A 144,179-nucleotide genomic window follows, 5' to 3' on the forward strand; every position below is an offset into this window, starting at 1 on the left:
CATTTTTCTACTTATTGAGATCATACTGTGTATACAACTTTGTATGCTGATGTTTTTTCACTTGTTATGAATTTTCATATTATTAAAATTTTAACAAACATTTAGAAAATGACTATAACATTATATTAATCTATAATTCATAGCTTTTAAAATAATTTCCCTATTATTTGACATCTGGGTTATTTCTAAGTTTTTCCTCTTTTAAATATCGCTATGATGAACATCTTTTTGCATTATGTTTATATTGCATTTCTAGTTATTTCCTGGGCTATATTTATGAAAGTGAATAGATAATTTGGTCAAAGAGTTGCTTGGACTCTTGATAAATATTGCCAAATTGTTTTCCCAAAACTTCTTAGAATTATCTGTACCTCCCTAGGCATTATATAAGTTGTGGTAAAGCATTTTGAAATGGGAAAAGAACCTGTTTTCTGTTGTTTTGGCAAGGGTGGACATGAGGAAGACCTCGGGAAGCAGAAACCTGCCAGTGGAGCCTGGCCCAGATGTTGCCCTTAGAGAAAAATATTAAGATACCCTAAAGGATAGAACCATCCTTGACCAAGATCAGGCTAAGATATATTTTCCAGAAAGGTTTTGTTTTTTTTTTTTAGAAAAAGATAGAAAAAAGGTGAGTTTCAGGCAGCAGAAGAAATTCCAGGGTTTCAAAATTAGAGTGCTGTCTAGATAGGGCAAAGGAGGCTGCTGCCTGATGTGCTCAGTTCAGGCTAAATGTCAGGAGAGGAGCCGAGAGGGCAGAAAGAGAAAGGCTCTTCTCTCCCAGTGGTCAGGACCTGCTTCCATACAGCATTGCTCAGGGTTTGGTGAAAGTGAGTGAAAAGTAAGTGAGGCTAGACCCTTGGGGAGCTGGTTAGGGGCTTGAGGAGCCAGATCTGTTGTCCGAGGAAGTTCAGACCTAGGCATGTGGTATCCAGTGAGAATTCTCTGGTTAGGCTTCAGTTATCCTTGGTTGAAAATATCTGACTTTTTAAAAAATTCTTTTGTATTTTGTCTTTTCTTGCTGTTGTTGTTAGTTCCTACTGGATAATTAGGCAGTCTTAGCTGAACTAAGTAGAAAAGATTCATTCCAACCTAGCCAGCATAACCAGGGTGGTTGGAAGAGCCACTCTAGGAAGTAGGTGACCATGGCCGTCCCATAGCCCTTTTTATAACTTTAATAGCACCTATTGCATTGTCAGTATGCCTTGTTCTTTATCTGAGTACATATTTAATTTCTCATGCTCCTCTGGAAGCAACTTAAGGATAGAAACTGAATCTTTGTTTCTGATTTTTAAAGTATCTGGCAAGATACTACTTACATTGTAGGTACCCAATAAAGATTTATTAAATTGAAGACTTGTCTCACACATGGATTCCAGTAAATACTTGATACTTTTCGTTCTTTCATTCAATCATTCAATCCCTCAATAAGTATTGAGTTTCCTGAATCCCTATAAGATACTAAGCATTATATTAGGCACTGGGTATACTAATGGGAATAAATACTAAGGGTTTTAGGGCTCTTAATGTGCTCATAGTCTCGTGAGAGAGACAGTCAAACAATTATAGAACAGAATGACAAGTGTTGTGATTGAGAGACAGATGGGTGTTACAGGAGCACAAAGGAAAGTGTTCTAACTCATTCTGGGGCGAGGGTGGAAGTGTTGAGACCAGGCAGAGAAGGATTTTTTCTTTCCTTTTCTTTTTTTTTTCAAGAGCTAAATTCTAAAGGAGGAGTAAAAATTGAGGGAAGGGCCTTCAGGACAGAGTGAAGAACTTGTGAAAAGTCTGTGATGTGAGGGATTATCTATATTCAGGGACCTGCAAGGAGCTGAGTATGTTGTGACAGAGAGTACAGAGGGATGGTGGTTAGAAACAAGCAGGGAACAGATTATGAAGAGCCTGGCATGATAGGTGAAGAAGTTTGTCTTTTATCCTTAGGGTGATGGAGAGCGGCATCTAGATTTTAGGCAGGGTGTTCACATGATCAGATTTGTGTTTTAGGGAGTTCACTCTGACTGTCAAAGTGCATAAAAAATTGGATCGATGAGTAGGGGGAAGATGAGCTGAAAGTGGGGCAATTTAGTGAGGGAAGCCCCAGGAACAGGATAGATTGAGTTAGCTGTGATCGCTGCTTCCTTCTTCTCTAGGATACCCCTTTCCATTTTTAGGGACCATGTCTCTAGTACCTGCCATAGCACCTGGTGAACAGGAGGCATTTAAGAAATGCTTCTTAGATATCTCACTGCTCTTTGTATCTCCAAAGCCTAACACAATGCCTGCGACTTGGAGGTGCCTGGTACCTGTTGGTTAGCTCCACTGCTGTGGCTTGTGCGAGCATCTACTGAGCACTGATTTGAAAGTAAGGTCGGTACACTTTTTCCTCTGGTCACAAACCAGGCAAAATTGATTTGCAGGTTAGAAGTGACCTTGAAGATATATTTTGCATGGCCCTTCTCAAGATGTCTCCAAAGACATTCTCCATCTTGTGATGAGTCTTTCTTCCAAAGTAGACAGTAGGTTCCTTTAGGGCAGGAAATGTATTTGTATTCATTTTTGTATTCCCAGGACTTGTCACAGTGCATGATACATAGTAGGTGTTGCTAGATATTTGTTTTATGAATTTGAAATTCACTGTTTCAGACTTAAAATATGTTTCATGAAATATGTTGTAAAGGTTGATTAGGTACTGATTTCCCCCAGAAGCCTTTTAAATCTATAGCCCAACAGGGGTAACTGGTCATGTCTAAGGCCTGAGAAGGAGAGGAACTCTAAGAGATGGGAGAAGTTAGCCGAATGAGAAGTAAGTTACTCCCCAGAAATATTTAGCAGTTGAACTGAAACAATTTCAGAAAGGTTCTGGGCCAAAGGTTGTAGGTTCTTGGAAAGTCTTGTTAGGAGAGTGGGAAGCTCTGGGTTCCCTTTATCACCTACCATTATACAAATAGTGTTCGGTTCTCCTCTTGCACTTTAAACTACAGTTGAATCGAGATGACTTTACCATGTTTTCCTGATTCTTTGTCTTTTGTTTCTTTTCTTCATTAGGAATGTCCTCCTTTATGCCATTATCATCATCTTTCAGTTCCCTGCTGAAATGCTACACTCTTTCCATGGAACCCTGTGGAAGAAATAGTCTCTCCCTACCCTGAACATCTCAACTTTTAGACCCCTTCAGGATACTTAATGTTATCTACTGGAATTAAATGTGGGTTATCATCTAAATAATTTAACTATGAGTATTCCATAGCACAAGGCCTTTAAATGTTGAATGAACAATGTGGCTGAACTGTATTACTAACTCAGTAGAAGGTTAATTTATGTGTCAACTTGATTGGACCATAGAGTGCCCAGATATTTGGTCAAACTTTATTCTTGGTGTTTTTGTGAGGGGATTTTGGATGAGATTGACATTTAAAGATTTTTTTTTTTATTTATTTATTTTTCCCCCAAAGCCCCAGCAGATAGTTGTCTGTCATAGCTGCACATCCTTCTAGTTGCCGTATGTGGGACGCGGCCCCAGCATGGCCAGAGGAGCGGTGCGTCAGTGCGCACCCGGGATCCGAACCCGGGCCGCCGGCAGCACAGTGCGCGCACTTAACCGCCAAGCCACGGGGCCGGCCCGAGATTGACATTTAAATCAGTAGGCTGAGTAAAACAGATCAATTTTCATAACGTGGGTGGACCTCATCCATTCAGTTGAAGGCTTGAATAGAGCAAAAAGATGACCTTACTGTGAGTAAGAGAGAATTTCTCCTGCTTACTGACTTCCAGCTGGGATATCTGCTTTTTCCTGCCTTCAGGCTTGAACTGAAACATTGGCTCCCCTGGGTCTTGAGCCTGCTGGTCTTCAGAATGGAACTACACCATTGGCTCTCCTGGGTCTCTAGCTTTCTGACTCACCCTGCAGATTGGGAATTGTCAGCCTCTATAATCACATGAGCCAATTCCCTTATAAGTCTCTTTCTTTATATCTATCTGTCTATCTATCTATCTATCTATCTATCTCTATCTCTATCTCTAATTATATATTCATCCTATTGGTTCTGTTTCCTTGGAGAACCCTGACTAATATACTTAGGGTCTGGATTTTAGAAATATTCTAGAGAAAGGAAAAGAATTTTATCTACCTTTCCTGGAATGGATTAACTTCAGGCACACTAACCAAGTCTCCAATGGCAAAGTCGTCCCCAAATACAATAAACCCTTCTCACCCTTGTTTCACCTGATGTCACAGGCACTTGTCACTGTTGACCACTGTTCACTCTGGAGCTGCTGCTATGGTCCTCACTCTGTGTCTTCCCACCAATCTGGCTATTCCTTTTCAGTTTGGCCATCTTGTCTGGCCTTCACATCCATAAATGTCAGTGATCTTTAGAGTACTGTCCTATGCCCTCTTCTCTTTCTATATACACTCACTGGGCCCTCTGTGGCTTCAGTTGTTATCACTCTCTCTTGAGTTGTGTATATTAACTGTCTATTGGACATCTGCTTTTGAACATGCAACACTTCCAAAACTGAACTTACCTTACCTCCAAACCAGATTCTTTAAAAATATATTTTTAGTGGCTGGTATCCACAGTGATCTCTGCCAGAAACCTAGCCACATCCTTGAGTCCTCCCTTCGCCTGTCCCTCAGCTAGTCAGTCACTGAGTCTTGACAATGCTGCCTCCTAAATATCTCTCTAACCTGTCCACTCCTATTTCCAACCTTACTCACACTACTGATTCAGGCCACCATCATTTCCTTCTCTAGATCACTGCAATGGTCTCCTCTCTGACTCCTCCTGGCCTCTGGTGTAGTTCCATGCCACCTCTAATTCATGGTCCACCATGCAGCTAGAGTGGTCTTAGAGAACAAAATTCTGATCATATCTTTTTCCATTATTAAAGTCCTGTTTTCTGTTATTAAGTTCTCAATTGCCCCCAGGATGCACTTTGGTCACTTCAGCACGACAAAAAACAAGATTTTTGTCGTGTTACATGTTTAAAAGACCTCAGTCTTCTCCAGCTTCATCTGTGCCAGTCCTGCCCCTCATCCCACCCCAGTTCTTGCACTTTATGCTCCAGTCACCAAACTGCTTTAATTCCTTAAATGCCCCTGCTCTCTATAGCGCCCGGGACTTTGTACTTACTCAGTCTGCCTGGAACACTCCTGGCGTGCCTCTTTATTTTCCTATCAACTTTAGTTATCCTTCAGTCCTTGGTTCAAACATTACTTCTTCTGAGATCCTATGCTAACACACCAACCCCAGATTATGATCCTGCAGTAGCCAGTGTTCAGCCCTTTTGTAGCACTTACCGTGCTCTCCTGAGACCGCCCGGTGAATGTATTGTAAGCATCTCGTAGGCAGGGCCTCCATCGCGTTATTGAATTCCAGGCTCCTAGAAAAGTGCCTGCCACATAATAGATGCTCAGTAAATATTTGTGATATCAGTGAATGATTTTTCATAGTTACTTTGGACACATTTCTCATTAAACCAGTTGAACAAGTGGTGCAGAGCTGGTAAGGAGGCAGCAGAAATAAGGTCAAGGCTTTGATGTCAGTTCTTTAAAAAAATTAAAGCAAATATTCAATTTTGCTGTTTTACAAGCTGGCTATGGGTCTTAATGGGCTTATCGGATAGTATAGCTAAATCTAAACTCCAGCCAGCTAACATAGGCCTCATCCAGGTCTTAAGATTCTTTTTTTTATATGATAACTTTATTGAGCTATAATTCATATACCATACAATTCATCCATTTAGAGAGTATAATTCAATGATTTTTAGTCTATTCACAGAATTGTGCAAACATTACCACAATCAATTTTAGAACATTTTCATCACCCCAACAAGAAACCCCATACCTATTAGCAATCACTCTTCACTCCAATCACTCCATAACATCTCCTCCCTCCATCCCTGGAAACCACTAATCTACTTTTTGTCTCTATGACCTTGCATACTCTGGATATTTCATATAAATGGAATCATATAATATGTGGCCTTTGTGACTGGCTTCTTTCACTTAGTCTAATGTTTTCAAGATTAATCCATGTTGTGTCATGTATCAGTACTTTATTTCTTTTTATTGCCAAATAATATTCCATTGTAGATTCCATTTTGTTTATCCATTCATCAGTTGATAGACATTTGGGTTGTTTCCACATTTTGGCTATTACAAATATTGTTGCATATTAACATTTGTGTACAAGTTTTTGGGTGGACATACGTTTTCATTTCTCTTGGATATATATCTGGGAGTGGAATTGCTGGGTCATATGGAGGCCTTAGGATTCTTAAGAATAGAGGTTGCTTTAGAGAATAAGCTCACAAAAACATAAGCACTAATAGCTCTTACTCTTTAATTTGTTAATTTAGTGATAGGCAAGTTGTACAGATGGTTCTTTAAAAAATTGAGATTAATCAAATTTCTCTGTCTAATGTAAAGTAGCCAATGAATGTGCAAAGTCTAATTCTCCTGTGTAGGATAATATCGCCGTTCTTGGGTTTAAATGGAAGTGGGAGAATTTGGTGTCTGTTTCTGTGCATTTCCACTCCCGCTCCAACCCACCCCTGGACCACACAGAGGTACCCAGGAAAGCTTCAATTGGGGGAGCGGGCGTATTAGCTGATTTGAGCCACAATTAACTCACTGCTTCCATGTCTGTGTTTACGGTAGGGGTTTTGTTCCTTCTGTATTACTCTTCTCTTTGACTCTTCTTTTCTTTTCTACACATCTCTGCCATCATGTACACTCCTGTTTTTTCCTGTTTTTTCCTGTTCCTCCCATTCTGCTCAAACTCCTGGTCATATCAAACTGTTCCTTGGTCCTATTTAAGTTAAGATAATAAAGTTATGAGACTCACATGAGTAATAGGATTCCTTTTACAAGTATATCATATCCTGGTAAATATGGGCACCTAAAACATAGTTGTCCTGGGGGCTCTACATTTATTCCAAAAGTTCTGTCATTACTCAAAATATTTTGGTTGCAGGGCCGGCCCCGTGGCTTAGTGGTAAGTGCACGCGCTCCGCTACTGGCGGCCCGGGTTCGGATCCCAGGCGCGCACAGATGCACTGCTCGTCTGGCCATGCTGAGGTGGCGTCCCACATACAGCAACTAGAAGGATGTACAACTATGACATACACCTGTCTACTGCGGCTTTTGGGGAGAAAAAGGAGGAGGACTGGCAATAGATGTTAGCTCAGGGCTGGTCTTCCTCAGCAAAAAGAGGAGGATTGGCATGGATGTTAGCTTAGGGTTGATCTTCTTCACAAGAAAAAAAATTTTTTTGGTCACTTATGTAGAGTTGTTCTCAAAACTGGTCTGAGCCTTACATGAAGACCAGTTTCACTTCGTTGTAATCACAGTTAGTATCTCAGGGAGCCTGCCACTCTGCTTGTATTTATTTGTCTTCCAGTTCCCAGTTCCCCTTTTCCTTTCTTGCCCTAGTCCCCAAGCACGAAGAGTTCTGGGTTCAGCTGAGGCTCCAGTGTGGGGCAAGGCTGGTGGTCATGGAGAGCAGTGAAGGAGATCAGCATGCTCCACAGGATTTTGACTTGAAAAGAAATCATGCTTAAGCTGCTGTTTTTAGTGTGTTCTCTCCAGTGTCCCATTTCTGCTTTGTGATCTCTTCCCCTACATTTTTTACAGAAAAGAACCATCAAATTCTAGGCCTGGGGACATAGGCTTGCAACATCCTCCTCTCAGAGGAAACTCTGGGAGAATGGGTAGGGAGAGGTACTTCAGAGGGCTCCATTTCCTTCTGCTTCTGGGTAGTTAGTTAATGTTCTACCAGCAGTTCCCACTCTTGGGGAGAGCAGGATCATGTTCCAGCCCCACATCACTGCTCAGGGCAGAGGGCACCTTGTACAGAGAGTTGTGATTCGAGAGAGACCTGCATCTGACCTTCCTACTTCATCTTTAGAGTCCAGCCATCTGTGGTCTTGTATCTTCTCAGTTCTCAGGCTCTGGATCTTCTTATTCTCTTCCTCTCTGAGTCTCTTTTCTGGGGGGAGAATGAGGAGGTTTACTAGTAGGGGGAAAAAGAAACCTTGAAGTTTGTAAAGCAAAAATTAGCATGAAGCTGGGCTCCCTGCCCATCATGCCTCCCTCTCCTCTCCAGCAGTTTCTGAACCCCCCCAAACCCCAGTGAGATGTTAGCTGATTGTACAAATATGTCTACAGGATTTCCTCAAAGATGGGGCTGTGTTTGAAGGCTTTATATTCTGGCTACCATCTGATTTGCTTTTCTTTTTCCAGAGGATTCTACATCTCACAAATAGGTCTGAGGCCAATGGTCTAGAAACTGATCTGCGTTTCAACCTTTGTTAATCACAGCATCAGTGATGCAGAGGCTGTTTAGATAACATAGCTGTGGGGAGAGAGAAAAGGAGGCATTGGAACACCTGCCAGGGACAGGGCCAAAGAGCACCATTGGTGAATGCACATCTCTGGAGCAGAGTAAGAGAGGAGGTGGGAACAAGGATGAAGCTAAAGGAAGCCAAAGAATTGTGGGAATTGAGGGTATAATCCATAGGGGAATCATGAGGGGGTAGACAGAGGCTTCTGGTGGTCCCTCCCCAACTGCCTGAAGGAAGAGCTGCCTGATCAGTGCCTATTGTGGGTGTGGCCTTAGGCTGAGTTCTGGGGATATAGAGATAAGTAAGACACAGTCCCTACTTTACAGGTGTACAGTCCAGCAAAGAGAAGATAAGTGACAAATAGGAATTAGATGAGATTTTCAAAATGTGTGGCATTGTGGGCTGGGATACTGCTGCCACTACTAACAGCTAACATTTATTGCTCACCCACTGTCTTCTAGGTGTTTTACACCCGGATTGATTCATTGACTCCTGACAACACCCTGTGAAGCTTGTATTGTTATAATCCGCATTTTATAGGTAAAGAATCTGAGGCCCAGAGACATTGCAAATAGCTCGCCTGAGGTCTCACAGTGGGGATTCAGGAGCAGGAACTCCAGCGCAGGTGGTCTGGCTCTGGAACAGGTGCTCTTAGGTAACATGGCCTCTCGTAAGTCGTCCTGAGAGTGTGTGGAAGCTGTGCCACTGCCCTTCTGCATGCGTTTGTACCGCTGGGCTGCCCTTGTGCCTGGGACATTCTTCCTTCAAGACGTTGGTCAAGGGGGAGGCTCGTTTGACATCTTCTCCGACTCCTGACTTCCCCAGGGCAGTCAGGGTCCTTGGAGCTTGAGCAGCACTTTGTGTTTATTTTGTTTAACTACATAGGATTTGTTGGAATATTTGACTCCTTGTGTTAGAAGCTTCTAGAGATCAAAGATTTTTTCTGGAAAATTTCAAATATGTGCAAAAGTTAAGCTAATAATATAATGAATCTACATGTACTCATCCCGCACCTCACCAATTATTTCATGGCCAATCTTTTTTCATCTATAGTCCCCAGTCTAGAGTGGGAGTATTTTGAAGCAAATCCCAGACATCAAATCATTTCACCTGTAAATATTTCAGTGCCATTACTGAAAATATCAGGGATCTTTAAAAAACATAACCACAATACCATTTTCGCACTAAAAATTAATACTTCCTCAATATCATAAAGTATTTGATGTTCAAATTTCTGCAATTATCTCAGATTTTTTTCACTTCCCTTCCCGTTTTTCTTTATTCCTTCCTCCCCTCTACACTTTTTTTTTTTTTTTTTTTTGGCTGAGGAAGATTCACCCTGAGCTAACATTTGTTGCCAATCTACCTCTTTTTGTATGTGGACCACCACCGCAGCATAGCCACTAACAAGTAGTGTAGTTCTGCACCTGGGAACCAAACCTGGGCCACTGAAGCAGAGTGAGCCAAACTTAACTACTAGGCCACTGGCCCTGACCCTCCCTCACACACTTTTTTTTTTTTTTTTTACTGTAGAGTAGTTTGAATAAAAATCCAAAGAAGGGCTTTACTTTTTAATCAGCATGTTCTTCTCAGCACCTGGCTTAATGCTTGACATACAGTAAGTCCTCAGTAAATGTGTGTTGAATGAATGAATCTTCAGAAATCTATAAAATCTCCTGGTTGGATTAGTGTTGTCTTCCTGTCATTTGTGGTTGGTTTCTTGGGATGGCTTTGGATTTCCTACGACTTTAGTTAGAGACTAACTGAGATGCTAGCTACCATCAGTGCCTGAGAACATCACTAAAGGTTTGAGAGCAATGAGTGTGTTTGTGACTCAGACATTCACAGGCTAGAAGGACGTGGGCCCTTGCTTTCTTGTCTCTGTTTTTGTCCTTCGTCCCTTATTGTCTCACTTTGAGTTTGGACTGACCATGTTTGGCTTTTTTGCTATTTCTTCAGAACAGGGACCCTGAAGGAGCTCCCTGAGTGAATGAACAGCTTTCGTACGGTGTTGTGGTAGGCAGAGTTCTGAGATGGTACCCCAAGATTTACCCCCAATCCTGACTGTGAATATGATGCAATAGCATACCTAGGATTATGTTACCTTATGTGGCAAAAGGATTTTGCAGGTGTAAGTAGGATTACTAAGCAGTTGACTTTTGAGTTTAATAAAAAGAGAGATTATCTGAGTGAGATTAATCTAATCACACAAGCCCTTTAAAAGCAGATAGTTTTTTCCAGCTGGTTTCAGAAGGGAAATCAGAGAGATTAGAAGTGTGAAAGGGATTGGATTTAAGGGATGTTCTCCATTGCTGAGATGGAGGGGGCATCATGAGTAGGACCTGAGAACAGCCTCTGGTAGCTGAGAGTGGTCCCCAGCAGGACAATAGGGACCTCAGTCTTATAACTTCAAGGAACTGAATTCTTTGAGGGAATAAAGGGTTGTTGTTTTAAGCCACTAAATTTGTGGTAATTTGTTTTGCAAAAATAGAAAATACAGGTGCTTTGTACCAGATAGATTGAATTAGCTGCTCCTTGGCTTGTTTTATTTTTTAAAATTGAGATAAAATTAAAATACATTGAAATGCATACAGATCTTAAGTGTACAATTTGGTTTTGGTAAATGTATACACCCATGTAATCACCACCTGCATAGAGATGTAGAACATTTCCATCAGCCTAAAAGCTCCATTGTGCACCTTTGCAGTTAATTCCACCCCCTTTGGTGAGTTCTAACATGATTAATTACTATTGCCTATTCTTGAACTTCATTTAAATGGCATCATATCATATATGCTCCTTTGTGTCTGGCTTCTTTCACACAGCATGATGTTTTGGAGAGTAATCCATCTTGTTTTAGCAGTAGTTTGTCCCCTTTTTATTGCTAATTAGTATTCCATTGTATGGATATACCACAATCTGTTTATCCATTCACATGTTGAGGGATATTTGAGTTGTTTCCCTTTTTGGCTACCGTGAATAACGCTGCTATGAACATTCACGTAAAACTCTTTGTGTGGATATCTATTTTCGTTTCTCTTTGGTAAATTCCTAGGAGTGGTATTGCTGCACTGTATGAGTATGTGTAACTTTATATGAAAGTGCCAAACTCTTTTCCAGAGTGGTTGTGTCTTTTTATATTTCTATTAGCAATATGTAAGAATACCACTTGTTTCCCATCCCTCACAACACTTGGTATTTTACAGTTTGTCCAAAAATTTCTTTGTGGTTACTTCTCCGTGCCTTGCAGAATAGATTTTTCATCTCATGCCCATCTTGTGGAATGTTCTCCTAACTCCCCAGTTTTTCAGTCCTCCCTGTTTTAGGTCAGTGTTTCCTAACATAAAATATATGTGAGACTCACCTGGGAGTTTTTCAAAATAAACAAGCCCAGGTCTCACTCTAGACATACTGTATCAGCTTCTTCAGGGATGGTTTATAGGCTTATTATGTATGTAGAAAAGGTTCTCTAGGTATTTCTGATTCATACTTCTAGCTAAAACCCACTACTTTTATGCTCAAGTCCTACGTATTGCAGGAAAGGTTCTCCATCCTGGCTACACGTTCAAAGTATCTGGGAAGCTTTAAAAAATTACCATTGCATGGGTTCTAACCCACACCAATTAAATTGGGATCTGTGGGTGGGTCCTGAGTATTAGTCATTTTAAAAAATATCCCAGTCATTCTAATGTTGTAGCCATATTTCCCTTTGGATTTGTTTGTCTTCTCTTGTGGCATTTATCCCTTTCTATCTTGGTATTATAATAACTTTTCATGTCTTACATCCTGTCTTAAGCTATATATTCCCTGGGATAGGGACCCTGCCTTTCTCATTTCTGTATCTTGCATGGAGTCTAACACTGAGACTTGAGGCACTATAGGTGCTCAATAGGATTTCTTGAACTGGTGATCAGAAAAAGATTCCCAATAACAGGTAGGTTGTGTCCTTTGTCTCAAGTTCACATGTTAATGCTACAGGGTCCTCGTCCTCCTCGGGGTCAGAGTAGTTGTGTGTGATGACCGGTGTGGGTAACTCCTCTGTGAGAGGACAGGAAAAACATTGCCCTGTTTGGTGTTTGTTTTTTCAGGCATATCATTGGGACTAAGAACTATATGTGTATATGGGGTGGAGGGGCAGGGATGGGTAAGGAGACAGATCCAATTGGAATGGAGGAATTATACTAGAGAGTAGTGGTAAAGAAAGTAAGAAATGTTAGTAAAGAGGACAAAATGTGAAATTCTCTGGTAGGCCAGCGTAAGCCACTGTAGATTCTTGAGTAGGAGAGTGAACCAGTTTTTAGGAAGGTAATGAGGCAGTAGTATGCAAGGAATATTTCAGTAGAGAGACCAGAGACAAGAAGTCAAGCTGTACTTCCATCAGCAGTGTTGTTGAGGGTCTGGGTTAATAAGGTCTGTGGGAATGGAGAGAACAACACAACTGAGAGATGTTAAAAAGAATCAATAGGCTTTGATGATGTGTTGAATCTGGGAAACAAAAGAGCAAGAGCTGAAGGTATTTAGATGTATCATGAATTCTGGGAAGGAGCAGGTGTAGAGATAGAGATGTAGGAGGCATCTGCAGAGAGGTCGCTGAGCTGTGGAAAGAGGGCAGTGCAGGGAGACAAGCAGGGTCTGAGTACTAAATCTGGTGTGGGGGTGCAGTGCATCAGTGGGGATGGAAGGAGAAGAGCATCCAAGAAGGAAAAAGTTATATGCGGCCTTAGATGCTAAAAAAGTGAACAATGTGAGGATGGTGAAAATACTTTTGAGTTTGGCTGAGAGATGGGTACTGATTTTATGCTGCTTCCAGCAGTCTTGGTTCTGGAGACACTACAGCAGAGGGCCAGGAGAAGTGAGGTGATGAGGAAGGGGAAGGACAGCACACATGTTTCAATTGCTTGGAAGTGAAGGAGATGAGATAATAGGTTAATACTCACTGGAATTAATAAATGATGATTATTCAGGTCAGAAGAGATCTGATCCTCTGAGGGGCAGAACAAAGGAACTGGGGACAAGGAAGAGAGAAGGTGCTGGAGAGATTTCTATGTGACTGAACCTGTGGAGACTCTTGTGAGTGAAAGCTGTATTGCTGCATCTGATTCAGTGGAGCCACCTGTGAGGAAGGGTTACTTGTCCCTAAGAAAGAGGCTGGGAGATCTTTTCCTCATGAAATCATCTTCTTTCCAAGAGAAAGACAGGCCATTCTTCCAGGCAGGTTGGAACTGTGGCCTGTTGGTTCTAGATAGACCCACTTTGTTAGCAGGTGTGCAAATGAATTTAGCTAATTCTCTGATCACTGGGTCAAATATCCGTAGACTTAGAAGTAGGCTTACTCTGATGTCCAGTTAAGCAATTTCTCTTTCCTCTGCCTCTAAAGAAGATACTGTCTAAAGTAGTACTGACTGTGAGGCAGCATGTTGATATCTGATATACAACTTTTGTTATAAGTATAGAGCACATTTTACAAATAATTCAGAAGTGGCCTTAGCCACACAAAATCATATGACACAGAACAGCATGGATGAGGGGAAGTATATACGGTCTGCGTCAGGGTTAGAAAACCCTGAAAGAGGTACCTGAGTACAGAGAACTTTTGACTAACCCTCTTTGAGGGACCCTCTTAGACACAGCATGAGATCAAGTAATCAATATTTAATAAAACCTTTCTCTCAACAGCCCCAAAGTGATTCCATCTGTACAGAAGAAGGCAGCGTGAGAAGTACATTTGCCTCTCCTCCTGCCCTTCCTTTTATCCTAACACACATTGGGACTCATAGACTCCATGAGAGAAAACACATTTCAGAGGCTGTTCAAGAACCCTAGGGCCCAGTTATAATATTCCCCTTGTGTCCTAAGGAGCATCAGCACCAGTGCAGCTTTCTCGGTTGTAAACAGTGCCAATGGCATGAGTGATCGTGTTCCCTTCAGAGCGCTCCCACTTCTCAAGGACCAAATGCACCGTAGCAGGGCCAGGTTTTCCTGAGAAAGTGAGTGGGTAGACAGACAGAACATGCACAGGCAGACACATGGGACAGAATGGTGGCTGGTGATTGGTCTGAGATGCCTAGAAACTGAGTGAGAAAGCCATGAATGAAGAAAACAGCTTCTCCTTCTTTTCTATTTGGAGCCGCTGACATAGAAGCCTTGAGGAGCTCCTGGCCAAGGGGACTTGAGAGGTTTTGGTTGCTTCTTTTACCTAAGGCAGACAGATTGGCTTGCACAGCTAAGCTGAGTAACATAACCGCTTTCACATAAATAAGCAGTTACAAAAATTAAAATGGTAGAATGGCTCAGAGAAAAGGCAGAAAAACAATATCCCCGTTGTGCATTCTTTAACAGTAGTTTAATCTCTGCAGGGTAGCTCTCTGATTCCTTTCCCAAATTCCTAGCAGATTGTCTCTATTAACAGCTGACTGCTCCCTACAGCTGTAACCCCTCCTTCTGTGGGCATTTACTTGAATAAGGTCCGTAAAGTTATTAAAATGTGCATGCATCTTTTGCTTTTTCCATTAGGACTCGTCTATGGACTTTGGCAAATTTTTTTTTCTAGTTTTCCTAGTTGCTTCTAGTGCGTTCTCAGAAGACAGGCTTGCCAGAGAGCTTAGGTGGTATTCCACTAAGCAATAAGGTTCTTACGCCCTGGTTCTATAGGTAGACAACCCTGACAGTGGACAAAGGTGCAGAATTTCCCAGGTCAGAATATGTTGTATATTTGTTTTCCAGTGTCTGGTGGGTTCACACTGGGCTTTGGAGAGACAGAGAAGCTTTTAACTTTTACTTTTGTTTATTCTTTTCTGGCACATGCATTTCAGTGGATAAGGACATAACTTGCAAGGTTTTGGCAAATTCAAATTAGACTCCTATAGAACAGGACTGTAGTGGGAAGAAATGAATGTGCTCTGAAGGGGCAAGTTTAAAACAAGTCTAGTTCAGGAGAGGGGGAGCGGGAGGTTCTGGCAACTCTCTCCCAAGGACTGCCTTGACAAATTTGAAAGACTAGGAAGGATGGGTTTCCTACAGACTCCCAGATGTACCTTTTCATGTACTGACACTGAAGGGAGGGGCTGTGACCAGGCAGCCTGGAGATGCCTCATTTGGCAATTAAGGGGAGGAAAGAGGCTTCTTCCTCTTTTCCCTGAGGGAAAAGGGATCCTTCTAGTGATGGGGGTGAGAAGCTTGGAATAAGTCCACAGTGCAGCGAGCAGGGAAGGTTGCGTTACTTCTTCTTTACGTCTGAATAAACTGTTTCTGTGGCTGATGGGGATGGGGAGGCTGAAGTTGGTTTCTTTGATTCCTGGGCATTGAAGTTCAGGGAAGAATATGTAACTTCATCGACCTGAAAGGCATGAGCAGTGGTCAGTTAAATCAGTGTCACAGGTCAGGCCCTCACCTGGTCTAGTGTGATTCAGTACCACGTGCTATCACCACTTTGAAACTTTTGGCTTTAGAGAAGGACTTTTATCACCCATTATCTCTGCTTGCTATTGTCCTGTTGAATGATCATTAGAAGAGAGAGATTATAGTATCCATACAACAGAATATGATGATACAGCAATGAGAATGAACACACTACAAATGTGCACAACATTATGGATGCATCTCACAAAAGAAGTTTGAGTGAAAGAAGCCAGACACATATAAGGATATGCTGTGTTTTTCATTTATGTAGGAGCATAAACAGGCAAAACTGATCTAGTGCATTGAAAGTCAGGATAGTGGGTACTCTTTGGAGGAAAATAACTAGAAGGATTTTTGGGGGGAGGATGACATGTTTTGTTTCTTGATTTTGGTGCTGCTTTCCTGGGTATGTTTATCTTGTGAAAAATCATACATTCTTAAAATATACTTATGATTTAAGCACTTTTCAGTATATATGTATGCTATTGAAAGGTTAAGATGAGAAAAATTTGTTAAAATTATTACAAAGTAAAGGAACTAAGACCTCAGATCCGTTAGAATGGAAATTATCCTTTGACAGTAAGAGCAGAGTCAGACTGAAGGTAGAGGAGGGGGAATGATCGAGACCTTCTATGTGTTGGGCACTGTGCTCGGTGCTTTACATTTGTATCTCATTGAATTCCTTCAGCTTCTCTTTGATGTAGGCAGCATGCCCATTTACAGATGACAAAGCTGAGGATCAGAAAGGGTAAGCTACTTGCCCAAGGTCACAGAGCTACTAAAAATCTCAGCCAGGACTCAAACACAGGATGGGGATAATTCCAAAGTCCACATGCTTGCAATGAGGTAGACTCACGGGAGTCGTTACCAACGCTTCTTTGTTTGCCACTGCATTGAGGATCTTTGACCCAAACCTGTGGTCTCACATTGGTGTTTTCAAGAATAACCCCTTCTACACAGAGATATTTCCATGAGAAAGTGAACCAGTGAAACTGGCTGTGATTACCTTGTTAGGGGAGTTGTCAGAGTGGCCCTGACCTGGGGAAGCAAAAGAAGAGTTACCCACCCATGGAAATACACAGCTGACTTAAGGTTTTAGAATGATGGCGTTCCTAAGCTGTTGTGATTTCTAGCTGAAGGAAGTGGCAGGTGGTGAGAGGGTGGAATGGGGAGGTGGCCCATGATCACTTAAGGAATTGGCTTCCCTCAGAGTGTGTGGTCCAGACCCAGGGCATTAGTACCAGAGGAGGGGCAGGAGTAGAGCCACAGGAGGCCTCAGTCCACTTCTGAAGATTTTTTCCAGGTCACAAGGCCTTGATTTTTTTCCCTGATATGTTTCTCAGCAACAAGCTTCAGTGGAGGGGCACTGAGACCCACAATACCCACAGTACCACAAGACAGGGAAGTTCTCACCAAAGAATGCCCACATCCATAAAGAGGCAGGAAGGGGAAGGGGGAAGGATGAGGAAATGGCTCCTGGAAACATGTCCATCTTACTCAGGCCTACCTGGCTCAGGCAGAGTAAGCGTCTCCCCTCAGTATGGGTCTCAGGGGAATCTTTTGTGGCTAGGAAGGGTGTGAGGACCTATGTCAACTTAAGGTTGGCAAGTGGAGATCCCCTCTAAAAATTCAGAAGTTAGGGAGTCGTTGGGAATCCAGGATTCCCTGCTAGGGCAGGGCACGTGGTGGAACACACCAGCTGTCACTGGGTGAGTGACTTTACTTACTGTGGTCGGAGGCTGAGGGTTTGTGCTCTGTGAGATCGTGCTGGTCACTTGCCCTAAATAAATATCAGACACTGTCACTGCTATTCCCGAGCATAGGATATTTACTCCTTGAATGAGAAGGACACTATCAGCAGATAATACCTTGGGGCTTCTCAGTGTTCATTTATGCCTTGGTGGGTACTGCGTTTCCTCTCAGGGCCTCCTTCCTCAGTCTACCCACAATTCCTTCTAGTGTTTACTCCTTTCGTGTTTGCTGGATAGGCGCGTTTAGGTCCATTCTTTATCAACTGCTTCTGAGCCTACTTCTACCCTGACACCTTTCCCCTTTCATAGGTAGATGCTGTTTTTTTCTCACGTTATTTATTGCCCAAGAGGCCTTTATTTGTTTCTGCTTTTTCTTAGGTTCTCTTCATGTCTTAGCCATCCCTCTTGCTCCTATAGCCAACAGACCACAGGGCTCACTTTCTTCTGCCTCTCGTTTCATTTCCTCAATCATTTTCCTTCTTGGCCCTTGGCTTCCCTGACTGGAGGACAGAGGAACATAATTGTATCTGTCCCCTCTAAACCAGATGGGGATGGGAATAACCAAGTCCAAGAGACAGCAGGGTACAGGAGGCATGAAGAGCAGGGAAGAGGAGACCTGCAGGAATTAGTGTTGAGAAGCAGGAGTTTAGGAAGGAGAAGGAGCAGATCCAGGCCCAGAGACAGAGTTGAAGGCTCCTTCCCTCTCCCAAGCATGGCGATTAGCCTTGGAGAAAGTGGAAAACGAGGAAAGGCCATCATACCCTCCAGTCTTTCTGATATACAGAAAGTACACCAGGGCTGCTATTAGGGCTATGCCAGCCAGCACTCCAATCACGATGCCGGCGATAGCCCCAGCTGAGAGGCCAGAACTTCCTTGTGTTGGAACATCTGTCATGGAAAGAAAAGAGAATGAATGAAGGTGACATTATTTTACAGTGGTGGTGCCCTGGGAAACAACTCTTAACATGGAATAGTCTCTGCTTGTTCCTTCAAGGAATAAATTTTCTGTGGGAAAGTTGCTGTGGGAAGATTAGCTGACTACGTGCTTGAAAATTTTTTCCTTTCACTATATTTTTTTCTAAGTTGGTGGTCAGACTTGTCTCAATTGCATCCTGGCCTTTCTGCACTCAGATATTTTTGAAGGCTCTGGAAATATGAGAAAGGCTGTTGGCTTTTTTTGCATGTTATAACGTCCCACTTTTTCATGGTTGCACTTTTTCTGTGTACCAGGTGTTGCAGCCATGAATATGTGCCCCTCAGGTCTCTTGTGGTAGGGACTTAATTGACAGAAGGCCTGGGTTAGTACACTCTGAATTCACCATCTCCATTCACTGTCACTGTTCACTGCACAGAGACCACGCTTCCCACAGGCTCCCAGCAGAGATATGAAAGCGATCCCAATTCTGGAGAATCAACTTTCCTCTGATGGGTGACCTTAGCTCAAGGACTCCCTGTCAGCCTTGTAGACACTCTCTTAGAACGGCACTGCAAGCTAAAGCTCCCTTCCTTCTCTTTCTCTTTTATAGGGTTCATGCATCATGGTCTAAGGAACTTCCCATGCTCTTCCCACTCCTGTCCTACATTCCCTCACAGGCATTTTTCCTAATAAATATCTTGTGTGTCTAATTTCATCTTGGCTTCATCTCAGGGGATAAAAACTGACATACCAGGCTGAAACTTTGCACTCGACTCCTTTTCTTCATTTCCCATATTGAGTCAGTAACCATGTCTCAATGTTTTTTTCTCTAATGCCCCCCACCCTCATATATAATACCTTTTGCATTTGTTTCTTCTTTTTTATTTCTGTTGCCTTTATCAGGAAACTCAATGATAATGATCAACACTAATGTTAGCTACTATTATGAGGTACTTACCACGTGCCAAGTTCTGTGCTGTATACTTTACATATGTCTCATTTGATTCATGTAATAACCCTGTCAGATAGACATTATTTCCATTTTACAGACCAAAAAAACCAGAGGCTTACAATGGCGAAAAGATTACCCAGTGTCATATGGCTAGTAAAAGGTCGATCTGGGATTTGACTCTAGGACTTCCTGACTTCATAGAGGCTAATGATAACAGTAGTAATAATGGCAGCTAACACTTATGGAACATTTCCACTTTGTGTGGCATTTTGCTAAGGGTTTAATTGATTATTACATTAAATCTTTAAAACAATACCGTGAAGCAAGTACTCTTATTGCAATTTTCAGTTGAGGAATATGAAGCTCAGAGAAATTAGTAATCTTGTGCAAGACATTTATAATTGTAAACACTTACATTAAAAAAGAAGAAGGATCACAAATCAACACCCTAACTTTACGATGTAAGGATCTAGAAAAAGAAGAACAAACTAAACTCAAAACTAGAAGAAAGAAGGAAATAATAAAGATTAGAGTGGACGTAAATAGAGAACGGAAAAACAATAAAGTCAATAAAACCAAAAGTTGCTTCTTCAAAAATGATTAACAAAATTGACAAAACTTTAACTAGATTGACTAAGAAAAAAAGAGAGAAGATTCAATTTACTAAATCAAATTCAAATTACTAAAAGAAATTAAAGTGGGGAATTACTATCAATTCTACAGAAATAATAAGAATTTTAAGAGTACTATGAATAGTTATATGCCAACAAATTGGATAACCTAGATGAAATGGACAAATTCTTAGAAGAAACACAAAACCTACCAAGATGGAATCATGAAGAAATAGAAAATGTGAATAACTAGTAACGAGATTAAATTAGTAAAATCAGTCAATAAAATTCACCATCCTTTCATGATAAAAACACTCAAGCTAGGAATAGAAGGAAACTACCTCAACATAATACAGGCCATATATGAAAAACCCACAGCTAACTAACATCATACTCAACAGTAAAAGACTGAAAGTGTTTGCCCTAAGATAGGAAACAAGATAAGGATGCCTACTTTTGCCACTTCCATTCAAAATAGTACTGGAAGTCCTTGCCAGAGCAATTAGGTAAGAAAAAAAATAACATGCATCCAAATTGGAAAGAAAAAGTAAAATGATCTTTGTTCATTGATGACACAGACTTACATGTAAAACACTGAAGATCCCACAAAAATATGTTAGAACTAATAAATTCAGCAAAGTTGCAGGATACCAAATCAACGTGCAAAAGCCATTTGTATTTCTATACACTAACAATAAATGATCTGAAAAGGAAATGAAGAAAACAATTCCATTTACAACAGCATCAAAAAAATAAAATACTTAGAAATTAACTTAAACAAGGATTGGATTTGAATAGGTATGTGTACACTCATGTTCATAGCAGCATTATTCAAGAAAAAAAAGACATAAATAAATGGAAAAACATTCCATGTTCATGAATTAGAAGACAATATTGTTAAGATGACAATACTACCCAAAGAGATCTACACATTCAATGCAATGCCTATCAAAGTCCCAATGACTTTTTTTTATAGAAATAGAAAAATCCATCTTAAAATTCATATGGAATTTCAAGGAACCCAAAATATCCAAAACAATCTTGAAAAAGAACAAAGTTGGAGGACTCACACTTCTTGATTTCAAAATTTACTACAAAGCTACAGATACCAAAACAGTGTGGTACTAGCATAAAGACAGACGTATAGACCAATGGAATAGAATAGAGATCCCAGAAATAAACCCTTGCGTATATCATCAAATGATTTTTTACAGGAGTGCCAAGACAATTCAATGGGGAAAAGACAGTGTTTTCAACAGATGGTGTTGGGGAAACTAGATATTCATGCAAAAGAATGAAGTTGAACCCTTCTTAACACCATATCCAAAAAATTAACTCAAAATGGATCAAAGACCTAAATATGAAAGCTAAAACTGTAAAAACTCTTAGAAGAAAACATAGGGTGAAAGCTTCATGACTTTGCAATTGGCAATAATTTCTTGGATAAAAGGCACAAGCAACAAAAGAAAAAATAGATAAATTGGATTTCACCAAAATTAAAAACTTTTGTTCATCAAAGAACACTTTCAACAAAGTGAAAAGACAACCCAAAGAATGGGAGAAAATATTTGCAAATCATATATCTGATAAGGGATTAACATCCAGGAATATATAGGGAGCTACAACTCAACAATAACAAAAAACCCTATCAAAAAATGGGCAAAGGACTTGAACAGACACTTCTCGAAAGAAGATATACAAATGGCTAATAGGCACATGAAAAGATGCTCAGCATCACTAATCATTAGGGAAATTCAAATAAAAAACACAATGAGATACCACCTCACACCCATTAGGATGTAATTATATATGTTAAAAAAAAAAGAAAACAACAAGTGTTGGCAAGGATGTGGAGAAATTGGAATTTCTGTGCATTGCTGGTGGGAAAGTAAAATGGTGCAGCCACTGTGGAAAATGGTATGGCAGTTCATCACAAAATTGAACAAAGAATTACCATTTGATCCAGCAATTCCACTCTGTGTATATATCCCAAAGAACTGAAAGCAGGGATTTGAATAGGTATGTGTACACTCATGTTCATAGCAGCATTATTCAAGACAGCCAAAAGGTGGAAACAACCCAGAAGTTCACAGACAGATGAATGATAAACAAAATGTGCCATATACATACAAGGGAATGTTATTCAGCCTTTAAAAGGAGCAAAATTCTGATACATGCTACAACATGGGTGGAACCTTGAAGACATTTATATTAAGTGAAATAACCCAGATAAAAGATGGGCAAATATCATCTAATTCTACTTATACAAGGTACCTAGAATAGTCAAACTCGTAGCGATAGAAAGCAGAGTGGTGGTTACCAGGGGTTGAAGGTAGGGAGTGGGGAGTTATTGTTTATTGGATATAAAGTTTTAGTATGGTAAGATCAAAAAGTTTTGGAAATGGATAGTGGTGATAGTTGCACAACAATATGATTGTACAAATGCCACTGAAGTGTACACTTAAAAATGGTTAAAATGGTAAATCTTATGTATATTTTACCACATTAAAAAATGGTAACAGGAAAAAACAAAGAATGTATGTAGTGCAAGGTCACACAGTAAATGCCAGACCCAGAATAAGAAACAAAGTATATTTGATTTAGAGACTGAGCTCTTAACCACATTGTTGTTTTGTTTACTGTAATGATCTCTAGGTGGATATTCTGCCCCTGTGACTTCTATCCATTTTGCACACATTGGTAGAGTCATCCTCCCAGGAAGATGTAGGATGGGAAAGAGGTCACTTACATTTCACATCCAGCCTGAAGAGGTCACTTTTGCTGGAACTGACCGGGTTGGAGACCTCACACTGATAATCCCCGGCATCCTCCCTCCTGACGGGGTCTATGGTGAGGGTGCTATTGTCCTGGGACAGTTTCATCCTCTCTGTGACATGCAGAATCTGGTTATTGAAGAACCACTGGATGGAGATCCCAATGTCATTTGTGAGGCAGGTCAGGACCACGGTGTCCTTATGTTCTGTGACTGTGGTATTGCTGGCTTGGATGGAGGGGTGTACCACGGGGTCTGTGGAGAAACAGAGGAGGTGACTGACTGAGAGTCGGCCTGGGGCCTGGGGTCATGCTCCTTCCTCAGAGATCTCAGCCACTCACAGGGGCCAGTGATCTGTGTAAAAGCAACCAGGAGGAAGGCCCTGACCCTTGCAGAAGGACGAGTGTCTTTCTTCAGGTGACCATCTGTAAGGAGAGGGCTGAAACTCCCCCTTTGATCCCCAGATCACCCCAGCATGACCCCAGACTGGTTCTCCATGTCATTTCCATAGTATCAGCAACAGGAACCTCTTTTCAGGCCACGTGTCCAGCGTCTTCATCATCGGGTGGAATTTTTCTCCCATTGGCTTTTCTGTGGCCCTTTGCTAGAGCTTTCTGTGACTATGAACGATCAGGCCTGCTCTCTAGTGTGGTAGCTTTAAATAGAGAAAGGAAGGTGTTTCCTTTTTGTTAAATAATGTTAGAGAATGAGCATAGCCCAGCCAGTCATCATGACCTTAGGACCTGGAGAAGTTACAATCTAAAGGATTTCTCCATCTGAATAGGACTTATACTTCTTGGCTTACGGATTGAGTATCACAGAGAAGGAAATCTCTAGAGAGAAGTGGTCACAGTTTTAATGAAAGGCTGGTACTCTTAGCCCTCTCTGTAATATATAAACTTTTTGGCACTGCTCCTTCCATCCCATGAAGGGACTTCATGGATGAATCTACCTATTTTTCCAAGTGTGAGCCATCATTCACTGTTCTCCTTTGGTATATGTGTGTGCTGGTGTCACAAGGTGTTATACAGCTGGTGACTTCAGAGCCGTGACACAGCTCAGAGGAGTCTGCACTGACACTCTCTCTTTTCCCGTTTCCCAGTAGCCTGGCCTGAGAAAGGCCCTGGTGTCAGTGAGTGGCAGAATTTGGCCAGATTGAGGACAGGCTACCCATGTACCTTCTCCACATGCCCCTGTCCCACCATAGATGGCATCAGAGCAGAGTCAGTCACAAGGTGAGCCGAGAGCAGAAGGACCTTCTTCCTTCTCCCTCTGTGAAGCCCCCTCCACTGTATGGGGCTTTCTCAGGCTGAGAGAACCCCCTGTCCACATTCCAGGCTGGACCCACATCTGCCCTGGGAAATCAGAGAGCAAGGCAAGGAAGAGTCTGCAGAGATGTAGTGGGAGGATTCAGGGACAGATTTGGGATTTGCTTGTGTCTGTGCACACAGGATGGGAAATAACTTCTTCCAGGGTCTTTTCAGAAAACCAGACTGATCTCCACCCCAGAGCCTGGTGCCGATGGTCCAGGGAGCCACTTACCTGAGACTGTGATAGTCTTGACTGTGGTCTTATTGAAGCCAGTGACAGGGTTATGGACGAGGCAGGTATAGTATCCACTATCATTCGCAGTGATGTTGGGGATAAAGAGCTCCAGTGTGGATTGCTGCGGCTTCCCATTGATAAGCCAGGAATACTGTGCAGGTGGGTTAGAGGCCGTGTGGCAGGAGAGGCTGAGGTTTGCCCCTGCACGGTAATAGGAGTCTGAGGGGGAAATGGTGGGGGCATCCGGGCCATCTAGAGCAAACAGAATAAAGCCAGTTGTGATGTAATCAGAGGGAAAGGGAAGCTTCTGGTCTGCACAAGGGCCACAGTATCCTTCTGAGCTGAGTCACAACCTTGTTTTAAAAACTCCCAACCATGACCCATCTGTGTTCACTCATCCTGAGTCTGAGACATTAACCTGTTTCTCCCATCACAAGTTGTTGACCCCGAACCTCTCAAGGCAGAAACAGCCCGTCCCCTCCTAGTCTTGGCTCAAGACTAGGCCTGCCTGGATTTGCCCAAAACTGTAAGTCATGGCCATCCTGGGTGTCCAGAGGTGACGGTCTGTGTACTTGGACCTGCAAGGGATGGATGTGGCCTGGCCTCTGGTAGTGTGGATTTAGGCAGACAGCCTGGGCCAGGTAGGGACAGAAGTTACTCACAGAGAACATTGAGGTAGAATGGGTCACTGCGATGGGCACTCACTGGGTTCCGGGTTTCACACTCATAGGGTCCTGTGTCATTCCTTGTGACACGGAGTAAAGTGAGAGTCCTGTTGTCCAGGGACAACTCCAGCCTGGTGCTGTCCCGGAGGCTCTGATTGTTGATCAACCACAAGTAGGTGGTGTCCTGAGTGTCAGGTTCACATGTTAACACTACAGGGTCCTCGTGCTCCATGGGGCTGGAGTTGTTGCTTGTGATGTTGGGTTTGGTTAACTCTGCTGCGCAGATAAAGAGAGAAGATTGCCCTGTGTGGTAACTGATTCCTTCAAAGCCATCTTCAGAGGTGGCATCTCTCACCTCTCAGCCAAACCAAGTCTTTAAAAGATTAAGGCGGGTCTATTTATCTCAAGACAAGTGTATAAGGATCTGAGTGCTCAGAGAACGTAAGGCTGCCTGCTCTATGTCTGGGAGAAAACACAGAATTTCCCAAGTTAAATAAGCATCAGGGTTGGTCATGGAAAGACACAGGACTGGGAGTCAGTGACCACCCAGTGCTTTCCTGGCTCTTTGCTGACCAGCTAACTGTTGGACCAACCTTGGGTTCCTCACCTGGAAATTATGGGTTCCAAGGCCTTTTCTATTACACAGACCTACATCGCCCAGCCTAGATGTGTTTTCCCTGAGGACTTGCTTTCCAGGGTTATCCTGGCGCTGGGTAATGATGGGCCTTCCTATAATTCTTAAACCCAGAGAGGACTGAGCAGCATCGCCTGGAACTGGGAGATCAGGAGCAAGCCCGAAGCTCAGTTCAGTACTCAGGCTGCAGGGCCATGAAGCGGGGCATGTCTGCCCAAGTGTTCCATGGTGACTGGCATGAGACAGTGACTCCATAAAGGGTAGAGCAGAGTTAAGACTAGAAATGATCCAGAAAAGAGGCGGGGGCTGGCTGCCTTTGGCAGAAGACCATGTGCTCTGCCCTTGGTCTTTAAAGTCTCCTCTCCCACTGCAGAGGGCAGTGAAGACATGTTGATCTTTCCTGAAATACAAGTGGATGTTTTCAAGTGCAGAAGGGCTGACTGGTGGAAAGATGGGGTGGAATCTAGCCCTCATGGACCATTTTAAACACAATTATGAGACAGAAATTAGAGGAAAAGTTAAATTGTTTCCATATTGAAAATTAATATTAAGTCCCAAAGATCTAAGACCAGTGTCTGGAGGAAAATCTCTCTAGAGAGCATAAAGGTTATAGAGCAAGTTCTGCAGTCCAACCAGGATCGCATTATGATCAAAATAAGATGTTAAAGTGGGTTTGAAATCAGTGACTCCTTGGGTAGAGAGAGACGTAAGACATGTCCTTATGAGGACAGAATTAATTAGGGGGCAAGTCTGAGTTATCTGTTACATAAAGAGAGGAATGCTACCAAATTGGTCCCAATGATATGGTATGTTAGTAAATTTAGGAAAGAAGTCTCTGTCACCAATTTATATGAACAGTCAGTTAAAATGGGAAGAAGGTCCAATGCTTGCATGTGGCTCTCTTTTGACCTCAGGAAATACAAGTTTGATCAATTTCATTCAAATTGGGCAAAATCTAAGTGACTGTAAATTGGGCTGGTGGATCTTACCATCTGAGAGCATCCTATGGTAAATGTTCATCATGAGGACCCGTGTATGTGAAATAGGCAGATGGTACAGGGTCTGGCCAGCCCCACATTGAGAAGCTCACAGAAACTGCTAGATTAATGGGAACCTCACTAGGATGAGGAAGTGAGTCAGGAGTCAAAGGGGCAAAATGAGCCTGTGAGCTTTTGGGGACTGCAGACCTGTCCTTCTGCTTTTGACTCCCCGTTAAGTCATGTAGAGAGCAGATCAAGGGGTCACACATCCTTGTCATATGGCGTGTTTGACTTGTTGGCATTATGGAGGGAAAGAGCCCTGGATGGGGGCACAACGGAAGCTTATTGTTCTGGTGATCTGGGCAAACTAGCTCATGATGGAGCCTCAAGGTGCCTCTGCTCTCACTGATTTGTGTCCTTTACTATTGCCCAGGAGGGTGGGCACAGCCACAGGTGTTAGCAGGAGAATTCAGGAAAGCCGTAAGAGTGGAGGAAGCTGTGTACAACAGGGACAGTCCCAGCTGGAATCAAGGAGGAGGAAGGTGAGACACACATAAGGAGCAGAGAGAGCCAGAAATGTCCAAGGCTGTGAACAGTGGGGATTACAAGTGACCTCAAAGACCCCAGGCTCCAAGAGCCAATGGCTGCCCCAGGGGCAGGCCCAGAACAGCCCTGAAAACCCTCCCAGGGCTGAGCAGCCCCACAATCACCATGAGACTCTTCTCTCAGTTGGCCTTAGGGACTGGTGGTCAGAGAGATAGAACATGGATGTTAGCCCCTGGAGAGACAGGGAACAGGGTGTCCATAACCTCCTAGGATTCTGCATCCAGGTTCCAGTCTGTGAAGAGATTACGGATCATTCATTCATTCACCATTCATTCCTTCCCTCCTTCATGAAAGAGCAACTGAGTTCTTGGGACCTGTGCAGGTTACAGGTGTAGAGTGGGGAGTGAGATAGCAAAGTCCTTTCCTGTATACTCCAGTGGGAGTGACACCAACACATCAGGAAACAAATAAGTGATTTCATGTCCAGTGCGGAGAGGTTGGATTGGCCACCTGAGGGGGCAGCCTGGACATTCCATGCACTGACTGACTGTTGATGAAAGTAATTTAGTTTTTGAATAAAAATAGGTTAATTCTCCATTTACTGTTACTCCCTAGACAAGAAAATCTACCTTGAGCTGTGGATCCCTAAGAAGAAAGGATCTGATCCAATGGTGGCCCTTGGGCTGGTCTTATTAGGCATCCATGGTGGAGTGGTCAGGGTGTTGGAGAGGTCAGAGCTATGGCTGCACAAAGATCTTGCCGTGACTCTGATCTGCTGTTCATGGTCTGTGTGACCCTGGTTCAATGACTGTATCTCCCTGTGCCTCAGTTTCCCTTGAATAAAATCAGGTAAATGGTCAGTGGTCTTTGGATTACAATGTTGTCTGTGAATTAACCTTAAAACATCCCCAAATATCTGACCTAAAGCGTAGTATGGAGGAGCTGCCCAAATGAAAGGCATTCAAGAGAGAGAGCTCCCTGGGCCTGATTCCTGGTGGATGAGGAGCCGCCAGGAGCTTCTGCTACCCTCTGTTCTTCCCTGGGGATGGTGACCATCCTCTGGAGTCCCCTATACTCCCAGGGAAGTTGGCTAATGACCTAGGGACCTTGTCCATCTGTGCTCTCCTAGCCAAGTCTCAGGTGATAGATCAGGCTCAGCCCCTGACTGGATGTGGCTCTTAGGGCCAAGCCCTCACTGCTGACCAGCTCAGGAGCCTTGGGACTTAGGCAGCTAGGAAATCATTGCTCCCAGTCAGCCCTGCCCAGAAGGCCAAAATCTAATCCTGGCACAGGCTCCCCCGGGTCACTAGAGTCAGGATCCCTGGGACAGGGGTCTGGGCAGGGTCTTCCCAGGTATAGCTTCCCTGTAAGGATCCCAGGGGTTGTCTCTGGTCAGGCCCTGACTGAGCTGTGCAGGGTCTTCCTCAGGGTCATGTTCACAGGGAGGAGCCCTGGGGGGTGGACTCAAACTGATCTCCCTCTGCTGAGTTACTCTCATCAGGTTGGTCCTTCTTTCTGTGGGGAATGTCTGCAAGGGCTGGATTCTGGGAAGGGTATTCCAATCTTATGAAATTTGTCTCCATTGTGTGTGTCCTGCACTAAATGCTCAAACCCCAACACAAGACATCATGCAGAGGGGGATGTAGGCACAGTCCAGGCCTGTTAATCCTGTGTGTGTGAAGTAGAATTCACCCCACCCAACACCAGAGGTCAGAGAGGAATCACTCACAGTGTACGTGGAGCTGTCCAGTTCCTACTTCAGTTAGCAAAGTTGTCTTTATGACTTGTAGGGTGTAGTATCCTGTGTCCTTCTGGGTGACATTCTGGAACAGCAGGGATCCATTGGGGTATATTGTCTCTCGACCACTGTATACAGGCCCTGGGATAATTACTTGACTGACTATCGCATATGTTGCAATATGTTGATTGGGATCTACTCTGTCCCCTTTGTACCAGACATAGCCAGAAAGGTTTCCAGGCAGATTGTGGACAAGTAGAAGAACATCCTTTCCTTCAGCAGCTTTGGTCGGCACCGATTCGATAGTGAGTTGAGCAGTGGTGGGTGGGTTCCAGAAGTTTATGAGTGAGACTAGGAGGGAAGAGAGAGAGATCAATCAATATTTGGACCTGTGTACTAGGGTGGAAAGATGAGGCCTTGGGTCCTTAGCAGCTCTCTCCATCTCTTAGAATTGTAGCGTGTGTATGTATTTGTGTCTGTGTCTACTGGTCAAGGTCAGCAGCATGACCACCATTACTTCAGCCCCTCTGAACTTGTTATTTCCTCTGTTCCCAATACTCTTCCCCAGGTGTCTGCCCGGCTCACTCCCTCACTGCCCTCAGCATGCTGCTCACTCTCAGGGGCGTCCTTGGAGATGCCTTCCCTGACACTTGCTCTAAAGACTCTCAGCCTTCACTTTCTGACCTTTCCCTGCTCTGGTCCCTTTAAGATGCTTGTCAGTCCCTGATATCACATTCTAGATTTCTTTGCTTCTCTGTGTTCCTCCCCATAAAGGGTGAGCTCCATCAAGGGAGGGACTTGTCTGATCTTATTGTAACTCTAGTGCCTGGAACAGGCTGCAAACACCTGTGGATGGATGAACGAGTGTTCCCAGGGCCCTCCACATCCTGGTATTTCTTTGGCAATTTCTAAGGGTGGTGGGTAAGGACAATGTTTAGTATCCCTAATTAAGTTTTTTCAAGTGTCATCTTCAAATAAATTATTATCATCAATTTTCAAATATTATTGGTCAGTGATGACTAACTTGGAAAGGTACAGCAACTGAGATACTCCTGCCCCTCCCCACTTCCAGGTCATGAGAATTTCCTGTTGCTGAGTCCCCTCCCACCATCCTACTCTGCTCCCATGTCCTCTCCCCTCAGGGCCAAACAGAATTCCTCTGTCCCCTCTCAGAGCCCTGTCCTCCCCAGGCAGTCTCTGTTCTCCCATCTCCTGCCCACCCTCAGGGAATTGTCCCTTCTCACCTGCCAGCAGGAGCCCCTTCCAGGGGCTGCGCCCTCTGCTGGCAGTGGCTGAGGGGGGCTCCATGGTGTCTGCTGCCTGCTCTGTTCCTCCCTCTGTGAGAAGAGCTTGGGCTCCAGAAATGCTCATAAGCACTGCTGTCCAGATGCTTCAGCTCTGCTGTCCTTCCTCCCTCTGTGCTGGGCCTCCTCCAGGGGCAGGAGTTCTTAATGGGGTCACATGTACCGTGGGCGTGGTCTCTGTCCAGGAGCCTCCCTCTCTCTCTCCTCTCATTTCACCTTCCCTAGTCCCTTCCTTCCCCTTTCCTTTCTGTCCACATTTTTGTTCCCTGGGAACTGTGGAGGCCTCTCCCTCTTTAGCTGTGATTCCCCCCATACACATACGCACACAAACACACACACACTCCCACCGTTGTGTGGACAAGCACAGCCTGGGGCATTGGTGTCCTGGGCAGTCCCCACAACTCTGGGTCAGGGTGCACAGTCAGTCTCCCCCACAGCCCTTTCTCTTTCACACTTGACTTTTCCCTTTAGAGCAGGAGTTCTGGGGCTACATCGGGAACTCTTGTCACAGGGGTGTCACCCCTGCTCTGTGTCAGAATCACCTGTGGAACTTTATAAAGATTGTCAATATCCAGGTGACACAATAGAAATGCTACTTTAGCAGCTACCCAGTTTTGTGGATACCCAGAAGAGTCGATGCTCATTTTGTGGGCGTGGGGCAGCCTCTCCCCTTTGCCTGTTCAGAGTCAGAAGATTTTGTTAAAATGCAGATTCTTCCCTGGCAGGTGTAGGGTGGACCCGGGAGTCTGCATCTAACAAGCTCTCAGGTGATGCTGATCACACTGGCTTGTGGAGCACACTTTCAATAGCAAGGCTGATGGAGACCCCTGACCCTGAGAGGAGGACCCACCCTCCCCCCAGCATTGGCCTCTGCTGTGTCCTGGCTTTGAGTCTGCTAGCACCACACAGAGACCCAGGGGTCTCCAAACCCAGGGGGATTATTTCTGTTTTTGACACAGAAAACTATCTGGGCACCAGGGTCTTCCCAATGTCCTCAAATGCTCTGGGAAGGTTGGATTTACTCCCAGCAGGAAGGTCATAGAGATGACTCTGGGGATGAGAAAGGGGCAAGCTGAGTGATGACTGGTGAGGGGACCAGCCTTCCATCTCCAGGTATCACCAGCCTGGCCTCTGCTTTCAAGGACAGAGACCCAGTACGGGTATCTCCTGAGTGTGAAGGAGGAGGTTTCCTGCGTGTCCTGAGTGAGAGGATGGTGGTGGTGGGAGGTCAGGTGGCTGTGAGCTCCCTGGTCCTCAGGGGAAGGATTCAGGGAGACCCTCCCTCTCTGTGTTTGTTGGCCGAACTGTGGCTCATTGCCTGTCGTGTGCTCCCTGACCATCCTGGGGGTCTGTGTCCTCTGCCTAGCTGACTTTCTTATGGTCACTCTGCCTTCCCCATGGATGGTACCAGGAAGGAAGTGGGGAGCTGCACAGGGACCCCTGGTAGAGCAGGGTCGCTGAGGCCTTTAGAAGAGGAAGATGGGACAGAGCAGGCACGTAGGAGGGGCCCAAAAATGTCTGTTAGAGGGAGGTTTGGAAATGAGGTTCCTTCTTCGCCTCCTTAGCCAAAGCCAGGTTCGTGTGTTAATTTCCTGTGTGTTGTCTCTGTGTCCCAATGTCACCCCCTGGAGGGCATGAGGATACCTGTGGCCAATGTCAAGGGACTGCACCAAGGATGCTGACCAGGCTCCAGAGGGTGTGAGGGGGCCCTGAGCCCTAGACAGGGGTAGTCTCAGATCTCTAAGCTGGGAGGCTGGTAAGTTTGTCTCCTGTGCTTTGGGGATCCCAGGCTGCCAGACTGCATCTCAGTGCAGGGAGACCCCAGGGAGAGGGCAGGTGTTGTCCAGAGGGTTCCTGGTCTAGTGTCAGAAGAACTGTCCTCTAGGGTTGTGCTGTCTCAGGATGAGCTCTCTGTCCCTGAGATTTAAAGAATAGGCTTGGTGGGGTGTCTCTTGAAGCTTTTGGGAGAGGATACCAGCCTGGGAGCTAGAGCCAGACTGTCCTGTTTCCTCCATCCTAGCACTGGGGTGTTGCATCAAGTCATCTGTGTCCCTGTCTGTCGTCTGCTCTAGGCCTCCCCACAGGGCCCAGGAGCTGGAGCAACTCCACGTGGAGACTCAGACAGGGGATCCCGTGGGTTCCTCTGTGAGGAGAAGGGAGGTGCCCATTGGACCCTCAGCCCCTCTGAGACGGAAGCAAATGCAGATCCTGGTTCTCCTGTTTTATCCTGGGTGGTAAGTTTCTCTCATTCCCGGGATGTCTTGAGCTGATGAGATGCCTTCATGGGACCACAACCAGGTGTCCCCATAGACCAGGGACCCTGGGGGTGGGGAGTTGCCCCGATCATTTTGAGGTCAAGATGGGGCTCCCTCCTCTCCTGGTGGTAAGTCCACCTGGTGTTGAGAATTCACTTTGTACCATGTCAAGTGTCTGTGAGAAGAGGCAGGACACAGGCTGCTGACTCAAGCCCTCTGAGGAGAGAAGTCACTCACAAGGTAGACATGGGGAGGGGGTGTGATTTTCTGGGAGTGAATAGGGATTCGACCCCCCACTGTTAGGAGGCCACTGTCCTCCCTCCTGACTCTGCAAGGGGAAACGCCCATCCCATGGGCTCCTCCCATGCTGATGCCAGTGCCCCGATGTCTACACAGAGTGTTCTCTGATCCCCAGATGTCAGACAAGGATGACAGGCTTCTGTTGTGTCATTTCCTTCATCTATTTAATGAGTATATTCTGAGCATCTGTGATGTGTCAGGCCTTGGTCTGGGCCCTGGGAACTCCACAGAGAACAGGACACACGTGAGCTCTGGGGTCACAGAGTTTACCTTTTCATGGGGAGACAGGCACTCAGTGAAAATCGTGGAACTAAGGAGTTAATTGTAATCGAGAGAAGGGCTGTGAAAGGAGTGTCTGGTGTGTCCAGAGCATGTAATGGAGTCTCAGCTGGTCTGGGAATCACGGACAGCACCCTGAGAAAGTAACCTTTTGGCAGAGACCTGAAGTGTGAGTAGATGTTCACCCCGTGAAGGACGAAGGGTGTGGAGGGAAGAGCTGCCTGCAGAGGGACCAGCACTTAGGGAGGAAGATGCCTGTCTGGATGGGGATGCTGAAAGAGTCCAGTGTGGGGCCCTTGGAGAGTGAAGAGGACAGTGGACTGAGTGAGGCTTGCGAGGAACAGACCCTGCTGGGCTGTGGGCGATACTGAGGGAGGTCAGCAGCCCCCTAGCGAGGCTCTGCTGCCCTCCCTCTGCTGGACACGGATGGAAGTGTAGAAGGCAGAGTGACCGCTAGACATTTCGCTGAAGTAGCAGGTCCCTGAATTTTTGTCAGATTTATTACCCATGTTCTGACACGCAAATGTCTTGCCAATAAGTCTAGAGTTGTTGTTACTTCTTGCTCACTAGGTCCAATCAGCATAATGTCATCAATGTCATGGACCAGGGTGATGTCTTCTGGAAGAGAAAGGCTCCCAAGATCTTTCTGAGCTAAGTTATGACACAGGCAGGAGAGTTGATAGACCCCTGATATAGGAGGGTGAAGATGTGTTGCTGGCCTAGCGAGCTGAAAGCAAACTGCTTCCAGTCGGTCTTTACTGACAGGTGTGGAGAAAAATGTATTTGCCAGATTGATAGCTGCATACTAAGTACCAAGGGATGTGTTAATTTGCTCAAGCAATGAAACCACATCTGGTATAGCAGCTGCAACTGGAGTTGTCACTTGGTTAAGCTTATGATAATCCACTGTCATTCTCTAAGAGCCATCTGTCTTCTGCACAGGCCAAATAGTGGAGTTGGATGGAGATTTGGTGGGAATCACCACTCCTGCATCCTTCAAGTCCTTGATGGGGGCACTAATCTCTGAAATCCCTCCAGGAAAGCAGTATTGCTTTTGGTTTACTATTTTCCTAGATAGGGGCAGTTCTAGTGGCTTCCAGTTGATGTTTCCCACCATAATAGCCCTCACTCCACAGATCAGGGAACCAATGTGGGGATTCTGCCAGCTGTTGAGTATATCTATTCCAATTATGCATTCCAGAACTGAGGAAATAACCACAGGCTGGCTTCGGGGCCCACTGGGCCCACTGTGAGATAAACCTGAGCTAAAACTCCATTGACCACCTGACCTCCAATAAACCCCTACTGTGACTGGTGGGCCACTGTGACATTTTGGGTCTCCTGCAATTAGTGTCAGCTCAGAGCCTGTGTTCAGCAATCCCCCAGAAGTCTGATTGTTTCCTTTTCCCCAATGCACAATCACCCTGGTAAAAGGCCATGGATCTTTCAGGAGAAGCCTGGGAGAAAGGTTAACAGTATACATTTTTGGCAGCATAGTAGGGTCCTTGCTCAAGGGGACCCAGCTTCCTCTTTATTCAGGGTGGTTTGAGTCTTTAAACTAGCTCAAGTCTGGGAATTGATTGAGGAGCTGTAACAGACTTTCATTCACTTGACCTAGAACTCTTCTGCTTATGTAGATCAAGTAAGAATTTGGTAGATTTCCCATCCATTTTATTTCTAGGAACACCACGATCAAGAGCCAATGCCATTGGTGTCTATAAATAACACTATTCTGATTGCTGCTTTGACTCTGCTGTCCATTATGGTGACCATGGTCACTATGGTGACCTTGCCTTTGGTGATTAAATGCCATCTCTTGGCCCTGATACCTCGGGGTCCGGTTACCCCCATTGTGTTTAGGTTTCCCCATGCAGTGGCGGAAGTTCCCACTGTAATTTCTGTCCTACAGAGAAAAACCGTCACACAACTCTTCAAGGATGCTGGGGCTTCCTTAGAAACTCATATCTCACAGTCATGGTGAAATGTGTGTCCTCTGAACTCTCCCAGAGTGGGTGAGCAAGTATTAAATGATAAATCCACACCAACATTCCAATCTCCCTACGCTTTGTAGCTTTTCCTCTGTCTCTGAGTAAATGGTCTATTCTCTGATGCAGAGACCTCATGGTTCTGTCAGGATAGACACATATAGATGTAAAACTTAGCAGTACCCTGGTGAATTGAGTGGGGAGGACTTGGAGGTATTTTTCTCTGAAAGGGCCTTGAGCTTTCCCAGCCCATGGAATCCCAGAGGAGAGAGAGAATACCCCACACAGAGTCCCAGGTGCCTCTGGAGTGAGCCAGGTGACGAATTGCCCATGGACAGGGCCCTCTGGTCAGTCTGGAGAGTCCTCTCTCTGAGGATGTCTGTTTCCTTGGGAATGTTCTATGCCCTGGGGGGAGTGTGTGGTCCTTTGTGATGAGCCTTTGGACTTGAAGGGAACTTGGGCCTAGGTGACAGAGATCTCAGTGCAAGGAGGCAGGTGATGGAGGATGTGGGTGTCCTTGGAACCTTTACTCCCAGCTGTTCCCTGGGCTCACGTGACAGAGTTGGTGGAAGTGCTGGGTGTCCTGGGTTGCCTTGGTCAAAGGCCTACAGAAAAGTCATCCTTTTAGATGAGTTCAGGAGAATGTCATCGAAGGGAAATGAGGGATGAGGATGAGAAGGGAGACTCATTTGCTGATGAGGGGAGGCCGTCTGTCTCCCCCCAAGCAGAGGAGGAGGGAGACAGAGGGGAGCATGGTCTGAAGAAGGGCCCCATTACCCCACAAGTTTCTGAGAACAGAAGACAACAAAGCGTTCCATGTGAGAGTCAGCCCAGCCTAGACCCCAGTCATGATGCTCATGATGGTCCCAGCAGGGAAAAATGTGCTGAGGCTCCTTGGACGGGGAAAGAGCAAGGAGAAGGAACCCTGCAGTGTTTGCACTTACAAGAGACTCACCTTGACACCACCAGATGGGACCCATGTCTCTTCAGCACAGCTCTCCCTGGGAGGTGCACACTGGGACACGATGACACTTCTGCTTAAAAGAGGGACGTTTTTCTAGCAAAGGCACATCTATCATTTTGTCTAAGGATGGTGGTCACTCTCCTCCTTGACTCAGTGCTCAGGGTATGAGGACATTTGTGGGTCAACTGAGTCTATCAGTTCTGTGCGTGTGGTGTGTGATATATTGTGTGTGATGTATGGTGTGTGTGGCTGTTATGTGAGACAGACACCTTTGTGTGTCCCGATGTCAGCCTCCGGTGAATATGAGGGGACCTGTACCTTCTGTCAAGTTTGGGACCAGTCATCTGACCAGGGTTCATATTAGTGCTCTGGACACCGATCCCTGGGCAGAGATGCGCTCTGACCTCTTGCCCGCAAGGACAGTCAGTGCAGGAGTCTTAGGACCCTGGGTCTATCCTGCAGCATGGTAAAACTCTGGTAGGAACAGATGTGCCGCATTCCCCTGGCGCCACACTTACAAATGTTTAAAATGGTGTATTTTAGCTTATGTGAACTTTATCTCAAAACAAAATTTAGGAGAGGAACCTACTCCTTACCTTGTATAAAACTGGCACCAATGCACCACTGGGAGTGTACGTGAATGTCCATTTCTTCACCTCTGCAGCACTCCTGTAGTGACTGTGTGGGAGCAGAAGGAGGTGTCACCTGGTTATCCATCTTTCTTTCCTTTATTCATTCTCTGAACACCTATAACCATTTTCCTTTCAGGCCCTTGTGTGGGAGTGAAGGGTCTGTTGAGAACCAGGACTAGGGTCTTCCTGCTGGTTTCTTGGGAACTCAGGGATCTGTACGACACATGAGATGAGCATAGGTAACTTCTCCTGAACATGTTGTCACAACAAAGGAGAAGAGTCAGAGGAGGACCGCTGTGTCCACCGGTGGAGGTGGGATAAACTGGTGGCAAGATGGCCAATGAGGTTGACTGTAAAGAAGGGGAAGGAGCAGGGTCATGTAGAAAGGGGCGAGAGCATTCCAGGCGGTGACTGTGTGGGATGCAGGGAGGCAGGAGCAAGTCTAGGTGGACCAAGAGTTATGAGGGGCAGTGTATGTGGAAATGGGATGACAAGGAGCAGGTGACAGGGAGCACATGGGGGAAGGTGAGATGAAACAGATGGTGGCTTTTTGGAAGAGTTGATGATTTTTATGTGTGCCTTTCCACCAGCTCTTGGGGTGAAAAGGGCAGGAGTGCTCAGGACACGAGGGGAAGGGGGCAAGAAGAAGTTACATCCATGAGGAGTCCATCACCTATGGTTGCTCCTTCCTTGCTCATATCTGTGCGGACATCAGCTGGCCCCATTTTCTTTTTTCCTATCTCTACCTGCCTGTGCAAATGGAAAGAGGCTGGGAGCAGTCCATGGTGTGAGAATAGCCCAGTGCTCTCCCGGCTGGGCAGAGGCTCTTGTGAATCTCATCATTTCCTGTTAATATTGTCCCCCACCACATTCCGCCACCATAATTCTTGTTTTCCAGGAAATAGTGATGGTGTTGGGATAATTTAGACATAACATTTTCCCTGTGTGCCCCAGGAAAGAATGGACCTGGAGTTTGAGGTGAATTTCTGCTAAGAGAAAATTTCCATGAGCAGAAAAAGAGCAAACGATAGGAAGGATCCTCTTTATTCAGATCCTTTCCAGGTGATCCCCAGTAGGTCACAGACCTGTTCACTTTCCCTGGAAACCCCCTACTTAGCCCCCTACTCCCTTAGAGAAGGTCAAAAAGCCTGGAAATAAACATTAAATATTTAAAAGCTGTTCTCAGCTGGGGATGGCACTGTCCCCCACTCAGAGAGCATTTGGAAATGGGTGTGTATGTGTGTGTGTGTTGGGGGGACGGTGTATTTTGGCTCTGTCAGGGACTTTCTAGGTCTTCCAGAACTAGGAATGTGGGGTGAGAGATAATAAATGTCGTAAGAGGCTCAGGATGTCCCACATAACAAGGAATTTCCCACCCGATTGCCAATGTCAGCTCCTCAGAAGAAATGAATCAATGATTTTATTTTTCTTTATAGCCCATATCCTCAACTGGCATAGTATATAATTATTTACGTGGTTATCTTTTGTCTTTACACCTTTTAGAAAGTGAGCTCCGGGCCGGCTCCGTGGCTTAGCGGTTAAGTGCGCGCGCTCTGATGCTGGCGGCCCGGGTTCGGATCCCGGGCACGCCCCAAGGCATCACTTCTCCGTCCAACCCGAGGCCGAGTCCCACGTACAGCAACTAGAAGGATGTGAACCTATGACATACAACTATCTACTGGGGCTTTGGGGGAAAAAAATGAATAAATAAAATCTTTAAAAAAAAAAAAAAAAAAAAAAAAGAAAGTGAGCTCCATTGGAGAAGTGACCTAGCTTAGTTTATGGCAGTATTTTCTGACTCTATAATAAGGGAAATCCATGAGATTCATGTTTGAACAGTATTTAAAAATGGTTTGGATGCAAGAACAGAACATGCAAAGTTTCCAAAGGACCTCTTACCTGATTTCTGATCTTCTCTATTATGTTCCAAATATAATTTTGTATTTATGGCAAATGGCATTGTGCCACACCTAACGTCTATCTCGTTTTTTTCATTAATCATTATCTTCTTTTAGATTTAGCCTTTAAAAAAATATTTAGTCTAGTTCAGTGGTTCTCAACTATATTGAGTTTTCCTCCCAGAGATATTTGGCAACGTCTGGAGGTATTTTTTGGTTGTCAGACCTCTGGGTGAACTATTGGTACCTACTGGATAAAGGCCAGGGATATTGCCAAAAAGCCTGCTGTGCACAGGACAATGCCCTATAACCAAGAATGATCTGGTCCAAAATGTGAGTAGTTCCAAAGTTGGAAATCCTTCTGCAGACAAACATCTTCCTATATGAGTTCTAACAAGGAAGAATATGGCAATCTCCATGATAATAAAGCAACCTCTTAATATTTTATGTGAGAACAAATCCATATCTACAAACTGGAAAAATGGGGCATGTGGGGAAGGAAGAATGACTTCCTGGCAATTATGCTACTCGGGGAGAAGGCAGGAAAGAGTGGGTGTTCATGGGGGAGACTAGGGATTTGATAGGAGCACTGTCTCTCCAGTGTGGAGAGCAGGGTAGTTCATGTCCAAAGGGAACCTGCCTGGCCTCCTCCTGGGTCCTCTGTGGTCTTGGGCCTCCATCTCCTTGGAAGAGAGGGTCCAGAATCTCCCATGGTGACCACTACCTCCTTGATGGCTGAGCCAGAAATCTGGGAGTCCTTGAATCACAATAGTGGAAGAAGATGATGTAGCTCTGGTCTGAATTGGGGTGGGGATGAGAGGAACACATGCTACTTCTTGTGGCTGTGATGCCCTTGTGGTTGGCAAAAACGGGTGCTGAGGTATTGAGAGGGCTGGGGGGGTCCGGGCTGTGCTACATCTGTGACTGGTCTGGGACTACAAGGGGCCCCTAGTCTTCTGTTGGTGGGGCCCAGAGTGGATTCAATATGGGGGGACCAGGGTGTGTGCAGGAGGTGGGGAGCAGGATGGTTGGGAGTTGGGATCTCAGCATTCCAAACAAAATTCTTTGCTTGTTGGACTCCACAGGAGAAGGCCACGGAGTCTGGGAGCTTGGCAGCCCGGTCAATGGGACCCATTGGAGGTGGCATGAGGTGGTCAATAACCCGTGTGGGTGAGATGCAAGGCCCAGCAGGGTGAAAGAAGTTAGGACTTGAATCTCTAAAGGGGCCTGGAAGACCTCAACTCTTAGCAAGGGAGCCCAGCTAGTGGGTGTCCTCAGTGGAAAATGGCCCCACAGGTGGCCTCTGCTATGGACAGAGGTAAGGCCCAGGGCCCTGGATTTGGATTTCTCATCCGGCTGAGGATATGGGTCCCAGTCTGGTGCTGTCCTTGAAGTAGGGGGTCAGCAGACAGGGACAGCTGGATAACTGGCCCTGTCTCATTCTCTCAGATGGAAGCAGAAGCTTTTGTGTAGAGTTCCCGCCTGGGCACAAGGAAGAGACTGTCCTATTTCCCATCTGCGGCTTAGTCTCTCCCTAGTTCTGTCTACTACTCACACTACCCAGCTCTTAAAGAAGAGCAGTTCTTTGCAAACCTCGGTTGGTCTCCCTTTCTCATTGCCTGAGGCCTCAGACAGTCTCCCAGGTACTTGGGTCTGGGCTCTCCTCCGATGGTGGACGCCTTGAAGAGCTGGGTGCCTACGTGGGGATATGGAGGGGCCTCTCTGCACTCAGAAGAGTGATCATGATGTCCCCAGGCTCTACACCACTCTCCATTGCCAAGCAGACCAAACCCTATGCCTCAGGTAATTCTCTGGGCATTGGAGAGAAGGGCCAGGTATTGAAAACAGGGCTTCCTTATGGGAAAGCTTCCTCCAAGCCTAGATGAGCACCACACGTAGGGACTGGCAGGTCCCAGGCCCACCGCATCTTGGCTGGTGGTTGTGGGGTCCAGGTGGGAACAGTGCTCATGGTGAAACTGAGAACTAAGGGGTTAAAAAATCTTCCCTAGAGCAAAACCTTTGAGATAAACTTTGCTAACTGCAGCTGTACGTATTCAATGTATTCAATGTAATCGACTGTTGTTCAAAACTAAGCAGGTCTTTCTGTCCCTCCTTAGTATATGAGTGAGCTGTCTTTCCCGGAAATTCAAGGTCCAGACATCAAGATTCAGTCTTCAAGGCCAAATGCAGGCTGGTGGGAAGGTGCCAACCAGCAAGGCCACATGCTCCTCCTCCCCTGCCTAAAACCCACGCACGTGACAACCTCTACCTTTTTCCCTTTGAGGAGGTGGATCTGAGTTCTAACTCCCATCTCCTCGTCTGGCTGTCATTTGATAGTAAACCGCTTTCCTTGACCAAGCCTGACATTTCAGTTATTGGCCATACTGCGATACTGGTAAACGAACCTGTGTTTTTGTTCTATAACAATTTGGTGAGCCAGCCAGGAGGCTCCTTGCCCATGGCTCCACTGCTGTGAGCATGACTGGGATTTCCTGGGATGCAGTCCAGCAGCGCCCTAGGTGATTTGTCCTAGAGACTGTCCCCAGTACTTTCTGTCTACCTGGCACTGCTGGCCCTAGTCACATTTCTTGTGGTAAGGAAACAGGCTCTAGATTTGTTTGTTTTTGCTTCTGGTGAGTTGACGGGCTCAGTCTGGAGTAGGGTTAGTTGCTTTGGCCATGCCTGACATGAACTCCCTGTCTCTTGCAGGGGAAATCCTGGAGGGGTATCCCCATCTCAGTCTGGGTGCTGACTAACAAGAAACATAGTTAGGACTACCCAGAATCAATTAGGTGCACCTGTCTGTTCTATTTGGGATCTCATCTGACTGTGTGTTCTGTTTGGGATCCTGTCTGAATGTCTGTTCTGTTTGGGATCCCGTCTGACTGTCTATTCTGTTTCGGATCCTGTCTGTGTCTGAGTGTCTGTATGTTTGTAATTCTGAAATGGGGGGAACTCCATTTGTCCCCAAGAAAAGCCCTCTGGGCCACCTCTTGGCTAAATGGGCTGACTTAACCTATGAGCTCATGCCCAAGAAGAAGATGGTTTTCTTTTGTAACAACATATGGCCACAATATTCCTTAGACTCCAGATAGAAATTGGCCAAAATGGGGCAATTTCAGTTTACCCAAACTGGAGTATTTGCATATACAATTGGAAAAAGCTGGCTATAAATTTAAACAACCAGTGGGAAGCCTGTTTTAATCTTTTGAGGGGTGTAAATGAAACCAGGAATACTTTACTGCCTCTTTAAAAGAAAACAATTAAATAATTAAACATGCCAGAGTGGGGGATGTCAGTGGCCCTGCTCACAAAATGAAACCTCTCACAATGGAATGCTGTCTTTGATTAATATACAAAAGCTTCTAAAAGACAGTTATTTAACATGATATAAAATGATCTTTGGTAAATAAAAGCTTGTTTAAATTTGTTTGATTAAAATAAATACGTTTTCAGAGTTCTCAACATTGGATATGGTACAAACATGTTATCAGTGTTACAAAATTTGTCAGCAAAAATTAATAACTTAGAATAATAGCTGATTTTTCTGATGTCTCATGAGGGTTTTGTAGGCAGTCTACATATAATCATTGGGAACAGGTAAACTAAAGGGATGTTATAAGGATAAAGATTTGGGGGAACTTTTTAACAATACTTGTTTGCTACGACGTATGTACTGAAAACAACTCAAGATGATGTCTAACTGCTTTAATGTCACATGAAGTTTTTATGAGTAATCTAAACATAATTGCTGAAAACAAATGATTTAGGTACATGAAAATAGGTAAGAGTTTTTGGTTACGTTTGATAATATGTATGCTTGAAAAATACTTTCCAAACAATAATTATGTTTTATAATATGTATGCTTGAAAAATACCTTCCAAAATCTTTTTTGGTAATTTAAAACTTTAGAGTTTTACACTTGCTCTAGCCTGAAGGTTTTTGATAAACTTTCAGATAAAAATTTGTTCTTGATAAAGGGGTTATAAAATGTTTTTCTTTACCTTTGAGTAAGTTTACCTAACAGATAGAAAATCTATGTTTTGTTAAAATAATTTCCTCTGTTCAAAAGGACCAAGATCTCTCCCTTAAGGTTTTTTTGACTGTTTTAACTCTCTGTTTGCCTTTGCATCTTCTGTTGTCACCATGATTGAACGGATAACTAAGCATTGTTTCCTATTTGACCAAGTGTTTTAAAACCTTTTGATATTTTTGATGAACTTCCTCCCAAATTAAAGTCTTTCTTTTAAGGTAAAAAGGAAACTTTGAGCATTTCCAATAAGCCCTGAGACTTCTCAAAAAATTTGTTCTCTCTTTCTATAAAGAGAAAGAGATTAAAGTTATTTGGTCTGTTAAATTGCGTAAAAAGCATTGTCAAATAAGTGATAATAAACCTTCTTAGATTATATAGGTAAGTGTTATTAATATAAGTACTTAAATATTATATAACACTCCTAAAATTCTGATCTGTCCTGGTTGTCAGTCATAATTCTAGTTATTATCTCAAAGTGTTGTATGTCACAGAAATAGCCAAGTTTCTTTGTCAATTACCATTTTGAGTATTTTGTCATTTGCAGGCAGTTGTTGTTTTACTCTGATGTTTTGGCAAATATGTTTCATCTTCAGAGAGGTTCATGGAAAGATCTCTGACACTTGCTCTAGAATGAAGGTTTTTGATAAACTTTCAGGTTATGAAACTCAGCTGGGTGAATAAAAATCACAGAACTGTAATGGAGAAACTGATGGCCTCTTAAAACTGCTAATAGAAGATCAAGATTAAAAATTAATTACATAGGACTAAATAAATTGAAGAGGATAATTATAATTTTTATGACTTTTTGTTTAAAAGATTGGTGATCTTTTAAATGTTTTGTTTTTCTAGATTTAAGGAAATCTTTTTCTCTTAAGGAACAATGACTTATAGCAATTTGTAAACAGAATTAAATAAAACATTTATCTTTTTCTCCCTATCTGATCCCTCCAGAATTTAAAAACTCTTGAATAAGTATTCTTATTTTCATGGCAATATAGTTATTTACATAAGTTCAATAAGAATCTATTCTCCTTATAGCAGGACACAATTGGAAACATTGGTTACATTACCAAGGCTTTGACTGGAATCTCATATTTGAGAAAAACATGCCAACTCAGATATGACAAGAAAGCTAAGGGACAAAGGCTGACTTTATGGAATAAAGCCGCTTGGAAATACTGGCCTGGTATCTTGCTTACAGGATTCCCAGAAACCTTACCAGGTGAGTAAATAAGGTCACTTCTGTGGCAGGTGCAGAGAATCTCAGGATATTTTGGGGACCTTGAGAAGAGAGGAATTCACCCAAATCCCTAGGTATTGCAGGCAGAGTCTGATGACACATCCTTGGCCTGACTTTCCTGGCCTTGAGAGGCCTTTAAAATTCGATCTGAGATTCCTTATGAAAAGTTCCAGCAAAGCAGATTTAAAAGAGCCTATTTGATCGATTGCTATTATTGCTGTACTTATGTAAATAATTGGGCCAAGTTTATTAAAACTAGACTTACTTTACTAACCGATGAGTCTTAATTTGGCTGTCTTTTGTAAAAATGAGGGTGATTTTAAAGAGAAAAGTTGTGTTTCAATAAAAATTATAATACACATTTGTGGATATTGGATTTTGGTTCTGTTAATTGTCTTTAAGGTTTTGTTTTCTACCTGTAAACTGGACTAGGTCCTAAATTCTTCTAGCCTCCTGAAATATCTGGCGACAAATCTCCAAAGTAAGGTTGTCAATTTTTTCTTGTCCTTTTCATTTCCAATCAGTGAAAACTGCAAACACCCTTGTTCCTGAAGCCCTGCAAACAAAAGCTTGATATAAACTTAAGAGAGATCACCATGATTACACGCCTACTTCTATGTAAACCACTCAAAAGATACCCGAACCTGTGATGACATCATCAGTGCTTCCTGGTTTGGGGGTTCAGGGATGACCTGGTGGGGAAAAAGTTACTGATAATTCTGATTACTGTAATCTTTGTTGGTATTTGTCTCTGTTGTGATGTCTATTGTTGGTACAACTTATACGTAAATTTACAACATATGTTACTACAATGCCTTGTAAAGACCCTACCAAAAAAAACCCACTAAAAGTCATTTTACCAGACAGGTCTAGTTGTTCCGTTCCGTGATCCCCTTAGGATTCCCCCATGCGGCCAGCAGTAGCCAGATTTGAGATGACACCCTTAATCCCACAAGATTTTGGAATGCACAACTGACAGTGGCGGATTGAAATCAAGAACAAATGGGTTTAAAAAACCTTCCCTAGAGCAAAACTTTAAGATAAACTTTGCCAACTGCAGTTGTACATACTCAATGTAATCAACTGTTGTTCAAAACTAACCATGTCTTTCCGTCCCTCCTTAGTATGTGAGTGAGTTGTCTTTCCCATAAGTTCAAGGTCCAGACGTCAAGATGTCAAGATTCAGTCTTCAAGGCCAAATGCAGGCTGGTGGGAAGGTGCCAATCAGCAAGGCCACATGCTCCTCCTCCCATACCTAAAACCCCAGATAAAAACCCTTACCTTTTGCCCTTCAAGGAGGTGAATCTGACTTTTAACTCCCATCTCCTTGCACAGCTGCCTTTTGATAGTAAACCTCTTTCCTTGCTACAAGCCTGACGTTTCAGTTATTGGCCCTACTGTGTGACGCATAAAAAACCTGTGTTTGTGTTCAGTAACAACGGTGTGTATGCTGGGTGTGGTGCTGGTTCGGGTGCACACAGGCAGCTGCCCTGGAGAAGCAGGCGGAGATTGGGTGCCTGTGAACAGGGATTCAGCTTCCAGAAGCTCCCTAAGTTCTTGGAGACAGCTCAAGTGAGGCACACAGGGTTCTGGTGACAGCTCCATCGTGGCTGTATGATGGTGCTAGAGATCCTCCAGGCTGGTGCCCCACAGACACGTGACACAGTGGACATCTTGAGCATAGAGGCAGCACAGAGACGAACCTCTGCTGAGAACCAGGGAAGCTCAGGCCTCTGCTCATCTGCAGCTGGTTGCAGGTGGTTGGATCTTGGAAAAAAGGCCCAGGAGCTGCCTCTAGTCCTATAATTGAGATTTAAAGGAAGAAAGGATAATACTTTCTACCACGTTATGAAATTATAGATAGCCAGCGGCTTTACGATGGTGGGGAACACATACTGATGAAAAGGCATTCCCTTTCTGCATGGTAAGAATGAGGATAATGTGCTGGAATGCTCTTTCAAGGACAAAGAACTTAGTTTTATCAGTAACCGTGATGCATGTTTTATTCTTCTAGTTCATTATTGATGTCACTTTTTATAGTCTACCTCTTAAGGAAATGGTGAAAGCTGACCGTGATCTGTGTTTCAGCACAGGAATGTGGATTTTATGTGGACTCTCCTGTGATATTTTGTGTGTGTGTGTGCGTGTGAGGCACATGGGTCCTGAGCTAACATCTGTTGCCAGTCTTCCTCTTTTTGCCTTAGGAAGATTGTCCGTGAGCTAACATCTGTGCCATCCTCCTCTATTTTGTATATGGGATGCTGCCACAGCATGGTTGACGTGTGGTGCGTAGATCTGTGCCCAGGATCCAAACTCCAGGCCACCAAAGCAGAGCATGTGAATTTGACCACTACACCACCGGCGATTTTATGTGGACTCTGCTGTGATATTAAGCTTTCATGCGTTCATACAGATCACCTTCTCTGTGAACACTAATATGATTTCTCTTTGTCAATTTCTGCTGGTCATGCCTGTGCAGAGAGTCACAATTTTCACTAAGAGTTGGAAAGCATCTAACTACTTGAAGAAAAAAATATGTCCAAATCCTTCTTGGTAATGATGATGGCACTCAAGTGGAGGTCTGTTCAATGTAGGTGAAGGCAACTGTTTTTGAGAACATTTTCCTCACAATCATGAGCAGAAGACACCTCCTTGGCCTGTCACAATGTTGTATGGATGAAGGAGAGAAATAGAGGTTGGTAATTTAGGTATCAAATCCAAGAGTGGACAAGAGATTCTGCTGAGAGTGTGAGAGTTGATGGATGAATGGTGAGGACACTACAAGGACCCCCTCCCCCCATCAAAGACTCTCATGCTTCAGAGAGGGGTCCCACATTGGGGAGCAGGGTGCTGTCAGCCCACAGGTGCTGGGAATGAGACCCTGACACAGGCCAGTCTCTGACAAAGTCCAATTTTGGAGTGTAGATTCATACTTAAGGAATGATGCTAAGGTATGTGATTCTGAAAATAAAGAGAAACTCCTATGACATAATTTTCTTCTCAATAAGATAATTTTTCCTAATGATAGAAATGACTTTTCATTCATTGCCTCGTAAGGTGGTAAGAACATCAGAGGAGACTGTCTAATGACATTGCATGTAGATTTGTTATCATGTATTTTTTTCTTCCCAGTGTCAACAGAACTTTCATCCCCTGACTGCAGTATAAGCCAGTGGTGTCATTCTAACTTGTGGTTACACCCTTTGAAAACCAGTCTTCCAGCTGGTGAGATAGTGGCAGCCATAAGTTAATCACCTCTACATATGCCTTCCACTGATAAATCAACTTATGATTCCTTAAAAGTAATTTTTGATAGATATCAGAAATGTCTGTTTCTTCTCTTATTCACACAGCAAGAGGTATGGGGTTTCATTTGGTTAGTTGATATTAGAGATTAGTATAGATGAGTGGTTCTCAACATGGGGCAGTTGTAGCCCCTCCTCTCCCCTTTCCCCAGAACATATAGCAATGTCTGGAGAAAATGTTCTTACACTAGGGGGTAGAGAGTTCTACTGGCATCTAGTGGATAGAGGCCTGGGCTGCTGCTAATCGTCCTACAGTCCAGAAGACAGCCCCCAACAAGAATTACCAGCCCCAGTGTCAGTGGTGAGAGTGAGAGCCCTGCTGTGCGCCCTTCCCCCAGCTCTCCCAGAAGGCAACCCCTCACCCTGCTCTTTCCCATCTCTCCCAACATACCCCCCACCTGCAGTCCCCCCTCATCTTGCATTTTTGGTTCTAGTTTTTGTGAACCTGAACGTGCCCTTTGTCCAAGGTCAGCCCTAATCTCTCAGCTCTCTTGGCTCTTTTTTCTCTTCTTCCAGCAGGAACCGTCCACTAGAGGGCACGCACACTCCTCCTGGAGCTCCTGGGGACCTTTCCATCACCTGAGACAAATGCAAATGTTTTTACTGCCACAACTTTCAACCTTCAAATACTCTAAATTTTCTCTGGGTGAAACGCCTAGGACAGACAGGGAGGTACCACCCATTGGAGGATGTGGCAGCATGGACTGGTGACCTGGAACCAACCCCAGGGCCCAAGTCATTGGGGAGGGAGATGGTTCCAGGCACAGTGGGCAATGAAGACTGGACACTCAGGACCCAAATGTCCCCCTGCCTCACCATGTGTGGGCACTGGGGGAAATGACTGTGAGTCATTTAAGGGTTGGATCACTCCTCTTAACTGCCCCTGCCCTCCCCATAGTAGAATGACACATCCACACCCTTTGTGTGTGACCTTGCATTTGCTCCCACTACAAGAGGAGCACGTGCACCCCCACTCCCCCGTTATCTCCAGATTAGCTGTATGACTCACTCAGGCTGATGGACTGCAGGGGGAGATCTGGGTCAGTTCCGGGCCATGCAATAGGAGGCTTGGCATGTTTTCCTTGTTTTCTCCCTATCTGCCACAAGAAGAGTATCTACGGGTGTCCCCTTTATCAGGAAACCTCTATGTGTCACAGGCCAGAGGTCCCTCAGAGTCGCCCCTAGGGAAGGCCCAGGACACCTGCTTCTCCTACTGAGGTCTGAGGTTGTAGCCATGAGCTTGGTTCTCCCATTCAGGGGAGCTGCCCTCCCTCAGGCCCAGGTCTATTCAGGATGCTCTGACCCCAAGAGGGCTTCTGCTCACCAGCCCCGCCTGTGGCTCTGTCCCTGTCCTTGAGCTGTCCCCATGTGTGTGGCCAACGGAGAGCCTCTGTAGGAGGGCTAATGTCCAGGGCCCGGAGTCCAGGTGGTGAACACAGACAGCCTTGCCTCACTCCTGACGTGAGTGATGCTCTCAGTGATTTTCCAGCAAGCATGGTGCTTGCTGCAGGTTCATAGATACTGTCATCGGGCTGAGGACCTTCCCTCTGCTCAGAGTTTCCCGTTGGTTTCCGGATTGTCCAAATCTGAGCGGATGGAGAATTTCATCAAAGGCCATTTTGCTTCTCTTCTCATCATTATAAATTATTTTCAAGTTATTCTGTTAATGTGGCAAAAGGCAATGGTTGATATTTGACTGTTAAACCCACCTTGCATTCCTGGGGAACTAACTCAACATGGTAATCCTGATTCATTTTGTTTAGGGATTTTTCATCCCTGTTCATGAGAAGGGCCTGCACTTTTACTTCCTCATTCTTTCTCAGTCTGGTTCTGATAAGAGGGTTACACTGCCAGATAAAATGAGCTAATGAGTGTTCTTTACTTTTCCTATTCTCTGGAAGAGTTGTGTAAGGTTGGAATGAACTGGGCTTTGATTGTTTTGTGGCTATTTCTTGTTTGTTTAGCCTCAAGGCATTTTACACTCCTTTGTTTGTAAAGTTACGTGAATAGTGCAACAAATTTCTACTTATGTGTGTGCCCACGAAACCAGTGTCCAGAACACTGCCCGCACCAGGAAATGCTCTCATGCGCCTCCCTCCCGATAAGACCTCCAATGTCACTTCCTTTCTGACCTCTAGCACCAGGGAATAGTTTTGCCTGTTTGGGAGCTTTACATAAGTAGAATCATTCTTTATTTTCTCTTCTGCATTTGACTACTTTCATTCAAGTCTGTGCATGTGGATTTATCCATGTTGTTGTGTGCAGCAGTAATCCATTCCTTTTCCGTGTTGTATAATATTCCTTTGTTTGAATACTCCAGAATATTTATCCATTGTGCTATTGGACATTTGTATTGTCCATTTTGGCTCTTCTCAATAACAATGATATGAATATTCTTATACATGTATTTTCATGTATCTAACTCATTTCCTTGGGGTAGATATCATTGCATTTGCTGGAACATCTTCTAAAATATATATAAATTTTGGATTCTCCTGCCAGTTAGTTGAACAAAGTTATATTCCCACCAGCAATGTTTACATGGTCAGATGTTCCAACTCCTGGTATTGTCAGTCCTTTTAATTTTAGCCTTTCTTTTGTGGTTAAAATGACATTTCATAATGGCTTTTATTTGGATTTCCCCAATAAACAGTAAAGCCAATTCAGCTTTACTTATGCTTATTGGCCATTTCCACCTGTTCTATTGCTTAGTGTCTTAAAGTTTTTAGCCATTTAAAAAAATTGGGTCGTCAGTCTTTTTCTTATTGCTGTTGTAGGATTTTGTTATGCACTTTGGATGTGGCTTCTTTGTCAGATGATACACAAATACTCATATATAGAATTTGTATATGTATGAGAGAGAGAAAATTGGTGTCTTGTGAAGAACAGAAATTCTAATTTTAACAAATTGTATCAATTTTTAGAAGATTATTGTATGGGGTGAGTTAGCGTCTAAATTCATATTTTTTCCTCCGTAGTGATATTCATATTCATGTTAAAGCCATCTGTGTTCTTCGTGAATGTTCACAAGTGTGTGCAGATATGTGTGTGTGTGCACGAGTGTGTATGTGTGTATGAATGTGTTTTTATGAAAATATTTTAGCTCTTGTTTAAATTTCCTTTGGTGATTATGGTACAAGTCAGGTTTCCTATTTCTTCTAGAGTTAGTTTTTGCTATCTCTAATTTTCCAAGAACGGTGTCAATTTTGTCTAAATTATCAACGTTATTGCCGTGAAGATTTTCAGGGGCTTTTCAAGCCTGATGCGGCTGTAGTTATGTCCACTCTGTCCCACTGTGAACAGGGATTATTTGTGCTTCCTGCATTATTTTGGTGATGAATTTTTCCATAGGCGTTAAAAATTTATAAACCTTTTCAAAAAAGTAGTTTTTGAGTGTGTGGATCTTCTTGATTCTGTATTTATCTTCTAGTTTATTATATTCTACTTGTAAGTCTATTATCTCTTTTCTTCTCCCCTTTGTTTTTCTCCAATTTCTTAAGTTGGATGAATAACTCCTTTTTAATCAACCCCTTCTAGTGTGAGCATTTAAGGTAATGAATTCCCTGGGAACGGCACTTTAGCTGCATCCCATAACTTTCGGTAAAAGTACATTTTTAATCCAGTACCAAGTAGTTAACATACTGAGGCAGAGCCATGGGGCCCGGTCTCCCATGCACAGAGAATCAGCTCCCCTGGGCACAGCCTCTGCCCAGGTTGTGCTGCCCCAGCAGGGCCTGGACCCCAGGGTCTCACTGTGGCTCCAGGGTGACTAGGATGGACTCTCTGTAGATGGGCTGGGGGCAGTAGTCATGGCAACCTGGGGTAGGCACTTCCTGTAAAACATGGGGGGAGACATCCAACCTTTCGCAGTCCTGGGGGTGAGGGATATTTTCTGATATGTCTCTCAGTCACGTGTCCCAGGGCCTCAGCTCCTCCCTAAACTTATGTCAATGAGGGGCCTGGCCACGCCAGGGCCAGAGAAAGACAAGCAGAGTGGCGTGAGCAGGGCAGGCAGGGGTCAGTCAGTGCCTGCAGGGCCAGGCTGAAGCAAAGGCACCTCCATTGGGACAGTGTCCCTAGGACATGCCCTTGGGAGGGAGAGCCAGCGGGGCCCCGGATGGACCTAGTGTAGCCACTTCCCTCAGAGCTTATCATCTCCATCACCCTCGATGATGAGGGGGCTGCTTTCCTCAGACCTACCTCTCCCCTCTTTGCTCCCGTGCATCCTTAAACCCAGTTCTTGCCCCATCCCCAGGCTTCTCTCTCCCGACCTCTCCATCCCACCAAGCAAATTCCGTGGCCACCTCTCGGCATCACAACCTCCTGACCTCACACTGCCTCCCTGAGAGCCCACCTCAGAGATGCGGTCGGATTCCTGAGTCCTCTCCAGGGAGGCCTGAGGGACAGAGTGAGAGCTCATCCCCAGGAGTGACCCTGTGTGTTCACTCAGTCACCTGCCTGGATGGGAACATTAGGTACTCCTCTCCTGGGGGTCCTCAGTCCTGTTTCTTCTCTGAATGAGGCCCCTCAGCCGGTCTGTGGTGTAGGACCCACTCTGCACTGAGGGCCTGGCATACTGAGATGGGCCATGTGGAAGCACAGGGATTCCGGGACACAGGGACATCCCTGGAGATAGGGGTGAAGGCCATTCCCTGGAGCCTGGAGACTAGGGGATTGCTGGCTGAAGAGGGCAAGGCCTATAGGGGCTGGTGTAGGCACGGAGGGTTGGGGAGGTCTCAGGACTTTGAGGCTCACCTCTAGCATGATTCAGCCTGGGCTTCTGTCCCTCACGAGCAGATGTGCCTGAGTGCATCTCTCTGTGGTGATGGTGGAACCTCATGTGGAGGGAGATCTTGTCCTGCATGTGCCCCTCTATTGCTGAGTCTGAGCCCAGGGGTTCCCTCTCCCTAAAGAAGACACTTGTCCCTGATTCACACACTGCCTTCAGGGAGATGCCACATGAGTGCACTGAGGTGGGGTGGGGTCTGTAGATGTAGGTGGAAGCCCCCTCAAGACTATCTCTTAACTCAGTGGTATGCCTTGTCCCCGTGTCTCTGCTTAAAGCCTGGGATCTCCAAACCCTTTTCTCCCACCTCTGACCAGGACGATGCAGGCAGATGGCATTGTGTGAAGTGCATTTCGTCTCTGTGTTCCCATCCATGTGGGTGTCCTCTTGTGTCTATTCTCATTGTCCACATCAGAGTCCAGGCACCATGAACACCTCCCCCTGGAGGAGGGATAGAGCTGTGATTCCCAAGAGTTTATCATGGGCTCCCACCCCTCATCCCACGACCGCTACCTGTCCTTCCACTGAGGAGATGGTGCAGTGGAGAGCAACAAGAGCTGGGATCTGGAGTGGAATGTGACCTTAAGCCAACAATAGTGACAATGTCAGTTCACATATTTGAACATTTATTGACTCACTTATTCCACCTTTTTCAATTGCCTATTCACAACAACTCTATAAATAAAGTACATCATGACCATCATTTTACAGATAAGAAAAAGATTCTATTTAGAGTTTAACAACGTACAGGAGGGGAAGAGGATCACTCATGTTTCACATCTAACCTGAGGAGGTCACTTTTACTGGAACTGACTGGGTTGGAGACCTCACACTGATAATCCCTGGCATCCTCCATCCTGATGGGGTCTGTGGTGAGGGTGCTGTTGTCCTGGGACAGCTTCATCCTCTCTGTGGGCTGGAGACTCTGGTCATTGAAGAACCACTGGATGGAGATCCCAGTGTCATTTGTGAGGCAGGTTGGGACGATGGCTTCCTTATGTTCTTTGACTGTGGTCTTGCTGGCTTGGATGGAGGGCTGTGCCACTAGTTCTCTGGAGAAACAGAGCAGGTGACTGACTGAGAGTGGGCCCTGCTTCTTCCTCAGAGATCTCAGCCACTCACAAGGCCACAGTGAATTCTGTAAAGGTGACCCAGAAGATGGTCCTGACCATCAGCAGAACGTCAAATGTGTTTGTTCAGGTGATGATCTGTAAGGTGAGGGCTGCACCTCCCCCTTTGACACCCATATCACCACAGGTTGACCCTGGATCAGTCCCCCTGCACACCTCTGTAGTATCAGCACCAGGAAACTCTTCTCCTCTCACATGCCCTACAACTTCATCATTAGGTGAAATTTTTCTCTCATGCACTTGATTGATTTTTTCCTAGAACTTTCTTTGACTTCAAAAAAGATCAGGCCACATTCCTTATAATACACTTCTGTGTGTGTTGTGGAAGGCAGGCTTGCCAGCCCCATCCATGTCTGGGGCCAAGGGTATGTTACATAAACTGGGAAAGCATTTACTTCTTGTTAAATATTACTTATTAGGGAATGAGGATGGCCCTGCCCAGTCTTCACAGCCATAGGTCCTGGAGAGCTTCTAGCTAAAGATTTCTTCACTCTGAACAGGACTTTTATTTCCTGAGCTGTGGATTGAATATCATAGTGAAGGAAATCTCTAGAGAAGTGGTTACAGTTTTAACAAAAGACAGGCACTGTTAGGAATAGAAGGAAACCACTCAATACGACAAAGATAAATGAAAAGCCCACAGCTAACGTAGTACGCAATGGTGAAACACGGAAAATTTTCCTCTAAGTCACGGAGAAGACAAGGATGCTGCTGTCACCACTTCTATTCAACATAGTGCAGGAGTCCTAGCCAGAACAATGAGGCAAGAAGAAGAAATAAAATGTATACAAATTGGAAAGGAAGAGGAAAAATTAGCTCTTTTAGCAGAAGACATAATTTTATATGTGGAAAACCCTAAAGTTCCACCCACACACAAAAATACTGTTAGAACTAATAAATTCAGCAAAGTTGTAAGAAACAAAATCAACACTCAAAATCAGTTACATTTGTATACAATAACAATGAACAATCCAAAATATATTTTAAGAAAACAATTCCATTTACAAAGCATCAGAAGTTGAAAATTCTTAGAAATAAACTTAACCAAGGAGGTAAAAGTTGTATACACTGAAAACTACCAAACATTTTGAAAGAAATTAAAGAAGACACAAATAAATGGAAAGACATCCATGATCATAGAGTAGAAGAATTAATATTGCTAAGATGCCAATATACCCCAAACTCTCGACATACTGGATAAAATCCCTACCTAACTCCCAGTGACTTTTTTGCAGAAATAGAAAACTCCAACCTCAAATTCATATGGAATCTCAAGGGACGCTGAATAATTAAAACAATCTTAAAAAAGGAGAACAAAATTGGAGGACTCACACTTCCCGATTTTAAAACTTACCACAAAGCTAAAGAATCAAAATAGTGTGGCACTGGTATAATGACAGACTTATACATCATGGAATACAACAGAGATCCAGAAATAAAGCTTCGATTATATGATCAGATGATTTCAACAAGGGAGCCAAGACCATTCAATGGAGAAAGGATAGTCTTTTTGACAAATAGTGTTGAAAAGCTGGATATCCATATGCAGAAGAATGAAGCTGAACAATTACCTTACACCATATACAAAAATTAGCGGAAATGGATCAAAGCCAAAAGTAAGACATAAAACTATAAAACTCTTAGAAGAAAATATAGGAGGAACACTTCATGACATTGGATTTGGCAATGATTTCTTGAATATGACACTAAGAACACAGGCAAAAAAAGAAAACATAGATAAATTGGACTTTGTCAAAATAAAAAACTTCTGTTCATCAAAGGATACAATCAACAGAGTGAAAGTTGACCTATGGAATGGGAGAAAATAATTTGCAAGTTATATATCAATAAGGGGTTAATATGCAGAATACACAAAGAACTCCTAAACTCAACAACAACAACAAAACCAAATAACTTGATTGAAAAATGGGCAAAGCCCTTGAATAGACATTCAAATCAACACTACAATGACATACCCACTCATATCTATTAGAATGGCTACTGTCAACAAAACAGAAAACTGGTCCTGGAGAGGATATGGAGCAACTGGAATCCTTGTGCATTGTTGACAAGAAGGTAAAATGGTGCAGCTACTGTGGAAAGTGGTATGGTGATTATTAAGAAAATTTTACATAGAAATACCATATGACCTATTATTTCCAGGCTCTGACTGTTGATTGACCACATGTAGGTGGTGTTCTGAGTCTCAGGTTGACGTTAACACTATATGATCCTTGTGCTCCATGACATTGGAGCTGCTAGTTGTGATGACGGCTGTGGGTAACTCCTCTGTGCAGGTAGCAGAGAACATTGCCCTGTGTGGTACCTTGATTCCTCCCACGAATCTTGAATTAGAGATGCCAACTCACCTCTCAACCAACCCAAGTCCTTAAAAGAATAAGGCAGCTTTGTGTATCTCAAGACAAATGCATGAGGATCAGAGCACTCAGATAACTTAAGGCCGCCTGCTCTATGTCTGGAAAAAGCACAGACTTTCTCAAGTGTCAGTATGTGCTGGCTGCACATGTAGAGTGGGGGGTGAGAAGGCAAAGTCCTTCCTTTACACTCCAGTGGGAGTGACCCCAGCACATCAGAAAACAAATGAATTCTCCACTGTTTGTGTCCTGTACTAAATGCTCAAACCCCAACATGAGACATAGTGTAGACAGGGATGTAAGCACAGTGCAGGCCTGTTCAATCCTGTGTGTGTGAAGTAGAATTCACTCCACCCAACACCCGGAGGTCAGAGAGGAATCACTCACTATATACGTGGAGCTGTACAATTCCTACTACATTTTGAAAAGTTTTCTTCATAACCTGTAGGGTGTAGTAACCTGTATCCTTCTGGGTGACCTTCTGGAACAGCAGGGATCCGTTGGGGTACATTATCTCTCAACCACTGTATACAGGCCCTGGGGTAATTTCTTGTATGTCTATTACATATAATGCAAATGTGATGTTTTGACTGTAGTCCCGTTGTACCAGACATAGCCTGTGAGATTCCCAGGCAGATTGTGGAGAAGTAGAAGAATATCCTTCCCTGCAGCAGTATTGGACGACACCGACTCAATAGTGAGTTGCGCAGTGGTGGGTGGGTTCCAGAAGGTTAAGAGTGAGACTAAGAGGGAAGAGAGAGAGATCAATATTTGTACCTATGTACTGGGATGGAAAGATAAGGCCCTGGGTCCTGAGCAGGTCTCTTCATCTCTTAGACTTGGAGTCTGAATCTGGGTGTGTGTGTGTGTGTGTGTGTATGTCCTACTGGCCAAGGTCAGCAGCATGACCACCATTACTTCAGCCCCTCTGAACTTATTATTTCCTCTGTTCCCAATACTCTTCCCCAAGCGTCTGCCCGGCTCACTCCCTCACTGCCCTCTGTGCCCTGCTCATTCTCAGTCGTGTCCTTGGGAGATGCCTTACCTGACCACGTGCTCTAAATACCCCTTAGCCTTCACTTTTTCACCTTTCCCTGCTCTGTTCCCTTCATGACACTTGTAAGTCCCTGACATCACATTTGAGCTCTCTTTGCTTGTCCATCTTCTTCCCCATAGAACGTGAGCTCCATCAAGGCAGAGACTTATTTGATCTTGTTGTACCCCCAGTGCCTGGAACAGGCTGCAAACACCTGTGGATGAATGAACGAGTGTTCCCAGGGCCCTCCATGTCCTGGCGTTTACTTGCCAATTTCTAATGGTGGTGAGTAAGTACTGTGTTTAGTGTCCCTAGTTAAGTTTTTTCAAGTGTCATCCTCAAATAAATTATTATTATCATCAATTTTCAAAAATTATTGTGTGATAAATAACTTGGAAAGGTACAGCAACTGAGATATTCCTGCCCCTCCCCACTTCCAGATCATGAGAATTTCCTATGGCTGAGTCCCCTTCCCCCATCCTACCCTTCTCCTGTGTCTGCTCCCCTCAAGGCCAAACAGAAGTCCTCTGTCTCCTCTCCGAACAATGTCCTCTCCAGGAACCCCAGCCAGTCTCTGTTCTCCCATCTCCTGCCTGCCCTCATGGAATCACCCCCTCTCACCTGCCAGCAGGAACCCCTGCCAAGGGATGTACCCTCTGTGGGAGGGACTGAGGGGGGCTCCATGGTGTCTGCTACCTGCTCTGTGTGTCCCTCTGTGAGAAGAGCTTCTATTCCAGAAATGCTCGCAGGCACTGCTGTCCAGATGCTTCAACTCTGCTGTCCTTTCTCCCTCTTCCTGATCCCCTTCCAGGGGGAGGGGTGCCTCTCCGAGTCACATGGGCCCCAGAACCTCCCTCTCCCTCCCCTCATTCCTGCCATCTTATCCCCTTCTTCCTCTTTCCCTTCTACATGTATTTCCGTTTCCTGGGAACTGCTGAGGTCTCTGCCTTCTTCGGCAGTGATTCTCTGTCAACACACACACACATACACACACACACATAACACACACACACACCTTTGTTTGGACAAGCACAAGCCTGGGGTGTCTTGTTCTGGGCAGTCCCCATGTTCTTGGTTGGTGTGCACAGTTGGACTCCCCCTCTCTCATCCCCTTCTGACTTTTCCATTCAGAGAAGGAGCCAGGGGCCACATCAGGAACACTTATAACAGGGATGTCACCCATGCTGTGCATCGGAATCACCTGAGGAACTTTATAAAGATTGTGAATGTCCAGGTGACACCTTAGAAATGCTACTTTAGCAGCTGCCCTCGTAACATGAATGCCCTGCCAGGCTGAGACCCCATGATGGGAGGGATGGGGTGCCTCTCCTCATCTCCTGTGCACAGGAAGGGTCTGTAGATGCTGTTAAAATGCGAATTCTGACCCAAGAGATGTAGGGTGGACCCAATAGTCTGCCTCTAACAAGTTCTCAGGTGATGTTGAACACGCTGACCTGCAGAGCACACTTTCAATAGCAAGGCTGATGGGGAACCCTTTCCCCTGAGAGGATGATCCACTCACCCCAGCATTGGCCTCTGCTGTGTCCTGGCCTGGGGGTGTGTCAGCACCACACAGAGACCCAGGAATCCTCAAACCTGGGGAGATTATTTCCACTTGTGACACAGAAACCCATCTGGGCACCAGGGTCTTCCCAGTGTCTTCAAACACTCTGGAAAGATTGGATTTACTCTTTTTTTTTTTTGCAAAACAAAGCTGCATGTTTTATTTATCAAAGACAATGAAATAAATCAGAAAAAGTCAGAAACTAAACATTTTTTTTTTTTTTTTGGATTTACTCTTAACGGGAAGGTCACAAAGATGACTCTCGGGTGAGAAAGGGGCAAGCTGAGTGATCGCTGGTGAGGGGACCTGCCGTCCATCTCCAGTGTCATCAACCTGGCCTCTGCTTCCAGGGACAGACAGGCAGTACGGGTGTGTCAGAAGGAGCTGCAGTTCCCAGGTGTGAAGTGGGCAGTTTCCTATGTGTCCCGGGTGAGAGGACCGTGGTGGTGGGACGTCAGGTAGCTGTGGGGTCCCTGGTCCTCTGGGGATAGTTTCAGGAGGACCACGCCCTCTCCATGTCTGTTGGCTGAGCTGTGGCTCAGAGCCTGTCCATGTGCTCCCTGACCATCCTGGGGCCTCTGTGCTCTGCATGGCTGACTTTCCTGTGGTCACTCTGCCTTCCCCATGGGTGGTGCCAGGCAGAGAGTGGGGAGCTGCAAAGGGACTCCCGACAGAGTAGGGTGCTCTGATGCCCCTAGAAGGAATGGGTGGGGCATTCCAGGAAGATAGGAAGGACACAGAAGGGACTGTTTGAGCAAGGGATGAAAGGCAGTCTCCTTCTCCACCTCCTTAGTCAAAGCCACTTTCATGTGTTAATTTCTGTGTTGTCTGTGTGTCCTGATATCGCCCCCTGGAGGGCATGAAGAGACCTGTGGCCAATGTCAGGGGAGGCACCAGGGATGTTGACCAGGCTCCAAAAGGTGTGAGCTGGTCCTGAGCCCTGGACAGAGGTTTGCTCTGACCTCCGGGTTGCAGAAGCCAGTCAGACTGGATCCTGGTCACTGCACGTCCCCAGGCTGCCTGACTCCAACCCAGTGCTGGGTGAGCCCAGGGAGAGGACAGGCGATGTCCAGAGGAATCCTGTTCCAGTGTCCTGTGCTGCCTGGTGGATGTGCTGCCTCAGGAGGAGCTTTCTGTCCCTGAGGTTGCAAAGGAAGGACCTAGTGAGGGGTCTCTTGTGGCTTTTGGGAGAGGGCACCGGCCTTGGGGGCTGGTCCCTGGAATGGCCTGGGTTTCTCCCATCACAGCACTGGGGCATTGTATCTGGGTCATCTGTGTTCCTGTCTGTCTTCTGCTCTAGGCCTCCCCACAGGGCCCAGGAGCTAGAGCAGCTCCAGTGGAGACTCAAACAGGGGATCCTGTGGCTTCCTCTATTAGGAAAGGGGAGGCACCCATGGGACACTCAGCCCCTCTGTGATGGAAGCTAATGCAGATCCTGGTTCTCCTGTCCCATCCTGCATGGGAAGTTTCCCTCATTCACTGAGATGCTTTGGGCTGCTGAGATGTCTTCAGGGGACCAGAGCTAGGTGTCTCCACAGACTGGGGAACCTTGGGGTGAGGAACTGCCCCATGATTCTTTTGAGGTCATGGCTAGGCTCCCTTTTCCCCTGGTGGTAACTTTACTTGGGGTGGAGGATCCAGAGTTTGTGCCAGGACAGGTCTCTGTGAGAAGAGGAAGGACACAGGCTGCTGGCCCAGGCCCTCCTGGGAGAGAAGTCACTCACAAGGTAGAGATGGGGAGAGGGTGTGATTTCCTGGGATGGCTGGGGATCTGACCCGTCAGTGTTAGGAGGCCCCGTCCTCCCTCCTGACACTCAAGTAGTAAAGGCACCTCTCCAGGACAGCCGTGAGCACTTGCTGGCCTTCTCCAATGCTGATGTCAGTGACCCTGTGTCTACACGGAACATGCTCTGATCCCCGAGTGTCGCGCAAGAGTGACAGTCTTCCATTGTGTGGTTTCCCTCATCCATTTAATGAGTGTTTATTAAGCTTCTGTTACTGGGTGCAGACAGGGATGGCTGGATATTTGGCTTTGCTTCCATCTTATCCTCACATACATTTTCTCTGGAGTGGAGGCTTCTGTTCAGAGTCCCCCCTGAGCACAAGGAAGGGACCCGATGTCCACATCAGTCATCAGTGATTATTCATGGTGGCCCATGCCCTGACTCTGTCTCCTGCTCACACTTCTGTTTTCTTGTCCAATGTCTTCCTCCCATCCTAGCACCCCCTCCCTGGCACCAGTGTCTGGATGCTCTCGGATGTTCAGCCGACCAAACTCTTCACCTCACGTGATGCTCCTGGCATGGGAGAGAAGCACCAGGTGATAGGATTGGGTTGCCTCCTGAAAAAGAACCCCCAGGCCTCAGGGACCACCAGCTGTGGGCACTGGCAGGTCTGTCTGGTGGCATCTTGGCAAGTAGTTGCAGGGTCTCGGCATGCCCAAGAGCTGCCTGTGAGAGCTGAGCATGATGTTGGTGCTTTCCAGTAGGTATTGGGCTTCCAGAACTTCCTGATGTCTGTGGACACAGCTGGCGGTGAAGAGCGCAGTGTTCTAGTGATGGTTGGCATGGAGCCACAAAGAGAGCACTGGACTCTCTGGCCGTGGGACCCGCACCACCCATCAGTGTCTGGGGACATGGTGACATCAGGGCGCAGGGACAGCCCAGGGCACCCCTGCTGTCTTGAGGACCAGGGGAGCTCGAGCCCAGTTCGTCCTGCTGCTGGTCACAGATGGTGGGATCTGGGAGACTGCCCAGGAGCCGCCTCTAGTTTTGTATTTGAGATTTAAAGGGAAAGGGGGAATCATTTCTACCAGGTCACAAAATTGTAGGTAGCCTGTTGATAGAAGGGAACTCACTTCATTGTGAAAAGGAACATAATGCACTGGAATGCTCTTTGAAGGAAAAACAAATAACTATTTTAGTTTTATCGATAACTGTGATGTTTTATTCTTCTAGTTCATTGTTAATATCACTTTTGTAGTTTACCTCTTAGGGAAATGGTGAAAGCTGACCAGGATCCACATTTCAGCACAGGAATGTGGATTTTGTGTGGACTCTCATAGGAATTTTTTTTTTATTGTGAAATTTTTGTTGTACATTATTGTTTATTAGTCACCATATAAGTGCATCCCTCCACCCCTTGTGCCCACCCTCACCCCCCTAGCCCCTGGTAACCACCGAACAGTTCTATCTGTCCGTGCGTTTGTTTATCTTCCACATATGAATGAAATCATGCACTGTTTGTCTTTCTCTTTCTGGCTTTCATAGGATTTTAAGCTCTCATGAGTTCCTATAGATCTTCTGTGAACACTAATGTGATTTGTCTTTGTCCATTTCTACTGGTCATCCTGTGGACAGAGTCACATTTTCCCCTAAGAGCTGGAAAGCATCTGAAACCAAAAAAAAGTGCCCAAATCCTTCTAGGTAACGATTTTGGCACTGAAGTGGAGGTTGTTTAAGGTAGGTGAAGGAAACTGTTTTTGAGGACTTTTTCCTCACAATCATCAGCAGAAGGCACCTCTTGGCCTGTCACAACGTTTGGATGGATGACAGACAGAAATAGAGGTTGGTAATTTAAATATCAAACCAAAGACATAAAACAGACTCTGCCCAGAGTGTGGGCGGATGAATGGTGAGGAACTAAAAAGACTCCCTCACCCACCCCAACGAGGGAGCATCAACGGCTCCTGTGCTTCAGAGAGGGTCCCCGGGTTGGGGGCAGGGCACTTTCAGCCCACAGGTGCTGGGAATGAGACCTCGACACTGGACAGTCTCTGATGAAGCCCATTTTTTGGATGTAGATTCATACTTAAGGAATGATGCCAAGGTACGAATCCGAAAATAAACTCCTATGATATAATTGTCTTCTTAACGTTTTTTCCTAATGATAAAATGACTTTGCATTTATTGCTAAGATGCTCCGTAAGATGGGAAGCACATCAGAGTAGACTGTCTAATGACATTGTACATAGATTTGTTATCATGTGTTTTTCCTTTTCAATGTCTACAGAATTTTCATCATCTGACTTTGCAGTATGACCCAGTGGTGTCATTCTGACTTGTGGTTACACCCTTTGAAAAACCACAGTCTTCCAGATGGTGAACTACAAGCAGCAATAAGATAATCACCCCGAAATATGCCTCTTTCTGAACCTGAACTTGCCCTTAGCCCAAGGTCCATGGTCCACTCTCTGCCCCTTTTTGCTCATCTTCCAGCAGGAACCATCCACTAGAGGGCACTCACGCTCCTCCTTGAGCTCCTGGAGACCTTTTCCATCACCTGAGACAAATCCAGTTGTTTCTACTGCCACAACCCCCAGCCCTCAAATACTCTTTAGATTTGCTTTGAGTGAAGCTCCTGGGACAGACATCATTGTCCCCAGGGAGGAACCTCCCATTGGAGGATGTGGCAGCATAGGCTGGTGACCTGAAACCAACCTCAGGGCCCAAGTTTCTGGTATGGGAGATAGTTCCCGGCACAGTGGGTAGTGTAGGCTGGACACTCAGGTCCCAGATGATCCTGTCCTGGTGTGGCACTGGGGGAAATGGCCATGAGCCTGCGGCCCCAAACGCCATGTTGCTTAGGATTTGTGCATGTGGGCCTTGGTGGGCTGCTATGGAATACTACAGACAGGGCCTGCTGCAGCAGGAAATGGATCCTCCCAGGTATTTCAAGAGGCTGATTCTCCCCCAGAAGAATCAGAAGAGATGCATCATTCATTGTGGCACAGTCTCTCTCAGGGCCTGAGTGAGCAGGTGGTGTCTGGGCTTCACCATCGACACCAGATCAGGACCCAGGACATGGGGAGTGTGAGGTCCTGCCCCACCCCACCTCTCAGGACACCACTGCTAGGCTGTCTGTGGGGAACTTGGCCTCCCTTCCCCATCCCTGCAGAGCAGGAAAGGGACCCCAGAGTCCCTTCATGTAGAGTTGGACAGTGAAGGGGCACAGGTGAGTTTGGGCAGGTGGACTTGAGGAGAGGTCATTACTCCTGGACGGAGGAGCAGTAGATGGTGGGCAGTGTTGGGGGAAGAGAGAGAATCCCCCTCTGCCCTTTCCGTTAAGGTTCTTATGGTTGGCCAAATAATTAACAAGACAGGTTAGCAGGAGAAAATAATACCAAGTTTAATATCATGTATACATGGGAGAAACCAGGGATACTGCATTTCTCAGCACAACAGCAGAAATTCTCGTCTTAAATACCATGTTCAGCCAATGACAAAGGAGGGTGTTGGGGGTGGGGATGCGGTGGGGGGAGTCAGTTACAGGAGATTACCACTAAAGCACAGTAAACAAGAGTAAGGTTATTATGCAGATTTAAGGCCTCACCTTCCACATTGATAAGTTTCTAGAAATGAGGTCATCCCCCCTCTTCCCAATACAGAGAGGGAGATACCTTTACAAATGGAGATTTCCCTTATAAATGTAAAGGTTTGTCTGGCAGCTCCTCGCAGGGCCATCCAGAGAATGTGGCCAGAGAGACAGAACTTCCAATAAGATGGGTTTGTTGGTGCCTTTCCTATTGTAACATCTGTTTTACATTATATTACAGCCATCAGATAGAAGATCTGTTCCAGGAAGGAGTTACTATGTCAAATTCTTTAGGCAGTTAGTGGGGGAGGTCAAATGTCTGTCAGAGAAAACAATCAAGGTAAAGAGATATATTTCAGGGTGGCCAAATCTTGATCTCCCACAGGGCCAAGGCACTGGCAGCCTGGCCCGGGGACCCTCTGTATGTGCAGCTGCTGCAAAGAGATGTGTTCTCTGTTGGCAATAGACCGCCTTCCTGGACATCAGCACCCAGCTCCCTGGTGCCCTCCCTCCTCCCAGGCACCTGTGCCCCCTCCTAAACAGAGTAAGTTGAGAGATTCTACCAGCAGGATAGGTCATTGCCATATTGTAGGTTACAGGAAATTTGTAGGTTGGGTCTTCTTATCCTAATCTATAAAACTAAACCAAAATACTCAAGCATTATGTAATCAATTATGTAGAAATTCCTAGAATCTTAGGGGATAAAAATATCACCTGAAGCTCTGAACTCCCTCAAAAAATAGCAGAAAAAGATCATAGTTAGATTACTATTCCCCATTCTCCCACACTGGGGACTTCAGACAAGCATGTATCACAGACTCTGACACTCTTTGGGGCAGCCAGATCGACAGCTCCATTTTGGACTAAAGTTAGGACCCAGTCCTTCAAGCTGTTGGAACAGGCCCTGCCAATGATCCTGGGCAGGGCTGGCGTGTGTAAATAGTTACACCAAAAGGAGTCTTCCTGGAGAAAATGCTCAGGAGATTTTAGTCTTCATGACCTTACAACAAAATTAGTGGAAATGGGGATATAGTCCAAGGACTGAAAGGACCTGGAGACCTACCCTCTCTACTCACACCCACACCCACGTCCCCTCAAAACAGGGAGCAGCCAATGTGCCTGAAGCCTGGGGGGCAGATCCTGCAGGGCCTTGGGGGCCACATGAAGAGTCTGTGCTTTAGTCTGAGTGTGGCAGGAAGTCACCGCAGGGTTTGTGTATTTGTGGTTTGATTGATTTGTTTTCTAGAGGTGACAGATGTGTCCTCACAGCCCTCAGAAGGAACTGACCCTGCAGACACCCTTATCTCAGACGACCAGCCTCCAGGACTGTAAGACAATAAATTCCTGTTTGTTCTAAGCCATCCGGTGTGTGGGACTTTGTGATGGCGGCCATAGCAAACCAATACCCTACACTTAAAAAGTAAAAATAAACAGAAGAATTTAATTTAATTTTATCCAAAATATTATAATTTCAACATGTAACCCATACAAAATTATTAATGAGATATTTTACACTCTTTTTTTCATTCTAAGTCTTTGAAATCTGGTGTGTGTTTTACACTTCAGCACATGTCAACTTGGACTCGCCCGATTTCAAGCGCTCAGTAGACACATGTGGGCAGTGGCTCCCACCTTGGACAGTGATGAACTGAAGGGTCACCTGCCAGAACTCTCAGCTGCAGATTCTCGCCTAAACATGCATCTTCGGAGAATTCTGTCTCAATCATGCAAAGCTGTTCTTCTTGCTCCATTTGGGATATAAATTAATTTTATCAGACCCACGCTGCTTACCATTAGGGCCAGGACCCTACATTTTCAGTTTTTTCACTTGTCTTCATAAATCCATGGAGGCAAAATGCAAGATGATATGAGAAGAACTGCATAAGTGCACCGTGACCCAGAGGGTCACTGGGACAGAACTGTTGACTAGAGTCACAGGGCTCTAAGAGCACCTACTGTGTGCCAGGTATTGTGCTGGGTGCTTGATACAAAGAGGTACACACAGTCCTTCCAACATCCTTATGAGGCAGGTACTCTTATTGTACCCATTTCACAGAGGAGCAAAGCAAGGCTCACAGATACCGATATTTGCCCACGTCACCCAGCAACTAGTGAGTACCTGGTGCGGTAAGGAGCCAGACTGACATGTGTGCCTCTAGAGGCTGCACTTGTCACCTTTTCCTACAAGGAAAACCCCAGTGTTCAATGGTCCACATGCCTAAAATTCAATTTCCTTTTACTTGTTTTTGTGTGTATTTATTTGCGTCCATTTAAATATCCTAAACATAAAAAACTTGAATTAAATAAAACATATCCAATTGGAATAATTTTCTGAAGAATAGGTACTGCATCTACTTCTGAATATACGATCCTATTAACAGAAAATAGTGTTGATTTGCTACAGAGAGAAAATAAGTTGAGTTCATTGTGCTTTAAAATTCTTAACATGTTAGAAAAAGGTGGGAAAAAAATGGATCCCTGGATGGGTGTGGTTTTCAGCTGTCTGAGAGTCCTGCCACCCACCCAAGGCTGGGAATCTCCTCTATGTCCCGAGGTCTGTCCAGTCTACTGATCTCCCCACCCTAAGCACCTAGGCCACCCATGGAGGGGAGTATTACCCTCATGGGTCTCAGTTAAAAGTCTGGAGAGAATCTAGGAGGGCTGGACTCCCACCTGAGGGTCCAAGGGATTTGGCTGGCATTCTCAGGGTGCTTTTCTGGGAGAGGCTGTTTGGAAAGATAAATCGTATAGTTCCTGGGAGTCTGAGATGACCTGGGGGGCCAGAAGTCCTGGAGTTTCCAGATGTGGAGTGTAATGACAAATCAGGTTTTGTGGTAGGGACCGGGGATAGTTACGGGGCAGAACTTGGAAGGTGATCTCTGCTTCCTTGGGTGCCCAGGGCACAGCCCCTTTCTTCCCCCAGGACTTCTGGTGTGTTAGGCTGTCCCTCCTGGCCACCCTGGATGGGTGCGTGAGGGGAGGGCTTCACTCACCTGCCATGGGCACCGAGTTGGTGTGGGTCTTGTGCCTGCGCAGCTCCAGGAAGAGATGAGCCAAAGGAGGCACCAGGCGGAGGTCTCGGAAGAGCAGGGCTGTGTCCCACTGCATCAGCCCCGTCATGCCCCGTCAACTTCTTGTCTGAGTCAGAGTGGTCCTCTGTCTCCCCACCTGTGGAGTGTATGTGGGGCTTTGAGTTGGTCTCTTCTCTTTTTGGGCCCCTTCTCAACACCCAGAACTTTAGACATCTATGTCCCTAGGGACCCAAGAATATCTGATTGCTTCAGCAGGAGTCTCAGATTCCTCTCCTCAGCCTCTCCTCCCTCAGACCCAGGAGCCAGGGCTGTAGCCCCTGTCCCTGCAGGACCCAGGCATCCAAGCATGCCCAGGACCCAGCTCTGTGGGTGTGGTCCTTGCCAGCATAGGCGCTGACACACTTGGAGAGCACGCTAAGGGGCAGCAGGGGGTCCAGGAGGCTCAGAAGGTGGGAGGGAGAGGCAATATACTGCAGCACTGTGGTAGGCCATCTGGCACCCGTACCCCATAGGCTGCTGCCGGAAAGGACACGGTGAAGCAGAGGTTCCCGCCTGCACTGTCCCCTGAGAGGCATATCCTCTTACCTGTTGAGCCTGGTTTGGAGGGGGGCTTGGTCACACCTGGCAGGGAGGATCTCGAGCTCTGGGCCAGGAGCCCTGGGCTCTCAGAGGTAGGGCATGGGGGCCCCAAACCCAAGGTCTAGCCAACTGCAATTTTAGAGACCAGTAAACTGAGGCAAGGATTTGGACCCATTTGGAGGACAGTGGTCAGAGGATCAGGGTGACTTAGGACATGGAGAGGCCTGGAGATCAGGAAGCTCTGGGGTTGCTTGGGAGGGTGGAGCTTAGAAGCAAGGATGACAGGCATAGGAAAGGAGAGACCAAGGGCCCATTTCAGGAGGGAGGGGCATCTGAGGCCTTGAGATGGAAGGCCAGGGATCAGGCTGACAGCACAGAAGGGCCACAGGCCCTGTGCCCTGAGGTGTGGCCCCATTGTGCTCTGTGACTCCCAAGATGTGGAAGTGGGAGGTCAGAGGAGCTGGAAGAATGGGCTGGAGCTGGGCCAGCGCAGGACAGCAGGGGGTAGAGAAAGAGGAGGAGGCGAGAAAAGGTCAGAGGAGAAGGAGAGGTGGAGGGGATGGACCATCAGAGCCCAAGTGGGGGAGCAGGAGGCAGAAGGAGGAAGTGGTTGAGAGAGAAGGTGGAGTGAGCAGTGGGGCAGTGGGGGAAAGCGCTGAGGCAGAGATGGAGGAGTGGGATGGGTGGTGGGAGGCGAAAAGGTGGCAGAGGCCTGAGTGGTAGGAGATGGAAGGAAGGCTATATATGACAAACCCACAGCTAACATCATCCTCAATGGTGAAATACTGAAAGCTATCCCTCTAAGAACAGGAACCAGACAAGGATGCCCACTCTCACCACTCCTATTTAACATAGTATTGGAAGTCCTAGCCAGAGCAAACATTCAAGACAAAGAAATAAAAGAGATCGAAATTGGAAAGGAAGAAGTGAAACTGTCACAATTGGCAGATGACATGATTTTATATATAGAAAACCCTAAAGAATCCGCCAAAAAACTTTTAGAGGTAATAAATGAGTAACATAAAGTTGCAGGATATAAAATCAACATATAAAAAGCAGTTACATTTCTATACACTAACAACGAAGCAGCAGAAAGAAAAATTGAGAATACCATCCCATTTACAATTGCAACGAAAAGAATAAAATACCTAGGAATAAACTTAACCAAAGAGGTGAAAGATCTGTACACTGAAAAGTATAAAACATTGCTGAAAGAAATTGAAGAAGACACAAAGAAATGGAAAGGTATTCTGTGATCTTGGATTGGAAGAATTAACATAGATAAGATGTCCGTGCTTCCTAAAGCAATCTATAGATTCAATGCAATCCTTATCAAAGTTCCAATAACATTTTTCACAGAAATGGAACAAAGAATCCTAAAATTTATATGGAACAACAAAAGACCCCCCCGAATAGCCAAAGGAATCCTGAGAACAAAGAACAAAGCTGGAGGTATCACAGTCCCTTATTTCAAGATATACTACAAAGCTATAGTAACCAAAACAGCATGGTACTGGCACAAAAACAGACACACAGATCAATGGAATAGAATTGAAATCCCAGAAATAAACCCACATATCTGTGGACAGAATTTTCAACAAGGGATCCGAGAATATACAATGGAGAAAGGAAAATCTCTTCAACAAATGATGTTGGGAAAACTGTACAGCCACATGCAAAAAAATGAAAGTAGACTATTATCTTACACCATACACAAAAATTAACTCAAAATGGATTAAAGACTTGAATGTAAGACCTGAAACAATGAAATTTCTAGAAGAAAACATAGGCAGTATGCTCTTCGACATCAGTCTTAGCAACATATTTTCAAGCACCATGTCTGACCGGGCAAAAGAAACGATAGAAAAAAGAAACAAATGGGACTACGTCAAACTAAAAAGCTTCTGCACAGCAAAGGAAACCATCAACAAAAGGAAAAGACAATCTAACAATTGGGAGAAGATTTTTGCAAACCACATATCTGATAAGGGGTTAATCTCCAAAATATATAAAGAACACATGCATCTCAACAATGAAAAAACTAACAACCCAATTGAAATCTGGGCAAAAGACCTGAACAGACATTTCTCCAAAGAAGATATACAGATGGCCAACAGGCACAGGAAAAGATATTCAACGTAATTAACTATCAGGGAAATGCAAATCAAAACTACAATGAGATATCACCTCACGCCCGTCAGAATGGCTATAATTAACAAGACAGGAAACAACAAGTGTTGGAGAGGATATGGAGAGAAGGGAACTCTCACACGTTGCTGGTGAGAGTGCAAACTGGTGTAGCCACTATGGAAAACAGTATGGAGAGTCCTCAAAAAATTAAGGATAGAACTACCATATGATCCAGCTATTCCACTGCTGGGTATTTATCCAAAGAACATGAAAACACCAATGCATAAAGATACATGCACCCTGTGTTCATTGCAGCATTATGCACAATAGCCAAGACTTGGAAGCAACTAAGTGTCCATTAAGGGACGAATGGATAAAGAAGATGTGGTATATATATACAGTGGAATACTACTCAGCCATAAGAAATGATGAAATCCAGCCATTTGTGACAACATGGATGGACATTGAGGGTATTATGCTAAGTGAAATAAGTCAGAGGGAGAAGGTCAAATACCGTATGATCTCACTCATAAATGGTAGATAAAAACAACAATAGAAAACAAACACATATAGACAGAGATAGGATTGGTGGTTACCAGAGGGGAGGAGAGGAGGGAGAAGGGCGAAAGGGATGATTAGGCACATGTGTGTGGTGATGGATTGTAATTAGTATTTGGGTGGAGAACATGAGAACGTGATGTAATCTATGCAGAAACAGAAGTATAATGATGTACACCTGAAATTTATACAATGTTATAAACCAATGTTACTGCAATAAAAAAATAAAATAAATTAAAAAAATTTTGACATGGAAAAAAAAAAAAACAGAAATCCTTCCCAAGGTCGTGAATATATTCTTCTATAGTCCCTTATAAATTTGTCTTTAAAATTTAGATCTTTAGTCCACCTGAAATTTATTTTCATAAGGAGTGTGAAGTAGGGGTCTCTATATCTTTTTTTCACTTAGTATTTTGTGTATATCTTTCTGATCAACACATAATGATTTACTTCATTGTTTTTGACAACCACACAATTGGCCAGTTTGCTTTTGATGAACATTGTTTATTTCCATTTATTTGTCAATACAAATACTGCTATAATTAATATTCTTGTGGGTATATCTTTGAGTATCCATGCAAGTATACTATACTGGAGATTTCTTTTTTATGTGTGTGTGAGGAAGGTTAGCCCTGAGCTAATATCTATTGCCAATCCTCCTCTTTTTGCTAAGGAGATTGGCCCTGGGCTAACACCCGTGCCCATCTTCCTCTACTTTATATGGGACGCCGCCATAGAGTGGCTTGATAAATGGTACATTGGTCTGTGCCCTGGATCCGAAACCACCAACCCAACGGCTACACCACCAGGGAAGCCCCTAGAGATTTCTTGAAGTGAGATTACTGTGTGAAAAGGTACACACATTTAAATTTTTGATAGGTACTACCAAATTGTATTTTACTTCCATCAACAGTGATAGGGATCCTGATTTATTCCATTCTTGATAATATCATAATACGAATCAGTTTAACATTTGCCAATTTACTTTTTATATGACATTTAAAAACTGGTAGTCTAAGGAGGAATCAGATTCTGTTTGATGCTGACACTTCATCATCTTCAGAGATCAATGATAAGGTCCCCCACAGCCCCATCTCCCTGTACTTTGATAAGCAATGGTGCTCTAAAATCTAAGAATTTGGTTAACCCTTTCCGATGTTAGGAGAATTGTGTCCTGCTTTTCTTCCTCTTCCTGTTTCCCCAGGAGTGGACATTGAATAGAAAGGGCTGAGATGTGTGCTTCTCCTGGTCTTCATTTCACCTCTCTTGTCTATTCTCAACCCCTGCTTCATCCCTGGTTGTTTCCACAGAGGGACTCTGGTTTAAGGAAGGCTGTTCTTTTCAAACTTACTGGTTTTCTTCACATCGCCCTTAAAATGATCACAGGGACACTGCTTCTGTGGCAGCCCAGGTACTGTCATGAGTTTTCTTTTAGGGGCTCTCAGGAACTAATCTGTAATAATGGGGTTATTGGTTAGACCGGGGGGTTAATATGTTTGAGAGTAGGGAGTATGGCAGGGCTTTACTTACCATCTTCTTTGCCTTCCTTTTCCTGTTTCCTACTGCAGTGGGGTGGGGAAAAGGGGCAACACAATGCAGTGGAGGTACCCAGTTATATGAGCCCCAGGACTTCTGAGTTGTTTTGCCTGACCTATATTCGCAAGAATTTGGTGGCAGATGGGAGGGGGCATCAGGATGTCATTAGGGAGACCAGAAAATGAGGAATAAGACCTAGGAGTCTGCCTATTAGTGTCTGCTTTACATCAGGTAAGCCATTTTGCCTCTCTGATTTCAGTATCACATGTGAGTAAAATAAGGTTGAGAATAAGATCAGAGAAAGGCAGCCCTGTGTTCTTGGAGAAAAGGTTCAGCGGGAGGGGCCAGCCAGAGATTCAGCCAGCTCTCCCCTGGACCTTGGAGGAGTCCAGCTCTTGCCTGAGACTCAGGAAGAAAACAAGCATTGGTGCTGCATGGGGTGGGCTGATGGAGAGGGGAAGGGGTGAGGTCAGCTCAGATGACATCTGCACTGGTCTCAGAGGGACTCAAGAGAGAGAGTTGGGATCATGATGGTGCATTGCTGTTGTTGATGCTGAGTTACTGACCTTTGCACTCACATTCTTGGCCACCTGCCTGGAGCCACCTCCCAGAAGCCTGGCCTTGGCCCCTGTTGCCTCTGGCGACCCCTGTTGGAAGGAAACAGGTCACTTTCAGATGCTGGAAAAGGAAGGGACCAACAGAAATGGCCCCACAACATTGTGCTACCTAGGTCACTGCAGTTCCATTTCTCTTCCTTTTTTTCTCAGGGATCTAGGGTACTTCAAGAGAGTATTTTAAGTGGATAAGGAATTGAGGTTTAAATCAGGCCTAGAGGAAAGCTTAGCTGGAGGTAGGAGGAGACACAATGGCTTCTGGATGGAAGAGAGGACAAAAGGTGGTGGTCAATCAAGATCTTACCACCACCCCCCAACACACATTAAAATCTTCATGACTTAAGAGACGAGAGCAAGAAGCAGATTATCTCATAAACCAGTCAGGATTTTCACCTGGCCTCCAAGTTTGCTGTGTTTGAATCCATACTCCCAGTTCAAGTAAAAGAGGATGGTATTTACCTTTGTTCCTCTGGAACAAATCCATTCCTCTTTTGGCCTCTATTCAAGTCTGTTTTATCACCTGTGCTGTCTTATTCCCATTTTGGGATACCTGAAATATTTTTATGGCAATGAAAGATGATGATTTATAGACTTGAGTATCTGGAGCTAGAACTGGGCCCAGATGATGCTTTCTCTGCAGAGTAGTTTCTGGTATTTCTTGTCAACCTTCACATGGTTCCTGTTCTTATTTGACTGTGCCTCTATTGTTGCACAGTTATAGTTTGTTGCTTGAAATCTGTTGTGGACTGAATTGTGTCCCCCCAGAATTCATGTTGAAGCCCTATCCCCCAGTACCTCAGAATGACTGTATTTGGAGACAGGGCCTTTAAAGAGGTGATTGAGTTAAAATGAGGCTGTTATGATGGGCCCTGATCCAATCTGACTGAAGTCCTTATAAGAAGAAGAGATTTGGGCACACAAAGAGATACCAGGGACACCAGGGATGTACGTGCACAGAGGAAAGCACGTGAGGGTATAGCAAGAACATGGCCATCTGCAATCCAAGGAGAGAGGCCTCAGAAGAAACCAAACTTGCTGACACTTTGATTTTGGACTTCAGGCCTCCAGAACCGTGAGAAAATAAATTTCTGTTGTTTAACCCCAGAAATTACCCAGTCTGTGTTATTTTGTTACGGCAGCCCTAGCAAACTAAAAATCCTTCTCCTTCATTGGACTCTGAATCAGTGGCTCAGTAGTCATTCAGCTACATGGTTCCTGACCTATGGTAGGCACTTGGTAAATGTTTGTTCACTAAGCAGGCAGACAAGACAAGTTGTCTAGAGAGGGCCCTCAGAGTTTGTCTGGTCCAATCCCGGTCTCCTATTTCCCAGACTCATGCCCTTTCCGCCACACAGATGGAGGGTGTTGCATCATTTCTCTGAGAGCTAGTTTCCAAATGTCCTCATGGGCTGTTTTGAGTGCTGTTAAAGTAATTTAGACAGGCATACATAGCTCCTGCCAGCCCAACTCTTCTAATAGTTTACTTTCATCTAACCTCTACTCCTAGTTCCAGAAGAAAGCCCCAGAATATGAGAGCCATAAGGAATCTTGGAGATTATTTAGTTGAATCCCTTTGTTGAGAAGCTTTTTTTCCTTCTAAATGTAATATAATGATTTTAGGGAAAATTTGGAAAGTACAAATAAAGAAATCTTTACTCTTACCAACTGGTGGTACTTTGGTGTGTTTCCTGCATATGATTTTCTCTATATAGTGATAACCATGCCATGGGAACATTTCTTTTTGTTCACTTTATAAGCTTGTTGCTATGTTGTCTTCATAACAGACATTTTAAATGACTGCACGACACTCCCGACAAGTATATGTGCTCCATGATATTTAACTATTTGCCCATTGCTGAATATTTAGATTCCTTTATTTTTGGATATTGATAAATTTCTTTGTGCTTGTAACAGTTTTCCAAATGTTGGTCAAGATTCCCAAAGTGGAATTAGTGGGTCAAAAGTTAAGAACAGCTTTGTGTTTCTTGATATCCTTACTAAAGTCATTTTAAAAGAGTTGTGCCACTTAACTAAATCACTATCTCCTTTTTTTCAGATGAGGAAACTGAGGCCAAGAGAGCAAATGAAATGTCTGAGTTCACAACGGTAATGGTGACACATCTGGAGGTAAAACCCAGGTCCAAGATTCTTAGTCTGTTTTTCTTTCTGCAGCTCTGATAACCCTAGTTTCACGGTGTAACTGACAATGAAGCTGCCGGTTACTGTAGTCTAATGTCTCCCAACCCTCAGACAAGTAAGGATCACCTTTATGATTTTTGCTATAGCTTGTACTGCCTTTACTATTATTTACTTCATACTTTTTCTTTAAGTAAATTTAATTTACAAAACAGCCTCATCCTGTGCAATATTATATGTGGGTTTCAGGTTTGATATATGCTTAGATTTTTTTCTAGCATGCATTCAAATAAACATATAACTATTAAAGTAAAAGCTATTTTATGTTCTACCTAAAATCAAATTTGAAAGTACTGATACAGTGGAATAAGGATGGACTTTCAATCCAGACAGACTTGGGCTCAACTACTTGTTCTGTCACTTGACTCTGTAGTCTTGGACAAGTCACTTAGCTTTGGTTCTCTGATTTGTGAAACGAGAATAATAGCATCCACCTTGCAGAGTTAGAAATAAATGAGCTACTGTGGGTGCCCAGTGCTCAGTGCCCAAGTAAGTGTTCAGCACATGATGGTTATTCTGGTTATTTTTGCAGACTTCTATTTTTTTCCCCAAAGAGAGAGTCTATGCTGGAATGTTAGGCTTGTTGCTCTGCTGACTTGTACGTGTAAAGACGTTACTTCTACTTGTTAAGACTTGTGGTAGATCTATCATTATTTTGACTTCCCAGTTCCACTACATACTTGCTTTGTGATTTTGGACAAGTTGCTTAACTTTTCTGTGCCTCATTTCTCTAATTTGTAAATCGGAGCTAATGTAGTGCATTAGTGTTTGTATGCATACATCTGCTTCCTAGCTCTGTCCACTAAAGGGCCTAGACGCAATAGCACCTAGTAGCAATGGGCAATTCCTGGTGTCATGGTTTATGAATACCATTCTCCCATGAGAGGAACCAGGGCTCCTTGGAGAAATGTCTGATTCTAGGGCTGGGGCAGGAAATTTTATACAAGATGAGCCTGGAACATCTTGTGGTGTCAGAAAGTCAGGAACCACTAAGCAAATGATATGTCAAAGTGACATAGAAGTCAACTTGGAGGAGCTTTCAATGGCCAAGTTTGGAATAATACGAGGAACATAATACATACTGATAGTAATGGATTATAATCTACAAATATTCATGAGTCTTTACTTATATAAGTAAATAATTGAATAAATAAATCGGAGAGAAAGAGCAGCTCTTTCTTATAGTAGAATCCCAACTAATAAATGTAGAAGGAAGGATGGAAATAAAAAATCACCATTTGGCTAATACCATATAATGCTTGTTGTAGTCAAGAATTGTCAGTGGATTTTAAAAATGGGCAAAAGTATGATGAGAAGAAACAAGCTATTTGCGTAGTCTCAAAGTATCTCTCCTCAAGATACTTATTAGTTACAATGGGAAAAATAGTAACTTTACAGTAGAGAAACCTGGCAGACACCCCCTTAACCAAGTGTTCAAAGTTAACATCACTGGTAATGAAGTTACCGATATCATTGGCCTTCTGATGTGATACACCGAGAAGGTACACATCGCTTCTGTGTTTTTTTTGCCAAAAATGCATAATCTGAATTGTTCATGGGGAAACATCAGACAAACCCAAATTGAGGGACATTCTAGAGAATAACTGACCAGTTCTCTTCAAACGTGTCAAGGTCATGAAACACAAGGAAACCTGAGAAAGTACCCTAGATTGGAGGATACCAACGAGACATGATAACTTTATTTAGTGTAGGATCCTGGGTTGGGTCCTAGACCAGAAAAATGACATTAATGGGATTATTAGGAAAATTTGAATACTTGTACATTAGTTAATAGTATTATATCAATGCTAATTTCCTGGTTTTGATCATCCTATTATGGTTGTGTAAGATGTTATTTGAAAAAAACTGAACGAAGGATATATTGGAACTCTGATTACTTTTACAACACTGTATCAGTCTGAAAAATGAAGTTAAAAAATATACATTAGATTTCTGTGAGGACAGAATGAGGTAATATGTGTGAAGTGCTTAGAACAATGCCTGCCACATAGGATAGGTTAACACATCATCTATTATTATAAGTAATTTTATAATTAATAAGCAGTATTATAAGCAAGGAGTAAGCTATTATTATAAGTAATTTATTTCCTAACATTCTCACGTATTCGCATCTATTTTTCCCCCCGTCCTCTGAAAAGCATGTTAAGCATGTATGTAGTTATTTTAAGAGATAAAGTTAGATCAGATTTTATTTTTAGGGGGTAGGTGGAGGGTGTCACTTCGTCTAGCTAGACTTCCTCAGGTGTTGCAGGAACTGAGCCGGCACCTGGGATCCCATGTGGTTTATAATTGCGTCACCTGGCGGCACAGTAAGATTTCCCCAGTCATTGTCCTTGTGTTCTAGGAGCTACTGAGAAGTGCTACTCAGTCCGTTTATTGAAGCCCTACTAGGTCCACATTATAGATCATTTAATCTTCACAACAATTCTGTGTGCTAATGATATTTTATTCATTTTAAGATGATAACACTGAGGCTCCAAACGTTAAGCAGATTCTCCAGGGCTGCAAAGTAAGAGGTAGAGGCTGGATTTGGATCTCAGTTCCCCTGACTTCAAGGCTGAGACTAACAGTCTAGATAAATCTAAACGTGTAGCCAAGTTTGAGAACTATTGATAGAGAGCAGTGGTTGTCAACAGGGGAGAGGTTTCCCCCTCCAGGGGACATTCAGCAATGTCTGGAGGTATTTTTGGCTCTCCTAACAGGTGTGTGTGGGGGGGCATGGAGAGGCTGCTATTGGTATCCAGTGCATAGAGGTCCTGCACATGCTGCTAAACATCTTACAATGCAAAGAACTGCACCCTACAACGAAGAATTATCCAGCCCCAAATGTCAATAGAGCTGCTATCAAACCTGATAAATGAAGACACATACTCGTGGAACCTGATTGGGGGTGCTTTACTTTTCCCATTGAGTTGCCATCGTGCTACTCCGAGGCTGCTCAGGGTCAGCGACCTCCTCCTCAGACCTTCTTCCGGGTTCCCAGTCTGTTTGCTCCTCTGATCTCCCCAGGTGCTGGCTCCCTATCAGTTCAATCTGGTTTTCCCCTCCATGAATTTGGGGTGGGGTGTCGGGTCCCGTGTACCATGGGAGGGGCCTTGGGTCCCTCAGGTGCATTGATATAAAACACCCCCAAGACAAACAAACTTTCCTTTTTTAAATATCAGCAACTACTAGAGCCCACCTCAAGAATATTATTTGTGCCAGCACAGTCTCTCTGATTACAAAGGCCCTATTCTGGGAAGGAAGTAAGCGGAAAGTGGGGAGAAAATACCATTTTGCTACACCTATTTGGTTTCTGCACTCTATAGTGTACTTAGGAGACATTCAGAAATATTTGTTGATCAATTCCATGATTCATGTTGCTCTAATAATCATCATTTATTCATACACGCATTCAGTGAACATTTGAGCACCTAATGTGTGCCTGGTATTTACCAGGTGGTGGCTCCTGAGAGGAGTAAGGGGTGATGCTGTCTCATAGGAGCTCTCACTGTACACATAGACCCATGGAGATCTAATCCAACTGCTCCATTTTAGAGGAGTGGAAATTAAAGCTGAGGGAAGTTATATGATTTGCTCAGTATCACACAGTCAGTTGCCTCAAAGCCACAGCACTAAAACTCAAGTTTCCTGACTTGCTAGAATGTCTGTTAGTGTGCAGCTGCCTGGCTGCTGCCTGTGCACATGTGGTGAGCACTAATTGGAGAGAGAGGACATTCAGAATGAAATGGGAACCTCCAGTGCCTTGGGTTAGCCAGAAGGAAATGTCCATCCAACCAGGACTGCAAAAAGGACCATCTGGACATTTGCCTTTTTTATTTCACTTTGAGCATGAAATGAGAAAAACTGAGTCCAGAAAACTAAGAGTGGAAGATTTTCATGGGGTTGAGGAGATGGGCCAAAAAAGTCTGTGTTCACCTTCATCAAGCTGTTTCTCACTGAACTGTAATGTCTGGCTTTGAATTGGGTTCCCCCCATAACCTACTGCTTGGTGAGGGCATGACCAGGTCTGATCCATCTTTCCTCTCCAGTGCATAGGACATAGCAGGTTCTAATAAATATTTCTTAAAAAATAAAACTGAATGAAAAGTATATACCTATGCAGGTATGGATGCCTGAGCAGCAGCACAAGTAGGAAAAGCAGTATCCTCACATCAGCTGAGGTGGTGTTTGTCTTTCTGCATATAGGTGTAGGGCCCAGAATGGGGAGGTGGGTGGTCCTGTGGCTCTGCTGCTCTGGTTAGAACACTCCTAGAATTTGGAGTTTCTGCTGTGGTTGACACACTTCACTTGCCCACCGGAAAGTGACAGGAGGTGCAGGGACTTCAGAATATGTCATTTGGGAAATGGCTGAGGGAAGACGGCAAGGGCTCGTGGTGGTTGTTTACAAGTGTTTGAAGGTCTGTTGTGTGAAAAGGTATTAATCTTATTTCAGTGCCAACAGAGAGGAGGACTAGGGTTGGAGAGTATGCATCAGACACATTTTGGCTCAGGAGGAGAAAGAACTGACACAGTAAAATAAGTTTCCTTGGAAAACTGCAAGTTTACTGGCAGAGTTGTGGCAGGGGCTGAAGGCCGGAATATATCTGTCACAGTGGGTTTTTTGAAGGTTGCAAAGGCAGAGCTTGGCATAGAGCCCAGGTTTCCCGTTAAGACCACATTTTATTAGGGCTTATAAAAACTGGTCTTTGAAATGTGACAGTAGGATGCAGGCTGAGCTCTGTGTGACAGTTACTTCTGGCCATTGTGAGTGGTTGTGATTCTCTTATCTACTGACTTGGACTTCACCCCCTCTGCCAACCCTCCCCTTCCTTTACTGGTGAGAGCAGTAAGATTAAGTGCATTTACTGATCATGGCCACAAAGAGGCAGCGCTGTCCCATTGGTGTTCCTAAGCCCTCGACCTGGATGTGGGCAAATCTGAGGGGAGGTTATGTAGGAAAAGGGAACAGATGAAGTGAAAAGGAAAGCGTTTTATGTGTGTGTTTTTTTTCCTGTGAAGTGACAGAGTTGAGGTGAGTCTGAACACTTTAGAGAAGTGTCTCAAACTTTACTGCACTTACAGATCACCTGAGGATCTTGTTTAAATACAGATCTGATTCTTCTGGTTGGGCTTGAGATTCTGCATTTCTCATAAGCTTTTGGACGATGCCTTGCTGCTGGTTGGTGGCCCACACTTTGAGTAGCAAAGCTTTAGAGGTCATTTAGAGATTAATTTTCACTTCATCTGATTTATGGATGAAGAGAAACTGAAGTCCAGAGAGAGAATGTCACTTGTCTTCTGTAGACACGTCTTTATCATGTAACTTTTTGCATTTAGACCCAAGCTTCTGATTCTTAGTCCACTTCTCACTTCACTATATCGTGTGGCCCCCTTTACTGTTGTTAGTGGCAGCTCTTTAGCTTAGGAACCCAGAACTCCCGTTTTCACCACCATCCCCTTTGGTCTTTGCCCAAAGGTGTCACTTTGGTTACTCCATTACTCAAACCCTTCAAAAGCTCTTCTGTAACCATAAGACCAAGTTCAAATGTCTCTGTCTAGTTTTCCTGGCTGTACAACACATGCTCCCACTTTAGCAAGCTTACCTAACTGCCCTGTGTCTTAACCCTGTCTTCTGCCGTAGCCGTCCCTGCCCCTTCCTGTTCCCTAAACATACTGTGTTCAGGCTTCTCTCAGTGGTAGTGAATTGGCATGGGCTTTGGAGTTAGACATAGCTACTTTCTAATCCTAGATCCACCGCCGACCTGGGCAAGTTACTTCATCTTTCTGAGGATCAGCATCATCCTCTGAAATAACCCCATATTGTGGTGGAGCGGAATAAATAAAATAACATATGCAAACCCACTCTCATTCCTGAAATCTCCTTCAAAACTAGCATCTACAGTGGTGCCTGACACCTGGTTCCCTGTGCTTGTGTTTCTCCTTGTCCTTCTTTCCCTAAGAATTAACTATTCAAGGGTCTAACCTGAATCCTGCCTCTTTCTGAAACCTTTCCCAACCATTCCTGACCTAGTTGATCCCACCCTTCTATAAACTATTTCACCCACGTGTGAGCATTTAATTATGTGCCAGCTCTCTCAGTGAGACCCCAGAGGAGGCTTGAGGGATAATTGGCTGTGTAATAACTGAGGGATAATTGAGTTACTTCCTTGTAAGTATTCCCTAAGTGTTCAAGCTGCCTTCTCCTTAGTCACTTATTGACTAGCAGCAACTCCTCTGTACCAGCAGCACTAGATCCTGGTAGTTTGTGAATACTTGAGGGCTAGTTCTCGTCAGGGTCTTTCCTGCCTCCAGATTTTGGTTAAATTGGTGTTTCTCTTTGCCTGTTATTAGATGGCCCCTCCAAGGGAGGGGTTGATGAAATATCTTTATGGAAACCCCAAGACAGTAACCTTAAGGAAGTTGAGCACAGTATCATTGCTTTAACAGCCTGGTGACAGGAGATGTGTCCACTTTCCTATTTCATGAAATTTACAACAGCATCCTTACTTTCTTACTTCAGGAGGGATTAAGGACAAAAGACCAAGTGGGGAGGGCAAGGTTGTTTAATGGAGGTCACCTACCTCTGACCTAGATTCTGTGAATTATTCATTCAACCATATCTGGAAGTGTTCATCTTTGCATGTGTGGTGTTATATTCATACCACATGATCCATAATTCCCTCCCTCCGTGGCAATTAGGACCTCATGTTAGGCTTATGTCAGTAAAATTATATGGTGTGTGCTTTCACTGCAGCGAAGTTTTCTCTGAGATCTGGAGAGAAAATAGAGCAGGAGGGCTGGACACTTCACTGAGTGTCCTGCCTTCTCTTCTTATTGGACAGCAGTCTACTCACCCATCACTTTCTCAATCAGGGGATTTTTGGCCTCTCCTTTTCTCGACCACGGGGCTATACTAAAGTCCAGATGTATTTATCTGTCCAGATGTATTTATCTGTGCTTGGAACTGCCTGTTATTTTAAAAAGAGAAACCCAAGGAATGTCTTCCTTTCTGATTTCCAGGATGCTAATCTTCGTTGTCTAAGCTGGTGGTTTCCAACTCTGGATGCTGGTTAGAATCACCTGCAGCATGTTTAAAACCTACAAATGCCTATGCCTTATCTCCAGAGAGTCTGATCTGATTGGCCTATGGTGTGGCCTAGGCATTGGTACTTTAAAAATCTTCCACATAAAATTGTCATTTTACAGTGGAGAAACCTTAGGCAAGTGTTCAAAGTTCACATCACCAGTAAGGAGTGATATCGATATCATGGGCCTGATATGATGGACTGAGAAGGCACATCATCACTTCTGTGGTGTTCTTGCCAAAAGTGCATAACCTAAGTTTAATCATGAGGGAATGTTAGATAAGCCCAAACTCAGGGTCATTCTATGAAATAACTGGCCAATACTCTTCAAAAATGTTAAGGTCATGAAGGGAAAAGAAATTCTGAAGAACTGGCCCCCATTAAAGAGACTGAGGAGACACAACAAGTAAATGTATAGTACGATCCTAAATTGGATCCTAGTATAGACAAAGGCCATTAGTGGGAAGGTTGATGAAATTTAAATAAGATCTGTAGGTTAGTTCATTGTATTATATCAACGATAATTTACTGATTTTGATAGTTGTACTGATGTTATCTGTAGCATTGATAGTTGGGGAAGTTGAGTGAAGGATATATGGGAACTTTGAGTATTTTTGGAACATTTTTGAATGTCTGAAATTATGTTAAAATAAAAAGTTAAAAGAAGTAAAGCAAAGCAAAGAAAGAAGCTTCCAGGTAATTAATAAGTATCCAGAGTTGAGAACCACTTCCCTAAGTCGTCTTGCCTAACCCTGTCAGAGTAATCTTTCTGAAAATGCTGTTTTCTCCTGTTCCTGACCTTCTCAAAGTGTTCTAGTGACTCCTATCTGCAGGATGAAGTTCAAATTCCTTAGGCTGCCATTGAAAGACCCTGTAGCATGGCCCCAATCTGCTCCCTTGATCTACCTAGTAAGACTTAGACGTGCATTTTACTTTCTTAATCTGAATTGATTCCAATTCTTTTCCTTCTTTCTATCATACCCTTCCCTTCTCGCTCAGCCTCCTCAATCATTCTTCCTTCTAAGGCCCATTTCAGATCCTGTCTCCTCATTGAAGCCTTTTATGAGTATTTCTGCTAGAAGCAATTATCTTTCCGTTCTTTGAATTCTGATAGGTAGGATGATGTGGAGTGAAAACATGAGCTTTAGATTCAGAAATATGTGAGTCTGAATCCTGGTTCCACCTTTTCCCAGTTCTTGGATAAGGGACAAGTTAATTGACTTGGAGTTTTGATTTCTCATTTGCAAAATAGGGATAATAGTCCCGATGTCAAAGGGTCACTGTGAGCATTAGGTGAGGTGCAAACATAAAGGTTCTCAGCATACAGTAAGTTCCTTCCTCTTCTTGTGTGTAGCTCAGTGGTCCCCAGAGGGATTGTGGGTGGTGCAAAGGCTCTTGTCAGAATTTCCTGCAGAGCCTTTAAAAGATACTTGTGTCTGGTCATCACTAAGATGACAGACACTCTTAAACTGAATTGAGTGCTTGGAGCTTTAAGGAATTCCACTGAGATTCCACCCAACCCCCCAGAACCCAACTCAGTCAATAAGTGACCTATGGATAGAGGAAGGTAACCCAACAGAGGGAGCTGGAGGGACAATGGGTGTCTAAATGGGAGAAAGCTGTGATGCCTCCCACACCCACCCCTTGCTCTCAGTCAGACAGCGTTGAGGAAGTGTGACTCCCCAGTAAAACTCCTTAAACCATGAGTCCTGCAGAGCAGCCCCTCACCAATCCATTCCCTGCCTGAGGGATATGTACATAGGTCAGTCAGGTCCCCTAAGAGTTGAACGTTTTACTCCCTTCTCTGCTCCCTCCACCCACACAGCTCAGTACTTGCTGCTGTGGTTTGGCCCCAGGCCCAGGCCTCTAGTTTGTCTAAGAAGAAAGGCCAGGAGGGGCATGCTGAGAAGGAAGTCAGATGCCAACAGGCATGGAAAGGGGTCATGTGGAGCTGCCATTGTTCAAAGGCCACAAAGTCTGGGTGTGTCTTATGACTGTGTCTGCCTTTGGAATCTCATTCCATTTGTTACCATTGCAGGGACTCTCCCTCCTCCTGCTTCCTTCTCATTACACTTTCTTTCCCTAGTGCACCCCTTTTATGGCCAGAGAATGGCTGTGCAAATAGTTGATGTTTCAGTAAAAATGACTTTTCATTGGGACCAGGAACCTGACTGTGTTTCTTCTCAAGAGGGATTGAAGTTCATAAAAGCAAGCTTTTATGAAGAGATGTGCAATTGTGAGTGCGGTGTCAGGAAAGAGGTGCATAAGTGAAGGGCAAGACAGAAAAGAAAATGCTGATTTGTTGATGAGTCCTGAAAATGGAGGAGGCAAACATCATTCTGGAAGGTAGATTTTATTTGAGAGAGCTTAGAAATCTTTGAGTGTCCTCTGCCCACATTAAATTATTAACATTTATATGGGTGGGAGATGAGGTTAAATTATGCAGTTGTGCAATGTTGGGTAAATTACTTAACCTCTCTGTTTCAGCTCTTTTTTGAATCTGTAAAAACAGGACCATATCACGCATGGGATTTTTTTGTGAAGACTGTAGCTACATATAAAGCCCGTAAGAATAGTGCCTGGCACATAGTGAGTGCTGAGTAAATGTTAGCTATTATAATTCTGGGACTAGGCAATGGTGCCACCCTGGTTATCTAGGGTGGGGAGGCATTTTCTAGGCAGGGTCCTGGCAGGCCAGCTGAAGATGAGAATGATACAGGATGCTTAACTTCCAGGAGTGGAATTGTTGGGTAACACTAAGTTATAAATAGCACTCTGGAAAATATCTTAATTCAAGGCAGAAATGCTCAGAGGATGTGTCGCTTCTGTCATAGTTGTGCCTGGGGGTCTGGGAATATTTTCTAGAGCTAAATGGTTTTGCTGAAAGCCAAGCCTAGAAACAGTTTTCAGGAGATTCTTGCAAATAGCATTCATCTTGCTAAAGGAATTCCCTATTGTGGCCTGGGCATTACTTTTGTCTCTGTACTATCATTATTTATAAGGTATAAAGAGAAAGACTGAAGAAGGATGAAATAAGGAAATGAATATGTAAATTAACAGAGCAGAATTGGAGTGGGCATGTCTAAATTACAAAGAAGTATATATAAGTTTTTAGTGAACCTAAAAGGACTATTTTTTGAAAAGAACAGACTTCTGCATATAAATATAGTGGGCTGCCTTGAGTAGATATCAGACTCTGTCCCAGGAAGCATTAAACAGAATTACAAGATATGGGTAGTATGACCTCTTTGCTAAATAGACTGAGGTCAGACTAAATCACTGAAGAGAAAGAAGATGAAGGAGAAAATGGGCAAGAGTGAGAGAAAATGGGATGGCAAAAGGCAAATATCGAAAGGAATGTTTACTGAGGGCTCATTACATTCCAGGTACTGTGTTTACTGCCTTATGTATCTTAACTTACTCTTTCACTGTCATTTCCTAATGCTGTGAGAGTTAACCAGTGTTACAGAAGACGAAAAAGAGGCTAAGGGAATTGAATTGACTGGTCCAGGGACATCCAGCCAGTTAATGACAGAGCTAGTGTGTTTCACCTCAAAGCTTGTGCTCTTTCCTCTGTATCAGAAGAAAAGTGAAAGAGAAGGAAGGCAAAGCAAATTTTTGTTGTGGGTAAAGTTTAGAAAAGGTACATGTGGTAGGCAGAATAATGGCCTCGCCAAAATATCCACATCCTAACCCCTGGAAACTATGATTGTTACTTTACATGGCAAAAGGGACTTTGCAGACGTCATGATGTTAAGGATCCTGAAATGGTAACAGTACCCGGATGATCCAGGTGGAACCAGTGTCATCACAGGGTCCTTATAAGAGAAAGAGGGAGGCAGGAGAGTCAGGATCAGAATGACGCAACATGAGAAAGACTCCACCAGCCCTCGCTGTCTTTGAAGATGGAAGGGGGCCATGAACCAAGGAGTGTGGGTGGCCTCTAGAAACTGGATCAGATAAGGAAGCAGTTTGCTCCTTGAACCTGCAGAAGGAATACCATCCTGTTGACCCCTTGATTTTAGCCCAGTGAGACCCATTTTGAACATCTGGCCTCCAGAACTGTAACAACTGGAAAAGAAAAGTATGTAGCCTTTGCATTCCAGGAGGTTGCAGTCTGCCACCCAGAAAAGGAGACTGGAAGAAGTATGCCAAAATGTTAAATAATGATTAAGTCTAGAATATGGTTGGAAAATGGAATATGGGTAATAGTTAATTTCTTTTTCAGACTTTGTCTTAATTTTTAAACAGAAAAAAATTAAATATTATATAGAAACTCCATGATGTCATAAATAGAAGTATGTTCAATGGACTGTGGGAGCACAGAGAGGAAACCATTCATTTACCTGTGGGAATGTCAGGGATGGGGAAATTCCCCCACTATGCATCTTGAGTTCTTATGACTGGACTAATAATAAGACTGACACAACACCAAATTAACAGGATAAAAACTAATTTAATACGTTCACTGGGAGATCATAGAAAAATGATGCTCAGAGAGTGAACAAAGCAGGCAGTGTATATATATTTTTACACAATGAGACAAATTTGTGAGGATTTGACAGGACAAGGAAACTTAGGGTTGGGGTATGTAATCACTGAGGAATTTGTGCAGAGTTTAGGCTTGAGGTAGTAAATAAGTAAAAGTAGCACCGTTTGTTTTTACAGGCTTCCTGGCCCTGAGTTGTCTACCTTTCATCCTAAGGAGGGTACCTGTCCCATGGGAGATTTATTTCCTGCTTTCAGGGGGAACAAAATTTCAGGAGGGTCAAAACTGTAAGTGAAACAAGTAACTTGAATTCAAAATAATCAATATGCCATTGTGGGATGCTTTGGGGCAGCCTGCCTTAGGCCCCAACAATTCCCTCCTCTGAAACTTCCCTGGAAGTTTCACATATTAAAAGTTGAGCTGGTAGATTGTTCCATTATTTCATTGAATTAATCTTTTAGTCTTAAAAATAGTTCAGTTCAATTAAACAGTTGTGTCTCATTTCAGGAGGTAGGTAGAGGAGGTGGGTTCCCAAAATTAGGTCTATGGTGCAAGCAATCAGATATTTAATAAGAGGCATTTCTAGGGAAATAAAGAAAAACTAAGGTTCATGGTCGGAGCAAGTTACAAACCAGTTTCTGTGCTTAGGTGGCAGCCAGTCAAGACAATTTCTAGAAGTCAGGGTTGAAGAATCTTTTGCAGTTTGTAATGCTTCTGGTGATGTCACTGGGTGTTCAGGCAAACTTTCTGAGTAGCTTACACAGCAATAGCCAGGAAGATTGTCTCAACATGAGCTGTTGTGGTGACCTTTCAAGTTTATATCAAGTCGTCCAGCTTCAGTTTGCGTGGCTTCAGGGAAAAGCGCCGCTTTAGTTCTCAATGATTTCAAGTCAAACCTGGGAGAAAAATTGGAAACGTTAGTTTGGAGAGTTATAGCCAGATATTGGAGGAAACTAGAAGAATTTAGGATCCAGTCCAGTGTTTAGGTAAACAACACAGCTTCAAAGAAAATTAGCAGTGCTGAAATCTAATATCCACAACTGTGTGTTATAGTTTCTACCAAAACATAAGTTTTCTCTCAAAAATCACCCTCATTTTTTTAAACCAAATATAGTCAAATTAAGACTCCTTGTTTGCAAAATAAATCTTTTTTCAATAAACTTGGCTTAGGTATTTACATAAGTATAGCAAGAATAGCAACTGATTGTATAGGCTCTTTTAAATTTGCTTTGCTGGAATTTTTCATGAGGAATCTCCAGATTGAACTTTTAATAGCTAAAAAGGCTAAGAAGGCTGTCGAGTTTAAGAAGCCAAGTCAAATATTTGCCCTCAGATTCCACCTGTAATACCTATAGATTTGGGTGAATTCCTCTCTTCTTGAGGTTCCTGCACCTGCCAGGAAGTGACCTTCTTGACTTACCTGATTAAGCTGTCAGGAACTCTGTCAGTAGGTACCAGGCTGTTTTTCCACCGAGCTTTGTTGGCTTCATAAAGTAAACCTTAGTTCCTTAAATCTGTTTGGTCACGTCTGAGTTTATGTGTTCTCTCTCACACATGGCATTTTAGTTAAAGCTTTTGTAATATAACCAGTGTTTCCAGTTGTGTCCTGTTACAAAGAGAACAGTTTCGTATTGAACTTATGCAAGTAAATATATTGTCAAGAAACTAAGGATACTCACTGAGAGCTTCTGAACTCTGAAGGGATCAGGTAGGGAGAAAAAGTAACTGTTTCAGTTCTGCTTATAAAGGTATAATTCACCAAATTGCTGTAAGTCATAGATAGCTTAAGAGAAAATAGTTTCCTTAAATCTGGAAAAACAAAAGATTAAAACAGTGATATTTCAGACAAAAGTCATAAAAATTATAATCATCCTCATCAGTTCATGTAGTCCCATGTAATTAATTCCTTTTCTGCTTAAATCCAGTTTTCCATTAGTTCTCTTGACCTTGCCTGATGATTGAGGGCTATAGGGACAGTGATAAATCCAAGAAGTTTGCAAGGTTTTTGTTACAGCTTGTATTATGTGCCTAGTGAAGTGTGTGCCTTGATCACTGGAAATTGTGGGAGGTACACCCCAAGTGGAAAACATATTTTCTAACAGTTTCTTGGTCACGGTGATGGCATCAGCTTTGTAGCAAGGGAAGACTTTAACCCATCTGGAAAATATACATAAAACAAGAACATATTGTTAACCCATACTACATGGGAGTTGAATGAAATCCAGCTGCAGGTGCTCATGGGCCCGGAGGGTGGAGTTCTGAAGCCTCTGGAGACAAAAATAGCTTTTCCTATGGTGAGTGAAGACATGCAAAAACAAAAATATGTGGTTTTCCAGGAAGCCAGGAAGAACCAAGAGGCTGTCTTTGGTTTCCTATAGCCCAGACTCTTTGTTTAATTTACAGCCACTGTTTGCTCATCTTAATTTCTCTGATTCAGGATCAGACTGTGGCCATGTTACAAGGACATCAGGATGGCGCAAAGTCTGGCAACAAGGAGTCATTTTTTTGCAGAAGCAGAATAGACTTCATCCACACATGCCACAGTCTTTAGAGATTCTGTTGCTGCTGCTTTGCATGAAAGTCAGCTAGGGCATTTCCCTATACTCAGATTCAGTCCTTTTAGTGTGAGCCTCAATTTTGATGATAGACAACATTTTACACCAGGACATATCAGACTTCCAGGAATTTCACACAATTTCTGAAACTCTTCTAACATATACAGACACAACATAAAGAAGGTTTCATGTTACTTCTTATTTGACAATGCTTCCCACGTAATTTAACATATCAAATAATCCTGATTAGTTTAACATCTCTCTTTTTAGAAGGAGAGAGAATAAATCCTTCGAAATGTTCCAGGAGCCCTTTAAAAACTTCAGTTGGATAAACACCCAGCAGTGGAATAGCTGGATCATATGGTAGTTCTATCCTTGATTTTTTGAGGAATCTCCATACTGTTTTCCATAGTGGCTGCACCAGTTTGCACTCTCACCAGCAGTGTATGAGAGTTCCCTTCTCTCCACATCCTCTCCAACACACGTTGTTTCCTGTCTTGTTAATTATAGCCATTCTGACGGGCGTGAGGTGGTATCTCATTGTAGTTTTGATTTGCATTTCCCTGATAGTTAATGATTTTGAACATCTTTTCATGTGTCTATCGGTCTTCAGTATGTCCAAAGAACTTGAAAACACCAATGCGTAAAGATACATGCACCGCTGTGTTCATTGCAGCGTTATTCACAATAGCCAAGACTTGGAAGCAACCTAAGTGCCCATCAAGGGACAAATGGATAAAGAAGATGTGGTATATATACACAATGGAATACTATTCAGCCATAAGAAACGATGAAATCCAGCCATTCATGACAACATGGATGGACATTGAGGGTATTATGCAAAGTGAAATAAGTCAGAGGGAGAAGGTCAAATACCGTATGATTTCCTTCATTAAGTAGTAGATAATAACAACAATAAACAAACACATAGGACAGAGATTGGATTGGTGGTTACCAGAGGGGAAGAGGGGAGGGAGGAGGGCGAAAGGGATAATTCAGCACATGTGTGTGGTGATGGGTTGTAAATAGTATTTGGGGGTGAACATGATGTAATCTATGCAGAAATAGAAGTATAATGATGTACATCTGAAATTTATCCAATGTTATAAACCAATGTTACTGCAATAAACAAAAAATTAAAATAAAAACAAACTTCAGTTGGTTGAGATCAAAATCCTTTATTTAGAATTTTATTTTGGGAAGTTTGTCAAAAATATCAAAAGGGTTTTATGACACTGGTCATATAGAATCACAGGTCCCTGTGAAACAATGCTTAGTTATCCATTGAAGCTAATCTTGATAACAAAAGATTTTAAAGGCAAATACAGAAGGCTACATAGCTGTTAACAACATTTAGCTCTTATTATTGAGAAGATTCAGTTTTCTTAAGTAATCAAAGGTCTAATAAAGCACAGACATTTATTTTGATAAAACATAAAATTTTTACTTTCCTTTCATAATCTCATATCAAGACAAGACCAATATACCAAGAAAACTTTGTTCTCTTAAGAGATGAAAAGAAAATTGTTTCAGTTTTACATAATACACTATTGATATTAAAGTTTATCTTTAAATCTCTTGTAATAGCAATTTAATTTTAGCTAACTGACCACACAACATAAGATTTTCTTTCTCTCTTTCTTTCTTCCTAAGTTTCTAATTAATTTCTCATTTTAACAATTTATCATTTTAACAGAGAGAAAACCAAATTTTAATTTTGTACCAGCTTACTTTTCATATTAAATCTCACTCACATAATTACATTCATTTCAGTTTCCTTTTCCATAAATCTTCTATATCTTTCTATTTTGATTTCAGTTTGTCCCTTGCTCTCTTTTTCGTTTGGAAATACGCAGTTTTATTTTCAGAGAAAATTGTTATTTTTCTCTTTCAGCAAAAATGCATCTCCATGCTGCATACTTTTTCTCTCTAAAAATATACATCTTATTTTCCTTGCATACAGAGATTTTTACCCTATTCTTTGAGTAGCTTTAATTACATCTATTAATTAGACTTCTTAACCCTTAGAAACCTTAATTTCTAATGAAAATCAGGAAGTAAGCAATTGTGAATTGTCTTTTACATTAGCATTCTGTGCATTGGCAGACTTATAAATGCTTTTTATGATCTCTAGATACATGGTTTCTCATCGAAAATTTCTCAGCGTGGCACAAGGCATGTTTACAGAGAGACCCAAATATTTTTAATTCCTGTGTAAAAGGAAGCAAAAAGTAGACAGAACTATCTTCAGTAATTAATGTTTTACTATTTTATCTTATCTGGAAATGTCTAGATATTCAATGAATTTCTCATCATATAATTTAATTTAGCAAAACTCTAAAGTTTCAAGTTATCAAAAAGATTTGGGGAAGCTATTTTTAAGTACACATATCATAAAACATAACTATTGCACCAAAAAATTATTTCATTAACATCTATGTAATTCATTTGTTATTTACAGTCATACTGAGATTGTTCATGACAATTTCATATAACATTAAAGCAGTTAGCCATTATCTTAAGTTATTTTTTTCTTGCTGACAAATTTTGTAACAGAAATAGCTTAAACTTATTTGACTAATAACGCAGGTAGAATAAAAGTTGCATGTCTGCATTTTGTCCAATGCTGATAACTCTGAAGACATGCCATTTTAATTAAACCAACAAAATTAAACAAGCTTTTCTTTACCAAAGATTATTTTATATATCATGTTAACTTGAAAAACATTTGGCATAGTTTCTATTATATTTAGAAATAATTTATAATAACTTACTTTAAGTTAGTTTAATAGTGCTCTTTTCGAATGAATTTTGATAATACCACCCAGAAGTAGAAAAATAATATCTCTATAATGTACTTACATGCATATAATATATATAGACAGACACAAATAGAGCTCTCATAGGTTTTATTTTAAAGCTTCAGCCATGAACGAGATACAATACAAAACTCACTAGTTTACAAATAATTGTGTCTCTAGCAGATGGAACAAGTGAAGGTTATCTACTTAAAAGCCTTTTTTGTTAATATTTGTGGGGAAGAAGACTTTTAAGATTTATATTTGCCCTAGACAAGTAACGTTAAGGAATTAGATTTTGGGCAAGAGAGACTTTCTAGTAGTTTGCATTTTAAAATGGCCATTTTTCTTTATTTTTTTTCTTTAACCTTTTTTTTTTTAAATTTTTTGTTTATTGCAGTAACATTGGTTTATAACATTGTATAAATTCCAGATGGACATCATTATACTTCTATTTCTGCATAGATTACATCATGTTCATCACCCAAATACTAATTACAACCCATCACCACACACATGTGCCCAATTATCCCTTTCGCCCTCCTCCCTCCCCTCTTCCCCTCTGGTAACCACCAATCCAATCTCTGTCTGTATGTGTTTGTTTATTGTTGTTATTATCTACTACTTAATGAAGGAAATCATACGGTATTTGACCTTCTCCCTCTGACTTATTTCACTTTGCATAATACCCTCAATGTCCATCCATGTTGTCACGAATGGCTGGATTTCATCGTTTCTTATGGCTGAATAGTATTCCATTGTGTATATATACCACATCTTCTTTATCCATTCGTCCCTTGATGGGCACTGAGATTGCTTCCAAGTCTTGGCTATTGTGAATAACGCTGCAATGAACACAGCGGTGCATGTATCTTTACGCATTGGTGTTTTCAAGTTCTTTGGATAAACACCCAGCAGTGGAATAGCTGGATCATATGGTAGTTCTATCCTTGATTTTTTTGAGGAATCTCCACACTGTTTTCAACTAAGCTAGCCAGGCTCAGTCTCAGGTGAATGTGGGCTGTTGTCTCCTGGGGTGTTTATATTCCAAAGACATAGCAAAATTGACAACTTCAAAGGACAGAGGGAAAAAAATGAAAGTTTTTTTCCTAGGAGTTTCAGGGTACTTGCTTTTTAAATTTTTACTGCTTTTCTTAAGTGCAGGACAATTGTAGGTTCAATGTCCTGATTTTGACAGTAGCATATGCTACTGGAATGGGACCTTTACAGCACTAACAAGCAATGAAGGTTAAGATGAGAAAAGCCCCTTATGGACTGGAACCCCTAAGAGCTGGCACCACCAGACAAAGAGAGTGCTGTTTGTGACTTTGTGTCTCGGAACCCCAGTCTATTGACTGGCCACCAGGTACACTCTGATACTGCAACTTCTGGATGGTGGGGGCCAGAGAAAATATTTTCACTCATCACAAAACCAAGCCCTCAGGACATAGAACAAGATGGAAGGAAAAAACTCATCCTGTTTTACATAGAGGACCCACAGCAAAGTTTGTCTAAATAGATGCCAGTCTGGTGAGAACCATAAAACACAACAGTCAGTGATCTGGCTCAAACAGCAGGCTTATAAAGGGCCTGTACCTGCTGTCCTGCCCTATGGTTCTTCCTCCTTATGAAAAATGACACAACAAAGACAAAGGAAAAACAATGACCATCTCTGGGAGGAAAGGATCAACAAAATCAAGAGTACTTGTCCAAATTTACCAGTCACTGGGAACTAAGGAACTAGTTTCACAAATATTTTCTGCTAATCTAAATTTAGAGAGAGACCAAAAAAAGAGTCTCACCACTTTCATACCCATCAGATCCTGCAGACAGAGATCTGGGCGGCTGACATGGTAAGAAAGCTTACCTTTTTGCCAGCTTCTGTGTCAGACATTCCAGGCTCTCCTAGATGCAGCAGTCACAGTGAAAAAGCAGTTTCCCAGCTGGTGATTCTCCTGGCTGGCTCTCCAAAACTGTCAGGGAGGGGGAAATTCCCCCCTCTACATGCCTAGAGTTCTTGTAGTGGGACTAATAATAAAATGGAAGTAAGACCAGATTAACAGGAGAGAAAACAATTGAGTGCATTTGCATGGGAGAAAAAATGATGCTCAGAGATTGAACAAAGTAGGCAGTTTATATATCTTTTTACACAAAGAGACAACAAATGTGAGGATTTGACAGAACAAAGAAACTTAGGTTTGGGGTATGTAGTTAGTGAGGATTTGAGCTGAGTTTTGGCTTGAGGTAGTAAATTAGTCAAATGGTTTATTTATACAGGCTTCCTGGCGCCGAATTCTGTAGCTCTCGTGAAAGGATGTATCTTTCTCCTGGTGCAGGGAGAGTACCCTTCACATGGGGGATTTATTTCATGCTTTAAAGGGGAAGAGAGAGAGGAGGGTCAAAACTTTATGTCAAATAAGTAACTTTAATTCAAAATAATCAATATGCCACTGTGGGATATTTTGGGGTGGCTGACCTTGGGCCCCAAGAGGAGTCCCTTCAAGATTTCTGGGAGAACATGCCACTTGAGTTTGCTAAGGGCAAGGGCAGGAGAAGGAAGAATGTTGCAGCTGGAGGAACACCTTGTGCAAGGGCAGGAAGGGAAAAATGATAGACTTTGTCCTGAGGGTAAGCATGCGACTTTGTCCTTCAATCTAAATGATCCATCACTTCAGTGCATCAAACCCAAAGGAATGAATCTCTGGGCATCAAAGGAATATGGTCAGAGACCTTTCATGGGCGCAACCAAGACATTCTGGCAACTCAGAAACATATCAAGTAGCTTTGGACTTATTAGCTGAGGAGAATGTGCTCATTGTGAAATATTTGTTGTTCAAGGCTCAGGCTTTTCTTCTTTTTTCCTCTTCTCGTTTCTTGCAGTTCTAATGTGGGCATGGCCCCGGTCCCCAAATAGGTCCCCTATATTTTGCAGGAGGGTTTGTTTCCTTTGTTGAGGGGTGGATGTGTAGCTCTGAGTTGTTTGGTTTTTTGTTTTTTCTTTCATCAGCAAGTAAGGAAAGGATAGAGTAGCCCCTTTCTCTACTAATCGTCTCATAATGGAGCCATCTAAATGTCATCTTTTTTTTTTTTTTAAAGAATTGAGTTGACTTTTTTTTTTAATTATTTATTTATTTATATATTTTTCCCCCAAAGCCCCAGTAGATAGTTGTATGTCATAGCTGCACATTCTTCTAGTTGCTGTATGTGGGACGCGGCCTCAGCATGGCCGGACAAGCAGTGCATTGGTGTGCACCCGGGATCTGAACCCGGGCTGCCAGCAGCGGAGCGCGCGCACTTAACTGCTGAGCCACGGGGCCGGCCCCTAAATCTCATCTTGATTCCTCCATTGTCTAGGGATCCAGGCCTTTTCCGCACCCTCCTAGATCCTGGGGGAGTCAGAGGCCATGCAGAGCACTAGGTGAGGGAAAAAAACCAATAACAACAAAAAACAAAAACCAGGGGTGAATAGGAACTGTTGTAATTGCCTCTATTTTCTTAAAGTATGTGTTCCTTTCTCCCTTCCCCTTCTCCACCCTGGTATTTTAAGGCCAAGGCCTGAGCTCTAGGCACAAAGCTGGTTTCCTTGCTCCTGCTGTGGTTTGGTTCCACACACCAAGACAGTGGGCCTATTTTTCTCTATAGTCAAAGGCCCTTGTGTTTGGCCCCAGGAGTTTCACCCGGAACTTGTGCCAAAGCTCAAGCCTTCCTGTTCTGTCCCTTCCGGATCATCTCAGAACCTGCAGCTTGTGGGTGGGATAGGGGATCCTGAGTTGTGACCAGGGAAAGGGAAAGGTCGTGGGAATCCCAGACAGTTGCGCTTGGGAGAGTCTTCTAGGCCTGTTGACAGAAGAAGCAGAATTGTGGGCCAGGACAGCTGAGTCCTGGTGCTGGTAACTGAGCTCTGACCTTCAATGAGTAGATCTGTTTCTCTAGCCCTTAGCTTTGCCTGCTGCACAATGAGGAGATTTGACGAGATGAACTCAAGCCCTATAGCTTGAATGCCCTGGCCATGCATTGTCTTTTCTCTTCCTCATTGGAAATCTGTATCATCCCTTCAGGGCCCAAGGATCCATCATCAGATATAATAAATTTGGCTAATGTCTGTATGAGAGGGGACTAACTCCAAGTATCATGTATCTGGTTCACTGGCCTTTTAGGCTAGAGTGGAGTGGGTGGGTCTTTGTGGCCTGGTCTTGTTTTGGGACTCTCTTTGGTAGCAGGAGACGTGGAGTCCTGCCAAATTGTGAAAGTCTTGACTACCAGCCTAAGGAGTCTGGACTCTCATGAGTGGGGATCTACCAGAGGCTTTAAGTGGGAAGTGGCCTGGTCAGACCTGTGTTTGGGACATGCACTCTGGCAGCTGGTTTCTTGGGAGAACTGTGGCTGTGGAAGGTCCACATGAGAGTCTAAGATCTGAACTGGGAGATCAGAGGCATGGAAAGCAGGGGATAGGAGAGCCATTTGAAAAATTGGCAGGCCTTGGTGAGTTACCAGAGAGGAAGAGGTGGTGAGGAGGAGGCCTGAAGATGATTCAGAGCTGTGTTTAGTTGGGGGTTTTGGGTGGATCAGATGTCATTAGCCCCGAGATAAGGATGAGGGATTGGTTGGCTAGGGACTGAGATGCTAAACTCAGCTTTGGATGTTTACATATGATGCCTGTGGACTCTCCAGGTGGAAATACTGTGTGGGTACTGGGGAGAAGCTATAGAAGGAGGCTGGAGATGGAGTGAGTGAGTTGGGGAGATGGAGATAGAGAAGTAGGAGTGAGCCCAGAGTCTGTACCTCTAGGGTACTGCTCTACCTGGTCTCCTTGTCACAACCCAGAGGGCTTTTCTCTGTTGATCAGAGTGACTTTTCAGTGACTTTGGCCCAGATCGATATTCTTAGCCTGGGGGTCACATATTAATTGCCTAGAGGAAAAAAAGGACTTTTGGAAAAGATAATAGAGAAAAGCATGCAAACAAAACAAATCCTATAAAACACTTTAACACTCATTATAAAACATAAAAGCACAATGTAAATTTAAAGTTTTATAGAGAATACAAAGTCCATAGGGCAGAAAGGGAAAGGGTGACAGTAGGAGGGCAAAGAGGAAGAAGTAACTTAGAAGGGTTAAGCTAATAGCTAGGCTTCTAGGCCATAAATCTCCTTGGAAGGCTCCCTATAGCTTAAAAATTACTTGGCCTGTCAATTTCTTGGGAGTAATGAGTTTTATATGTATACATTGCAGCATAAAATACAAATAGCCAAAAAACATGGTGTGCTTACTAATTATCGTACAGCTGACAGCTAGTGCAACTAGGTGTGTACCAGTAGAACAAGTTATAGCCAACAAATACTGTGTGCTTACTACATGCCAGGCAGTGTGCTAAACACTGTAAATAACTGGATTACCTCATTTGATCCTCACAACAGCACATGCGATGTGTGCTTTTATTAGCCCCATGTTACAGATGAGGGGAATAAGGTGTAGTCATTTGCTCAGGGCCTTGCAGCTTGTGTGTTGGAGCCGAAATTTGAAGCCAGGCCACCTGGGGGACTCCATAGCAGGTGCTGTTAACCTCTCAGCAGTCCAGTGGGGAAGTGATACAGTAGGACTTCTCATAGAGTGGTCCTCAGACCATCGGTATCAGAATTATCTGGAATGTTTGTTAAAAATTGAGATCTATAGGTCTCACCTTGGACCAACAGAAAGCAGAATTTCTCAGACACTGATAATTGAGACTTACTGACTTGGGGCTGGGTGTCTGGGTTCTGGAAGGCAATGGAGTCATGGTTTCTCTAGTCACCCACAGTTTGGGTCATGTCCCTCTGTGAAGTTGACAATGTAGTCTATGTGTTGTTTCTTTCTCCGGGCTATTGGAGGGGTGCATTCCATTCTGAGATTGGGTGAAATCATGCTGACGTTAATGCTGGAGGAGGTATTTTGAGGCAGTGTCTCCCATTCACATTTTCCTTTCATGCTTCATTTGCTTCTATCCCCTCTATACCCTCTCCCCACCCACTCCCTATCAGGGATGGGTTTTACTTCTCTCTCTGACCCCTAGTTGGCTTACCACCTGAGTGGGACAGAGATGGGGAGGGCTGGGAACATGGTGTAATTTGGTGCTCAGCAAAGGACGTGCCCTGGGAGAGGAGCAGTTACCCTGTGTTTCCTCTCAGGCCCAGCCAGGCTCTTACATGGAGGGAGAACTTTCCATGAAGTTTAGCTGCTTCATGCTGAGAGCAGTGGTGGGGAGAGTGGAGTTGCAGGCTGAGATGTGAAGTGGAAATCCCATTACCCACCACAGTGGTCTGCACACATCCCCATGTTTTCTGAAATGGAGGGTTAATCTCCCTAAGGACTTGGAGCCAGGTGATGCAGATAAACAGGAGTAAATATGAATCTTTCTCTCATCCACTAGCAAGTTTGCAGGGCTGATCCACTTACACCCTCTACCTTGAATGAGGACAATGGAGAGTTTTATACAGTTCACTTTCGGGCTGTTCACACACTGTGGCCTTGGGGAGATCTAGAGGTGGAGGGAGAGCCCTGGCTGGGAGTGAGGAGAACTGGTTCTGTGTCAGCTAAGCTACCAATTTCCTTTTTTACCATGGGAGAGTCACTCACCCACTCTGGACTTGAGGTTTCTTATCTGAAAATTGTTAGATTTGGGTGAGATAATCTTTCGTGTTCCCTCTTACTCTGAAGTTCTGATTCTATGATTAGTAGCAGGTGTGGCAGAGCCCTGAATTCTTTTTTTTTTGTCTCATGTGCCTGCCTTCCCCCAAATGAGCAGGTTGTGACTTCTGTTTGTGTCTCCTCCTGCAGAGCTCTGTGTTTCCGTGGCCCACTGAAGATGCCCACTGTGGGTGTGGTGAGGAGAGTCTCTGGAGCCTGGAGCCCCATTGGCCCTGAGGAAGGAGGGCCTACTTGGTAGGTTCCCTGCCATTGCACCAACTTCTCGTGTTTTGGTATGATAGGACTTCCCTTCCTGTTCTCCCACCTTCTTCACAACCTACCTCTGAGCATCACATTTACTTTCCAGAGTGGGCTATGATTGTTTGATAACTTTCCTGGCTGTTTGCTGCCTGTGGGTCCATGAAACAAATAACAGGAAATTCTCATAGCCATCAGGGTCTCTGCTTCATGTTTTCCTCTTTCCCCACAGAGCCTGACAGAACACACAGGGCACAGGGAGACACATGTGCATGCTCTAGCTCCCAGCATTCATAGATGGTGAAGGCTGGGGTCGGGTTATATCTTTAATATTGTCTGGGGGCCACATAACACATATGTGAACGCATGTTGTTCCTAATGTCTTGTATGTTGCTGCCACTTTAGAGTGGGTGCTATGAATGTGCACGAGTGTGTTACCTGTGCCTGGGCGTGTACATATGGGTCAGAGTGTGCAGTCAATGGCAGTTGATGCCAAGAGGAAGTCATTCAGGAGCTGGGTTTGCTCCCTTGATGTTTCTCCTTTTGCGCAATGTACTGGTAACTTGTGTTGTCAGAGGGCTTATTGAAAACACGTTAGAAATTTCCTTAATCCGGTCTGAAATTCACCTTGTTTTATTCTTGGGTGTGTTACATGTGAGGGTGTGGGGAGGTGGAGGATGAAACACCAGACCTTCCTGAATAGTCTGAGATCAGTTCTAAGGAACTAGATGTTGATTTTTCAGCCATCACCACCCTTGAATTTGTGAATAGGACCCAGAGGGTTTGAGAGCTTCTGTGGCAGAGATATCATCCTGTTCTGGGAAGATTAGAGGCATGTTGACAAGCAGGAAACAGGTCATATTTGTGGCTTGTTTCTATCCAATATTTAGGCATTCCAACCTTTAAAAGCAATTTAATTACACTGATACTGTCATCTACCTACCAAGTGCCAAGTGCTGAATTTTCAAAGATAAGTGAAATTCAGTCCCTATCCTCAGGAGCTAGTAGTTGCTTTGCTCTTAAACAAGGCTTTCTGGGCCTAATTCCCTTAGTATCCAACTCTGCCTCACACGTAGCCTCTGGGGACCCTCAGAACCGGACAGGCGAGGTGAGATGCTGGAGCGGCTGATGGAGGAGAGTGGGGCAAGGGTCCAGCCCTTGCACTTTCTGACTCTCCTTTTCAGGAGCACAGTGACCATGGGAATAGGAAACTGGGCTTCCTAGGGAATGCTGTGGTAGGTGATATGGTGGGGATGGCAATTCTTATGCTCCCTCAGCTCGTCTCTTGGCTCCTTAAGCTCCAAGAGCATGCCCTCCAGCATTCCTAGAGATGGAGAATGAGAGTATTTCCTTGAAGTACTGGAAACAGGCTTTGTGAGCTACTCATAAGAACATTAGCAGTGACAGGCAGGGCAATTTGATGCCTGGGGAGTTGTGGAATTTATGGAAGTGTCTTGTGGAATTGTCTCCAGGGAACTAAAGTTACTTGCCTCTGTTCAGATCAGGAGGTTGGGCAGTAGCTAAGGGTGAGGCAGAGAGAAAGATGTGCAAAAATGCTCAGATCAAGTGGTGCCAAATATTGTCTAAGGTTCCCATACTAAGTTCGTATCCCCTCCACCACAGCATGTCCCCTCTGCCATACTGAGGCACTAAATCAGCTGGGATGGGACTCGCCCTTTCTGTTGAAAACCCATTCTGCTAAGGCTTTGTGATGCCCTCTTGTAACTTCTTTTCGCCTTCAATACTGTTTTTGATATTTATTGTAGCCTGATGTCATTTGTGCAAAATAACTGGGGGGAGAGTGAGGGACATTTTTCCAGACCCCATGTTCTTAGGGTTGACTCTGGGCCCTGCACATTTCTACTTTTCCAGGATGACCCTGGGAATTTATTTCTAACCTTGGTCCTATTGTGGCTCTTGCACCAGCCCAGCTTCTCCCTAAATACAATTTAGCAAGAGAGAAAAACAGAGATAGAGAGAGACAGAGAAAGAGAGAGGAGAGACAGAGCGAGGTTTTAAGCACTGGGATATGTCAAGTGTCGATGTGCCTTTGGAGTCAGGTAGACCAGACCTCAGTATAAATCCTTGCTTTGTCCTTTATTAACTGGTTGACCTTGGCAAGTGACTAAAGCTCTCTAAGACTCAGTTGATACATCTCTAGAGTGGAGATGATGCCTACATAATAGTTATAATAATAGCATCATGTATTGAGAACTTTACACTTATTAATTCAGTTAATCCTCATACATTTCTAGGAATTAAGTACTAGTGTAGTAGTCATCTTTCTGATGAGGAAACTGAGACACAGAGAAGTTATTTAGCAGGCCCAAGTTAATGTAACTTATAAGTGGTGGAGCTGGGATTCTGAACTTGGACAGTCCGACCCCAAAGCCTGTATCCTTAACTACTGCACTAGGCTGTGTAGTTCACAGAATGTTAACAAGAATTAATTGAAATAAACACTCTGGGCCGGCCCCGTGGTTTAGCGGTTAAGTGCATGTGCTCCGGTACTGGCGGCCCGGGTTCGGATCCCAGGCGTGCACTGATGCACCGCATCTCCGGCCATGCTGAGGCCGTGTCCCACATACAGCAAATAGAAGGATGTGCAACTATGACATACAACTATCTACTGGGGCTTTGGGGGAAAAAAAAGCAGGAGGATTGGCAATAGATGTTAGCTCAGAGGTGGTCTTCCTCAGCCAAAAGAGGAGGATTAGCATGGATGTTAGCTCAGGGCTGATCTTCCTCACAAAAACAAAGAAATAAACACTTGAAGCACTGGGCATAGTGCTTGGCACACAGTAGGCACTCAGCAAATGGTAGCTGTTACCACCAGATCTGAGAAGCCTGCTTTGAGGTGGGCATGTGGAAGATGTGGCCTTGAGTCAAGGTGAGGCAGGATAGACACGGGTCCTCCTGGCAACCTGGAAGTTCGCACAGTGTCAGGGCTTTGGAGGCTGAGGGGCCTGAATTCCCATCATGTCTCTGCCACTTTTTAGTTGTGTGATCTTGGCCATTTATTCATCTTCTCTGAGCCTCAGTTTTGTCATTTGTGAGCAATTTGTGAGGATCAAGTGAAATAAGATAAACGAAGCACCTAAAATAGCAAGTTACATGCCATAGGTGCTCAGTAAATGTTGTCAGCCACGGGTGGGTGCAGTGGGACATGTGGAGAATTATACAATCCCTCGTCTTTAAGGAGGTTATAGTCTGGGTGAGGGGAGAGGTGGTAAGACAAGTAACCATATAGATCACAACGTCAGGACTGCATGTTCTATAACACAGGTCATCAGGTGTAACAGACAGTGAGAGCTTTGGGAGTTCAGGGGTAGGAGAGCTGCCCGATGGGCTAAGTGGGTCAGAGAAGGCTTCCTGAACAAGTGCACCTTGTGAATGTGCAACGATTGGAGAGGAAGGTGGAGGGGCATTCCAGGAAAACATCTGAGATGAGGCCAAGCAGCATAAGTTCAGGGGATGGAGAAGAAACCAGTTGGATTGGAACCAAGGGTTTGTGGGGGAGGCTAGAGGGAGATGACGTTCAATAGGTAGGTGGGGGCTGTTGTGAAGGGCTTTGAATGCCACGCGAAGGAGTTTGGGATTTATCTGAGGAGGTTTGAGGAGGGAAATTACATTCAAATTATGATCTTTTTTCAGTCACTTATTCTTTTAACCTCTCTGGGCTTTAGGTGCTTCATCTTTAAAGTAAGGAGTTTGGACGATGTGATTGTAAAGGAGTTTCTCTAGCTAAGGAGTCTGTGATTCTATGATACAGGAAGATGATTTTGACAATAAAGTGTAGAATTGGTTGGAAGGGAGAGACTGGAGGTAGAGGTGTTATTTAGGAAGCCAGTGCAATATCAGGCCTGAAGCTTTTTACTGCTGCTTGTAAGAGACTCCAGGTGTAGGTAGGCAAGGTCTTTACTGTATGTTTTAGGGACTGTGACATTATAACTTTAACAATTTGAGTTCTGCAAGATCCTCCCCAGGAGACACTCGCTCTTGGGGCACCTGGAGAAGTGGGGAAATTGGTAAACTGTTCCAGGAAAGGAGTGATTATTCTGTGGGCTTCAGGTTTATATCATTCGAGTTCTGCCATGAACCCGAGAAGAGCAAAAGTAACAGGAGTTTCTTATTGTTTGTCTTTAGATGTTGTGTAGAGTTTTCCAATTTACAAAGTGGTTTCACAGGCATCATCTCATTTGCTTCTCACCAGAGTCTCCTGAGGGAGATCAGGCAGGTGCTCCCTCCATTTTAGTGGATGAGGAGAGGCCACAATTTCTCAGTTTCTCAAATCTAGGCCTCCTCATTCTAAGAGCAGTTAACTTTCTCTGCTCCATGTTCCTCAGACAACAAATAGGAGCTCACATCTTCTGTTAATTAGTTAATTCAACACAAATTTATTAAGTTCCTCATATGTATCAGGTACTCCACTAATTTGAGGTCCACAAGAGGACATATATTTAAGAAAAAATATATTTTTTTCTGATTATAAAAAGAATACGTGCTTATTATAGAAATTTTGTAAAGTGGAGGAAAAGATTTCCCTTATCACACCACTTGGAGATGTAGATATGTTTAGACTTTTCTTTGGCCCATTTTTCTACTTATTGAGATCATACTGTGTATACAACTTTGTATGCTGATGTCTTTCACTTGTTATGAATTTTTATATTATTAAAATTTTAACAAACGTTTAGAAAATGACTGTATAATATTATATTAATGGATAATTCATAACTTAATAATTTCCCTATTATTGGACATCTGGGTTATTTCTAATTTTTTTCTCTTTTAAATATCGCTATGATAAACATCTTTTTGCATTACGTTTATATTGCATTTCTAATTATTTCCTGGGCTATATTTATGAAAGTGAATAGATAATTTGGTCAAAAGATTTGCTTGGACTCTTGATAAATATTGCCAAATTGTTTTCCCAAAACTTCTTAGAATTATCTGTACTTCCACAGGCATTATATAAGTTGAGGTAAAGGGTTTTGAAATGGGAAAAGAACCTGTTTTGGCAAGGGTGAACATGAGGAAGACCTCGGGAAGCAGAAACCTGCCATTGGAGCCTTGCCCAGATGTTGCCCTTAGAGAAAAATATTAAGATACCTTAAAGGATAGAACCATTCTTGACAAAGATCGGGCTAAGATCTATTTTGCAGACAGGTTTTGTTTTTTTTTAGAAAAAGACAGAAAAAAGGTGAGTTTCAGGCAGCAGAAGAAATTCCAGGGTCTCATAATTAGAGTGCTGTCTAGGTAGGGCAAAGGAGGCTGCTGCCTGGTGTGCTCAGTTCAGGCTAAATGTCAGGAGAGCGCAGAAAGAGAAAGGCTCTTCTCTCCCAGTGGTCAGAACCTGCTTCCATCCAGCATTGCCCAGGGTTTGGTGAAAGGGAGTGAAAAGTAAGTGAGGCCAGACCCTTGGGGAGCTGGTTAGGGGCCTGAAGAGCCAGGTCTCTTGTCCAAGGAAGTTCAGACCTAGGCATGTGTTAGCCAGTGAGAATTCTCTGGTTAGACTTCAGTTATCCTTGGTTGAAAATTTCTGTTTTTTTAAAAAATTCTTTTGTATTGTCTTTTCTTGCTGTTGTTGTGAGTTCCTACTGGATAATTAGGCAGTCTTAGCTGAACTAAGTAGAAAAGATTCATTCCAATGTAGCCAGCATAACCAGGGTGGTTGGAAGAGCCACTCTAGGAAGTAGGTGACCATGGCCGTCCCATAGCCCTTTTTATAACTTTAATAGCACTTATTGTGTTGTCATTATGCCTTGTTCTTTGAGTACATATTTAATTTCTCACGCTCCTCTGAAGACAATTTAAGGACAGAAACTGAATTTTTGTTTCTGATTTTTAAAGTATTTGGCAAGATACTACTTACATTATAGATACCCGAAAAGATTTATTAAATTGAAGACTTGTCTCACACATGGATTCCAGTAAACACTTGATACTTTTCTTTCTTTCATTGAATCATTCAATCCCTCTATAAGTATTGAGTTTCCTGAATCCCTACAAGATACTAAGCATTATATTAGGCACTGGGTCTACTAATGGGAATACATACTAAGGGTTTTAGTGCCCTAAGGAGCTCGGAGTCTTGTGAGAGAGACAGTCAAGCAATTATAGAACAGAATGACAAGTGTTGCGATTGAGAGACAGACGGGTGTCATAGGAGCACAAAGGTAAGTGTTCTAACTCATTCTGGGGTGAGGGTGGAAGTGTTGAGACCAGTCAGAGAAGGCTTTTTTCTTTCCTTTTCTTTTTTTTCAAGAGCTAAATTCTAAAGCAGGAGTAAAAATTGAGGGAAGGACCTTCTAGGCAGAGGGAAGAACATGTGCAAAGTCAGTGATGTGAGGGATTACATATATTCAGGGACCTGCAAGGAGCTGAGTATGTTGTGACAGAGAGTACAGAGGGATGGTGGTTAGAAACAAGCAGGGAACAGATTATGGAGAGCCTGGCATGATAGGTGAAGAAGTTTGGCTTTTATCCTTAGGGTGATGGAGAGCGGCATCTAGATTTAGGCAGAGCATTGACATGATCAGATTTGTGTTTTAGGGAGATCACTCTGACTATCAAAGTGCAGAACAAATTGGATCGATGAGTAGGGGGAAGATGCGCTGAAAGTGGGGCAATTTAGTGAGGGAAACCCCAGGAACAGGATAAATTGAGTTAGCTGTGATCGCTGCTTCCTTCTTCTCTAGGATACCCCTTTCCGTTTTTAGGGACCATGTCTCTAGTACCTGCCATAGCACCTGGTGAACAGGAGGCATTTAAGAAATGCTTCTTAGATATCTCACTGCTCTTTGTATCTCCCAAGCCTAACACAATGCCTGATACTTGGAGGTGCCTGGTACCTGTTGGTTAGCTCCCCTGCTGTGGCTTGTGCGAGCATCTACTGAGCACTGATTTGAAAGTAAGGTCGGTACACTTTTTCCTCTGGTCACAAACTAGGCAAAATTGCTTTTCAGGTTAGAACTGACCTTGAAGATATATTTTGCATGTCCCTTCTCAAGATGTCTTCAGGGGGCCCGCCCCGTGGCTTAGCAGTTAAGTGCGCGCGCTTGCTGCTGGCGGCCCGGGTTCAGATCCCGGCGCGCACAGACACGCTGCTTCTCCGGCCATGCTGAGGCCGCGTCCCACATACAGCAGCTAGAAGGATGTGCAGCTGTGACAGGCAGCTATCTACTGGGGCTTTGGGGGAAAAATAAATAAATAAATAAATAAAATTATAAAAAAAAAAAAAAAAAGATGTCTTCAAAGACATTCCCCATCTTGTGATGAGTCTTTCTTCCAAAGTAGACAGTAGGTTCCTTTAGGGCAGGAAATGTATTTGTATTCATTTTTGTATTCCCAGGACTTTTCACAGTGCATGATACATAGTAGGTGATGTTAGACATTTGTTTCATGAATTAGAAATTCACTGTTTTGGACTTGAAACATGTTTCATGAAATATGTTGTAAAGGTTGATTAGGTGCTGATTTCTCCTCAGAAGACTTTTAAATCTATAGCCCAACAGGGGTAACTGAGCATGTCTAAGGCCTGAGAAGGAGAGAAACTCTAAGAGATGGGAGAAGTTAGCCAAATGAGAAGTAAGTGAGTTCTCAGAAATATTTAGCAATTGAAATGAAACAATTTCAAAGGTTCTGGGCCAAAGCATGTAGGTTCTTAGAAAGTCCTGTTCAGGAGATTGGGAAGTTCTGGGTTCCCTTTACCACCTACCATTATACAAATGGCTTTTGGTTCTCCTCTTGCACTTTAAACTACAGTTGAATGAGATGACTCACCACCTTCCTGACTCTTTGTCTTTTTGTTTCTTTTCTTCATTAGGAATGTCCTCCTCTGTTATGCCATTATCATCATGCTTCAATTCACTGCTGAACTGCTCTTTCCATGGAACCCTGTGGAAGAAATAGTCTCTCCCTACCCCGAACATCTCAACTTTTAGATCCCCTCATGGTACTTAATGCTATGTACTGGAATTAAATGTGGGTTATCATATATAAATAATTTAACTATGAGTATTCCATAGCACAAGGCCTTTAAATGTGGAATGAAAAATGTGGCTGATTTGTATTACTAACTCAGTAGATAGTTAATTTACGTGTCAACTTGATTGGCCCATAGGGTGCCCAGATATTTGGTCAAACTTTATTCTGGGTGTTTTTTTGAGGGGGTTTTGGATAAGATTAACATTTAAATCGATAGGCTTAGTAAAACAGATCAATTTTCATAATGTGGGTGGACCTCATCCATTCAGTTGAAGACTTGAATAGAGCAATAAGATGACCTTTCTCTAAAAGAGAATTTCTCCTGCTCACTGCCTTCCAGGTGGGACATCTGCTTTTTCCTGCCTTCAGGCTTGAACTGAAACATTGGCTCTTCTGGGTCTTGAACCTGCTGGTCTCTGGACTGGAACCACACCATTGGCTCTCCTGGGTCAAGTTTTCTGACTTACCCTGCGGATTGGGACTTGTCAACCTTTATAAACGTGTGAGCCAATTCCTTATACATCTTTCTTTCTATCTATCTATCTATCTATCTATCTATCTATCTATCTATCTATCTATCATCTATCTATCTATATCTCTCTATCTATCTATCTATCTGTCTGTCTGTCTGTCGGTCAGCCTTTATAAACGTGTGAGCCAATTCCTTATAAATCTCTTTCTTTATATCTGTCTATCTATCTGTCTGTCTGTCTGTCTGTCTATCTCTATCTTTATCTCTAGGTATGTATTCATCCTATTGGTTCTGTTTCCCTGGAGAACCCTGACTAATACACTTAGGGTCTGGATTTTAGAAATATTCTAGAGAAAGGAAAAGAGTTTTATCTCCCTTTCCAGGAACTGGATTAACATGAGGCACACTTTAAAATTGATGCTTACCTCTGATACCTTTTCATCTCCTGAACCCTTTTCATGTGAACTCTTCTCCCTTTTCCAAGATTTCAGGCACATAGGACTTTGAGGCTTCCATTAGCCCTCCACTGTAATCCCTCACCTAGGCCCACCCTGTTCCTCACTGAAGGCCCAGATTTTCCGTGCTTTTGAGTCCTCTTCCTAAGCCCACCCCATCAAAGCTCCCAACTCAGTATGGTAGATTGGAGGTAGGTGGTGGGGGAAAAGCAGTCTGACTGTTCAAGTGATTCATACATAGTTGAAAGTTCTCTAACCTTCTCAGAATCATTTGCTAAATGAATTGCATGAACTATCAAGTGGTTTAATAAAGTGGGGTGAAAATTTTAGGTGGAGTGGGGGTGCTATCTTTGAGTAATTGCCCAATGGGTAGGCAGGGTAGCCTTCCTGGGAGTCAGTCTTAGAGTCAGCACCTCCTATGCACTTACTGCTTTGACAGATTCTTCCCTTTTCCATCTCTGAAACCACAACTCCTTTAAAAACAATATCAAATAAGCATTTCTGCAGAGGTAGTAATGGAAATTCTACTGCTAATACAAGAAGAGAGAAAGAGGCATGATTTTCATGTTTCCATTGGATCTTGGTAAGTTAGCAAATACTTATAGTTTTAAAAGACCCATTTTAGGAGACTAGAAACTGTTTTAATGAGGATGAGAATTCAGTAGTTTAATATTAAGTGTTGCCTTAAATAGAGAAAAGACCTGGTAGGAGAGCAGATTTTAATGAGGTATCAGAGGCATCCTGTTTGAGAAGATGTTGGTAAGTCAAGTCTGCAGTGAAGCTGCTCTGGCTTAAAATACTTAGCACCTAGTATATTATAAGATAGCTCTTCCTTCCAGGATTCCCCTACCCCAGAGGAGGGGGGAATTTGGGGGAAAGATCATGATTATAATGTGAAACTACAAACTCCCTTTCTCTATTTTAATATTTAAATGTATTTAGATCTTTCTCATATTAAAAAAAATCCCTTTTTTGAACCCTGCTTCTCTTGCTGACTTCCACTGAATCATTCTCTTCCTTTTTAATAGACAAACTTCTTTAAAAAGTTGTTTTTAGTCACTTTCTCCTTTTTTATCTCCCATCTACCCCTCAGCATCGCAGCGTTGATTTTTTCCTCCCATCATGCAATTGAAACTGCTCTAAGTAAGGTCTCCATGGGTGAAGTTGTCTCCAAATACAATAAACCCTTCTCATCCTTGTTTCACCTGATGTCACACACACTTGCCACTGTTGACCACTGCTTCACTCTGGTGCTGCTGCTGTGGCCCTCACTCTGTCTTCCCACCAATCTGGCCATTCCTTTTCAGTTTGGCCACCTCCTCTGATCTGCACATCCCATAAATGTCAGTGGTCTTTAGAGTTCTATCCTATGCCCTCTTCCCTTTCTATATATACTCACCTGGCCCTCTGTGGCTCCAGTTATAATCACTCTCTCTTGAGTTGTATATCTCTGTCTATTGGATATCTGCTTTTGAATATGCAACATGTCCAAAACTGAGCTTACGTTACCTCCAAACGTGATTCTTTAAAAAAATATATATTTTAGTGGCTGATAGCCACAGTGATCTCTGCCAGAAACCTAGCCACATCCTTGAGTCCTCCCTTCGTCTAGTCAGTCACTGAGTCTTGACAATGCTGCCTCCTAAATATCTCTCTAACCTGTCCACTCCTATTTCCAACCTTACTCACACTACTGATTCAGGCCACCATCATTTCCTTCTCTAGATCACTGCAACGGTCTTCTCTCTGACTCCCCTCCTGGCCTCCAGTGTAGTTCTATGCCCCCTCTAATTCATGGTCCACCGTGCAGCTAGAGTGGTCTTAGAGAACAAAATTCTGATCATATCTTTTTCCGTTATTAAAATCCTTTAATCATTCCCTGTAGCCCCCAGGATGCACTTTGGTCTCTTTAGCATGGCTCACAAGTTTTTTGTCATGTTACAAATTTAAAAGACCTCAGCCTTCTCCAGCTTCATCTGTGCTAGTCCCGCCCCTCATCCCACCCCAGTTCTTGCACTTTATGCTCCAGTCACCAAACTACTTTAATTCCTTAAATGCCCCTGCTCTCTATAGCTTTGGGGACTTAGTACTTACTCTGTTTGCCTGAAGCACTCCTGGCGTGCCTCTTTATTTTCCTATCAATTTTAGTTATCCGTCAGGCCTTGGTTCAAACATTACTTCTTCTGTGATCCTATGCTAACACACCAACCCCAGGTTATGATCCTGCAGTTCCCAGTGCTCATCCCTTTTGTAGCACTTACCATGCTCTCCTGAGACTACCTGGTGAATGTACTGTAAGCATCTTGCAGACAGGGTGTCTGTGTCTCATTGTTGAATTCCTGGGGCCTAGAAAAGTACCTGTCACATAATGGATACTCAGTAAATATTTGTGATATCAATGAATGATTTATCCTAGTGACTTTGGACACATTTCTCATTAAACCAGTTGAACAAATGGTGCAGAGCTGGTAGGGAGTGAGCAGAAATGAGGCCAAGGCCTTGATGTCAGTTTTTTTAAAAAATTAAAGCAAATCTTCAGCTGGCTATGGGTCTTAAAGGACTTATCGGATAGTATAGCTAAATCTAAAATTCAGGCAGCTGACATAGGCCTCATCCAGGTCTTAAGATTCTTTTTTTTTATATAACAGCTTTATTGAGTTATACTTCATGCACCACACAATTCATCCACTTAGAGAGTATAATTCAATGGTTTTTAGTCTATTCACAGAATTGTGCAACCATTACCACAATCAATTTTAGAACATTTTCATCACCCCAACAAGAAACTACATACCTATTAGCAATCACTCTTCACTCTAATCCCTCCGCAACATCTCCTCCCTCCATCCCCTGGAAACCACTAATCTACTTTTTGTCTCTATGACTGCATATTGTGGATATTTCATATAAATGGAATCATACAATATGTGGCCTTTGTGACTGGCTTCTTTCACTTAGCATAATGTTTTCAAGATTATTCCATGTTTTATCATGTATCAGTACTTTATTTCTTTATATTGCCAGATAATATTCCATTGTAGACTCCATTTGGTTTATCCATTCATCAGTTGATGGACATTTGGGTTATTTCCACATTTTGGCTATTACAAATAATGCTGCTTGTTAACATTTGTGTACTAGTTCTTGGGTGGACATACGTTTTCATTTCTCTTGGATATATAGCTGGGAGTGGAATTGCTGGGTCATATGGAGGCCTTAGGATTCTTAAGAATAGAGGTTTCTTTAGAGAATAAGCTTACAAAAACATAAGCACTAATAGCTCTTCCCCTTTAATTTGTTAATTTGGTGATAGGCAAGTTGTACAGATGGTTCTTTGAAAAATTGAGATTAATCAAATATCTCTGTCTAATGTAAAGTAACCAACGAATGTGCAAAGTCTAATTCTTCTGTGTAGGGTAATAAAGTCTTTCTGGGTTTAAATGGAAGTGAGAGAATTTGGTGTCTGTTTCTGTGTGTTTCCACTCCCACTCCAACCCACCCCTGGACCACACAGAGGTACCTAGGAAAGCTTCAATTGGGGGAGTGTGCGTATTAGCGGATTTGAGCCACAATTAACTCACTGCTTACATGTCTGTGTTTACAGTGGGGGTTTTGTTCCTTCTGTATTACTCTTCTCTTTGACTTTTCTTTTCTTTTTTCTACACATCTCTGCCATCATATACACTCCTGTTTATCCTATTCCTCCCATTCTGCTCAAACTCTTGGTCATATCAAACTGTTCCTTGGTCCTATTTAAGTTAAGATAATAAAGTTATGAGACTCACATGAGTAATAGGATTCCTTTTACAAGTATATCATATCCAGGTAAATATGGGCACCTAAAAAGTAGTTGTGCTGGGGGGCTCTATGTTTATTCCAAAAGTTCTATCATTACTCAAAATGTTTTGGTCACTTATGTAGAGTTATTCCCAAAACTGGTCATAGCCCTACAAGAAGATCAGTTTCACTTCATTATAATCACAGTTAGTATCTCAGGGAGCCTGCCACTCTGCTTGTATTTATTTGTCTTCCTATTCCCAGTTCCCCTTTTCCTTCCTCGCTCTAGTCCCCAAGCAAGAAGAGTTCTGGGTTCAGCTGAGGCTCCAGTGTGGGGCAAGGCTGGTGGTCATGGAGAGCAGTGAAGGAGATCGGCATGCTCTACAGGATGTTGACTTTAAAAGAAATCATGCTTAAGCTGCTGTTTTTAGTGTGTTCTCTCCAGTGTCCCATTTCTGCTTTGTGATCTCTTCCCCTACATTTTTTACAGAAAAGAACCATCAAATTCTAGGCCTGGGGACATAGGCTTGCAACATCCTCCTCTCAGAGGAAACTCTGGGAGAATGGGTAGGGAGAGGTACTTCAGAGGGCTCCATTTCCTTCTGCTTCTGGGTAGTTAGTTAATGTTCTACCAGCAGTTCCCACTCTTGGGGAGAGCAGGATCATGTTCCAGCCCCACATCACTGCTCAGGGCAGAGGGCACCTTGTACAGAGAGTTGTGATTCGAGAGAGACCTGCATCTGACCTTCCTACTTCATCTTTAGAGTCCAGCCATCTGTGGTCTTGTATCTTCTCAGTTCTCAGGCTCTGGATCTTCTTATTCTCTTCCTCTCTGAGTCTCTTTTCTGGGGGGAGAATGAGGAGGTTTACTAGTAGGGGGAAAAAGAAACCTTGAAGTTTGTAAAGCAAAAATTAACATGAAGCTGGGCTCCCTGCCCGTCATGCCTCCCTCTCCTCTCCAGCAGTTTCTGAATCCCCCCAAACCCCAGTGAGATGTTAGCTGACTGTACAAATATGTCTACAGGATTTCCTCAAAGATGGGGCTGTGTTTGAAGGCTTTGTGTTCTGGCTACCATCTTATCTGCTTTTCTCTTTTCCAGAGGATTCTACCTCTCACAAATAGGTATGAGGCCAATGGCCTAGAAATTCAGCCTCCTTTGACACTTTGTTAGTCTCAGAATAAGTGATTCAGAAGCTGTTTAGATAATATAGCTGTGGGGAGAGAGAGAAAGGAGGCATTGGACCTCCTGCCAGGGAAGGGGCTGGAGAGCACCATTGGTGAATGCACATCTCTGGAGCAGAGTAAGAGAGGAGGTGGGAACAAGGATGAAGCTAAAGGAAGCCAAAGAATTGTGGGGATTGAGAGTATAATCCATAGGGGAATCGTGAGGGGGTAGACAGAGGCTTCTGGTGGTCCGTCCCCACCTCCCTGAAAGAAGAGCTGCCTGATAGTGCCTATTGTGGGTGTGGCCTTAGGCTGGGTTCTGGGGATATAGAGATAAGTTAGACACAGTCCCTACTTTACAAGTGTACAGTCTAACAAAGAGAAGATAAGTGACAAATAGGAATTAGATGAGATTTGCAAAATGTGTGGCATTGTGGGCTGGGATACTGCTGCCACTACTAACAGCTAACATTTATTGCTCACCCACTGTCTTCCAGGTGTTTTACATCCGGATTAAATCATTGACTCCTGACAACACCCTGTGAAGCTTGTATTGTTATAATCCGCATTTTATAGGTAAAGAATCTGAGGCCCAGGGACATTACAAATAGCTCGCCAGAGGTCTCACAGTGGCGATTCAGGAGCAGGAACTCCAGCGCAGGTGGTCTGGCTCTGGAACAGGTGCTCTTAGGTAACATGGCCTCTCTCAAGTCATCCAGAGAGTGTGCGGAAGCTCTGCCACTGCCCATCTGTGTGCCTTTGTACCTCTGGGCTGCCCTTGTGCCTGGGGCACTCTTCCTTCAAGATGCTGGTCAAGGGGGCGGCTCCTGTGACATCTTCTCTGACTCCTTCTGCCTACCCCGGGGCAGTCACTGTCCTAGGAGCTTGAGCAGCGCTTTGTGTTTATTTTGTTTAACTACATAGGATTCTATTTGTTGGAATATCTGACTCCTTGTGTTAGAAGCTTCCGTAGAGCAAGAACTTTTTTTCTTTTCTGGAAAATTTCAAATACGTGAAAAGTTAAGCTAATGATATGATGAATCTACATGGACTCACCCAGCAGCTCCAGCAATTATTTCATGGCCAATCTTGTTTCATCTATACTCCCCTCTCCAAACCTGGAGTTTTTTGAAGCAAATCCCAGACATCAAATCATTTCATCTGTAAATATTTCAGTTGCGTTACTAAAAATATCAGAACTCTTTAAAAAACATAACCACAATACCATCATCACACTAAAAATTAATACTTCCTCAATATCATAAAGTATTTGATGTTCAAATTGCTGCAATTATCTCAAAATTTCTTTCCTTAGCTTCCCGTTTTTCTCTATTCCTTTATTTCTTCCTCCCCTCTACACTTTTTTTTTTTTTTGCTGAGGAATATTCACCCTGAGCTAAGATTTGTTGCCAATCTTCCTCTTTTTGTATGTGGGCCACCACCACAGCATAGCCACTGATAAGTGGTGTAGGTCTGCACCTGGGAACCAAACCTGGGCCGCCGAACTTAACCACTAGGCCACTAGGCCACTGGGGCTGGCCCTCTGCCACATACTTTTTTTTTTTAACGGTAGAGTTGTTTGAATACAGATGAAAAGAAGGGCTTTACTTTTTAATCAGCATGTTCTCCTCAGCACCTGGCTTCATGCTTGACATACAGTAAATCCTCAGTAAATGTGTGTTGAATGAAAGAATCTTCAGGAATCTATAAAATCTCCTGGGGGGCCAGGCTGGTGGTGTAGCAGTTAAGTGTGCGCACTCCACTACGGTGGCCCGGGTTTTGGACCTGGGAGCGCGCCACCACACCGCGTGTCAAGCCCTGCTGTGGCGGCATCCCGTATAAAGTAGAGGAAGGTGGGCACGGATGTTAGCCCAGGGCCAATCTTCCTCAGCAAAAAGAGGAGATTGGCAACAGATGTTAGCTCAGGGCTAATCTTCCTCACACACACACACAAAAAATCTGGTTGGATTAGTGTTGCCTTCGTGTCATTTGTGGTTGGTTTCTTGTGATGGCTTTGGGTTTAGTTAGGGATTAACTGAGATGCTAGCTACCGTCAGTGCCTGAGAACATTACTAAAGGTTTGAGAGTAATGAGTGTGTCTGTGACTCAGACGTTCACAGGCTAGAAGGACATGGGCCATTGCTTTCTTGTCTCTGTTTTTTGTCCTTAGTCTCTTATTGTCTCACTTTGAGTTTGGACTGACCATGTTTGGCTTTTTTGCTATTTCTTCAGAACAGGACCTTGAAGGAGCTCCCTGAGTGAATGAACAGGTTTCGTACGGTGTTGTGGTAGGCAGAGTTCTAAGATGGTACCCCAAGATTTACCCCTAATCCTGACTGTGAATATGATGCAATAGCATACCTAGGATTATGTTACCTTATGTGGCAAAAGGATTTTGCAGATGTAAGTAGGATTACTAAGCAGTTGACTTTTGAGTTTAATAAAAAGAGAGATTATCTGAGTTATCTATTTAATAAAAATAGAGATTAATCTAATCACACAAGCCCTTTAAAAGCAGACAGTTTTTTCCAGCTGGTCTCAGAAGGGAAATCAGAGAGATTAGAAGTGTGAAAGGGATTGGATTTAAGGGATGTTCTCCATTGCTGAGATGGAGGGGGCATCATGAGTAGGACCTGAGAACAGCCTCTGGTAGCTGAGAGTGGTCCCCAGCAGGACAATAGGGACCTCAGTCTTTTAACTTCAAGGAACTGAATTCTTTGAGCGAATAAATGGTTGTTGTTTTAAGCCACTATATTTGTGGTAATTTGTTTTGCAAAAATAGAAAATACAGGTGCTTTGTACCAGATAGATTGAATTAGCTGCTCCTTGGCTTGTTTTATTTTTTAAAATTGAGATAAAATTAAAATACATTGAAATGCATACAGATCTTAAGTGTACAATTTGGTTTTTGGTAAATGTATACACCCATGTAATCACCACCTGCATAGAGATGTAGAACATTTCCATCAGCCTAAAAGCTCCATTGTGCACCTTTGCAGTTAATTCCACCCCCTTTGGTGAGTTCTAACATGATTAATTACTATTGCCTATTCTTGAACTTCATTTAAATGGCATCATATCATATATGCTCCTTTGTGTCTGGCTTCTTTCACACAGCATGATGTTTTGGAGAGTAATCCATCTTGTTTTAGCAGTAGTTTGTGCCCTTTTTATTGCTAATTAGTATTCCATTTATGGATATACCACAATCTGTTTATCCTTTCACATGTTGAGGGATATTTGAGTTGTTTCCCCTTTTTGGCTACCGTGAATAACGCTGCTATGAACATTCACGTAAAACTCTTTGTGTGGATATCTATTTTCATTTCTCTTTGGAAAATATCTAGGAGTGGTATTGCTGCACTGTATGAGTATGTGTAACTTTATATGAAAGTGCCAAACTCTTTTCCAGAGTGGTTGTGTCTTTTTATATTTCTATTAGCAATATGTAAGAATACCACTTGTTTTCCATCCTCACAACACTTGGTATTTTACAGTTTGAGAAAAATTTCTTTGTGATTACTTCTCTGTGCCTTGCAGAATAGATTTTTCATCTCATGCCGGTCTCGTGGAATGTTCTCCTAACTCCCCATTGTTTTAGTCCTCCCTGTTTTAAGTCAGTGTTTCCTAACATAAAATATATGCGAGAATCACCTGGGAGTTTTTCAAAATACACAAACCCAAGTCTCACTCTAGACATACTGTATCAGCTTCTTCAGGGATGGTTTATAGGCTTATTATGTATGTTGAAAAGGTTCTCTAGGTATTTCTGATTCATACTTCTAGCTAAAACCCACTACTTTTATGCTCAAGTCCTACGTATTACAGCAAAGGTTCTCCATCCTGGCTACATGTTAAAAGTATCTGAGAAGCTTTAAAAAATTACCACTGCATGGGTTGTACCCCACACTGATTAAATTGGGATCTGTTGGTGGGGCCTGAGTGTTAGTCGTTTTAAAACATTTCCCGGTCGTTCTAATGTTGTAGCCATATTTCCCTTTGGATTTGTTGGTCTTCTCTTGTGGCATGTATCCCTTTCTATCTTTGTATTATAATAACTTTTCATGTCTTATCTCCTGTCTTAGGCTTTATGTTCCCTGGGATAGGGACCCTGTCTTTCTCATTTCTGTATCTTTCATGGAGTCTAACACTGAGACTTGAGGCACAGTAGGTACTCAATAGGATTTCTTGAACTGGTCATCAGGAAAAGTTACCCAGCAACAGGTAGGTTGTGTCTTCTGTCTCAAGTTCACATGTTAATGCTACAGGGTACTCGTCCTCCCCGGGGTCGGAGTAGTTGTATGTGATGACTGGTGTGGGTAACTCCTCTGTGAGAGAACAGGGAGAACATTGCCCTGTTTGGTGTTTGTTTTTTCAGGCATATCATTGAGACTAAGAACTATATGTGTATATGGGTGGAGGGGCAGGGATGAGTAAGGAGACGGATATAATTAGAATGGAGGAATTATACTAGAGAGTAGTGGTAAAGAAAGTAAGAAATGTCCATAAAGAGAAAAAAATTTGAGCTTATCTGGTAGGCCAGGCTAGACCAATGTAGATTCTTGAGTAGGAGAGTGAACCAGTTTTTAGGAAGGTTATGAGGCAGTAGTATGCAAGGAAGATTTCAGTAGAGAGACTGGAGACAAGACGTCAAGCTATACTTCCAGCAGCAGAGTTGTTGAGGGTCTGGGTTATGAAGGTTTATGGGAATTGAGAGAACAACACAACTGAGAGATATTAAAAAAGAATCAACAGGTTTTGATGACATATTGAGTCTGGGAAACAAAAGAGCAAGGGCTGAAGTTATTTAGATGTATCATGTGTTCTGGGAAGGAGCAGGTGTAGAGATAGAGATGTAGGAGGCATCTGCTGAGAGGTCACTGAGCTGTGGAAAGAGGGTGGTGGAGGGAGACAAGCAGGGTCTGAGTACTAAATCTGGTGTGGGGGTGCAGTGCATTGGCTGTGGATGGGAGGAGGAGAGTGTCCAAGAAGGAAAAGTTATCTGTGGTCTTAGTTGTTGTAAAAGTGAACAATGTTAGGACAGCGAAAATAGCTTTGAGTTTGCCCAAGAGATGGATACTGATTTTATGCTGCTTCCAGCAGTCTTGTGTCTGGAGGCACTACAGCAGAGGCCCTGGAGAAATGAGGTCATGAGGAAGAGGAAAGACAGCACACATGTTTCATTGCTTGAAAGTGAAGATGAGATAATAGGTTAATCTTTAGTGGAATTAATAAATGAAGTTGATTCAGGTCAGAGGAGATCTGATCCTCTGAGGGAACAGAACAAAGGAACTGGGGACAGGAAGAGAGAAGGTGCTGGAGAGGTTTCTATGTGACTGAATCGTTGGAGACACTTGTGAGTGAAAGCCGTATTGTTGTGACTGATTCACTGGAGCCACCTGTGCGGGAAGGGTCACTTGTCCCTAAGAAAGAGGCTGGGAGAACTTCTCCTCATGAAATCCTCTTCTTTCTGGGAGAAAGACAGGCCATTCTTCCAGGCAGGTTGGAGCTGTGGCCTGTTGGTTCTAGATAGACCCATTTTGTTAGCAGGTGTGCAAATGAATTTAGCTAATTCTCTGATCACTAGATCAAATATCTGTAGGCTTAGAAATAGGCTTACTCCGATGCCCAGTTAAGCAATTTCTCTTTCTTCTGCCTGTAAGGAAGATATTGTCTAAATTAGTAATGACTGTGAGGCAGCATGTTGATGTCTGATATATAATTTTTATTATAAATATAGAGCACATTTTGCAAATAATTCAGAAGTGGCCTTAGCCATGCAAAATCATATGACACAGAATAGCGTGGACGAGGGGAAGTATATACGGTCTGTGTCAGGGTTAGAAAACCCTGAAAGAGGTACCTGAGTACAGAGAACTCCCAACTAACCCTCTTTGAGGGGCCCTCTTGGACACAGCATGAGATCAAGTAATCAATATTTAATAAAACCTTTCTCTCAACAGCCCCAAAGTGATTCCATCTGTACAGAAGAAGGCAGGGTGTGAAGTACATTTGCCTCTCCTTCTCCTGCCCTTCCTTTTATCCTAACACACATTGGGATGCATAGACCCCATGAGAGAAAACACATTTCAGAGGCTGTTCAAGAAGCCTAGGGCCCGGTTATAATAGTCCCGTTGTGTCCTAAGGAGCATCGGCACCAGTGCAGCTTTCTTGGTTGTAAATAGCGCCAATGGAGTGAATGATAGTGTTCCCTTCAGGGTGCTCCCACTTCTCAAGGACCAAATGCACCTTAGCAGGGCCAGGGTTTCCTGAGAAAGTGAGTGGGAAGACAAACAGAACATGCACAGACAGATACATGGGATAGAATGGTGGCTGGTGATTGGTCTGAGTTGCCTAGAAACTGAGTTAGATCCATCTCTAGCCATGAATGAGGAAAACAGCTTCTCCTTCTTTTCTATTTAGAGCCCTTGACATAGAAGCCTTGAGGAGCTCCTGGCCAAAGGGACTCGAGGGATTTTGGTGGCTTCTTTCACCTAAGGCAGACAGATTGGCTTACATAGCTAAGCTAAGTTAGAATAACCCCTCTCACATAAATAAGCAATTACAAAAATTAAAATGGCAGAATGTCTCAGACAAATGGGAAAAAAAGTATCCTCAATTGTGCATTCTTTAACAATTGTTCAATCTCTGAAGGGTAGCTCTCTGATTCCTTTCCCAAATTCCTAGCAGATTGTCTCTACTAACAGCTGACTGTTCCCTACAGCTGTAACCCCTCCTTCTGTGGGCATTTAATTGAATAAGGTCCATAAAGTTATTAAAATGTGTGTGCAATTTTTTTGCTTTTTTCATTAGGACTCACCTACGGACATCGGCAAATTTTGTTTTTCTAGTTTTCCTAGTTGCTTCTAGTGGGTTCTCTGAAGACAGGCTTGCCAGAGGGCTTAGGTCGCATTCCACTAAGCAATAAGCTTCTTAGGCCCTGGTCCTATAGGTAGACAACCCTGACAGTGGACAAAGGTGCAGAATTTCTCAGTTCAGTATATGTTGTATATTTGTTTTCCTGTGCCTGGTGGGTTCACACTGGGCCTTGGAGAGACAGAGAAGCTTTTAACTTTTATTTTTGTGTGTTCTTTTCTGGCACATGCATTTCAGTGGATAAAGACATAACTCTCAAGGTTTTGGCAAATTCAAGTTAGACTCCTATAGGAAAGGACTAGGGTGGAAAGGAAGGAGTGTGCTCTGAATAGGCAAGTTTAAAACAAGTCTAGGTCAAGAGAGGGGGAGCGGCGGGAGGTTCTGGCAACTGTCTCCCAAGGTCTGCTTTGCCAAATTTGAAAGACTAGGAAGGATGGGTTTCCTACAGACTCCCAGATGTACCTTTTCATGTACTGACACTGAAGGGAGGGGCTGTGACCAGGCAGCCTGGAGATGCCTCATTTGGCAATTAAGGGGAGGAAAGAGGCTTCTTCCTCTTTTCCCTGAGGGAAAAGGGATCCTTCTAGTAATGGGGATGAGTAGCTTGGAATAAGTCCACAGTGCAGTGAGCAGGAAAGGTTGCATTACTTCTTTTTTACTTCTGAATAAACTGTTTCTGTGGCTGATGGGGATGGGGAGGCTGAAGTTGGTTTCTTTGATTCCTGGGCATTGAAGTTCAGGGAAGAATATGTAACTTCATCGACCTGAAAGGCATGAGCAGTGGTCAGTTAAATCAGTGTCATAGGTCAGGCCCTCACCTGGTCTAGTGTGATTCAGTACCATGTGCTATTACCACTTTGAAACTTTGGCTTTAGAGAAGGGCTTTTATCACCCATTTCTCTGCTTGCTAACATCCTGTTGAATGATCATTAGAAGAGAGAGATTATAGTATCCGTACAACAGAATATGATGATATAGCAATGAGAATGAACACACTACAAATGTATACAACAATATGGATGAATCTCACAAAACAAGTTTGAATGAAAGAAGCCAGGCACATATAATGATATACTGTGTTTTTCATTTATGGAAGAGCATAAACAGGCAAAACTAATCTAGTGCACTGGAAGTCAGGTTAGTGGGTACTCTTTGAAGGGAAGTAACTGGAAGGATTTTTATGGGGAGGATGACATGTTTTGTGTCTTGATTTTGGTGCTGCTTTCCTGGGTATGTTCATCTTGTGAAAAATCATACATTGTTAAAATATACTTATGATTTAAGCACTTTTCAGTATATATCTGTATGCTATTGAAAGGTTAAAATGAGAAAAATTTGGTAAAATTATTACAAAGTAAAGGAACTAAGACCTCAGATCCATTAGAATGGAAATTATCCTTTGACAGTAAGAGCAGAGTCAGACTGGAGGTAGAGGAGGGGGAATGATCGAGGCCTTCCATGTGTTGGGCACCGTGCTGGGTGCTTTACGTTTGTATCTCATTGAATTCTTTCAGCTTCTCTTTGAAGTAGGCAGCATGCCCATTTACAGATGACAAAGCTGAGGATCAGAAAGGTTAAGCTGCCTGCCCAAGGTCACAGAGGTACTAAGAGTCTCAGCCAGGATTCAAACACAGGATGGGGATAATTCCAAAGTCCACATGCTTGCAAGAGGTAGACTCATGGGAGTCGTTACCAACACTTCTTTGTTTGCTGCTGCACCAAGGATCTTTGACCCAAACCTGGTCTCACATTGGTGTTTTCAAGAATAACCCCTTCTACACAGAGATATTTCCATGAGAAAGTGAACCAGTGAAACTGGCTGTGCTTACCTTGTTAGGGGAGTTGTCAGAGTGGCCCTGACCTGGGGAAGCAAAAGAAGAGTTACCCACCCATGGAAATACACAGCTGACTTAAGGTCTTAGAAAGATGGTGTTCCTAAGCTGTTGTGATACTAGCTGAAGGAGGTGGCAGGTGGTGGGAGGGTTGAGTGGGGAGGTGGCCTGTGATCACTTAAGGAATTGGCTTCCCTCAGAGTGTGTGGTCCAGACCCAGGGCATTAGTACCAGAGGAGGGGCAGGAGTAGAGCCACAGGAGGCCTCCATCCACTTCTGAAGATTTTTTCTCTAGGCCACAAGGCCTTGATTTTTTTCCCTGATGTATTTCTCAGCAACAGGCTTCGGTGGAGGGGCACTGAGGCCCACAGCACCCAGAGCACCACAAGACAGGGAAAGTCTCACCAAAAGAGAATGCCCACATCCTTAAAAAGGAAGGAGGGGGAAGGAGTAAGAATGAGGAAATGGCTCCTGGAAACATGTCCATCTTACTCAGACCTGTCCGGCCTAGGCAGAGTGAACATTTCTCCTGGGGCTGTCTCAGGGGAGTCTTTTGTGGCTAGAAAGGGTGTGAGGACCTATGTCAACTAAAGATTGGTAAGTGGAGATCCCCTCTAAAAATTCAGAAGGTAGGGAGTGGTCGGGAATCCAGGATTCTCTGCTAGGGCAGGGCACGTGGTGGAACACACCAGCTCTCACTGGGTGAGTGACTTTACTTACTGTGTGGTTGGAGGCTGAGGGTTTGTGTTGCGTGAGAACACGCTGGTCACTTGCCCTAAATAAATATCAGACACTGCGACTGCTATTCCTGAGCATAGTTTCTTTGCTCCTTGAACGAGGAAGGACACTGTCAGTAGATAATACCTTGGGGCTCCTCAGTGTTCATTTATACCATGGTGGGTACTGCCTTTCCTCTCAGGGCCTCCTTCCTCAGTCTACCCACAATTCCTTCTAGTGTTTACTCCTTTCCTGTTTGCTGGTTGTGCACATTTAGGTCCATTCTTTATCAACTGCTTCTGAGCCTACTTCTACCCTGACACCTTTCCCCTTTTGTAGGTAGATGCTTTTTTTTTTCTCACTTTATTTATTGCCCAGAAGGCCTTTGTTTGTTTCTGCTCTTTCTTATGTCCTCTTCCTGTCTTAGTCCTCCCTCCTATTGCTATGGTTCACAGAGCACAGGACGTGCTTTCTCCTGCCCCTCCTGTCATTTCCTCATTTGTTTTACTTCTTGGACCTTGGCTTCCCTGACTAGGGGACAGAGGAACATAATTGGATCTGTCCCCTCTAAACCCGATGGGGTTGGGAATGACCATGTCCAAGAGACAGTGGGATATAGAAAGCATGAAGAGCAGAGAACAGAGACCCTCAGGATTTAGTGCCAAAGAGCGGGGGTTTAGGAACGATGAGGAGCAGATCCAGGCCCACAGACAGAGTTGAAGTCTCCATTCCTATCCCAAGCATGGTGGTTCACCTTGGAGAAAGCGAAACACTAAGAAAGGCCATCATACCCTCCAGTCTTTCAGATGTACAGAGAGTACACTGGAGCTATCAGAGCTACCCCAGCCAGGACTCCAATCACGATGCCATCAATAGCCCCAGCTGAAAGGCCAGCAGAACTTCCTTGTGTTGGATCATCTGTCATAGAAAGAAAAGAGAAGAATGAGTGAAGGTGACATTATTTTATAGTGGGTTTGCCCTGAGAAACAGCTCTCAACATGGAGTAAGAACAAGTCTCTACTTGTTCCTTCAAGGGATAAATTTTCTGCGGGAAGCCTGCTGTGAGGTGATTAGCCGACTATGTCCTTGTGAATGTTTCCTCTCACTGTATTCCTAAGTTGGTGATCAGACTTGCCTCAATTGCATCCTGGCCTTTCCGTACTCAGATGTTTTTGAAGGCTCTGGAAATGTGAGAAAGACTGATGGCTGTTTTTGTATGTTATAACGTCCCACCTTTTCATGGTTGCATCTTTTGCTGTGTGCCAGTCATGGCAGCCATGAATATGTGCCTCTCAGGTCTCTTGTGGTGGGGACTTAATTGAAGGGAGGCCTGGGCTAGTGCACTCTGAATTCCCCATCTCCATTCACCATCACCATTCACTGCACAGAGGCCACATTTCCCACAGGCACAGATCACTCCAGCATGACCCAAGACTGGTTCCCCATGACATCTCCATACTATCAGCAACAAGAATCTCTTCTCAGGCCACGTGTCCAGCATCTTCATCATCAGGTGGAATTTTTGTCCCATTGGCTCCTCTGTGACCCTTTGCTAGAGCTTTCTGTGACTATGAATGATCAAGCCTGCTCTCTAGAGTGGTAGCTTTACATAGAGAAAGGAAGGTGTTTCCTTTTTGTTAAATAATTTATTAGAGAATGAGCATGGCCCAGCCAGTCATCATAACCTTAGGACCTGGAGAAGTTCCAATCTAAAGGATTTCTCAATCTGAATAGGACTTTTACTTCTGGACTGTGGACTGAATATCACAGAGAAGGAAATCTCTACAGAGAAGTGGTCACAGTTTTAATAAAAGGCTGGTACTCTTAGCCTTCTCTGTAAACTCTAAACTTTTTAGCACTGCTCCTTCCATCCCATGAAGGGACTTCATGGATGAATCTACATATTTTTCCAAGTGTGCACCATCATTCACTGTTCTCCTTTGGTATATGTATGTCCTGGTGTCACACAGTGTCATACAGCTGGTGACTTCAGAGCCAGGACACAGCTCAGCGGAGTCTGCACTGAGGCTTGCTCTTTTCCCATTTCCCTGAAGCCTGGCCTGAGAAAGGCTCTGGTGTCAGTGGGTGGCACGATTTGGCCAGATTGAGGACAGGCTGCCTGTGTACCTTCCCTACATGCCCCTGTCCCACCACAGATGGCATCAGAGCAGAGTCCGTCATAAGGAGAGCTGGGAGAAGAAGAACCTTCTTCCTTTTCCCTCTGTGAAGCCCCCTCCACTGTATGGGGCTTTCTGGGGCTGGGAGAACCCGCTCGTCAAGTTCCAGGCTGGACCCATTTCTGCCCTGAGAAATCATAGAGCAAGGAAAAAAAGAGTCTGCAGAGATATTGTGGGAGTGTTCAGGGACAGATTTGGGATTTGTTTGTGTCCATGCACACAGGACGGGAAATAACTTCTTCCAGGGTCTTTTCAGAAAACCAGACTGATCTCTGCCCCAGAGCCTGGTGCCGATGGTCCAGGGACCCACTCACCAGAAACTGTGATAGTCTTGGCTGTGGTCCCAGTGAGGCCAGTGACAGAGTTATGGACGAGGCAGGTATAGGATCCGCTATCATTCGCAGTGATGTTGGGGATAAAGAGCTCCGGTGTGGATTGCTGGGGCCTCCCATTGATAATCCAAGAATACTGTGCAGGCGGGTTAGAGGCCGCGTGGCAGGAGAGGCTGAGGTTTGCCCCTGGATGGTAATAGGAGTCTGAGGGGGAAATGGTGGGGGCATCCGGGCCATCTGGAGCAAACAGATAAAAGCCGTACGTGATGTAATCAGAGGGAAGGGGAAGCTTCTGGTCTGTACAAGGGCCACAGTATCCTTCTAAGCTGGGTCACAACCTTGTTTTAAGAACCCTCAACCATGACCTCTCTGTGTTCACTCATGCTGAGTCTGAGACAATAACCTGTTTCTCCCATCAGAGGTTGTTGACCGCAAGCCTCTCAAGACAGCAGCAGCCTGTCCCCTTCTAGTCTTGGCTCAAGACTGGGCCTGGCCAGATTTCTTCGAAACAGGAAGTCAAGGCCAGCTAGGATGTCCAGGGGTGATGGTCTGTGTACTGGGACCAGCAAGGGACGGATATGGCCGGGCCTCTGGTAGTGTGGATTTTGGCAGACATGCTGGGCCAGGTAGGGACAGAAGTTACTCACAGAGAACATTGAGGTAGAATGGGTCACTGCGACGGGCACTCACTGGGTTCTGGGTTTCACACTCATAGGGTCCTGTGTCATTCCTTGTGACAGTGAATAAAGTGAGAGTCCTGTTGTCCAGAGACAACTCCAGCCTGGCGCTGTCCTGGAGGCTCTGGTTGTTGATCAACCACAGGTAGGTGGTGTCCTGAGTGTCAGGTTCACATGTTAACAATACAGTGTCCTCGTCCTCCACGGGGTTGGAGTTGTTGCCTGTGATGTTGGGTTTGGTTAACTCCACTGTGGAGATAGAGAGAGAATATTCCCCTGTGTGGTACCTCTGATTCCCTCAAAGGCGTCTTCGGAGTTGGCATCTCTCACCTCTCAGCCAACTCAAGTCCTTAAAAGAATGAGGCAGGTCTGTATATCCCAAGGCAAATGCATAAGGATCTGAGCACTCAGAGAATGTAAGGCCACCTGGTCTATGTCTGGGAGAAAACACAGACTTTCCCAAGTCAAATAAGCATCAGGGTTGGTCATGGAAAGACACGGAGTGATAGTCAGAGAACATCTAGTGCTTTTCCTGGCTCTTCACTGACCAGCTAACTGTTGGACCAGCCTTGGGGTCCTCACCTTGGGGAAATTGTGGGTTCGGAGGCCCTTTCTATTACACAGACCTACAGCGCCCAGCCAGATGTGATTTCCCTGAGGACTTGCTTTCCATGGTTATCCTAGAGATGGGTAATGATGGGCCTTCCTATAGTTCTTAAACCCAGAGAGGACTGAGCAGCATAGCCTGGAACTGGGCATATGAGCAGAAATATTATACTGGGAGATCAGGAGCAGGCCTGGAGGTCATTTCAGTCATCATGCTGCAGGGCCATGAAGTGGGGCAGGTCTTCCCATGTGTTCCAGGGTGACTGGCATGAGACTGTGACTCCATAAATGGTAGAACAGAGTTAAGACTAGAAATGATCCAGAAAAGAGTGAGGGGGACAGGTCGGGGCTGGCTGGCTTTGGCAGCAGAACCATGTGCTCTGCCCTTGGTGTTTAAAGTCTCTTCTCCCACTGCAGAGGGAAGTGAGGACATGTTGATCTTTCCTGAAATACAAGTGGATGTTTTCAAGTGCAGAAGGACTGACCGATGGAAAGCCTTCATAGCCTTCATGGATCATTTGTAATCACAGTTATGAGACAAAAATCAGAGGAGAAGTTAAATTGTTTCCATATTGAAAATTAGTATTAATGCCCCAAAGATCTAAGGCCAGTTTCTGGAGGAAAATCTCTCTAGAGAGCACTAAAGGTCATAGGCCGAGTTCTGAAGTCCAACCAGGATCACATTATGATCAAAGGAAGATGCTAAAGTGCGTTTGAAATCAGCGACTCCCTGCATGGAGAGAGACATGTGAGTCCTGTTAAGAGAACACAATTGATCAGGCACATTGCATCTGAGGTGTCTGTTATATAGAGGGAGAAATGCTACCAAACTAGTCCAAATGATATATGTTATGTTAGTAAATTTAGGAAAGAGGTCTCTGTCACCAATGTATATGAACATTCAGGTAAAATGGGAAGAACATCCAATGCTTTCATGTGGCTCTCTTTTGACCTCAGGAAACACAAGTTTGATGAAATTCATTCAAGTTGGGCAGCATCTAAGTGAAAGGAAAATGGCTGGTGGATCTCACCATCTGAGAGCATCCCACCCTATGGTAAAGACGTCATCATGAGGACCCACGTGTGTGAAATAGGCAGTAAACCAGTCAGACGGTGCAGGGTCTGGCCAGCCCCACATTGAGAAGCTCACAGAAACTGCTAGATTAATGGGAGCCTCACCAGGATGAGGATGTGAGTCAGGAGTCAAAGGGGCAAAATGAGCCTGTGAGCTTTTGGGGACTGCAGACCTGTCCTTCTGCTATTGACTTCCTGTTAAGTCATGTAGAGAGCAGATCAAGGGGTCACACATTCTTGTCATATGGCGTATTCCACTTGTTGGCATTATGGAGGGAAAGAGCCCTGGATGAGGGCACAACGGAAGCTTGTTGTCCTGGTGACCTGGGGAAACTAGCTCATGATGGAGCCTCAAGGGGCTTCTGCTCCCACTGATTTGTGTCCTTTACTATTGCCCAGGAGGGTGGGCATGGCCACAGGTGTTAGCAGGAAAATTGAGGGAAGCCTTAAGAGTGGAGGAAGCTGTGCAGAACTGAGGCAGTCCCAGCTGGAATGAAGGAGGAGGAAGGTGAGGCACACATAAGGAGCAGAGAGAGCCAGAAATGTCCAAGGCTGTGAACAGTGGGGATTACAAGTGACCTCAAAGACCCCAGGCTCCAAGAGCCAATGGCTGGCCCAGGGGCGGGCCCAGAACAGCCCTGAAAACCCTTCCAGGGCTGAGCAGCCCCACAGTCATCATGAGACTCTTCTCTCAGTTGGCCTTAGGGACTGGTGGTCAGAGGGATAGAACATGGATCTTAGCCCCTGGAGAGACAGGGAACATGGGTGTCCATAACCTCCTAGGATTCTGCATCCAGGTTCCAGTCTGTGAAGAGATTACGGATCATTCATTCATTCACCATTCATTCCTTCCCTCCTTCATGAAAGAGCAATTGAGTTCTTGGGACCCAGTGCAGGTTACAGGTGTAGAGTGGGGTATGAGATAGCAAAGTCCTTTCCTTTATACTCCAGTGGGAGTGACACCAACACATCAGGAAACAAATAAGTGATTTCATGTCCAGTGCGGAGAGGTTGGATTGGCCACCTGAGGGGGCAGCCTGGACATTCCTTGCACTGACTGACTGTTGATGAAAGTAATTTAGTTTTTGAATAAAAATAGGTTAATTCTCCATTTACTGTCACTCCCCAGACCAGAAAATCTACCTTGAGCTGTGGATCCCTAAGAAGAAAGGATCTGAGCCAATGGTGGCCCTTGGGCTGGTCTTATTAGGCATCCATGGTGGAGTGGTCAGGGTGTTGGAGAGGTCAGAGCTATGGCTGCACAAAGATCTTGCCGTGACTGATCTGCTGTTCATGGTCTGTGTGACCCTAGTTCAATGACTGTATCTCCCTGTGCCTCAGTTTCCCTTGAATAAAATCAGGTAAATGGTCAGTGGTCTTTGGATTACAATGTTGTCTGTGAATTAACCTTAAAACATCCCCAAATATCTGACCTAAAGCGTAGTATGGAGGAGCTGCCCAAATGAAAGGCATTCAAGAGAGAGAGCTCCCTGGGCCTGATTCCTGGTGGATGAGGAGCCGCCAGGAGCTTCTGCTACCCTCTGTTCTTCCCTGGGGATGGTGACCATCCTCTGGAGTCCCCTATACTCCCAGGGAAGTTGGCTAATGACCTAGGGACCTTGTCCATCTGTGCTCTCCTAGCCAAGTCTCAGGTGATAGATCAGGCTCCGCCCCTGCCTGGATGTGGCTCTTAGGGCCAAGCCCTGACTACTGACCAGCTCAGGAGCTTTGGGACTTAGGCAGCTAGGAAATCATTGCTCCCAGTCAGCCCTGCTCAGAAGGCCAAAATCTAATCCTGGCACAGGCTCCCCCGGGTCACTAGAGTCAGGACCCCTGGGACAGGGGTCTGGGCAGGGTCTTCCCAGGTATAGCTTCCCTGTAAGGATCCCAGGCGTTCTCTCTGGTCAGGCCCTGACCGAGCTGTGCAGGGTCTTCCTCAGGGTCATGTTCACAGGGAGGAGCTCAGGGGGGTCGACTCCAACTGATCTCCCTCTGCTGAGTTCCTCTCATCAAGTTGGTCCTTCTTTCTGTTGGGAATGTCTGCAAGGGCTGGATTCTGGGAAGGGTATTCCAGTCTTATGAAATTTGTCCCCCTTGTGTATGTCCTGCACTAAATGCTCAAACCCCAACACAAGACATCATGCAGAGGGGGATGTAGGCACAGTCCAGGCCTGTTAATCCTGTGTGTGTGAAGTAGAATTCACCCCACCCAACACCAGAGGTCAGAGAGGAATCACTCACAGTGTACGTGGAGCTGTCCAGTTCCTACTTCAGTTAGCAAAGTTGTCTTTATGACTTGTAGGGTGTAGTATCCTGTGTCCTTCTGGGTGACATTCTGGAACAGCAGGGATCCATTGGGGTATATTTTCTCTCGACCACTGTACACAGGCCCTGGGGTAATTTCTTGTCTGTCTATCACATATGTTGCAATTTGTTGATTGGGATCTACTCTGTCCCCTTTGTACCAGGCATAGCCAGAAAGGTTTCCAGGCAGATTGTGGACAAGTAGAAGAACATCCTTTCCTTCAGCAGCTTTGGTCGGCACCGATTCGATAGTGAGTTGAGCAGTGGTGGGTGGGTTCCAGAAGTTTATGAGTGAGACTAGGAGGGAAGAGAGAGAGATCAATCAATATTTGGACCTATGTACTAGGGTGGAATGATGAGGCCTTGGGTCCTTAGCAGCTCTCTCCATCTCTTAGAATTGTAGCATGTGTATGTATTTGTGTCTGTGTCTACTGGTCAAGGTCAGCAGCATGACCACCATTACTTCAGCCCCTCTAAACTTGTTATTTCCTCTGTTCCCAATACTCTTCCCCAGGTGTCTGCCCGGCTCACTCCCTCACTGCCCTCAGCATGCTGCTCACTCTCAGGGGCGTCCTTGGAGATGCCTTCCCTGACACTTGCTCTAAAGACTCTCAGCCTTCACTTTCTGACCTTTCCCTGCTCTGGTCCCTTTAAGATGCTTGTCAGTCCCTGATATCACATTCTAGATTTCTTTGCTTCTCTGTGTTCCTCCCCATAAAGGGTGAGCTCCATCAAGGGAGGGACTTGTCTGATCTTATTGTATCTCTAGTGCCTGGAACAGGCTGCAAACACCTGTGGATGAATGAACGTGTGTTCCCAGTGCCCTCCACATCCTGGTATTTATTTGGCAATTTCTAAGGGTCGTGGGTAAGGACAATGTTTAGTATCCCTAATTAAGTTTTTTCAAGTGTCATCTTCAAATAAATTATTATCATCAGTTTTCAAATATTATTGGTCAGTGATGACTAACTTGGAAAGGTACAGCAACTGAGATACTCCTGCCCCTCCCCACTTCCAGGTCATGAGAATTTCCTGTTGCTGAGTCCCCTCCTACCATCCTACTCTGCTCCCATGTCCTCTCCCCTCAGGGCCAAACAGAATTCCTCTGTCTCCTCTCAGAGCCCTGTCCTCCCCAGGAGACCCCAGCCGATCTCTGTTCTCCCATCTCCTGCCCACCCTCAGAGAATTGTCCCTTCTCACCTGCCAGCAGGAGCCCCTTCCAGGGGCTGCGCCCTCTGCGGGCAGTGGCTGAGGGGGACTCCATTGTGTCTGCTGCCTGCTCTGTTCCTCCCTCTGTGAGAAGAGCTTGGGCTCCAGAAATGCTCACAAGCACTGCTGTCCAGATGCTTCAGCTCTGCTGTCCTTCCTCCCTCTGTGCTGGGCCTCCTCCAGGGGCAGGAGTGCTTAGTGGGGTCACATGTACCGTGGGCGTGGTCTCTGTCCAGGAGCCTCCCTCTCTCTCCTCTCATTTCGCCTTCCCTAGTCCCTTCCTTCCCCTTTCCTTTCTGTCCACATTTTTGTTCCCTGGGAACTGTGGAGGCCTCTCCCTCTTTGGCTGTGATTCCCCCCATACACACACGCACACAAACACACACACACTCCCACCGTTGTGTGGACAAGCACAGCCTGGGGCATTGGTGTCCTGGGCAGTCCCCACAACTCTGGGTCAGGGTGCACAGTCAGTCTCCCCCACAGCCCTTTCTCTTTCACACTTGACTTTTCCCTTTAGAGCAGGAGTTCTGGGGCTACATCGGGAACTCTTGTCACAGGGATGTCACCCCTGCTCTGTGTCAGAATCACCTGGGGAACTTTATAAAGATTGTCAATGTCCAGGTGACACAATAGAAATGCTACTTTAGCAGCTGCCCAGTTTCGTGGCTACCTAGCCAGGTTGATGCTCATTTTGTGGGTGTAGGGCAGGCTCTCCCCTTCTCCTGTTCAGAGTCAGAAGACTTTGTTAAAATGCTAATTCTTACCTGGCAGGTGTGGGGTGGACCCGAGAGTCTGCATCTGACAAGCTCTCAAGTGATGCTGATCACACTGGCCTGCGGAGCACGCTTTCAATAGCAAGGCTGATGGGGACCGCTGGCCCATGAGAGGAGGACCCACCCTCCCCCCAGCATTGGCCTCTGCTGCGTCCTGGCTTTGAGTCTGCTAGCACCACACAGAGACCCAGGGTCTCCAAACCCAGGGAGATTATTTCTGTTTTTGACACAGAAACCTATCTGGGCATCAGGGTCTTCCCAATGTCCTCAAATGCTCTGGGAAGGTTGGATTTACTCCCAGCAGGAAGGTCATAGAGATGACTCTGGGGATGCGAAAGGGGCAAGCTGAGTGATGACTGGTGAGGGGACCAGCCTTCCATCTCCAGGTGTCACCAGCCTGGCCTCTGCTTTCAAGGACAGAGACCCAGTACGGGTATCTCCTGACTGTGAAGGGGGAGGTTTCCTGCGTGTCCTGAGTGAGAGGATGGTGGTGGTGGGAGGTCAGGTGGCTGTGGGCTTCTTGGTCTTCAGGAGAAGGCCTCAGGGAGACCACCATCCCCTCCATATCTGTTGGCTGAGCTGTGGGTCAGAGACTGTCATGTGCTCCCTGACCATCCTGGGGACCTCTGTCCTGTGCCTAGCTGACTTTCTTGTGGTCACTCTGCCATCCCCATGGGTGGTGCCAGGCAGGAAGTAGGAAGCTGCACAGGGACCCCTGATAGAGCAGGGTCTCTGAGGCCTTTAGAAGGGGAAAGTGTGACAGAGCAGGTGTGTAGGAGGGGCCTGAAAGTGTCTGTTAGAGGGAGTTTTGGAAATCAGGTTCCTTCTTCACCTCCTTAGCCAAAGCCAGGTTCATGTATTAATTTCCTGTGTGTTGTCTCTGTGTCCCAATGTCACCCCTTGGAGGGCATGAGGAGACCTGTGGCCAATGTCAAGGGGCTGCAACAGGGATGCTGACCAGGCTCCAGAGGGTGTGAGGGGGCCTTGAGCCCTAGACAGAGGTAGTCTCTGATCTCTAGGCTGGGAGGCTGGTAAGTTTGGGTCCTGTGCTTTGGGGATCCCAGGCTGCCAGACTCCATCTCAGTGCAGGGTGAACCCAAGGAAAGGACAGATGTTGTCCGGAGGATTCCTGATCCAGTGTCAGAAGAACTGTCCTCTGGAATTGTGCTGTCTCAGGATGAGCTCTCTGTCCCTGAGATTTAAAGAGTAGGCTTGGTGGGGTGTCTCTTGAAGCTTTTGGGAGAGGATACCGGCCTGGGAGCTGGAGCCAGGCTGTCCTGTTTCCTCCATCACAGCACTGGGGTGTTGCATCAAGTCATCTGTGTCCCTGTCTGTCGTCTGCTCTAGGCCTCCCCACAGGGCCCAGGAGCTGGAGCAACTCCACGTGGAGACTCAGACAGGGGACCCCGTGGGTTCCTCTATGAGGAGAAGGGAGGTGCCCATTGGACCCTCAGCCCCTCTGAGACGGAAGCAAATGCAGATCCTGGTTCTCCTGTTTTATCCTGAGTGGTAAGTTCCTCTCATCCCCGGGATGTCTTGAGCTGATGAGATGCCTTCATGGGACCACAGCCAGGTGTCCCTGTAGACCAGGGACACTGGAGTTGGGGAGTTGCCCCGATTATTTTGAGGTCAAGATGGGGCTCCCTCTTCTCCTGGTGGTAAGTCCACCTGGTGTTGAGAATTCAGAGTTTGTACCAGGTCAAGTGTCTGTGAGAAGAAGAAGGACACAGGCTGCTGACTCAGGCCCTCTGAGGAGAGAAGTCACTCACAAGGTAGAGATGGGGAGGGGGTGTGATTTTCTGGGAGTGAATAGGGATTCGACCCCCTGCTGTTAGGAGGCCCCTGTCCTCTCTCTTGACTCTGCAAGGGGAAACGCCCATCCCATGGGCTCCTCCCATGCTGATGCCAGTGCCCGATGTCTACGCAGAATGTTCTCTGATCCCCAGATGTCAGACAAGGATGACAGGCTTCTGTTGTGTCATTTCCTTCATCTATTTAATGAGTATTTTCTGAGCATCTGTGATGTGTCAGGCCTTGATCTGGGCCCTGGGGACTCCACAGAGTACAGGACACACGTGGCTCTGGGGTCACAGAGTTTACCTTTCCAAGGGGAGACAGGCACTCAGTGAAAATCGTGGAACTAAGGAGTTAATTGTAATCGAGAGAAGGGCTGTGAAAGGAGTGTCTGGTGTGTCCACAGCATGTAATGGAGTCTCAGATGGTCTGGGAATCACTGACAACACCTTGAGAAAGTAACCTTTTGGCAGAGACCTGACGTGTGAGTAGATGTTCACCCCGTGAAGGACGAAGGGTGTGGAGGGAAGAGCTGCCTGCAGAGGGACCAGAACGTAGGGAGGAAGACGCCTGTCTGGATGGGGGTGCTGAGAGAGTCCAGTGTGGCGAGCTTGGAGAGTGAGGAGGACAGTGGACTGAGTGAGGCTTGCGAGGGACAGACCCTGCTGGGCTGTGGGCAATGCTGAGGGAGGTCAGCAGCCCCCTAGCGAGGCTCTGCTGCCCTCCCTCTGCTGGACACGGTTGGAATTGTAGAGAGCAGAGTGACCCCTAGACATTTCACTGAGTTAGCAGGACCCTGAATTTTTGTCAGATGTATTACCCATGTTCTGACATGCAAACGTCTTGCCAATAAGTCTAGAGTTGTTGTTACTTCCTGCTCCTAGGTCCAATCAGCATAATGTCATCAATGTCATGGACCAGGGTGATGTCTTCTGGAAGGGAAAGGCTCCAAAAATCATTCTAAACTAAAAAAGGCTCCCCAAATCATTCTAAACTAAATTATGACACAGGCAGGAGAGTTGATAGACACCTGAGATAGGACAGTGAAGGTGTGTTGCTGGCCTAGAGAGCTGAAAGCAAACTGCTTCCAGTGGGTCTTTACTGACAGGTGTGGAGAAAAATGTATTTGCCAGATTGATATCTGCATACTAAGTACCAAGGGATGTGTTAATTTGCTCAAGCAATGAAATCACATCTGGTATAGCAGCTGCAACTGGAGTTGTCACTTGGTTAAGCTTATGATAATCCACTGTCATTCTCTAAGAGCCATCTGTCTTCTGCACAGGCCAAATAGTGGAGTTGGATGGAGATTTGGTGGGAATCACCACTCCTGCATCCTTCAAGTCCTTGATGTGGGCACTAATCTCTGAAATCCCTCCAGGATGCAGTATTGCTTTTGGTTTACTATTTTCCTAGGTAGAGGCAGTTCTAGTGGCTTCCACTTGATGTTTCCCACCATAATAGCCCTCACTCCACAGATCAGGGAACCAATGTGGGGATTCTGCCAGCTGTTGAGTATATATATTCCAATAATGCGTTCCAGAACTGAAGAAATAACCACAGGCTGGCTTCGGGGCCCACTGTGAGATAAACTTGAGTTAAACTCCATTGACCACGTGACCTCCAATAAGACCCTACTCTGACTGGTGGGCCACCATGACATTTTTGGTCTCCTGCAATTAGTGTCAGCTCAGAGCCTGTGTTCAGCAATCCCCCAGAAGTCTGATTGTTTCCTTTTCCCCAGTGCACAATCACCCTAGTAAAAGGCCACGGGTCTTTCAGAGGAAACCTCGGAGAAAGATTAACAGTATACATTTTTGGCAGTACAGTGGATCATCCTCAAGGGGACCGAGCCTCCTCTTTATTCAAGGTGTTTTGAGTTTTTAAACTAGCTCAAGTCTGGGAATTGATTGAGGAGCTGTAACAGTCTGTTTCTATAATTCAAGTTAAACTTCCATTAACTTGACCTAGACCTCTTCTGCTTATGTAGATCAAGTAAGAATTTGGTAGATTTCCCATCCATTTTATTTCTAGGAACACCATGATCAACTAGCCAATGCCATTGGTCTCTATAAATCACACTATTCTGATTGCTGCTTTGATTCTGCTGTCCATTATGGTGACCATGGTCACTATGGTGACCTTGCCTTTGGTGATTAAATGCCATCTCTTGGCCCTGATACCTCAGGACCCAGTTACCCCCATTGTGTTTAGGTTTCCCCATTCAGTGGCGGAAGTTCCCACTGTAATTTCTGTCCTACAGAGAAAAGCCATCAGAGAGCTCTTCAAGGATGCTGGGGCTCCCTTACAAATTCATATCTCACAGTCATGGTGAAATGTGTGTCCTCTGAACTCTCCCAGAGTGGGTGAGCAAGTATTAAATGATAAATCCACACCAATCTCCCTACGCTTTGTAGCTTTTCCTCTGTCTCTGAGTAAATGGTCTATTCTCTGATGCAGAGACCTCACGGTTCTGTCAGGATAGACAGACATAGACGTAAAACTTAGCAGTGCCCTGGTGAATTGAGTGGGAAGGACTTGGAGGTATTTTTCTCTGAAAAGGCCTTGAGCTTTCCCAGCCCATGGAATCCCAGAGGAGAGAGAGAATACCCCACACAGAGCCCCAAGTGCCTCTGGAGTAGCTGAGGGGAGTGAGCCAGGTGAGGAATTGCCCATGGACATCACCTTCTGGTCAGTCTGGAGAGTCCTCTCTCTGAGGATGTCTGTTTCCTTGGGAATGTTCTATGCCTTGGGGGGAGTGTGAGGTCCTTTGTGCTGAGCCTTTGGACTTGAAGGGAACTTGGGCTTAGGTGACAGAAATCTCAGTGCAAGGAGGTAGATGATGGAGGATGTGGGTGCCCTTGGAGCCTTTACTCCCAGCTGTTCCCTGGGCTCACGTGACAGAGTTGGTGGAAGTGCTGGGTGTCTGGGGTTGCCTTGGTCAAAGTCCTATGGAAAAGTCATCCTTTTAGATGAGTGCAGGAGAATGCCATGGAAGGGAAATGAAGGATGAGGATGAGAAGGGAGACTCATTTGCTGATGAGAGGTTGCCCTCTGTCTCCCCCTAAGCAGAGGAGGAGGGAGACAGAGGGGAGCCTGGTCTGAAGAAGGGCCCCATTACCCCACAAGTTTCTGAGAACAGAAGACAACAAAGGGTTCCATGTGAGAGTCAGCCCAGCCTGCCCCAGTCATGATGCTCATGTTGGTCCCAGCAGGGAAAAACGTGCTGAGGCTCCTTGGGCAGGTCTATGTGGGGGGAAAGAGCAAGGAGAAGGAACTCTGCAGTGTTTGCACTTACAGGAGACTCACCTCGACCCCATCAGATGGGACCCATGTCTCTTCAGCACAGCTCTCCTTGGGAGCTGCACACTGGGACACGATGTCACTTCTCCTGAAAAGAGGGACATTTTTCCAGCAAAGGCACATCTATCATTTTGTCTAAGGATGGGGGTCACTCTCCTCCTTGACTCCATTCTCAGGGTACATGAGGACATTTGTAGGTCAAGTGAGTCTATCAGTTCTGTGCATGTGGTGTGTGATATATGGTGTGTGTGACTGTATGTGAGACAGACACCTTTGTGTGTCCCGATGTCACCCTCCAGAGAATATGAGGGGACCTGTACCCTCTGTCAAGCTTGGGACCAATTGTCTGACCAGCGTTCAGATTAGTGCTCTGGACACCAATCCCTGGGCAGAGATGCGCTCTGACCTCTTGCACACAAGGACAGTCAATGCAGGACTCTTGGGACCCCGGGTCTATCCTGCAGCACAGTAGAACTCTGGTAAGACCAGATGTGCCACATTCCCCTGGCGCCACACTTACAAATGTTTAAAATGGTGAATTTTAGCTTATGTGAACTTTATCTCAAAACGAAAAATTTAGGAGAGGAACCTATACATTGCCTTGTATAAAACTGGCACCAGTGCACCACTGGGAGTGTACGTGAATGTCCATTTCTGCACCTCCGCAGCACTCTTGTAGTGACTACGTGGGAGCAGATGCAGGTGTCACCCAGTTATCCATCTTTCTTTCCTTTATTCATTCTCTGAACACCTATAACCATTTTTCTTTCAGGCCCTTGTGTGGGAGTGAAGGGTCTGTTGAGAACCAGGACTAGGCTCATCCTGCCGGTCTCTTGGGAACTTAGGGATCTATAGGACACATGAGATGAGCATAGGTAACTGCTCCTGAGCATGTTGTCACAACAAAGGAGAAGAGTCAGAGGAGGCTCATTGGGTCCACCAGTGGACGTTGAGATAAACTGGTGGCAAGATGACCAATGAGGTTGACTGTAAAGAAGGGGAAGGAACAGGGTCATGGAGAAAGGGGCGAGGGCATTCCTGACAGTGACTGTGTGGGATGCAGGGAAGCAGGAGCAAGTCTAGGTGGACCAAGAGTTATGAGGGGCTGTGTATGTGGAAATGGGATGACAAGGAGCAGGTGACAGGGAGCACATGGGGGAAGATGAGATGAAACAGATGGTGGCATTTTGGAAGAGTTGATGGTTTTTATGTGTGCCTTTTCCCCAGCTCTTGGGGTGAAGAGGGCAGGAGTGCTCAGGACACCAGGGGAAGGGGCAAGTAGAAATTACATCCATGAGGAGTCCATCACCTATGGTTGCTCTTTCCTTGCTCATATTTGTGTGGACATCAGCTGGCCCCATTTTCTTTTTTCCTGCCTCTACCTGCCTGTGCAAATGGAAAGAGGCTGGGAGCTGTCCATGGTTTGAGAATAGCCCAGTGCTCTCCCGGCTGGGCAGAGGCTCTTGTGAATCTCACCATTTCCTGTTAATATTGTCCCCACCACATTCCGCCACCATAATTCTTGTTTTCCAGGAAATAGTGATGGTTTTGGGATAATTTAGACATAATATTTTCCCTGTGTGCCCTAGGAAAGAATGTACCTGGAGTTTGAGGTTAATTTCTGCTAAGAGAAAATTTCCATGAGCGGAAAAAGTGCAAATGATGGGAAAGATCCTCTTTATTCAGATCCTTTCCAGGTGATCCCCAGTGGGTCACAGACCTGTTCACTTTCCCTGGAAACTCCCTACTCAGCTCCCTACTCCCTTAGAGAAGGTCAAAAAGCCTGGAAATAAACATTAAATATTTAAAAGCTGTTCTCAGCTGGGGATGGCACTGCCCCCCACTCAGAGAGCATTTGGAAATGTGTGTGTATGTGTGTGTGTGTTTGGGGGGTGTATTTTGGCTCTGTCAGGGACTTTCTAGGTCTTCCAGAACTAGGAATGTGGGGTGAGAGAAAATAAATGTCGTAAGAGGCTCAGGATGTCCCACATAACAAGGAATTTCCCACCCAATTGCCAGTGTCAGCTCCTCAGAAGAAATGAATCAATTGATATTATTTTTCTGTATAGCCCATATCCTCAACTGACATAGTATATAATTATTTACGTGGTTATCTTTTTTTTTTAAAGATTTTATTTATTTATTTTTCCCCCCAAAGCCCCAGTAGATAGTTGTGTGTCACAGCTGCACATCCTTCTAGTTGCTGCATGTGGGACGTGGCCTCAGCATGGCCGGAGAAGCAGCGCGTCGGTGCGAGCCCGGGATCCGAACCCGGGTCGCCAGCAGTGGAGCGCGCTCACCCAACCACCAAGCCACGGGGCCGGCCCTACGTGGTTATCTTTTGTCTTTACACCTTTTAGAAAGTGAGCTCCATTGGAGAAGTGACCTAGCTTAGTTTATGGCAGTATTTTCTGACTCTATAATGAGGGAAATCCATGAGATTCATGTTTGAACAGTATTTAAAAATGCTTTGGATGCAAAGAACAGAACATGCAAAGTGTCCAAAGGACCTCCTACCTGGTTTCTGATCTTCCCTATTGTGCTCCAAATATAATTTAGTATTTATTCAAATGGCATTGTGACACACCTAACGTCTATCTTGTTTTTTTCATTAATCATTATCTTCTTTTAGTTTTAGCCTTTAAAAAAATATTTAGTCTAGTTCAGTGGTTCTCAACTATATTCAGTTTTCCTCCCAGAGATATTTGGCAATGTCTGGAGGTATTTTTTGTTGTCAGACCTCTGGGTGAACTAATGGTATCTACTGGATACCAATAAGCCTATAGTGCACAGGACAATGGCCTATAACCAAGAATGATCTGGTCCAAAATGTGAGTAGTTCCAAAGTTGGAAATCCTTCTGTAGACAAACATCTTCCTATATGAGTTTTAACAAGAAAGAATATGGCAATCTCCATGATAATAAAGCAACCTCTTAATATTTTATGTGAGAACAAATCCATATCTACACACTGGACAAATGGGGGAGGTGGGGAAGGAAGCATGACTTCCTGGCAATTATGCTACTCGGGGCAAAGGCAGGAAAGACTGGGTGTTCAGGCGGGAGACAAAGGATTTGATAGGAGCACTGTCTCTCCAGTGTGGAGAGCAGGATACTTCATGTCCAAAGGGAACCTGCCTGACCTCCTTCTCGGTCCTCTGTGGTCTTGGGCCTCCATCTCCTTGGAAGAGAGGCTCCAGAATCTCCCATGGTGACCACTACCTCCTTGATGGCTGAGCCAGAAATCTGGGAGTGCTTGAATCACAATAGTGGAAGAAGGTGATGTAGCTCAGGTTTGAATTGGAGTGGGGATGACAGGAACACATGCTGCTTCTTGTGGGTGTGATGCCCTTGTGGTTAGCAAAAATTGGGGCTGAGGTATTGAGAGGGATGGGGGGGTCTGGGCTGTGCTATAGCTGTGACTGGTCTGGGACTACAAGGGGGCCCCAATCTTCTGTTGGTGGGGCCCAGAGTGGATTCAATATGGGGGGACCAGGGTGTGTGCAGGAGGTGGGGAGCAGGATGGTGGGGAGTTGGGATCTCAGCATTCCAAACAAAATTCTTTGCTTGTTGGACTCCACAGGAGAAGGCCACGGAGTCTGGGAGCTTGACAGCCCTGTCAGCGGGACCTGTTTGTGGTGGCCTGAGGTGGTCAATGACCCATGGCAGTGAGATGCAAGGCCCAGCAGGGTGAAAGAAGTTAGGACTTGAATCTCCAAAGGGGCCTGGAAGACCTCAACTCTTAACAGGGGGACCCAGCAGGTAGGTGTCCTCAGTGGAAAATGGCCCCACAGGTGGCCTCTGCTATGGACAGAGGTAAGGCCCAGGGCCCTGGATTTGGATTCCTCAACTAGCTGAGGATATGGGTCCCAGTCTGGTGCTGTCCTCAAAGCAGAGGGTCAGCAGACAGGGACAGCTGAATATCAAGCCCTGTCTCATTCTCTCAGATGGAAGCAGAAGCTTTTGTGTAGAGTTCTCGCCTGGGCACAAGGAAGAGACTGTCCTATTTCCCATCTGGGGCTTAGTCTCTCCCTAGTTCTGTCTCCTACTCTCACTACCCAGCTCTTAAAGAAGAGCAGTTCTTTGCAAACCTCGGTTGGTCTCCCTTTCTCATTGCCTGAGGCCTCAGACAGTCTCCCAGGTACTTGGGTCTGGGCTCTCCTCCGATGGTGGATGCCTTGAAGAGCTGGGTGCCTATGTGGGGATATGGAGGGGCCTCTCTGCACTCAGAAGAGTGATCGTGAAGTCCCCAGGCTCCATACCACTCTCCATTGCCAAGCAGACCAAACCCTATGCCTCAGGTAATTCTCTGGACATCGGAGAGAAGGGCCAGGTATTGGAAAGAGGGCTTCCTTATGGGAAAGTGCCTCTAAGCCTAGATGAGTACCACACGTAGGGATTGGCGCTTCCCAGGCCCACTGCATCTTGGCTGGTGGTTGTGGGGTCCAGGTGGGAACAGTGCTCATGGTGAAACTGAGAACTAAGGGGTTAAAAAATCTTCCCTAGAGCAAAAACTTTGAGATAAACTTTGCTAACTGCAGCTGTGCATATTCAGTGTAATCAACTGTTGTTCAAAACTAACCAGGTCTTTCTGTCGCTCCTTAGTATATGAGTGAGCTGTCTTTCCCAGAAATTCAGGGTCCAGACATCAAGATTCAGTCTTCAAGGCCAAACAAAGGCTGGTGGGAAGGTGCCAACCAGCAAGGCCACGTGCTCCTCCTCCCCTACCTAGAACCCTCGCATGTGAAAATCTCTACCTTTTTCCCTTCGAGGAGGTGGATCTGAGTTCTAACTCCCATCTCCTCGTCTGGCTGCCATTTGATAGTAAACCGCTTTCCTTGCCACAAGCCTGACATTTCAGTTATTGGCCATACTGAGAGACTGGTAAACAAACCTGTGTTTTTGTTCCATAACGATTTGGTGAGCCAGCCAGGAGGCTCCTTGCCCATGGCTCCACTGCCCTGAGCATGACTGGGATTTCCTGGGAAGCAGTCCAGCAGCGCCCTAGGTGATTTGTCCTAGGGACTGTCCCCAGTACTTTCTGTCTGACCTGGCACTGCTGGCCCTAGACACATTTCTTGTGGTAAGGAAACAGGCTCTAGATTTGTTTGTTTTTGCTTCTGGTGAGTTGACGGGCTCGGTCTGGAGTAGGGTAAGTTGCTTTGGCCCGGCCTCGCATGAACTCCCTGTCTCTTGCAGGGGACATCCTGGTGGAGTATCCCCATCTCAGTCTGGGTGCTGACTAACAAGAAAAATAGTATAGGACTACCCAGAATCTGTTGGGTGCGCCTGTCTGTTTTGTTTGGGATCCCATCTGACTGTGTGTTCTGTTTGGGATCCCGTCTGAATGTCTGTTGTGTTTGGGATCCCCGTCTGACTCTCTGTTCTGTTTTGGATCCTATCCGTGTCTGAGTGTCTGTATGTTTGTAATTCTGAAATGGAGGGAACTCCATTTGTCCCTAAGAAAAGCCATCTGGGCCACCTCTTGGCTAAGTAGGCTGACTTCACCTATGAGCTCATGCCCAAGAAGAAGATGGTTTTCTTTTGTAACAACATATGGCCACAATATTTCTTAGACTCCAGATAGAAAACGGCCAAAATGGGCAATTTCAGTTTACCCAAACTGGAGTATTTGCAAATAAAATTGGAAAAAGCTGGCTATAAATTTAAACAACCAGTAGGAAACCTGTTTTACTCTTTTGAGGTGTGTCAATGAAACCAGGAATGCTTTACTGTCTCTTTAAAAGAAAACAATTAAATAATTAAACATGCCAGAGTGGGGGATGTCAGCAGCCCTGCTCTCGAAATGAACCCTCTCACAATGCACTGCAGTCTTTGATTAATATACAAAAGCTTCCAAAAGACAGTTATTTAACATGATATAAAATTATCTTTGGTAAATAAAAGCTTGTTTAAATTTGTTGGTTGATTAAAATAAATACGTTTTCAGAGTTATCAACATTGGATATGGTACAAACATGTTATCTCTGTTACAAAATTTGTCAGCAAAAAATAATAACCTAGAACAATAGCTGATTTTTTCTGATGTCTCATGAGGGTTTTGTAGGCAATCTAAATATAATCATTGGGAACAGGTAAACTAAAGGGATGTAATAAGGATAAAGGTTTGGGGGAACTTTTTAACAATAATTGTGTGCTATGATGTATGTACTTAAAACAACTCAAGATGATGGCTAAATGCTTTAATGTCACATGAAGTTTTGATGAGTAATCTAAACGTAATTGTTGAAAATGAATGATTTAGGAAGATGAAAATAGGTAAGAGTTTTTGTTATGTGTTATAATATGTATGCTTGAAAAATACTTTCCAAACAATAATTATGTTTTATAATATATATGCTTGAAAAATACCTTCCAAAATCTTTTTCGGTAATTTAAAACTTTAGAGTTTTACTAAGTTAAGTTAAATGATAAAAATTTGTTTGGTATGTAGGTCATTTCCCCCATAAAAGAAAATATTATAAATTGATGACTAAGCATAGATTTGTCTGCCTTTGGTTTTTTAACTCACAGAAACTGAAAGATGCTTGAGTTTATTGATAAAACTGTTTTGTTCATGCTGAGAAATTTTCTATGAGAAAACGTATTTCTAAAAAGTCTGCATACAAGGAAAGTAAAATGCATGTTTTCAGTAAAGAAGGTATAAATAATAGAGATATTTTTGTTTGTTTTATTTAAAAAGATAAATTTGTCCTAAAGTACTAGGAAAGAAAAAAGGAAAGAAATCATGAGACAAATTCTGAATGTAAAAAATAAGTGACAGAAGATTTGTGGAAGTAAAACCCTGAGGAGTTTTGTGTATGGTCAAGTTGGCTAAGATTGAAATAAATTTAATTAAATAAATGTTTCAATATCAAAAGTAAGTAGGTACAAAATTTGAATTTGGCTTTCTCTCTTAAAAAGATAATTTTCTTGAACTTTGGTCTGTTCTTGATAAAGGGGTTATAAAATGTTTTTCCTTACCTTTGAGTAAGTTTACCTAACAGATAGAAAATCTATGTTTTGTTAAAATAATTTCCTCTGTTCAAAAGGACCAAATTCTCTCCCTTAAGGTTTTTTTGACTGTTTTAACTCTCTGTTTGCCTTTGCATCTTCTGTTGTCACCGTGATTGAATGGATAACTAAGCATTGTTTCCTATTTGACCAAGTGTTTTAAAACCTTTTGATATATTTGATGAACTTCCCCCCAAATTAAAGTCTTTCTTTTAACTTAAAAAGGAAACTTTGAGCATTTCCAATAAGCCCTGTGACTTCTCAAAAAATTTGTTCTCTCTTTCTATAAAGAGAAAGAGATTAAAGTTATTTGGTATGTTAAATTACGTAAAAAGCATTGTCAAATAAGTGACAATAAACCTTCTTAGATTATATAGGTAAGTGTTATTAATGTAAGTACTTAAAATTATATAACACTCCTAAAATTCTGATCTGTCCTGGTTGTCAGTCATAATTCTAGTTATTATCTCAAAGTGTTGTATGTCACAGAAATAGCCAAGTTTCTTTGTCAATTGCCATTTTGAGTATTTTGTCATTTGCAGGCAGTTGTTTTACTCTGATGTTTTTGCAAATATGTTTCATCTTCAGAGAGGTTCATGGAAAGATCTGTGACACTTGCTCTAGAATGCAGGTTTCTGATAAACTTTCAGATAATGAAACTCAGCTGGGTGAATAAAAATCACAGAACTGTAATGGAGAAACTGATGGCCTCTTAAAACTGCTAATAGAAGATCAAGATTAAAAATTAATTACATAGGACTAAATAAATTGAAGAGGATAATTATAATTTTTGTGACTTTTTCTTTAAAAGATTGGTGATCTTTTAAATGTTTTGTTTTTCTAGATTTAAGGAAATCTTTTTCTCTTAAGGAACAATGACTTATAGCAATTTGTAAACGGAATTAAATGAAACATTTATCTTTTTCTCCCTATCTGATCCCTCCAGAATTTAAAAACTCTTGAATAAGTATTCTTATTTTCATGGCAATATAGTTATTTACATAAGTTCAATAAGAATCTATTCTCCTTATAGCAGGACACAATTGGAAACATTGGTTACATTACCAAGGCTTTGACTGGAAACTCATATTTGAGAAAAACATGCCAACTCAGATATGACAAGAAAGCTAAGGGACAAAGGCTGACTTTATTGAATAAAGCCGCTTGGAAATATTGGCCTTGCTTACAGGATTCCCAGAAACCTTACCAGGTGAGTAAATAAGGTCACTTCTCTGGCAGGTGCAGAGAATCTCAGGATATTTTGGGGACCTTGAGAAGAGAGGAATTCACCCAAATCCCTAGGTATTGCAAGCAGAATCTGATGACACATCCTTGGCCTGACTTTCCTGGCCTTGAGAGGCCTTTAAAATTCGATCTGAGATTCCTTATGAAAAGTTCCAGCAAAGCAGATTTAAAAGAGCCTATTTGATCGATTGCTATTATTGCCGTACTTATGTAAATAATTGGGCCAAGTTTATTAAAACTAGACTTACTTTACTAACCAATGAGTCTTAATTTGGCTGTCTTTTGTAAAAATGAGGGTGATTTTAAAGAGAAAAGTTATGTTTCAATAAAAATTATAATACACATTTGTGGATATTGGATTTTGGGTCTGTTAATTGTCTTTAAGGTTTTGTTTTCTACCTGTAAACTGGACTAGGTCCTAAATTCTTCTAGTCTCCTGAAATATCTGGTGACAAATCTCCAAAGTAAGGTTGTCAATTTTTTCTTGTCCTTTTCATTTCCAATCAGTGAAAACTGCAAACACCCTTGTTCCTGAATCCCTGCAAACAAAAGCTTGATATAAACTTAAGAGAGATCACCATGATTACACGCCTATTTCTATGTAAACCACTCAAAAGATACCCGAACCTGTGATGA

At 44.1% G+C, this 144,179-nt stretch overlaps 2 protein-coding genes, 1 long non-coding RNA gene and 1 pseudogene across 3 annotated transcripts; 1 reads left to right on the plus strand and 3 right to left on the minus strand.

Annotated features, from left to right (window-relative positions):
* Positions 1–15,559: 15,559 nt before the first annotated feature.
* On the minus strand, positions 15,560–30,243 carry LOC101404147 (cell adhesion molecule CEACAM1). The gene is made up of 9 exons (XM_087421699.1): positions 30,097–30,243; positions 28,844–29,203; positions 24,952–25,230; positions 24,287–24,541; positions 22,721–22,999; positions 18,254–18,380; positions 17,469–17,521; positions 16,748–16,779; positions 15,560–15,679 (listed from the first exon to the last, which is right to left on the minus strand). The coding sequence occupies exons 1-9, from the start codon at positions 30,221–30,223 to the stop codon at positions 15,560–15,562; spliced, it is 1,632 nt and encodes a 543-aa protein (XP_087277825.1). The 5' UTR covers positions 30,224–30,243.
* A 22,161-nt stretch (positions 30,244–52,404) lies between these two features.
* Positions 52,405–57,059, minus strand: LOC101397297 (cell adhesion molecule CEACAM21-like; annotated as a pseudogene).
* Positions 57,060–73,761: 16,702 nt separating this feature from the next.
* Positions 73,762–112,937, plus strand: LOC147912876 (uncharacterized). The gene is made up of 5 exons (XR_015549504.1): positions 73,762–73,828; positions 97,639–97,743; positions 105,578–105,706; positions 106,079–106,238; positions 112,105–112,937. It is a non-coding gene; the product is annotated as an uncharacterized LOC147912876 (long non-coding RNA).
* Positions 112,938–115,807: 2,870 nt separating this feature from the next.
* On the minus strand, positions 115,808–129,692 carry LOC101403884 (cell adhesion molecule CEACAM5). Its single transcript, XM_087421934.1, has 5 exons — positions 129,403–129,692; positions 128,140–128,499; positions 124,189–124,467; positions 123,524–123,778; positions 115,808–115,935 (listed from the first exon to the last, which is right to left on the minus strand). The coding sequence occupies exons 1-5, from the start codon at positions 129,464–129,466 to the stop codon at positions 115,808–115,810; spliced, it is 1,086 nt and encodes a 361-aa protein (XP_087278060.1). The 5' UTR covers positions 129,467–129,692.
* Between the last annotated feature and the right edge of the window lie 14,487 nt (positions 129,693–144,179).

This window comes from Ceratotherium simum, chromosome 33, assembly GCF_057802395.1.
Source record: "Ceratotherium simum simum isolate JZ-2026a chromosome 33, ASM5780239v1, whole genome shotgun sequence".
In the NCBI taxonomy this organism is placed as follows: domain Eukaryota; kingdom Metazoa; phylum Chordata; class Mammalia; order Perissodactyla; family Rhinocerotidae; genus Ceratotherium; species Ceratotherium simum.

Coding starts and splice junctions, on each gene's coding strand:
- LOC101403884 (XM_087421934.1), bottom strand. CDS start 129,466: ATGGAGTCCCCCTCAGCCACTGCCCGCAGAGGGCGCAGCCCCTGGAAG. Junction 128,500..129,402: donor GAAGGGGCTCCTGCTGGCAG/GTGAGAAGGGAC, acceptor CTTCCCTCCTAG/TCTCACTCATAAACTTCTGG. Junction 115,936..123,523: donor CAAGACTATCACAGTTTCTG/GTGAGTGGGTCC, acceptor GTTCTCTCACAG/AGGAGTTACCCACACCAGTC.
- LOC101404147 (XM_087421699.1), bottom strand. CDS start 30,223: ATGAGCATTTCTGGAGCCCAAGCTCTTCTCACAGAGGGAGGAACAGAG. Junction 29,204..30,096: donor GAAGGGGCTCCTGCTGGCAG/GTGAGAAGGGAC, acceptor CTTCCCTCCTAG/TCTCACTCATAAACTTCTGG. Junction 25,231..28,843: donor TGGACAGCTCCACGTACACT/GTGAGTGATTCC, acceptor TTATCTGCGCAG/CAGAGTTAACCAAACCCAAC.